Source organism: Strix aluco, chromosome 1 (assembly GCF_031877795.1).
Source record: "Strix aluco isolate bStrAlu1 chromosome 1, bStrAlu1.hap1, whole genome shotgun sequence".
In the NCBI taxonomy this organism is placed as follows: Eukaryota; Metazoa; Chordata; class Aves; order Strigiformes; family Strigidae; genus Strix; species Strix aluco.
Genome location: NC_133931.1, coordinates 110,168,295 through 110,311,974, shown reverse-complemented (window position 1 = coordinate 110,311,974; position 143,680 = coordinate 110,168,295). Strand labels below are relative to the sequence as shown.

At 43.7% G+C, this 143,680-nt stretch overlaps 2 protein-coding genes across 2 annotated transcripts in view; both read left to right on the top strand.

Annotated features, from left to right (window-relative positions):
• Positions 1–24,719: 24,719 nt before the first annotated feature.
• ACVR2B (activin A receptor type 2B) lies at positions 24,720–125,935 on the top strand. The gene is made up of 12 exons (XM_074831002.1): positions 24,720–24,819; positions 25,267–25,464; positions 104,992–105,199; positions 108,912–109,021; positions 110,368–110,519; positions 111,649–111,792; positions 112,893–113,036; positions 113,934–114,082; positions 117,732–117,846; positions 120,709–120,847; positions 123,188–123,318; positions 124,483–125,935. The coding sequence occupies exons 2-12, from the start codon at positions 25,413–25,415 to the stop codon at positions 124,675–124,677; spliced, it is 1,539 nt and encodes a 512-aa protein (XP_074687103.1). The 5' UTR covers positions 24,720–24,819; positions 25,267–25,412; the 3' UTR covers positions 124,678–125,935.
• A 10,221-nt stretch (positions 125,936–136,156) lies between these two features.
• Positions 136,157–143,680, top strand: part of EXOG (exo/endonuclease G) — a 23,632-nt gene continuing 16,108 nt past the window's right edge. Inside the window, exons 1-3 of the mRNA XM_074830987.1 lie at positions 136,157–136,314; positions 137,727–137,876; positions 141,547–141,686. Of these exons, the coding sequence (XP_074687088.1) occupies positions 136,167–136,314; positions 137,727–137,876; positions 141,547–141,686 (438 nt within the window). The 5' untranslated portion in view covers positions 136,157–136,166. The remainder of the gene's footprint in view (positions 136,315–137,726; positions 137,877–141,546; positions 141,687–143,680) is intronic.

Here is a 143,680-nt window from a genome sequence, read left to right as displayed (position 1 = left end):
TTCAGTCTTTTTTTTTTTTGCAGTGGGTTTGCATTAATTTGTCCAATAATGTTCCTCCAAAGCAAATTCTTTCCATTAGCCAGAGGAAGAAAGTGATTCATGGCTTGCTTCAGGGCATGCTTCATTTGCCTGAAGATAGGTGTCTAGTGCCATCTGAGATAGTCTAGCATCTCCCACTTGCTTCTGCAGAGGAACACAAGCAGATTTTATATTGTTCCTACCTGCCCCATATGTTCTGGATATCCATTTACTACATACCTATTTTTGGCAAATGAGTATTGTATTTTTGTGCCTAATTGGTTGCCTCCTCCTTCATTTTGGGATATGAGAAAAAGAAATGGGGATGTGAAAGCATTATGGCTTTAAATTTAGACTTTCAAAGCAAAGGAGCTAAGTGTCAGCTCCTGTTGACTTCCAGCATATTCTCTGAGTTTGGTTGAAAATACCAGCTATGTTTCATAAAAGGCCACAGGTAACATCACTACACATAGCATCAACAGCATGGCATCCCAAACTAGCCATGATCGTCTTGCCTGAGCCAGTTTTGAAGAGCTGCTTTAGTCACAATTCCAGCAAAAAAGTTCATCTATCCAGTGATAAGAAAATAAAAATCTCTAATCTTCCTCTAATGAGGGAAATGTGGGGGTTTTTTGTTGTTTTCACAGAAAAGACCAGTGATATTCTAGACCAAGGGCACGCAGCAGACTAGTCCTTATGGGCATTAGTAAAATGGATCTAACTCAAAATTTGGTGCCAGTTTGAGTGGAGCTTTGATCAGAGGGCTTCCAGCATTCCTTATCAACCTAAAACAGTCCTCTCACCTTGTTTTTTATCCAATGACACATAGGAAATGATGAGTTAGTTGGAGAAAACAAGAGAGAGCAATAGACTATAGAAGGACAAGGAACTATTCTGAGAAGAAACGACCATCGGTTCTGCTGAGTAGTGGCCTCTTCCATGGGGAAAAAGATACAGATAGAGCTGGGCACTGAAGGTAGAAGGGAGAGAAAAGAAAATGTTCTGGTGACATAAAGTTGAGAAGCATTGTCAGCACTGAAGGGGCTCTAGATATCTTTCAGGAAAGCCTGGATGACCTCACAGATTTGAATAGCAGAAACAGGATAAAACTCTCAAATACTGAATGCATGAATTGCACTTTGCATTAATTCCTGCCATAATCAGAATCTCTGTGAATTGACTGAGATTGCAGAGTAGAAAGACCTAGATGTATTGGTTAATCATGAGATGTCTGAGCTACCAACGTCATGTCACGTCATGTCAGACTAATGCAATCCTGAGATGCATCAAGAGACACATTTCTAGCAATGATACAGCTGTATTAATGGCATTGTACAGGCGGCTGATGAGACCTCTTCTGGAACAGCATGTACAATTCCTGTCACTGGTGTTCAAAACTGATGAATTCAGATTGAAACAGGAAGGACCACTGATCAGGGAAACGAACAAACTGCTTTGCAAGAGGAGATTACAAATTCGACTCTTTCAGTCTGGGAAAGACAAATGTATATAATGGCTGCTTATAAACATATCAGGGAGGTAAACATCAAGGGGAGGATAGACCTATTAGCCTGAAGGACAACATTGGCACAAGAATAAACAAGAATGAATTGGCCATAAATTTAAGCTAGTAAGTAGGAAGAAGTGTGCAAGTGACAGGAAAAGTGAGTCTGTAGCAGCCTCTCCTCTGAACCATAGAGGGGAAAAACCTGGTTAGGTTTAAGTTGGAGCATAATCATTTCTGAAAGGGGAAATATGGAATCTGCAACTGTTAAAAAAACCCAAAACAACCAAGGCACCTTTTAACCTGAAATAACCCTTTTTTTTTTTTTTTTGCAAGTCCACAACCCATAACAATGTTGCACGGATGTCAGCTGCAGAGTGCCTTCTAGGCAGAACTCCAGTATCCATACTAAAAGAAATTCCTCACTGACATATAGTGTTGCTGTTGCTTAACTATTCTTCATACACTGAACCCAAGAGCCCAGTTTCTCCAGGCATTGTGCAAGTCCTTGTCCCAAAAGCTTACAAACTAGTGTAGGACCTCTTGTTTTTTTAGAAATGTTTTATGGTGTCTCAGGATACTTTCCAAATGGGGCCAAACCATAGAAATAAATTCACAATATGCTTTTAGTGTTTGACTGATATATTAAACTGGATTATAGACTTGTATCATAGGAAATTATACTTGCGCTTTAGTTCCATTAGCCTACTTTAAACATTGGTATTAAAAGCGGATACTTACTTAAATACCAAACTGTGCCTGGGTTATAATCTGTTTCTCTGATATCATAGATCATTTGCAAACCACAAAGCCCCTTTGATCTTGCAGAATGCTCAACTGAACTTAAAAGGAAATTAAATGCAGAGCTCAATTTTTCATTAAATTGTCACCCACTGTTTTAGAGTTATGACTCTTCAGATCTGTTTCTTCTAACAGGTGGACAAACAGAATGTTAATACCATGGTATCTGTGGAGTTATAAAATCTGCACTGAGCAAGAGATTTTCTAATTATTACAGCTTCTTTATTAGCAAAACTAAAATCTCATTTTTCCAAAAAGTCTCAGGATACTCTAAGCAACGACTGAAAATCAGGGCTTTAAAAAACGGGACAATTCTGTAGCCTCAAATGGTTTAAGGCAATAAGAGCTGAACAGTTTTTATAAAATTGGAGCTGCAAAGATCAGGGCTTATGTGCAATTAAAGAAGTCCCTGATGGGTGTTTTGCCTTTATAAAACCAGGTATATTCCTTAAGATCTGCAATAGAGATGCAGACTTTGATTATGAACCTAAAACTGTAGCATTAAATCTTGCAGGTGCTTTTGCCAGGGACATCAATGGGTGCAGAACCAACCTCCGTGAGAAATTCCCAACTTGCTGTATCTCACTGAGCAGGATTGCAGTGTTTGTTCTGCTCCCTGGAACTGCATCTCTAGCTCCAGCTCCCTGAAACACCGGCTGTGCAATTCCTCTAAGAGGCTGAATCAGGAAGCTGGGTAATACAAGCCATAGGTGTGTGTTGCATAACTCCTTTACTATCTCATTCTCAGAGAAAAGATCTATTTCAGCTCCATCCAGACAGCCTTTGGTGTCTAATCCAAACTGTGGCAGTTCACCATTTTAGGCTTGAAAGCCTCCAGGTTTGGCAAAGATTGTGGTCATAACAGATAGACTTATCAAGCTGCCTATTAAGGTCACAGTCTGATGCTGCAGATACAGCAAAGGCTGGCTGGAGGGAAAGAAGGAGATGAGGAAGCTGCCTGTTGAATGCATCCATTAGTAACACACATTCTTTTGGATCAGGGTTAGGGTTGAGTTGTGCTAAGAGCTAATCAGAATTAAAAGCTGACTTGGATCTGTGAGTTACCTGTGCTCCAAACTCCAGTTTATTCATACCAGAAAGCTGTTGGTGAAGGGGAATGACTGCGGGGAGCTAGGCTGCTCTGTGTTTGTAGAGCTTCATCTACACTGGGCACATTTCTACGCTTCTCATTTCTTTGTTTTGTAGCTGCACTTTGCTTACAACTGGGATTTTATTTTTTTTTACTTTTTAATTACAGCAATTTTTTAATTGGAGGAATTTTGGGTGGGTTCTGTCAGGTCCAACAAGTCCTGTTCCTGGAAATCTGTTGGGGTTTTTTTGGCAGGGTTTTGTATAAATCTCACTCTGGTTTCAGAAAACTTTCTCCTTTGAGAAGTTGGCTGAGCTTTTGTTTGTTCGCACAGTCATCCCTCTCTCCCAGGAAATGCGTTCGGATCTAACGTCTTCTGTGAACAGCCTGGTTGGCTCACTGGGCTGTTAGGAACAGTGTGCTGGCTGCATTTACTGCTTTTATACCCGAGCCTTAATGCTCTGACAAGTTGAGAAATGAAGAGCAGAAGATGTTTTTGAACTGTGGAAGGAAAGAAATGGTGAGGGTGTCTGGGCCTAGGTGGGGAGACAGACACCCCTTTTCATCCTGAATTTCAATGAGACTGTGAAAACACAGCTACTATTTCCCAAAAGAAGCATTTGGAAATACTGGGCAGATGCATTTATTATAGTAATACAGTCAATGCTAGTACAATAAAAATTAAAGGCAACTGTTTCCTCTGAGCCAGGGAGAGAAGACAATCTTTGCATGCCCTCTTTCCAAAAAACACTGGTGGAAGGAGCAGTACTTTAGAATGCTTTGAAAAGCAATTGATTAAGACAAAAGTGTCTGAATTTCCATGTCCAAAACCTAATGCAAAGCACTGTTAGTGAGTATTACAAAAGATTGCAATTCAGGTCTGTCAGCCCAGACTTGTTTTATCTGAGCCCTGTAGAATCTAGGGGTTTTAACTGTAGCCTAGTGAGAAAAAGCCCAAAGAGTTGCCTTTTCCATGTATATATCTTCACATCGTAGCTGTCCTGAAAATATTTTCTCAAACAAAGAGTAGTAAGTGGACCACCTCTGAGAAATGTCCTCTCCCCACTCTCGACACCTGAGTGAGAGCAATTCTACTGACATAGACTTGGTCGCTCCTGAAAGATTTCTCTGCCTGATTGGTTTGAAAATCTTTACTTAGTTAGTAAATCAGTGCATAAAGGAATACATCCAAACTCCTTTTGAGATTGCTATGGCTTGCATCAGGCTCCCTTCGACATTCTTCTCCAGTAGTGGTGAAGATGAGGCGAGACTAGGCACTTCTGTTGAGGTCTTGCTCACTGACCACTGATTGAGCCTCATCATGTCATGCACATGCAGACATACATACATACATACCTGTAGGATGAAGAAAACCAAATGGGTTCAAACATAGCATGGAAACATGAGGCAACAGCAAGATAGTTAAAACTAACTTAATACCTTGGACCTCTTAACGCCTACCGTATCCCCACTGTGGTGTTTTAACTATTGTGTGCAAACAAAGAGCAGGGAGGATAAGCTTTAAAATGGCACTGCAAAGAACTTTTAAAAAATTCTTTACACTTGGCCTCCATTAGTCTTGTAATGTTAATTAGGTCTCCTGGGAAGTAAATGTCCTTCCAGGACAGCCTTTTGCTGGGAAGCAGAGTATGGATTGGAGGGAAGATGATCATTCTTTGGGAACAGAGGGCTCAGAAATCCCCTTTGATAATTGACAGGTCTGGCTTACTTGCAGATTCCCTGTAATAATACCTGTCTATCTGGGTGGGAGAACCAGAATCCAGGAAATCCAATAGAATGGGTTAAGTCTTCCTTTGTGTGGTCATAAATTTTTTAACTTCAGAAAATGATGGGCCATTACAAACCAGCCCTTAGCCTCCAGCAGTTTGTTGTTGAGGGCTCCTTAGGGCTCTGACTATCATCAGTGATGTGTTTGATATGTTTAATGCTTAGATTCAACTAGCTAACTATCAATAATTAGTCTTTAACTAACAATACTCAGCCTTTGAAAGTGAGAGAAGAGGAGATACATAGTACACAGGGATGCTGCAAGTGTTTATGTCTAGGTGCTTCAAAACCTGTGATAGCAAAAAAGGCTCCATCCAAGGGGATGACCATCTGCACCATGGTGCTTAGAGGGTCTTGATCCATTTAAGCATTTCTAAGGAACAGCTTACTGACAAGTAAAAAACTTTACCCCATCTTCCAGGCTCAGGAGAGACAGGCTACCAGTATATTATATGACTACATCACATAACCTCCAGACAGAATATGTTATTAGGATTTATTAGGATATAATCCTTTTTTGATTAAAAATTATAAATCAGCTCATGTTTGATGTTAGCCCATAAATGCATAGCACATGTCAAGCAAAGCATAGTATACACGGCCCCTAGGCATGCATGGACGAGCCCACCCTGCTACTTCCATCGCTTTGCAGAAAATAATGGACCCAATCAAAGGAGTGTGGCCTGCTCTGTGTCGGGGACATGGCTTTCAAGAGGTTAACTCTCAGAGATGGAGCATGCTAAGCTGTTGTGTTTGATTTATTGTCCCTCCTTTCTTCTTGTTTCTCCTTGAAACATAAAAGCTTGCAGCCCACAGACTCTTGACTTTTCTTTTAAATGCTCTTGTCATTCAGAAATCGCCACAGTCATCTCCCATAACTTTGCACTTAGTGTTTCCAGCCTGTTTGGGGTTACTTGCAGAAGTTGAAAAGGAAATACGAATAGATTACAGGGCTCAATCCTACAAGGTGGAGAGTCTTCTAGCTCTGAACCAATAAAGCACTTAACCATTTACTGAACTTCAAGGGTGGGAGTAGTCTGACAAAACTGTGTTACCACTAAGTGAGTTACAATCTTGAGAACGAAATTGTGAAGATGTCTGCAAAATAAACAGCCACTCTAGCTACTGAGGGCAGGTGACACTGTGTGGGATTTTTAAAGGATCTTGTTGATTTATGAGTACAATTATGGCTTGCACTGGAACATGCCACTTAAATACTTTTCTAAAAATCTTCCTCCCTATGATTTGGGGTTAGGTCCCTGGGTTCCTTGAATTCTCTTTTGCACAGCAGAACTGTTTTTCTGCTCATTCTGACCATACCATGCAGGTCTTCCTCTCTCTAATGCATGCTAATGAATGATGGAGAGTCTTTCAATGTGCAAGACAGTTCAAGAGGTTTGCAACTTATCCCAGACCCAAACAGCTCCATGGAAAACTCAGTCTCTGGCCTTTGTAGGCATCTAGGGTAAAGAATAAAAGTTAAGAAAATCCTGGGCTTTTGGGAAAGCACCTTTATTTACTTCAACACAATGCAGGAATGCCAGGTGGAGCTTTCATCCATTTATGAGCCATTGAACTAACAGCATATTTTTTAGCTCTATTAGCTATGTATATGAACAGGGATAGAGATAATCAGATTGTAAATGGTGCTACATTCCATATGAAAACAAGCATAATACCACCTTCAATATTGCCTTCTGAAAGACAGCCAGAGTGAAGACATCTATCAGGACCTTCACCAATATCTGATAGGAAAGGTCCTATGGTTCTGACCTGGGTGGTGCTGTTGATCACAGATAGTGCTTGGGTTTGATTTCTTACCTGTTGTGAATTTTATTCAGTGCTCATCTCCAGGAAACATTCCCCGTGATCTAATGCCTATATACATTTTAAAATTTATTTTCTTGGAAATATTTGTGATTTATAATTTTTGGTGGAATTTATTTTTTTGTGACTAATGCTTCCAAAATCCTTTCCTTTCAGTCCTGAGCACTAGGGAATCTGAACACTAGCTAGCTCTTCCAATGACATGTGGAACTCGTATTTCCTAGATGAATCCTGACAGTTCACTAGGCAAGAAATCTTTTTTTTTTGTCTCACACATGCTGTAAATTGGAATAAAAATCTTAAATTTTTCAAGTTGCTTGTGGCTTAATGTAGTGGCTGTTTCAATTAAAAGATCATGCAAGAAAGGCATGACAGAGTGGTGGCAGATCAGGGTTTCAGAAGAACGGCATGGACCCAAGTTACTTCTTGGGTAAGTTGCTGAATTTGAGGTTACTACAGAAGATGTGGTGCCTTCTCTTTTCAGTGTACCCTTTCAAATGCAGTGCTGCTGGAGTCCAGAGAGCACCTTGCTTTCTGGCTAGGGCATCCCAGGCATTTCAGACAAGCAGTAGTGCTTGCGGACACCTGAGTGTGGGTATGGGACCTAGATGGGCTTAGTGAAGACAGGGACATCCCCAGGCATGGGGAACAGCAAAACTTCAAAGAGTCTCCTCAGAAGCTTTTGACAGCAAAATGGAGACACTTACAACTTTGCAGGCATCCAAGTGGGATGGTATTATTTTTTTCACAGATCTCTCAGTTCATCTGAGGTGTCTATATTCTGTGCAACTGCTGTTTTAAATGTTGCCCTTTGTGATTTGCAAGATGAGGCCTCAGGTGGCTTCAGGAAGCTGTGCTGCACTGAAGAGGCACAGCTTTCTCTCAGTAATCCTAGGTAAGATAGCAGCAAAAAGTGACATGAAAGGTGCGTTTTGCATGACGTACGTGGAAAAGCCAATTACATGTAATTAATGTTGGTTAAACGCTTTGAAGATGAAAAGCTTTTATACAAGTGTGATTAACATCTATTCTGTCAAAATGATTGTCTTTCTAATGTTTTAAGAAGCTTAATAGCATGCTTCAGCTTTCAGTGTTTATCTCTGAGATGTGATGACCCCATGTAAAGCATTCACTGGAAAACTATATGAAAAAGGCCTTCAGTGGGAGTTGATGTTGGCCACAAACCAAGAGTAAAGACTGAGACACTGTGGGACAGAGATGATTCACCTGTCAACAGCTCAATCTCTTACAAAGGTTCCTAATCAGCAAACCAGTTGAGTGATGATAAAGTATTGTCCTGATAAAAGGTCTTAAATTGTGAGCACTCACTGCAGGGTGGCTTATGGAGCCTATGAAAAGATAGTCTGTGCATGCTGGATCCAGTTTTAAAAGGTGCATGGTAAGGTGCACCAGCTTACACTTAGCAGGAGCCCAGGATCTGGCACAAGACCAGACACCTCCAAATGGGAATTTTGCCACCAATTTCAATGAACACAAGAAATGACTACATTTTAGCATGCACAAAAATAAGCTGTTATTGACTGAAGGCTTATAGTCGATTGTCTTGCTCCAACATATTTAGCTTTCCACTGTAAACAAAATGGACTTCATTGTAAAGCACTCACAGAAGATGAGAACCAATAAGGGTCAGACACAACAATAGGCGTTCTGAGAAAATAGTGAGTTCACACATTGGTAGTTGTTATTTTCTGAAAATGAATGCAGACGTTTTAGTATGCTGAAATCATTTAAGACTTTTATGGCGGAAAGAGGCCATGAAGTAAATAAACTGGTGACAGGTATAATGAAAGGCATTCAGTTTATTTGCTTATTCAGAGTTATTTTATTCAAGGGAGTCCTGTTTTGCCTACCACAGGCAAATCCTCAAGACCATCTTGAAGAAGTATCTCCCTGGAAAAAAGAATCGTGCAAGATCATGTAGCAAGCCCACAGCTTCTGGATGACAATCAAACAGGTTACTTAATTCTTTGTAAACCATTCCTAGAAAGCACCGGTTCCTAGAAGAGGCATATACGAAGGCTCCACTCTTTATTTGCTGGTGGGGAAACACAAGGGTTGTACCTCCAGTAGTGAGGGAATGCCATCTGAATCATTTGTGGTGCTGTTGCCAAGAAAAGTGTCCAGATATCACCTGACATCAGCCACATAAAGATCAGGGAGGTTTGCGGGGCTATAGGAATGGCCAGACATCATGCTCTTTCCCTCCATAAGTTACCTCCCCATGAGTTGATCACCTGGTGGGTTAGGATCAGTCCCTGCAGATTTTCCCTGTATGGTGGAGATTGCAAGATAGCTCTGAGGGGTTGCTGGGATCACCTTTTTCTCCACTCTTCAGCCAAACTAGCAAAACCCTTCCCTGCACTGCCCTGCTGGCATGGCAGAGGAGTGGGTGCCAGAATCAGCATTAGCATCAATGACAGCTGTGTTTGCTGTCAAGCACTGGGGCAGGGTCACTCTGAGCTGTCATCAGGACACCTCTCTTGAGGTTCAACAAATCCCTCAGAAGTACCAGTAATGTGGCAATGGGGTGCATTCAGGACTCACAAAGTGCCACCTTTACCCAGCTGCAAGGTCTGTACTTACCATGTCGGTCTACACGTGGCAAACCAGGTGAGACAACCCAAGCTTCACTTGGACCTGCTAACACACTCGGAAGATGGATGAGGTCCTCAGGGCTTATCTCTGTCAGTTCACATGTATTAATACTTTAGCTGCTTTGCCTTCACTGGGATTTTACCTCAGGTTAATTACTCTGTATTTGCTAATGCCATGTAGGAACATGCATTTTTTCGCCCCTGGTGAAGAGAAGCTGGATCCAGAGAAGTGCTCACCTTTAGTGCAGCTTGCCAGAGCACTGGCAGCTTTGTCTTTCAAAAATGCAATTGGTAAAAATGTCAAAACCATTTCCATGAGGCTGTTGCCGCAGGTGGGGATTCACGTACTATCATCAGGCATCGAGGGGCACTGCCGGAAAAGGGGCATTGCTTGAGCTGTACCTCTCCCTGGCACCTACCATGCATCACGTTTTCAAGTCCACCACCTTTCATAAACACTAAATGCCCTGAAAAAGTTTTAGAGGAGAGAGCTGCAAGGCAACCAACCCTTCCCTCAAAGGGAGGCATATGATAACTTCAGCTTTTGTTCCTGTGACCTGCCCTTGCAGGACTGAAAAGAGCTTTGAGCACACACCCAGGAGAGCAGGAAATCTCTCCTACAGATCACTTGTAAAATGGCCCGGTTTGAAACACACGCTGCAGAAAGAATGAAGCTTGACTGCAAAGGAGAGTGGGGCTTTTTTTGCCCGTGAATAGGATTTGAAACTAGCAGCCAAAGCGAATCATTATACATCCTTGCCATATGCCACTTTCAATCAATAAGGCCTTATGCTCTGCTAACAATCATCCTAAACTATACCTATTAACAAGAATGCACATTTTCATAGTAATATTCCATGCACGTCACCACACACAGACTGCAAACAGTCAAGAGTGATCACAGCTGAAGGGAGACGGAGTTTCTGAAACAACGGGCTAAGTGTGTGGACGTACACCACACTGTAGAGGCTGCCGCTCTTACATGTGTAGGCTGGTTTTTGCTTTTAATGGCATACGCTTCTACAGACTGATGTGTTATTTTCTCTCTTTCAAGTGTACACTTTCTTGATGACCCAGCCAGTTTCTCCTCATGACCCAAGACTTTCTCAGAAGAGCGTGTTGCACTGAGGATAAAGTGCAGCGATAGCCACAGGAGGATGAGATACGGCTTCAGCAGGACCCCTTCAGTTTGGAGGGAGAGAGATGAGAGCAATCATCATGAATCTCTCTGTGAAGACATGGAAACCTGCTATAAAAGAGATGTGGGGTTTGAGGGACATGGTACAGGAGCAGGAAGCGCAGTCTTGATTTCCTACTGATCACAGGGCACCTCTGTTTCACACCTTTTTCTTTTGTCTGCTTACATTGCAAACTCCTCCTGATGGGTGTCACTCCTCCAAAAATACTGTGCTTGCCGCAGAAGTTATTGACTGAAATGCCAGTCTGAGCTGCTCAGAGAAGCCAAGTCTTACACTATGGGCATGAAGCACTGTAGATTCACCTGACTAAAGCCAAAATCTGGACTTGAGCTAGTCACCCATGGCTCCCTTGCTAGTCAATGAAGAGCCAGTCAATACAGTCAATGGAGTCTACGGTGATTCATCTCTTCCTAAAGGAGATGGTTAGAACCTTGTTCTGTATCCTGTAGTGCAAAGAGAGTTACAGTTGGGTTGAAGGATGCCAGAGCAGGGTGACAGTCCCACACTCAGGTAGCTAAACATATCACCTTTGACTAACAGCCCACAGCCTCAGGCCCTCCCATGTGTCCCCAGACCCCAACTCTACCCGAGTCATGGCCAAATGACTCAAAATGCAGTACGTGCACTGTGCATTGGGACTGCATCAGCCCTGGGTGTCTGGTGGTGCAGGAGCTCAGGCTAGATTATACAAAGTTCTTATGTCTTCGGATCCTGGATTGGTAGAACATGTACAGTATGGCATGGTCCCAATACAACAGTCTACAGATGATACCACATAAAAACCCGTCTATCTTCTCCTCAGTGGGTGAATTTAATCTTGCTTATTTCTATGTTTTATAACTAAGGGTTCTGAAACCCTTGTGTAGATATCTAACACATGGTCTATGTGATACCCTTCATGAATAATTCTTGTGTGTTTTGCAAGGTTCAACATAAAAATTCTTTGCTAATCAAAAGGCTTTACTGCTTAGATGTTTCCGTGTTGCAAAATAAGCCCCAGTCAATCAACATCCCCTTTAAACAATCCCTGTCTATGCTTATTGCTTTGCAACTTTGTTTCCTGCAGGAGAAGGCTGGAAAGGAGAACGTGTTTACCATGGAGCAAAAAGCTGTTCAACTCTGGGTGTCAGTAATACCACCAAAATATAGCTGATGTGGTGCAGTGCCCTTTTGCTGGCTTTCTGTGCAAGTGCATATCCATAATAGCATCATTTGTTGCAAAGATTTTGCTTAGTTTCTTCCTCTCTGGTACAGTATGCGCTCATTGACTCTTGAAGTCCTTATTCCTCAGATAATTCCTCTTGCCTTTGATGAAGATTTGTAATCCTGAAAGGGCTGTGCAAAATTTATACTACTAATTTTTCATATTTAGAGATATTAATGATATACAAGTTATTGGATTCAGTACAAGATAACTGGCGAAATTGCTGTAGTCTATTTTATATGTGAAGTAAATATAAGCGATCAAAGAATAACTTCTGGCTTGAAAAGGCATTACTACTACTAATACCAGCTGAAGTAATTAAACTGCATGTATGTGTCTAAACACTTAGTCTAGCTGTTGACTCTATGGCACCCTCTCTCCCTTCTTTTTAACATCCATAGACATTTTGACATCATCAGGATCTTTAGGAATAAGGGCAGTAAAGCTGGGCAGAAAACAGTTTTCCCATCATGAAAATGTTCAAGATCATGAAATAAACACACCCTTATTCCAGATCAGGATGAAAGTTCAAAATCACAGGCCAAGAACCCAGTCCCGGCAATGACAAAACCACACACGGTCCCATCTAGTTTCACATCTGGAAAAAATGGTCAAATGCCTCCTAACATTTTTGGCTGCCGTTTCTGGCTAATACAAGATGCACCTGCTTCCAAAGCAGCCCTGTATCCCTGGGACGCCTGTGAAGGCATGCGATGGGGGTGCAGGTGCTCCCTTAAAGCAGCCTCTTGGGGATAAAGTCAAAACATGACCTTAGCTGTGGCTAAGCAAACAAGGTGGTGTATATTTCACACAGAAGGGTTCCTATTAAATTACTTTAAAGGGCTGTGGCTAGTTGAGAGGCAGATTCGCATCTGCCCATGGTGATGTATCCCTACGGTGTCCTCAGGCATGACGTGTTGCACAGTTTGGGATACAGGACTGCTTTCTTACACACGTCCTCTGTGACTTTTTAGGAAGGATGGCAACTACCGAGACAATTATTTTGTTACCCATACTATAGCCAGAAACGCAGTGCAATCTCATGCTCTTGGCCTGTTGTTTCAGATACAGCCAGTGGGGTCGGCTCTGCACGGACATGTTGAGCTGAATTCAGAGCAAACAACTCCCTGTGCTGCAGCTAATTAGAAGGTGTTTCCAGTGGGTGAGATACTGGAGAAGAGCTTTAGCCATGGCAAACCGTGATCTCCAGCCAGAATCAAATCCACACCCCCCAGCAACTGCGCAGTCTACATTTATTAATATTTGTGTGTCTTCAGTTTTTTCATCCTTCATTTCCCTACATAGTTTTATTTTTCCCAGTCAATAAGAATGATTTTATTCTTCTTAATTAGATTTTTTTTAGGTTTCCTATAGTAATTAATGCACTTTTCTTCAGCAGTATAACCTATTACACTACTTAAAATATTAAATCATGGCTGCTGCCAGATCTAAGGGACCAAGAAACATAGGTTTTTCAATAGCCACTTTGTCTTCGTCTTTTGAATTAGTTCGCAGCCCGCTTTACATTTTTGGGTAAGTAATAAGGTTTGTTGATTTGAATGAAGAACGATATAAAAGTAAATTGCATTGTACTTTTAATTACGTAGTCTTAATTTTTGTGGTGACACTCCAGGCTCTCATATAATGTTGTTTAATGTTTATGTCTCTTTATTGATTTGATAATTTAAATACAAAAATGTCATTTAATTTGCAAATTTCTACAGTCATTGTTGGGGTGCTGTGCTCATTAAGGAATCAGGGGAATTCTGTCTTTTCCCCCATCTCTTTCATGCATACACATGCTTTTTCTTAGGCACCAAATCCCAGCTACAGAGATGGTTTTCTTCTCCACCGCTGTGAGACTGTGATCCTCCCTGTGCTTGACACTTTGAACCAGGGGGCTTGGTGTGAAATGGGCTGCTGCTCCAGGGAGCCCTTTGTTTGGGACTCCTTGGAAGTGGTTGAAGATAGTGGTGAGTAGGTCAGGAGCTACTGCTGGACATGCCAGCCTTGGCGGGCTCTTTCTTCACCTAGAAAGTCAAACACCCTCACAGCACTGAGAGTGGTGTGAGTCTGCCCATCCCCTGCAGAGGACACGGTAGAAGCAGATCTTGCAGAAGTCCACAGAAACCATAGGATGAGCCCAGTTGAGGTGAGGACGATGTCCTTATTGCTCTCCAGGTGCCATTCAGAAATAGCTACGAGAATGCAACCAACCAACAGCACACCTTAAAACATTCCTTCCTCCATCAAAACCAACATCTCTAACCTACATCTTCCACTCGCCTCAGATCTCTTGGTGAGAAGCCATGGACATTGCTCAAACCTACCCCAGGTAGTGTTAGCTACTTGGCTAAATCCATCATTGTGGACTGGTTTTGAGGTGTTTGTCTTTAAGTTTTAGAGCTCCAGGCAATTTTCATAGTTTTTAGAAGTTAAGCAAAATTAAACTTTTCTTTCAAAAATCCATCACCATAAAACTGTTTTCCCCGCCTCTTCATTAATGATTTACTTTCTGTGAAATAAATGCACCAACTGAGGACAGAATCGTTATTAAAATCTCAGTTAACAACACAATATTACTTTGGTTCTTTCATTTCCTCCACTATTATAAAATTCAAGATTCATTTCATCTATTAATATTAGCAATCTATTTTTTTTAATTTTGACCAGGCACAAATTAAAGGGGGAATGATATTATGGAAATGGCACTAGAACTTATTCCTTTTTTTTTTTTTTTAAATCTATTTTTTCCCTTCCATCAGTTCTTTCTTTGCATCTAATATCAGCTTCTATTGCACTGATATTCCCAGTGACTTCATTTGATACCTGACATTACTCCCATGGAAGTCAACTGGAAGAGGCCAACAGACTTCTTTGGAAGGTGATTAAAATTAAAGGTCAGTGAAGATCTGAAGGCTGGCACACAGGTTTGGGAGCAAGGGAACTGGGTTTTGGTCCTAGTCCTGCCACAAAATTGTTCTGTGACCCTGCGTAAGTAATTTTATTTCTCTGTACTGCAGTTTCCATGTGTTTAAAATAGGAACAAGAGTGTTTGCTGCTCATCATTCAAGTCTCTTAGCAAATAAAACATGATGTATAAGAGCTAACTGAGCAAGAAGGCACAGATCTTTCCCTCAAGAAATCTGTGTCATAGAGTAGCAACAGACAGTGAAGACAGAGGCAGCACAGAGATGAACTCTAGTTTTCTGAGACCTCATGAATTGCTTCTGTTCCCTTCATAACAGATCATTGTCGGTGGTTTCTAATGAGATTTCCTTTGTGCCTCTCTAACACTAAACATAACTGAGATTCTTTTACAATATTTCACACGGAAAAGCTCCGCTCATTTGCAGCATTTGCTTGTCAAAGAAAGGCTAGATTTTTAAAGCTCTAGAATAACCAACTTCTACAGTTATGGCACACCTATTTCTTAGCTTGTTTCTCTACCCCTACAATCCTAGGAGTTGCACATGAGCTAAATATGCATGGGATTGCTCTTGCAATCTCCTCGATTGCAAACAGGGGATTGCTATTGTGGCAGGTCTTCCCAAATGCTGAAGTGCTGAATTCCAATTATTTCAGTGGCAACTGGAGGAAATAGGAAAAGAAAGATGGATAAAGTCTTCTTAGAGGCCCCAAGTACAACCAACAATACCTCAACCCTCTCTGCAAGATCTTTGTCTAACACCTTCCTGCAGTGACAATTCCACAACAGTCTGTGCAAATATCCCTGTGCTGAACTACCCATAGCACTGCAATGTTTTTTCTGCTCTTTTACCTACACCTTTCCTGCTAAAGCTGAAGCCCATTACTCACCCTACTTGCAGAAGGTACAATGACACATTGTGCCACTCCTGTTTGCATTAGCCTTGCATGTATTTAGCAACTTGCTTTGTCTTGCCTTGGTCCCCTCATCCCCTCTTCAGACCACACACTTCTCTCTCTTTCAGCCTTTCCTCAAAGGCAGGTTTCCTACACCTCCAATCACTCTTTTTGCACCTTGTTGGACTTTTCCCAGCTGAGCCATATCTTTCCTGAGGTGTGGAAATTGTTCTTAAGCCAAAATGCCGCCATTGCCAAGTGGAATGGAAAGACTGTCCCACGCCTTCTGCAGCATGTCCCTCTGTACAGGCATCCCAGGAGGACTGCTGGATTTTTGAAGCACTGGATTTCTGCTGTACTCCCAAGCATCACAGCCCCAGATCTTTTTCTGCACGGCAGCAGCCTGGCCAATTGCTCCTCATCTTGTATTTGAGAAATTGATTTTAACTCCCCTGCCAGGAAGTGCAACATTTTAATTACTTCTGTGGATAAAGCCTGTTGTTCCCATTCTGATCAGGACTTAAGAGATAAGTAAAGCAAAGCCTATCAGAGATCCTGCAGAAGTTTGAGCTGGAACCCAGGCCACCAGAATACCCCCAACCAGTATGTCTACTGTATGTCCTTCACCATTCTCATCCTTGTCCCATGCCATCCTTGTTCCTTCTTCATTCATTATTGTTGAATTATTTTCAAATCTGGTGTTAGTAACCTCTTGCAACCACTTAAAATATGACAGATGAATAATTAAGGGTCTGTGCACTAACCCGCAGCATTGACAGGCCACAAAAAATGGGAAGATTGGTTGCTTGCTGGATTATTGATAATTTCCCTGCTACCAGTTCCTGTTTCTCAATGCAAATGGTGGCAAAAATAAAGGACAAGATCAGTGGCCTTTGGGAGCAAGAGAGGGTTGGGTGAATACAGGGCCAGGAAAGTCAATACATGAAATGCAGTCTTCCTGCCAGAGGGCCTAATCCCAATTTAGGGGACACAAAGACACCTACAAATAGATAAAAACTTGTGGCTGGCTACAAAAATATTTCTGTCTCGCTCTTGTGAAATCCATGGAGAGGTACTGCCCATTCCAGGAATCCACAATACCTGGCATCACAGCCTGCAGGGCTGGCTGCTCTCACTTGTGAATACATTTATCACTGATAATATGCCAAAATGTCCAAGAGTTGAATGTCGGAGAGTGCTGGGAAGGAAAGCAGGTTCTTCCCATGGACACGACCGAGTGCAGCAGGACTTTACCTGTATCTGTACTGGCAATGTGTCACTCCTGTCTCTCTACAAAATTGATGGGCCAGTGGTTGGATTCTTAACAGAACAGTTTTTATAGTTTGTACTTTTTATGATATGTGGTATGTCCTATGCTATGAAGCTAAGGAAATAGTCTGAGAAAGGGCAGCTGGGCAGCTGGGCAAGAAGCAGTTGATAGGAGGGTAAAGAGGTAAGATCAAGGTGGAAGCCCATGAAAGCCAGAAATTGTTTGGATGAGTCCATCAGGGAGCCCTCCAGCATCCCAAAGACCTGCAGTGTAACTGAGAGGGTTGAACTGAGAGAAATCCCCCAGAGCTGAGGAGTGCATGCCAGAGATGGTGGCATGAGGAGTCCAGGACTTCAGCAAGGGAATTTAGCCCCTCAGATACAGCTAAGCCGCCCAAGGAATGGAGCAAGGGTCATGCAGCACAGCCAGAAAAACGAGGAAGGGACAAATGAATTGGTCTGTTTTGTCTTTGGCAGGCTGAAGAGAGACAATCTTCCAATGGGTAAAAGCTAGAGCAGAGAGGAAAGGAGCAATCCATCCCCTGTGTGCTCAATAGGGACCAAACTGCAGCAGGGAAGGCTGAGGTTATGCAGGAGGGAAAATGTTCTGCAGGCAAAGCTCATGATGCCCTGGGAGCCTGGAGCACCATGCAGTGCCCAGCACTGCAGGAAGAGCTTGAATGAGTATTTCTCAGGAATGACACAGGTCAAATAAACACTGCCAAAGGGAGGAGGGTGGGCTGGATGAAACCTGAAGATCCCTTCCAACATTAGCTCCCCACTTGCACATTGCCAGCTGCCAGTGTGTGGTCCAAGTCTCCTCCAGGTGGTTTACACCAGTATTTCCCCACAATGAGCAGCAGAGACAGACACTTTATGGTGTAAAAACAAACTCTGGTCCCAATAAAGACAAAAGGAAAACTACCTCACTAGTGATGTTCAATTCATTACTCAATACCATGTAACACAATAATGTTGCACTTTAAACCTTAGTGCATCTGCCTTGCTCTATTTATACTGTGGTCTTGAGTGTTTATCACCTCCTGCTAATGGCAGTAGTGTATTTGCCACAAAAACTTAATTATTTGCCTTCTCTGAGAGGGTATTCTTCCTGATTAAAACCTTCCTGAGAGCAATGCAGGAAGCACTCGGCCCCACTGGGCGTTCTTATACCCTAACCACTGAAATCTGGGACAAAGGCCAATAATCTGGGACAAACTCTAAAAATATACCAAACACTCCAGGACATATTTTATTGGTCCTTCCATACATGCCTTGAGTGTGTCGGGAGGCACAAGGCCACAGGTAAGAGTAGTGAAAGTAAACCCTGTAGCGTGGCCCAGCTGGCTGCAGGGAGGATACAGATAATTTTCTTAGGCTGACCCATTTCAAAGAGAGACAAGGCACCTCCGTATGAACCTTTCCGTTGTTAAAGCTTAACTGCAACCAGTTAGAAAACCCCAACTCTAGCTTTTTAAATCAAAAATTGGAATTTGAAAGATGTTCTTCTACCAACCAAACACCTGGGATGGGAGGAAGGTGAGGGAGCTGGAGAGATAACAGGCCTTGGCTCTAGGCTGCTGTAGCCACCATATGCACTTTAAAATACCTGCATTGCATTTTCAGGTAAAATATCAACAGCTGAAGACAATGCGGGTAAATACCTCCTATCTTCTACAAGAGGATGGTAACTTAGATAGGGTTAGGGAACAGTCTAAGGGCCCTGACTCAACATGCTGTTCTCACTCCGCAGATTCAAGGGCTGTTGTATTCCTAGGCTCTTTTTCAGGTGTTGCAAAACCCCATGGGATCTGCTGGCAGCCACCCAAAAGAGTGCGGCACTTAAGGCTGCTCTAACCTGGTCCGAACACTCTCTAAGCAGAGAGGAGGTTTAACACCTTACCCTTCACCTGCCACCCCCAGCCAGTGTCAGCAATGTTGGCTGTTGCACAAACCAAAGTGGAATGACCAGGGCAACTCAGCAGCTCCTGAGCCCCAAGCTTGCAGTGTTGCACCCTGGCTAACCTTACACTGAGGATGGGAAGATTTTCTTTTGCCCTTCTGCTTGTAGATAACCTCTATGCAAGCAAATGATCTGATGATGTGACCTGTATTTATTTACCTTCAGCTTTTAATGGAAGGAGGACAGAGTGCTTTACGGGCACAGAGCAAGAGATTAATAGATTGCCATTACTGGAGGCTGTCACAGCCACCAGGACTGTCACCAAGAAGCCATTCCGGTGTTGCTACCACCAATTTGGGAGCACATTTTCCTGACAAGCATCCAGGCAGTCTTAAACATTTCAAGCAGAAGAGATTTTGTTGCCGTGGCACTTGGTAATTTGTTTGAATGGTTAAGTACCATCAGCTGGTAGAAACATCTTCCTTCTACCAGATTTAAGATGTATTGACTTCAACGTTCTGCAACACGCACTCTTGGAAGTTAGATATTTGGTTTTTTAGGAGCTAAACATCACCAGTGTGGTATTTGTATTTTACAGGGAAACTGAGGCAGGGAGCTTGAAAGAGGACATTAAAATGAATGTCTAAAGTTCAGTACTGTAGTCCATTTAAATACCATGCTTTTCCTGACTCCTGGCCACCGGCTTTTGCAACCTGAGCTTTTGCACCTGAGGTTCAGAGAAGTGGTGTTTCAGGGGAATTTGAATGCTCGTTTCTCATTACTAAAAAGCATAGTAGCGCTCAAGGGCATAAGACAAAGACAGCGGCCACAGTAACCTTAAGTACAGTGAATCTCAATGAAAATACCTGAAACATCAGGCAGACCTTTGACGCTACGTCCTGGGTTAAAAAAAGATAGAAAATGCAGTCCTTTACCAATTAAGCATATACCGTCATTGCAGAATTAGTCATATGATGTCCGTAATCCTCCTTGTCTGAGTACAGAAGTCTCCAACTCAAGTGTGGGCGTGCTTTGGTTCCCAGCGAGCTGGCATGACTTGGGGTATGGATTAGAGCCTGAATTCTCCTTTTTGGGGGTGGGTGACATGCTAACGGTACAGCTACCATCCAGCTCCAACTGCCCTCCAGAGCCTTCTTGCAATTAAGTTCCCCACCCAATAGGCCAGACAAGTTCTCCTGGATTTAAAGGGAAATCATTATACAACGACCCTGCTGGTTACAGTAGTAAAAATAATGAGCTATGCCCCGGAAGTCCTAACAAAATCCATGGATGAGTACAGAGATGTTAAAGATCCAACCTGAACAAAGCTCTGGAATGCAGCTCTGACACAGACTGACATGTGCCCGTTGCTGGTATTTACGCCTTAATCAAAATACAACTGAAAACCAAGGCAAAAGTTCGAATTCTGGAGGATGGCAAAATGGCTGGTTTATGGGCACCTTGGTAATAGATCCCTTTGCCTGGTATATTTCCCCCTAATCTGTCAACATCTGATGCCTTGCTCTTTAGTCTGGAGCTAAGAAAAGCTTCCAAAAAATACCTTCTTATAGTTTAGGGCCCATTCTGTCTGCCATATCACTCGCTATTTTTACCGGCCGCAGTGAAGCCAGACCGCAAAGGGCAAATTTGTCAACGTGGGTGGGCTTTTTTAGTGTGAAAACCAAGGGCTCATACAGACAGTAGCAAAGACCATCTGCATCCACGTCTGGAAGTTCAGGCTCTAATTTAAAGCTGCTTCAAATATAGAAATTCCAGCAAAGTTAATTGTAGCTGCATTATGGAGAGGTGACAGCAGCGAGTCCATAGAAAGCTGGGGAAGGTTTAAATCTGCCGCAGGTCTGTTCCCTTTAGAGTTAGGCGAAGCCACTGGGAGCAGAGTCAGGCTAATACTGGGTATAAATCCTACTGGGAAATTCTGCAGGTGAGATACCAACCACACAGCAATGGTATTTCTTGAAAATAAGGATAAAGTTCTTTAGTAAAACCACGTTTCTCTGTATGTTGAGAACTGTGCAACAGTGCCCTGCCGTATTAATTGGCCTGCGCTTTTAAAAGCTTCCTAATTCTGCTCACAACCAAGAATTTAGTTTACCGTTATATTAAGAAACCACTTCATAGTGTGGGTTGGTTATTACTGGGAAGCACTTAATTACAACAAAATGTGTAGTTAAAGTGACAATTTATTTACTCAAGGTTATGAATGTAAATTGTTTTTTACATACCCGTGCATTTTGAAATGGGAAGGTAGAGGCTGGGATCCCAGGAGTTTCTTTAGGCTGAGTGATTTCCTACAAGCAGCTTTAGGAAATGATATGGAAACTGCAGCCTATGAACCAGTTTGCTGTCTCAGGGCCGCAGCACATATTTCTCACCTGTTGCAAATAACACAAGTTTTGCTTAAGACTGGAAACGGGTGCCTTTAATTGCACCAGAGCTCTGTAACCTGCAACGAACCAACGCAGAGGTGAAAAATAAATCCCTGTTAGTGAACACTTGAAGAGATAAAGGAAACGTTGGGTCCCCTTCCCCCAGTATTTTCCATGTTTTATAACACCTCTGTCAGTATAAATTTCCATTCACTGAAGAAATTACATTTCACAAGAGCTACAATAGGATTTTAAGATAAATGACATGCGAGCACTGCAGTTTTGTACAGGCTTAAGTGATCCAAGTATCTTTATCATGTGCGGGGTATCAAAATACATGAATTTGACTTGTTACAACAGTCACATGAGAAAGATTGAGTGTCATATGAGGCTGCAAAACATAAAACCATCTTCACTAAAATTTATTTTAGTGCGGGAGGGTTTCTTAAGTATAATTATTTAAAAATGGTCTGAGCTGTGCAGCTCTAATGATAACGGGAAACAGAAAAAAGCTCTTGAAAACGCTGCTTGTAAGGGCACTTCTTGCAAGCACTGCCTGCTCTTAACACTCGCTACCTTTGTTCATCACTATTTCCAAAATTCTTGGAGGCTGAGGAAGAAATTTTAAGTGTCATCTTCCTAAGGCTGTAACACTATCTCCAGTGACAATATTCACTCCTGGGCTTTTATGTTGCAAGTAGAGAAAACACTTTAGCTTTTCAGGAGGGTAAACATCTCCCTGTGAAACAATGTAAGCAAGACGGACTGTAGTTTAATAAATAAAAATTCAGAGTATCATCCACCCTTGGGCAAAAATTGCCCTGGGTCCGGCTCTCTGTTGGTTTGCTCTTCGCAGCATTGCCTGTGCCACACAGCAGCATGCTGTCCAAGTGCAAAAGGCCACGCTATGCCTGTCTCATCGGGTAGCTTTAGGACAACATCCGAAGCGCTCTGGGCCCGTTTCCTCAAAAGTGATGACAGCCGCGTGATAAACGTGCTCCCAGGTCTCTGCCTGTAAAGCACAAATTCAGGTACCGTGAAACGGGGCTTTTCATAGTGCAGTGATCAAAAATAGGAGCAGCATTGGCCAGGGAGCATTTCAGCCTGAGCGGGGACACAGCCCAAGTGATTGCTACGTTAGCCACGCTGCTGCTCCCGAAGGCTAATATTTTCTTGGTATGAACTAAATGTCTTGTTTTAGCTAATCATGGGGATGCCGGTACAGTGAAACCCTGGGACATATTTTATCTCCCCACACATTTTTCCATACTTCAGTCACTTGGTAGCTGTTTAAGAAATTATTCCTCAAATGAAATAAGCAAACATATTGACCTGTTATTTGCTTTTGAATGAAATAAGCAGCTTTATAGGAAATATTGACCCATTATTTGTCTCTTCTCTTGAGGCTCCAAATGCATCCCGAGCTGCTATAGCCCATGGCCCAGACATTTACTTCTCCTCTGACCACTGTTTTGCATTCTCTTTTGCACTCTGCGTGGCCTTCTCAGTGGTTTGTCCCACAAGCGTCCAGCGACAAAATCAGTCCTTTCAGCCTCCAGATTAGAAAAAAACAAACCCTACCTGTGAGTGCTTGTTTCTGAATAAATAGGGATCACCCCTGACCCATCCCTTTGACAGACACGTCTCCTTCTTATTTTCTGTCCTTGCTTTGACTAGCTGGGTGACATTACCCACCTTGCTTTTTCCATGCCATAGACGCGCCCAGCAGTAGCTCTTCGTGGGCTTGGTTTTGCTGCTTTTTGCTCCAAAAATTATATTCTTGAGCATTTTTTGAAGCTTTACCAATTGCACTGCCCATCGGCGCACACATTAGCTGTACCTTTCCCCCAAGAGTATCATGTTTAAAGTTGCAACCACTATATTCCTGCTGATGTACTCCTCTTATAGTAAACATATGAATGAGGTATGATACCATGAATGATACTATTAATCAGTTTATTGCAACTACACCTAGGAATCCCATTCACAGTTAAGACCTTGTTACGCGAGTGCTATACGTACATAAAAAAAGTCTCCAGCTTCAAAGAGGTTATAAGCCCTTACAAAAGCCTCCTGAAGTTTCCTGTGAACTTCTCTTACTGTAAAAAAATATACATATTTCTTCTTGGAACAAAATGCTTCCAGAACTTTTTAAAGGATGATTCATATTTACTCTTATCTCCCTCCAGAGGAAAAAGCAAATGGTTTTAGAAATATTTTCAGCCTTACTCGCCATCGGAGAAATTAGAGGGAGCTGACCTGCGATTCAACACTGTGTTCACGAGCTCTGCCGCGTCCGTGGCGCATCCCTTTCTCCCGATGAGTCAGTGGACCTCGCAGACCCGAAGTCTTGGGAATGACCCAACTTCAGCATCTTCCCTTCCTCTTCCTTCCCCTTAAGATTCCTTTGGTGCTCCCTAATGCCGTATTATTTAGTTATAATTAAAATAAATTGTGGAGACAGTTCAATTCCTGTAACCCTGGCAATAGAGAAAACCTTATTAACCCTGAAACGGCCTGAAAATTGATTCTGCTGAGGTGCCCCTTTCAGCCCTGGCACCCCTGGACGCTCCCTGAGCCATCTGTCCTGCAAGGTCCAGGGGTCACGGGACTTTCTTGGGTGCAGGGGGCTCCGGGGCAGGCGGGACACGAGCGGGGAAAACACATTCTCACCAGTCTGGAAGAGAAGGAGGTTTTTTTCTACAAGGATACGGCTTATTCCTACCCCCGCGGAGGTCCGCGCTGCTCTCTCCCCTGGGAAGGTGGCGGGCGCGGGGGGTTCCCCCTTTCTCCGAGAGGCTTTCGCCCCGCACCCCTCCTTCCTCCACCTCTGTCCCTTCCCCACCCCCTGCCCCTATTGCCCCCCCGCCTCACCCCGGCTCTGTTCGCTGGAGGGGCAGGGGGGCGGCGCGGGCGGTGCGCGGCGCTCCGCGGGGCGCGGCCGTGACGGGCAGCGCCGCTCCCCACTCAGCGGCCGCGGAGCCCCCGCGCCGCTCCGCCCCCCTCCAGCCTCTTTGTATCAAACATCCGGGTTTCCCCCGCTGGCTCCGCTTTGGCTTCTCCCTTTTTTTAGAAGCCATTTTGGACGCTGTTCAGGTTTTTTTTTTTTTTTTTAATCATTAAAAAAAAAAACCCACAAAACAACAAACCTCCCCTTTCCCCCCCCCTTTTTTTTCCGCCCTTTTTTTTTTTTTTTTTTCCCCCCTCCCCTCCCCTGTACATGGCAACTCCCGACCCAGCCTCTGCTCCCGCCGCCCCCTCGCTCCGCGCCCCGCGCAGCCCGCGATGCCGCGGCGCGGCCCGCCGCCGCCGCCAGCCCCCCGCCGCCGCCGCTCCGCGCCCCCTCCGCGGGCTCTTGCCAGCCGCGCAGCAGCCGCCCTGGATGCGGGGTCGGTAACCTTGCAAAGTTTCGATGCCGCTCCCCCCCCCCCCCCCCCCGCCTCGCTGGGAGCGCGTCTGCATTGCACGGGGAAGCGGAGGGGGGGCGGTGGGGGTGTTGCGCGCCTTGCACACGGCTGCGCGTGCATTGCGCGGGGGGGGGGGGGGCGGGGGGGTGAGGGGTGTGCGCGCACGCGGGCGTGTGCGTGTGTGCTCGCCCCTGCTGCTGGGGGAGCCGGAGGGGCTGGGTTGGGAGGAGGAGGAGGAGGAGGGGGAGTCGGTGTGTGGTGCACGCCGCGCTCCCAGCACAAAAGCCCAGGGAAAGAAACTCTTGGAAAGCTCGGAGCAAACGCCGGGGCCAGGCAGGAGCAGGTCGAACCGTCCGGGGCTGTTCCTCTTCACTGGATACATTTTGCAACTGCGAAGGAATTAAACCCGATATTATTTTTTTTTTCCAGGATTTTTTTCTTCTTTTTTCTTTTTAAGAGAGAGAGAGGACAGAGCCTCGCTTTTCTCCCCTTCTTTCACTCTCTCGATCTTTTTATTTTTATTTTTGCTTCCCTTGGGGCTAGAGAGGCACACGAGGAAAAAAAAGTAAAGGAATATGACTGCTTCGTGGCTGACTTTCGCCTTGCTTTGTGGAACTTTCTGTGCAGGTAAGTGCATTTCTGCGTGTTTACCTCCCGCTCGGGCTTACGGTCGCCTCTCCAAATGCAGAATTGAATGGGCCGTGCAATTATTTGTAGCCACCCTCCAAAACAGAGCAGAGCAACCGGCGAGACTGCAAACTGGAGAATAACCCCACCGCTGCGATCTGCTTCATTTTCTTTATTATTACTAGTATTTGAGGGTTTTTTTTTGCTTTTCACCCCCCCCCCCCCCCCCCCCGCTTCAGTTTTCTCCCCGCTCGCAGGACAAGCCTTCCCGTGCTGCTTTTTGTTCCCTTCAGGCAGCCTGTGGGAATTAATGGCAATGTAAACACCGCGCGATATCGAGGAAACTTTACAAAAATAGGCATTTACTTCTGGGCGGGTGCTGCCGGAGTGGAGTGGGGCGAGAAGCCGGGGAGGTTGCGGGGTGGAGGGGGGAAGAAGTTGGGAGCAGCGGGAGAAGACCTGGGGGTTGCTCCGAAATGGTGCGGAGCTGCTCAGGTAGTGGCCATGTGTGCGCCCCGCTCCTGCTGGGCGGCGGTTGTGTAACCCGGGAGGGGGGGATGGAGGGGAGCCCCCCCCTCTCCGCACCGAGGGGGACCCCCCACGGGACGCCGCGGTCCCGTCGGGCTTTGCCTGTTAGCACGAAACGAGCCGTTTGGGGCTGCCTGGCGCTGCGGGGAGCTGGGAGAAAGTTGGGCAAAAGGGGGTGTGCGGGGCGGGGGGGGGGGGGTGTGCCTGGGGAAGCATCCCTCGGGAGGAGGCTTTTGTGGCGCGGGGGTGTTTGTTTTGTATGTTCTTCGTCCCATTTATTTTACAGAACTGGGCTGGCCCCCAAACTTCAGCTCCAGCCTGCGGGGTGCGCGTTTTGCCGAGGGACGCGGGGTGGAAGTTAGCCGAAAGCCCGGGCACGGCCGGGGGAGCAGGAAGGGGCACCCGGGCAGCGCTCCGGGGGGCGGGGGAGGCTCTCCATGGGGTCCCCCATCCCGCAGCCCTCGGGAGGCGGGAGGGGTCAGACCCCTTGTGCTTCCCCCACCCCCAGCACTGAAAACGCGGGGACGCTTGAAATCTCCATGCTCCCCACTTTCCCTCCTTGTTTCGATTTTTAAATTATTATTTTCGTATTCCTTTTTATTATTGCTGCCTATTCCCCAGGAGAAACCGGGGCGGCAGCAATTTTGCTCCTTCCCCCCTCCCCTTGCCTGGTCACCACGACCCCCCCTGATTTCCGCCCCCCCCCGGGGCTGAGCCTGCCGCCCCTCGCCCCGGCGCTGGGCAGTAACTTGTTACGTTACCTCCATTTCCCAGCCCGGGGCGGGGGGGTGGTGGCTGGGGGTGTCGAAGGGGGGGGGGGGCTGTTTGTGGCCGAGGGCTTCCCGGGGGCAGGGTGTGGGAGGCAGCGATGCTGCGGCCGTGCCCTTTCCCCGCTCCGCGATGGGCAGCCGGGGAGTTCCCGTCGGCTTTGCCATTGCGGCTTCATTGTATTGCAAGGCGGGGGGGGGGGGGGTTCCCCGCGTGTGTGTGTCCCTCCCCGCCCCGGGGAAGGGGCTGCCCGGCGGGGCCGGGGCAGGAGCGGGCGGCGGAGCCGGCCCCGGGGCGCTCCTGCAGCCGGGCTTCCTTTGTTCCGAGTGCCCATTAAATATGCACTGCCACCGCCTGCCTTGGGCATTATAAACAGTGCCATCGTCTAATTATTTTAAGTCACACCGAAAGTGTGTGCGTGTGGGGAGGCAGTAAAAAGGGAGCGGGCAATAAAAAATAAAAAAAAAAAAAAATTGATGGTGAGCAAAGCCAGCTTGGGGTTTTTTATCTGATCGCTGGGACACTTGTACGCAGCTTTGTTTCCATGTGTTAGGAAGGGGGTTGTGCGGGCTTGTATTTACATAGCAGTGCTGAGGGAGAGCAGGTATTTTGGAAGAAGCAGGCGGGGGGGGGTGTGTGCCATCAGTATTCGTGGTGCTCGGCGTTGCTATCATCACAACAGCTCTCTTGGCTGGAAAATTCTATTATGTGCATAAAGGAGATTTATGGGCAATGTATTTTCTTTCCATATATCTTGGAATCCTTTTATCTCGGGTGATTCAATAAAAGAGATGGCTTCCGGGGTATTTTTTTGTTTTTGTTTTGGGTATGGGATTGGGTTTTTGTTTGGTTTGGTTTTGGTTTTTAACCTGATCCTATGGCTGTGTGCATATAGTGGCAGAAATCTAAGTTGGAGGAGAAGAAAACATTGCTTTAAAAAAATTAACCCTGAAAGCTTCTTAAATGTATCATGTTATGAAAAGGATAATCTGATAGGGCATACCTATGCTGACTTTTTGTCCCTCCTGAAAATACAATAAAGAAACCCCAGAAAATGAATATAATTCTGCTTATTTGGAAAGGTCCTCTTGAATCATTAAATCGGTGCATTAGCAATTCTGTAAATCCCTCCCTCTATTTTAAAGCCTTTCTGCCTTTCTTGTGATATTTATGAGTATTTATCAACGTGATCTTCATTGTCCAGTTTTTCCCAAAGCTGTTAAGTCAAAAAAAAAAATGAAGAGAACAACCTCAAATACCCGAAGTTGCAATGTGTTGCTGGGATTCATAGCACCGGGCTTTGCTTGAAGTATGTCTTTTGTGTGTGTGCACGTTAGGACTGTGTGAAAGTGGTGGGCTTTTCGAAAATCGCTTGACCTCCATTGTTGATGCTTCTCATAGCTACCTTGGCTAGCTGTAACAAAGCAAGCACGGGCTGCTATTCTTTTTAGAAAAATAAAAATCTGTTATGCTTAATTTTTGGAATACTGAGGATTCATTGAGGAAAACATTATGTTCATTTTTAGCCCTTTGTTTGCAAATTTTCTGCAGCCCAAATGTTCAGAAATCATGTTTTAATCTATGAGCTTTAGAAAATACAGAAGGTGTAAAAGGATTTGTCTTGCAGAATGCATTGCTAATGCGTTTTCCCAAGCCATTACATTACTTTTATTTTGGTGCAAGTTTAAGTAATGTCATGCAGCAATGAACTGTGCTGCAAATGGTTCTGGTCTGTTCTTTCACTGTCTTGTATGTATCCTCTTGTGCTTGAGAAAAGGAATAAAACTGGCTTCATTAGCTTGCTAATTAAACACAATGAAGTGCATGGCCCAAGGTTAATGGCAATGGCCTTTAAAAACACAAAACTCTTGAACAGGTGTTTGGGATATTTTTTTTTTTTTTAATCTGTCATCAAATCTAGATAATTATACCACTGAGATAACCATTGTCACAGTTCTGTGGAGAAGAAAATGCTATGTTAAAGATGCGAGTGCGCAGTGTATTATTTTTAGTGGCATTATTTATAAACACCTCTCCAGGTCCTGCACAGCCTGTGGTTTAACTCCCCCCTTCTCCCCTCTCCATTTCAAAGTATCTTCTGCACCCTCCCTTTGGTGTAGGTTTTTGTGGCTCAGACAGGGTTAAAAATTCAGTATCCCTGGGCTGGAGTGAGAGTCTAACCTGAGCTTGGGTAGTTAGCTAAAGTGTATACACGCTGAAATTTCTGCCATTTCTTATGTCTTTGAGCAGCCCATCCAGGATGTAGTGCTCCTGCTCGCTTGATGAGATGGTAAGAAACAGCTAATTAAAGCAGAGGTCTCTTACTCCCCGTGTTCGAGCTGTCACCAGCCCGCTGTCCACTCTGGTCTCCATCAGCTAAAACACGCTTGTCAGGTTTTTTGTGCTTTATGTGACGCAACAGTTGTGGACCTCCCCTGCTGCCACTGAATAGATGGTAGAGAAGAAAGAAACAGGCCAGCCTCACTTTTTTCCTTCCTTTTTTTTTTGTTTGTTCTCTTCTCTCCTTCCCACCATTTTTCCCCCTTCCCCACCATGCACGCACTCCTTGCTTTGCAGATCAACCTGGAGGGTTTTCCAGATCTGGGAAGCGGGACTGGCACACAGGTTGCGATGGAAGAGGGGAGGAACATCGGTATTGGAACATCGGTAATGGGATGACAGAACCAGTCCAGGAATCCCACAGCTGTGATTTGCATTGTGCCTGTCCACGGGATGGGCTCCTCTGCAGAGGTGTTGTGGGTGTAAAAGGAACCAAGGGATGTTTGTCTTAATTTACCAAGAGCGAAGGAGGTGAATAGAAGAGATGGTTTGAGGCTGGGCACCCAGCAAAGGTGTATTTGTGTGCTTTGTCCACAATGGTGACTGTTCCTAGAAAGTCAAGACACCTTTAAAATAAAGGAATAGAAGTCAAAGTTACTCCACATTTGGGCCTTGTAGTGAAAGGTGCTTTGGCTGTCATATTTCAGGGCTTACTTTTAGAAGCATTTCTAAAAGTTAATACTAGTTGACCACGTGGAGCTGCGCTAGAATAGTCAGAATGAAATGGGGTTTTAGTAGCACTGCATCTTTCAAGCCCCATAAAATATAACGCCGTTCTACCAAACACACCCAGGACAGTTATTTTGAGCTTAATGTAGTAGCTGTAGAGTAAAAGTTGTGGAAGTGACTTGATAACCTGCTTGCTTCTGGCTGTGCGTGGCCAAGGCAGGGTAATTTGTAAGATGCCCCTTCCCTTCTCTAGGGTGCACTGCACGCAGTGTTGGTGGCATGGCCTCTCCTTACCGTGCCTCCCATCCCTCGCCTGGAAATCTGTGTATCCAGCCCCATCAGCCAGTGCTGAAGAAGCGTTGCTGTAATTTGGGAAGGGTGAAGGCAGGGGAGAGAACCTGGTTGAGTTCAGTGGTAATCGAGACTCAGGTGAAAGCCCTAGTGGGGTTTTACCCTCAGCTTTGGCAACCAAAGAACTGCTTATGCACTGAAAAAGTCTTGCGAAGGCAACTCTTAGGAAGCCAGGGTTGCTTGGTACCTGCTTCAGAGTTGGCTTTCTCTTGCTACTGGACTGAAGGAGTGGTGTCAAAAAGGCAGCAGTGTTTTCCATGTTCCTTGGTCAGCTGCAGGCAGCAATGCAGGCAGCGTGGTGCCGTGTCTTGGCACTACCGCAGTACCCCGGCTCCAGCGCTCTCACTGTAACAAAACATTGTGGGAAGTTGGGAAATGGGAACCACAGAGTGTAATCTCTGTTTTAAAGAGGTGTTGTCTTTCTCTTTTATCCCTCCTTGGCCTTTGATTTTAAAACTAGCAGGGGGGTGTGATTTTCTTGCCTGGCCAATAGCGCTGCCTGGTTCTGAATTATTCAGTGTAGCACTTGGCATTCTGCACCCTGTTCCCACTTAAGCTCTTTTTCGCCTGTTCCTTCATGTGGAGATTTTCACATCAGTGAAATTGGATGTGTTTGAGAGGTGTTTGTGGCCAAAGCATTCACCAGTATAAGTTCTCCTCTCCCCTGCCTTTCCCCTCCATTAACCACTGAGGATCAACTAATGTCTAATCTCATCTCTTCATTATTACTTCATTCTGAAATAATTTTCTATCTCTTTAGTCATTTGTTCCTTTAAGGTATATTAAAAAAATATACATCACCCCCCCATCTTACTTGTAAGTTTTCTTGGAGCTACTGAAGTCAAAGGGGCAGAGAAGTAAATTAAAGATAAACCAGTTTGCATTCTGCAGACCCAGCACATTTTATGTTTAGATTTGAATATAACCATTGGTCTGTTTCACCAATTTCATGTTCTTTTCTCTCTGTCATCTTCCTCCTTTACTATGGTATAGCTTCAATTCAAACTAAAAGTTAAGAGCAGCAATTGTCAGTGTACACTGTAAAATAGTAATACGCTTCCCTCTAGCACACAAGTGCCTCTTATTTTGCCAGTATTTGAGTCTTGTTGCTCTGATTATGTTATTGCATGTGGCATTGGTCCATCATGCTACTTAAGAAAAAAAAAATGTTACTTATGTCTGGGTGCCTTGAAAAATACTGCTCATCTTTTGCAAAGTGCTGTTTGTGCAGAGAGAAGGTCCCTGCCCCAAAAGTACTGAGCAGAGGGGCCAAGCATGAAAAAATGTTACTGTCTGCAAGTGCTCCCTGCTGCATCGTGAAGTGGCTCACCCAAGGTCACACCAAATATTTTGTACCTATACTGAAAAAAATAAGCTGCATGAGGAAACGTTTCTGTATTGGGTAAAATCAGGCTTTAACCTGTGTGCTCTGGCCATCCTGTGTGATTTTTTTTTTTTTTTTTTTCTTTCCTTTTGGTGACTTTGTTTGGAGGTGGTTGGTGTGTTTTCACTCTAGAGAAGATCCTTTCCTCTTAGGTTGGGTTGCCCACAGGCAGGGGCCAGCTCATGCATATAGTTATGTAAATTAAAACATAAAAGAAACACAGCGGAAGGATCCAGCCTGTTTGTGCTCTGCTGGAGGAAGATGCGAATTACCCATTTCTCATTAATAATTCTGCAATTTCCAGCTTGGTGTGCCATTTCATTGCAGATTCGGTTTCAGATTTTAGGGGAACTCTGTGGGCAGGAGGTTGCTCGGAGGAGGGTGTGGGACTGGGTCTTAGCAGGCGGCAGCCTGGACCTGAAGCACCATTTTTTGACACACTGATGGGTTTGGTAAGCAGAGGGGTATTAAGAAGCTGAAATGAGCCTGTAAAAATGTTTGTACAAGAGCTGTTAGAAATAAAACTGGTATCTATGGATGTTTGCATCTTATTCCTATAGTCCATAATTTATGGGATGTAACAAAAGTTTACGAGGTATTCCCACCTCTGCTATGGCAGGAGGGACTTCTCTAAGATCTTGGGACTCAGTGGCAGGGCAGGAGTGTTGATCCCCATCTTCTTGGGTCCACACCTGGTGCTCTGACCACCACATTATCCTTTTTTATCCACTTGGAGTTAAATTTGCTGGGAAAAATACAATGTTTTGATAATTTTGTGAAACCAGAGGTATCATTTTGTTTTCTTTCTCCTATCTCAGTCTCATACTAATAGATCCATGTATGAGTTCCTCCTCTTTAAATAAGAGTGAAGCATGTTTATGAAAGATGCAGTGCTTTACAGTCACAACTGCATTAATTTTCATCTAAGTGGATACTTGTGCAAATTAAGATATGGATTTTGAACTTGACTTTTCATGTCTAATATGTACCCTTGTGTGACGACAAAAGAAGAAAAAGGGGCTCATGGGAGCAATGGGGGTACATTAATCCTCCTCCACTAAAGATGGAAATGGAGTGTATTGCTGTCAGTTTTATAGAGAAATAAACAAAAACTGGTAGAGATGAGTGTGTCTCTGGCACTTTCCAGACCAATCCCAAATCCCAGGCTTGTGCTGAATGAGCTCCAAGCCATGGCAAAGGTTGTCATTTTAAAAAGTCCATGGTAGCTGACACTGCCCTGTAATGTCATAAGTACTGTGACTGTCTCTACCCTTTTATTTTTTTCTTTATTTAAAGCTTTCCCCATTATAGAACTTGTCTTCTAACTGGTAGCAGAAGTTTAAATTTTCTATGTGGTGCCTGTAGTGCTAATGTAATGCTTCTTCCTAATTTATTGCTCCAAGGTGCGGGATTATAAGCCTTTGAGTGGATGAGAGGGATAAAGTTAGCTCCATTTGTGCCTGATCTATCAAATGGTCAATCTAGTCAGCTAACCCTTCTTTCCTCCAACATTATCTATTTAAAACATCTTGTGTAATGTGTGCAACTTTTAAAATTTGACTTTTAGGAATATTTTGCTTATACGTGATTTACCTCTGCAGACAGTTTTGAATTCCTGGGGAGGGAGGGATGCAACTGTGGGTCTGAAGTGAAGAAGTGTTCAATCAAGCTCTGTCTCCTCTTTGTGACTTTTTAAAAGCATTTCATAAAATGGGGGTATTTTTAAGCCCTTTTAGCACTGTTCTCACATTTTGCAGTCTCTGGCTTGCTTCTGCAGAGTGGTAGCTGTTGCTGCAGTTTAGCTGAGCTGTCTGCAAACTCCCCTCTCCAGTCACCCTATTTGCCATCAATACTTTCTTTTTCTGGGAAAGGAGGGCATTTAAGCTTTGCACAGTTGATATTCAGGCCTTTCTCTGAGGCAGCAAGCTGAGCTTTATTGTAAGGAGACTATGGTACTGGTCTTGGAAGAGCCTGTGAGCTTCATAGGCACTCAGGTATATGTAGGCATTTGCTTTGCTTCAGACCTGTATGCTACTGCATGGATTTGCAGAAGTCCCTGTACTCAACAAAGGGAAACTGCAGTTGACTTGAGATGCAGCTGCTCAGCAAAGTGCAGGTTTGTGGTTATCTTGGTGGTAACCTTGTCCTGGCAAGTTCACTCTTGGGACAACCGAGACATGGCAGTACAACCTGTGGATGCATGGCTCACTTGTTTCTCCAAGTCTTTATTTTTCTTTCTCCTGTATAACAATTGAAATGCAGCAGGATTTATATTGCTGCTGTAGTTCCTGAGAGTAATTAATGGGTTAATGCTAATTCCCCTATATATGTGCAGGCTGAGAAATTCAGTTGTCCTTGGGTTTTCATGGTGGGGAGTATCCAGTTACAGCTTGGTGGCTATTGGGTAGCTCTCGGGTGCACAAAAGTTTGAACTCGGAATCCCTTGCTTTCACATGCACCCGCAACTTATCAGGCACTTTTATTTTTATAGGAAAGTCTCTGCTAAAGCACATGCCTATGCCTGGAACAAGGGATTTTCTCGAATACCTATTGCAGTTGCACTGGATAACACTCATCTGCTTGGCTCCTAAAAAGCAAGTTTGAGGTGGTGGCGATAGGTAACTGTTGCTGACATACCTGAAGCAGTTCCCGGCTGTGAAATTTCTGATAAAGCTTAGCACAATCCGAAGGAGAAGAGGAGGGTGATGGTACATTTGATGCTTGGCACTGACTGACCAGGATGTCGACTCTGGCTGCCGGCAGGCATGGTGTGGGGTTGTGAGTGCCCAACTCTGGTGATACTACCAGAGCCATAGCATCTGTAGCTGAAATGCTGTGTGTGGACCCTGGGGTGGGGATGCTCTCATGGGGTGCTCTCTGCCACAGAGCCACATCATCCATGCTCCTTGGCTTTTTTTGAAATATTTCAAAGACAAACGCTCTTTTAAAAAAAACAAACCAACAAACCAAAACACAAAAACCCCAATAAACCAAAGCTCGCGGAGATGAACGCTTTTATCTGATTGCTGCTGTTTTACTGCCTCACTGTTACAACAGACCTTAGTTCCTTTGTCAGGCTCCTGGAGCAACTTTTTAAAGTGAAAGTGTGAAGCAGGAGCCTGTAGAAAGGGCGGGCTTGGCATGCTTAGTTATAGCAAGAAATTCCTGTGTAGATTTAAATCACCTTTTAGAGTCTTTGAAGCAACATGGTGGCCCTCCGTTCTCAATTTTCAGGCTTCTTTACACAGGCGATAAAGAAAAGCAAAGCCTGATGGAGCATTTCTGATGAGCATGCTTGCTGTTGCTGGGCAGTTCCCCTCGTGGGTGCAGCTTGGTGGCACAAAGCTCATTCAGCCTGAATTTTGAAGGTGATGGATGCCAAAAAAAAAAAAAAAAAGGAAACAAAAAAACCCAACCCCCCAACTGAACTTACCGTCCCTGCAAGTGCATGTCCCTGCGGCTGTCGCCTGGCTGAAGCCCTGGCACCATGCCTGTTTGCATCAGCAGGGAGTTTGGCCCTATGCGTCCGTTCCTGGGGGGGGTACTTTAACATTTATATTGTACCTGAGATAACCGGGGAAGTCTTTTACAGATAATTTTTATGGCTATAGATAATTTTCTGTTGATAGCTTCTGCTGTTGTCTAATGGGACAGAGTTAGTGCTGCTAAAAGCAAACAGGAGAAACCTCTTTTTTTTTATTGGTAATAGAATTTCCTTTCCCATGCAATCCTGTACAGATCGGCTATTTATTATGTAAATAACAGCTAAAAGAAGCCCTTCCAAGGTAACTGTAAGCCCCAAAGGTAAATGAGATCACTCCTGCCCTGTTAGATAAGTGAGATGCAAGTGTATCTGGCTGTGTAACTGTGTCTATAGGCTCCTTCTCAATGAATTGCTGATGAAAGAAGAAACCTCGAGCGAGGGACGCACCGTTCTTGCAGCCTGCGCTTGAGAATCGCCCCGTTGATGTCCCCGATGCTTTTTGTGCATGGAAATGATTTCGAACCAGCTAATGTGCAAAACTTTGAAGTGCGGTACGACAAGATAAAGTCGGCTAAAAATAGGTCTGACTATGAAAGCCAGGCGAAAACTGGGAGAGGGGGGAGCTGAGGGTTGTTTTACAGGCATTGTTGATAGAGTTTCAGGGTCCCGAGAAGGGAAGATGAATGTCTTTCTGTTATAGTAACAGCTGCTCTCTGTCCATCGGGATCTAGTGTTTGCTGATCCAACTCATAATAATTAAACAAAAGAGTTATTTCATAGCAGCCTTGGTGGAGGGTTTGTGTTGGAATTTTATCTTTCTCCATTTAGACTTTTCTTCATCTATTAAAGAAAAATACAAAGTTAACCTCTCACCTGGACTGTGTGTTGCCTCTTGTCATACACAGCAAATTACTACTGTGAGGAAGTTAGCTTTTAACTGGGCATTCAGAGTTATATTTATGAAAAAAAATTTCAAACTTTCACTAATGCGCACTTATCCTTAAAGAGCTCTTCAGGGTTTTTGTTTAAATCCCTGAGCAGTTGGGTGACTTTGAGGGATTGTTAGTATCTCCCTAGTGTGGCCATGTAATGTGACATGCAGATTTCTTTTCTTCTTTCCCCTTATTTTTCAGGGAAGTCTCCCCCCCCCCCCCCCCCCCCCCATTTTGAGACCCAATGGCTAGTGTGAACAAGCGAACAGCTTCAGAGGAGTCCCAGATGCAAAGTGTAGCAGAGTTTCAGGAATGGATCTACATCGTGGGACTTCATTCCAATGTAGCTAATTCTGCAAAACCCTCTGGTATGGGTCAGTCTTAGAGGAGTCACAGAGGTCCAGAGCAAGGCAAAACTTAGTTACTTGGTACCTTCTTGTGTATTCAGCCACAATTTTTCATACAATTTGGGGTTGCATCTGTACTCCAGAATAAAACAGTCCCTGGCCAAGTGGTATGGTGTGGCATGGCATGACACGACTGGTTCCACGTGCTTCGATTCTCCTCCGACCCGAGCAGGATGGGCACATTTGAGCCCTGTCCCTGTCCTGTCCCATCCCTTGGGCATGGGTTGGGAGAAGCACCGTCCAGAGCCGTGTCAACAGTTCCTCCTCTTTGCACATCTCTCCTGTCATTTTCTGTCGCCGGGCTCTGTCCCTGCGGAGGGTTTCCAGAAGATTGCATTTAGAAATAACTGGTTTGCAACTATTTTTCATGTCATTGGCACAGCTTTTTTTTTTAAAAAAAATATGCCGAAGCTGCCATTCCTTGAAGATCACAGTTTGAATTTATTCAGTGCTGAAGCACCACAAGAAGCAACCTTAAGCCCAGGGCTCCTATTGCAGGATCCTTTCCCAGGTCTTAATGGGATACATGCCTCCATGTAGCTGCCTTTTGAACCCTGTCTGTTAATTTATTACCATTTACCCTTCTCTGAAGGAGAATAGGCCCAGTTGGATGGTGAGGTTAAAACCTGAGCTGTGCTATGTTTATATTAATAATTTCCACTGGTGAAATATGGATCTGAGACTTTCCTCATTCATTTAAACCTCATAGTTAATAGGCAGTAGTGGAAATGTACCATGTACATGATTATTGCAGTGACCTGATTTCACATGCATTTCTGATCTAACGTCTGTTTAAAAAAAAAATTATATATAAAATTGATTTTGGGAGCCCTGGGAAGGAGAAGGAAACCATTTATTTCAACCCCCAAATTCCTTTGAGCTGTAGAAACATTGTCAAAGTAATTGTAGCCTTTTCAATTTTTTTCTGTGTAGATTTCTTTCTGTGTAGTCTCAGAAAAACTGTGCTCTGTTGATGGATGTCACTGTTTTTTTACTTGTGACAAATATCTCCCAAGGTATTGTTTGAGTGATGTAAAATTGGTTCATGTGTAAAATTCCAGTTTTTCATGAATACTTTATCATGGATATGTGTATGCCAGCTTCTTCTGGATTAAGGTGTTATACCTTTGGTGGTTTGCTGCGGGATATCATCTTAATCATTTTTGCTGTAATTTAATCATCTTAATTAAAACTGCATTGCATTGTGGAAAGTAATTTGGGTCTGGAGAGCAGTGGGTTTTGTATTTGTAATTTTTTTTTTTTTGGTCTTGTTAGAAGATGGTAATGGTCTTGGCAAGATTCTGCTAAAAATTAGCACAGTGTACAAAAACTCATGTTGCCAAGTTAGTACAGTATTTCTCCAGCTAATTGTGGCCTTGAAGGGTATAATATAAAAGGTCATCTTTGTTAGTGAACTGCAGGCTTCTCCTGCGAGACAGAAATCCATGTCCTTATCAAGGATGAAATCTTGGCTCCTTGGTTACACAATTGAGCTTTGCTATAATTTGGACATCATTAGGCTCTTTATTAAAGCAGCAGAACACTCTAATCAATCTTGGTGCTTTGCTTTCTTAAACGTACTTCTGTAGGTGAATTTGTGTTACGGCTTCCCTTTCTTTTCCTCCTTCACAAACCCTGCAAAGGGGAATAGTCTGAAGATGAGGTGAGATGAAAAGTTGCTTGTTTCCCCTTTTTGGGGTGTTCTTTACCCAGGAAGTTCCCATAAGTGGCAGTGGTTTTGAGAGCTGGGATGTTTGACGTCATCGTCATCTTGTGTTGAGAAGAACCAGGAGGAGACCATTCTGGAAAGAGCAGCCACTCATTTTGGTTTGTGATGTTAAAGTTAAAAAATACACAAAACTTCATAAAACCAAAATTTAATTTTAAAAGTGGTTCGCATTGCTTTTCTTTTTGTTTAAATCCAAACAAAAAGGTTTAATTTTTGGGGGGGTGGGAACCCCAACCCAAACCAGAACTTTCTGTGGCACACGGTCCTGGGGCAGAATTGTGGGAGAAAGGGAGTTTTGTGCTTTTGCCCCTTTTTTGTGGTCTGGGTCTTGTTTTCATTATGGTTTTAGCACTCCCAGGGATGTATTTTTGTGACTTTGACTTCTGCATCATAAAATATAGTTGGTGCTTACCATCTCTTTGTTTGATTGCTGTTTCTTTAACCAGCAGGATTTTTCTAGTTGGATAGACAAATGGATATTTCCTGTTTACTGGACAGTTAGATCTGATTTTGCACAGCTATGAAAGTTAGACCCATGCTTTAGCAGAGCTTCCTTTGCAAGGTTTTGGAGACTATATTTTGGTGCCTTTCATCACCTATATTTGGGTGGATAATGTCCTGGAAGTGCCTGTGTCCTTGAGACACTGGTGTTGGAAATGTTTGCAGAGGCAGGAACCAGCAGTATCAGATCATCTCTTACAAAGGACTGTCTTCTGCAATATCCCTGCCAACTTCACTTTCATACATCTTGAAGAGGGTAATCCAAGAGTACCACCCCAGTGGGATGTGGAAGTGCTGTTATTTGCATGCACAGATGAGGACCGAAGAAGGGAGATACGGTCTATGGGAGCCATGCTCAGACCCCTGGTGGTGTTTGGGCAAGTTAAAAGTGTGTGGTCACTGATCCCCAAAGACAGGGGTTTGTAAGTGGACCTCTAGATCATCTCAGTGTTCCCATGCTGGGAAGTAGATACCTACAGTTGTTGTTATTTTGATAATATACCATATAGATGACTTCACCTCAAGCAGAGATTCTGTGACAAATGTGTAACTTCGCAGTCGGTGTATGTGCTGTGGTTCTGCTCAGAGTAACATGTTATGCCTTTAAAAATAATTAAAAACTGGAAAAGAGACTGTGTTGTGCTTGCGGATGAAGGAAGCTCTGTCCAAGGACTTTTGGCATCCGGCAACTTCTTTTCAGGAGTCCTGCGTTCCCTTGAATCTGCTTACCAAGGGCTCCCAACCTCATGCTGGTACCACCATTAGCGGCTCCTTGCTGCATGTGTGCAGGCCAGAGTGCTTGGTGGCACTTGAAATGGGTTATGCACCACCTCATTTACAACCCCCTGGCTGATACTTCCCCAGTTTCTAACAGATACATGTGCTCTTCAGGAGCAATCCCCAGGTTTTGCTGGTTTGTGCAAAAACTCGCTCTTTGAGCAATTATGAGAACGGAATGTTTCTACTCTGAAAGGGTGAGCTTTCTTGGGCTGCAAGTTTTTAATGAAAGCTTTAGGTTATGAATGTGTCATCATCTCATTACTGTTCCTTACCGCTTGGCGTCCTGTTAGTCTATGCTAGTTTAACTGTCTCCAGCCTGAATTGAGTGCTGCTTTCAGTATTTATAAACTCTACAACTGTTAAAACAAACCAAGCCTCCAGTTGCAGGAATGGCAGCAAGGTTGAAGACAAGGAGTTGTCTCTAAGGAATATAGTCTGTTATATGTTGGGTATAAATCAACCTCTGACTTGTGGGTGTTGGGAGGAAAATTTCCTTGGGGACTTGTAATCCAGAATCAGCCTCCCATAAATCTGCTTGGATCTTCTCCTGAAGTGTGTGGCGGTACTGGAGAGCTGATTGTGGATGTAGACCGTGGACCTGGGAGTATGAAATACTACTGCTCCTTCTCTTCCATCACCATGCTGGACGGACAGGTCTGAGGAACAGATTATTTTCAGTATGTTAGAAGTGATAAGTTCATTGTCCTGTTCTCTCCCTCCCTTTCTCTCCCTCCCTCCCTTCCTCCCAGTAAAGCCTGCAGACTTTGCTTTAGATATTGGGAATTGAAAGCAAACCACAACAAATATAGCTGCATTGGTTTTATTTACTTTCTGGGGTTTCAGGTGTGAGAACGCACGTTGGTTGCATTTTTGTGCTTTTTGTATTTCCTTTCCCATTCCTTGAGGGCTGCAAAATATTTTTCTTTAAATGGAAGGTGATGTTTAACATCTACTAAACGTCTCTGAGGGATGAGTTTGTAGCAGACAGAAATCCAGGTCTTGACTGGGTAGCAAGAAATCCTGGGAAGTGAGAACAGGACAGGAACTGAGGCTGCCATATCTGCGAGGACACGTTGGCTATTGCCAGCTGGACATGATGGTGTGTGAAATTTGTCATTGCACGCTTTCTTCAAACAAACTTTTTGTCTTTTTGTGGTGTTACCCAGATGCTTGCAGCTCTCTTAGTGCTGCAGGTTAAGGTACTGCTTGAAGGATGGGTTATGTGAGCAGCTCTGGTCCTTCAGGGGCTTTCCGTGAAAAGCAGAATATGATTGATGTCCCTGAGCTCTTTGTAGTAGGTGAAATCTTCTCCAGAAAGGTAAACCATTCTTTACAGCAGCTCTAAAATGTCATCCCCACACTACCCTAGCACACCACCAGTGGTTAGGGCAGCTTTATTCTCTTCAGTTGCCTGGTGGGTTCACTAGCCTCCAGATCCAGGAGGCTGCAGGATCAGGCACCTCCTATAAGATGTGGGACTTGTTCATACGTAATGTTGGTCACCTCCTCTTCATCGCTGCATCCATCCTGGTTTGCACACTGCTCAGATGTGGTATTTACGGGGGGTTTCTCCTAATGTGAAACATGGCCAGTAGCAAGTGATATATGGGCTCGGTTTGTGGGTTTTTTAACCTTTTTCTTTTATCACTTCTCATGCAACTTGCCTACTTTTCTTCTGGCCTCTTTTTTTTTTTTTTCTTTTTTCCGGTTGTGCTCTCTCCACCTTTCTTTCTCTTTAGAAGAAATAGTCTGTTCCAACTTCAGTAAATGTTTTTTCACTTGTCAGAACAAAAGCAGGTGAACCTGGTGAGTTTTTTGTTCGTGTGTGTGCAGGGAATGTGTCAGGGTGTTTTTACGGGCACTGCTGTGGAGCTTGTCAGCAGCGGCTGGGCCAGGAAAGCCAGGCTCCTTTGTAGATTACATATCTTCACAGATTTTTATCTTCAGTTTGCAGGGAAGGTTAGCCTGAAGTCAGTCTTGACAGTTCAGTGAAGGAGAAGGCTGTAACCAGCACTCATGCAGTGCCTTTGCCAACGGATTCGTCCTCCTGCCTGCTAGGAGAGGAGAGGGGTGACGGGCGCTGGGAACAGGGACCCTCTCGTGGCATCTCCATCACTGGAGAGGTCGTCCTGCAGTGATGGTTGTATCAATCCTTCTGTGTTTGCAATCAAGTCTGTTCCAGTCCCCTCCCCACATGCTTGTTGCTCCTCACAGCTAGAGGAGCCTCACTGGAAATGGAGAAATCTGTCCCTGCCCTTTCCCTGTCAAGGGGACGGTCCTCTCCAACTCATGCATTGGAGTCCTAGTGACAAATGATTTGCCATTAGTCAGGAGTCCTTAAAGCCATGCCTGATAAAGGCTTTATTATTTATCTTTCTCCCAAGTGGCTGTTTGGGGGTGGATGCTTGCAATTCTTTATGCATATTTCTTTTCCCGCTCCTTATGTTCAAAGGGCCCTGGAGAGGAGCTGAATCAAACTCTCTGGGCTGAAGCATCCCCCACCCCGCGTGGCAAGCTCCCATTCTCAGCATGGCCATGCTTGTCATGTTTTTTTGCAAAGTCTAGGCAGTGCCTGCTGTGACCCAATCCATTTTGGCTGCATTTTAAAGATGTTACAGGGTTCTCTTGTGTGTACAGGCATTGCTACTCATCCCTCCCCCTTTTCCCCTGTGGTATCTGGGACACCATTATCTACAGCAGTTCTATTGTTTGGTGGAGGATGAGCTGTCAGGAGTTAAACTGCAAACAGGCAGCAGGTAACTGGACTGAACTAAACTGGTAGTGCCCTACTAAACCCCTTCTGCTTCCCCTTACATCTTTGGAGATGCCTTTTATCTGGACTGTAAATTAAATTACTGTTGTTGATGTTGCTTTTAAGAAGCTGCAAGAATGAGTTAATGGGAGCTCCTGAGAGAAGTGTCCCAAGAAAGCCTCCTCTTAGTAAAATGTTAAGGCATCTGTTTTCCTCTCTTCTCTAATTTTTCCAAAGTTACAATAAAAACAATCATTCTGTCTTTTCAACTTTCATGATAGATTTACAAAGAAACAAATGTCCTATAAATGTCTTAAATATTATCTTTTCTCATGGGCTTCATCGTAAAAGTATTTATTGAGGCCTCACTAGCTTAAAGTGTTGTGGTCAGCATCATGAAAGTAATGTTTTTGTTTTAGTGGTACTTCAGAAAAACCCCAAACAACTCAAGGAAACCATCATAGCCTGGAAATGCTTTTTTCCCTGGCTTTTTCGTATTTCTTTACCAGATATGAACCTGAAAAGAAGCAGTTCCTTTCTGTTGTCAAAGCTGAGCTAGTGGCAGAAAAGGAATGTTTAAAATAATGCTACAGTTTAGTAGTATACAAAGGTTCTTTTAAAAAGGTAAGCTATAAAAGATACACTTTTTTTATGGGTTGTTTTTTGGCTTTTTTGGCGGGAGGGTGGGGTTTTTGTTTGTTTGGTTTTGTTTGTGGAGTGTTTTGTTTAATTATACTGGTTTTGGAGCTGTGGAGGGCCCAGCTCCCAGGGAAGAGAAGGAAGGGGAACATCGACCATTAACGCGATTTATAGAGGAAAGAGTAGGGTAATGGGAAGATTTGCAGGAAGAGAGACAAGGCGGTCTGTTGGTGCTTCCTTTCACCATTTCCCTTACCTTTTTGTTTCTCCACCTCTTCTGCCTCCCGATCTTGGTATCATGTGACTTAATGCTTTTGATATGTGCATCTCCTACACATCTGTTTGACTCTCTGCTAAACCTCTTCTGTCAATAGCACACTGGCTTTCGTCTGTTGAGGCTGGAGAAGTGGCACATGGTGCAGGAAGGTGATGGCACATACTGGGGTGTGAGCATACCTGGGGGCTGGCTTGCACAGTGTTTATTGCAGGTTCCCTGGGACATGAGTTAGTAATTCTAAAGGAACGGGGAGATGTTCCTGAGCTTTTGCAGCACTGCTGCCCTCTTTGAATTTCTCATGGAGACATTCATGTTTGTTGTCAGGCATGTACTTGAAAACACAAACCTGCAGTGGGGCACTTATGGGTCCCAGAGCACCACTTGGAAATCCCTGGTGTCAGGAAAACACAGGGGGGGAAAAAATAGCTTGGAAGGTATTTAAGAGTCTCAGGCTGGTATCTTTTTATGAGATGTAACTATCTAAATTTTTCTTACTATTTCCATCTCTATAAAGACAGGGGACTCACCCCTGTTGTGAGCTGTGATGACATTTAGCCAGGGCTGGAAGCTGGGGCTGATGCTGATGGTAGCGAAGATCAGATTTTTGTGCAAGAGGTGGTCTTTCTGGAAGTCACTGACAAACTAATTCCTCTCATTTGTTGGTGAATGTACAAACTTTGGAAATCCTGCCCCCATGCTGGCCAAGAAAAGACAAAACACAGTCAGGGATAGTTTCTGTAATAGGGATATCACTCCAGAACCCAGCAGTGATTTCTTGCCTGCCAGAGCACACTGCAACCTCTCCTCCCCAAGCGGTTGTGGTGGCTGACACAAACCATATTTTTCAAGTAAGAAATTGTCTTTTCTGCAAAACACGAAGGTCGCCTTGTGTATGTGCAAACCTTCAGTCTGTGAAGGGAATAACGTAACCTCTGTCCTTTCAGGCTTCACCTCAGTTGATCTGTACCACATGTCCTTCAAGGTAAGCTGGGTAAGCAACTAGCAGTCAAGACAGGGAAAGAGGAATCCCATTTGAGGCTGACCTGATGCCATCTGACATTTTGCATATTTGAAAGGAGGAGGTTTGGTATGGAAATGGCGGGGCTAGTTCTGAGTTGCTGCAGCCCCTTACCACGTATTCATCTTCAGGGTGAATTACAGCCTTATAAAACCAGGTTTTTTACTCTGTGGTAGAGACTTTCTTCTATGGGCCACCTAAGTCTGCTTGGATCCTTGATATGTTTGTGTGCCTCGCTTGAAGCATGTTGAGAAGCTGTTGTATACCTAGTTAAACATGTGCATTAATTCTGTAATTAAAGCCTCCTTAATTATCCCCCTACTTGGGTTTTATGGATGATGTGGTACACGTTTCCTACTTGTAAGTGGGGCCAATACATTTTTGCTCTCTCTTTAGCACTCCTCCTTGGAGTAGCTGAAAGTTTGCAGTGTGCTTTGAAGATGAAGTTACCACTGCAGCCTGTCTACTCTCCGGCAGATGCAATCCCCTCCCTTAGGAAACATTCGGCTAAAAGTTACAGAAGATAAAACAAAAATATTAAGGATGGAGAGGTGCTTTAAGTGGGGCCTAGAATTATAAGCATGGGTAGGAAATTTAGACTGCTGCTCTGCTTGCTGTTTTGGTCTTTGTGAAATGACATGAGCTTGGAGGCATCTTGATGCTTTCCTTTGACTTTGTACCAGGGTGAGGGTTTCTTGAGTCTGCCATCCAGCTTTCCATGATCATACAGTTTGGAGCATGCCATCAGCACACAGCAGATACAAGTGGTCCTGCCTTGGCCTGGGAGCCCTTACATGCCCTGCCCTTATTCCAGCTATTGGTACTTGGAGTGGCAGAACAGGTACAGCCACTGTGGGGAAGTTTTAAAGCAATGAAAAGCCTATTGTTGGGAATAGAAGTTACTGGAAGTATATGTTTTTCTCTCTTTTGATTTCCAGGAGGAAAGGCAGCATCTTTTCTGTTTTTCCCCTTGCTCCTAACATCCAGCAGCTGGCTAGCGAGGTGGCTGCTCCCATGTCCCATCCATGTCCTGCTTGGTGTACCACCGTGCTGGGCTGCGGTTGCATTTCTCATTGTGCTGTCCGCTGGATGCAACCAAAGAGTGGGAAGAGCCAGAGAATGATCTGATGATCCCTGTCCTGCAAGGACATAGGGAGGGGAGGGCTGTGGCCACAAGCAAGCTGGGTGCTCTGCCATTATGCTTTCTGCCCACGTCTCCTTGTACAGTTGCATCTCGTCCAACATTTCTGATTTTCCTTGGCCCAGCAGTAATCTCCATGGTGCCCTGCTGGGTGCTCTTTAAAACGTACTGTAATCTGGACATTGGCTCCGTGTGGACTACGGGCCACCTCGCTCTCCGAGGTGAGGTCCAGCCTGGGCGTCACGGGAGCAGGTGGACCAGTGCCATGGCCTTGGGGACATCCACACAGCCATCACACTCCAGATGGATGTTGGAATGGGCCAAGGGGTGATGAGGATGTGAAGTTGGTGGGATGTGGGATGCATCAGGAAGGTGAAGGATGTCTGGGGATCCTCAGCGGAGCCATCCCAGGAGAGCAAGAGTTCTTAGCTTCCACAAACTTGGAGGGTGCACGTGGTGGTTCTCCCATACCCCTTGCTTCCAGGCAGTAGTGTGTATTTCAGAGAGCTATTCAGGGTTTTCCTTCTTAGAAGGAATTGCATCAGGTGAAAATCCCTGCACGGAAAAGCTGCTGTTGTCCTGGTAGGATCATGTTTGAGTGTGCCTTCTAATTCAAAATCACAGCTGAACTAAGACTTGCATCTACTTTTTTTGTTTTGTTTTGTTTGCATTCCTAAAAATCATCCAGAATTTTTTTTTCTCTTTAAAAGCAGCAGTACTGCAAACCTCTCCAGCTGCTGTTACAAAATGAGTGAGTTATTCTAGCTAAACTGAGTAGATTGGACTGGAAACACTTCTGGAAATACTGTGCAGGTTGTGGACCAGCTGTTGGCAAAACTAGTCAGGGTTTCATACACACTGGGCCTCAAAAAAGAAGTGGTAGTTTGCTGTAGTGATTTCTCCCCCTTCCCCCTTTATTCTGCTACAAGCACAATCCTGCACTTTTTAATTAAAATTTGAGCTGTCTCAGCACTGGAAGAGGGTTGTAAGTCTGCAGCATGAAAGGGCAGTCGTTTCCTTCATGGCAGCTGCTTTCTCTGCCTCCGTTGGATGGTTGGTGACCTGAGACAACAGCACGTGTGAGGGGACAGAGTGAAGGGTTTTTTTCATTCTGATAGCAGAGTTTTCCTTGCCTTTCCAACCCCCTTCATGAGCTGACTCTTCCTCTGCTGCACTCAACAGGTGGCTCAGCAGCAAAGGGAGTAAAGGAAGAGTTTGCAATAATTGAGATAACTGAGCAGAGCATCCAGCGGGGAGCGGGAGGGGTCCATTGGGGACAGGTAGACCTGTGCTGATCTTAATCGAGGCTGGCACTTGTGAACATCTCTGTTTCCTCTAGTGGTCTTTCCATGTCTGCCTCAGTTTAATGCTCTTGGGTCCAATCCAGTTTCTTGGAAATTTTCTGCCTTTGCAAGAGCATATCCTAACTCTTTAATTTAGGGCTGTGGTTGTGCACGAAGGCTCGTGAGCCTCCTTTCCTGCCTGAGCAGCTGGGGCAGGCACAGTGGGCTGGGTGGGGACAGAGCACAGAGCAGCCCCAGTGGCTTTTGAGTTATTTTTCTTTTGGTTGTATAGTCAAAAATTCTAACAGCATGTCCCCTCTTCCATGGGGAGGAGTATTATCATCACGCAAAATGTAGAGGGCCAAATTCTTCAGCTAGCTGCTACTCTTGTTTGTGAAGCATGTGGCCTTTTTGACTCCCTTAAATGTTTCTCCTTTCCAGTTTGGGTCACCTCTTAATCCATCAGGTTTTCAATCAGGTGCACACAGATAGGAATTTTGTTCTTGTTTTCTTGCTGCACTTGCTTGTTGTCCACTGTCAGGTATCTGGCTGGGTCAGCTGGAGCCAGGTATCCTGTCCTGACTGTGCAGGAGCAGCAAGGTCCAGTCACAGCCTTGCCACCGTTGGCTAGGGTAAGCTACCATTAGTTTCTGAATAAATCTAGCTTTAATGCCTTGCTGTCAGGGATATTTTAACATAAGAGGGGCCTTTTCCCCAGCCTCCCAAAGGAAAAAGCCCTAAACCCTTTAAAGCATTGTATTCAAGAGTCTACAACTTTCTCTGATGAGTTGACCAAGAGGTTGACAGAACTGGTGAGATGCTGCTGGTTATGTCCCATCTGCTGCTGAGGTACTGAAGAAGTTTTGACACCCTTAGAACAACTTGAATTAGTTTTTGCAGATCAAGATGTTCCTGCTCTGCACTGGATGTGGCATTTAAAAGCAAAGGAGGAGGTGGATGCTAGCCCCTCTGTCACTCTTTCTACAGAAAACCTTGGAAGTGCCACAGGACGAACTGCTTCCTCCAGTTCCTTGCAGTCTGCCTTGGCCAAAAACTTGCTTCCATTCTGATGCATTTTAGCAAAAGCATGATACTTGGTAATTCATTTATTGTTGCAGACTAGCAGATGTACAGTGCAAACTCTCGCAGCTAACTTTGCAGCACCAAACTAAGGTCTTGAATTGTGCTTGTGGTCCAGCAACACATGGCTTTAAACAACTGTTTTAAACTAAGCTGCACTCTGGTTTTGGGGAAGACAAAGCAACGGGGAGCTGTGACTGTGGCTGGGTAGGCGTGTTGTAGCAGGGAGTTATCTACTGTGTCCTCCCTCCTCTTCTGTAAATTTTACTGAAGATGAGACACAAGTAGTGTTCGTGGTGACATAGTTAGGTGACCTCCCAGGACCTCGCTTAACTGTGGGTGAAAACTTCCCTGCTTTGCCTTTGTGATGATTTTAGAGTGGTATAACTATCATGCAACTGTTACCTTATGGTAAAAAAGCAATTTTTGGGAGAATTTTACTCTTTAGCTGCTTTATCTTAACTTGCGTTGTAGCTTGAATGAAAACACCCATTTCATCCTGCTGTGTGCAGGGTCAGAGACCCTGCATACCTCATCTGAAACCCAAAAGCACTCTGCAGACTCGATGGATAGCTTTACTTGGTGCACTTGAGATCGTGGTATGCTGATACACAGCTTTAAAATGCTATGTGAGCTATTTGGCTGGGACCTTTGGTTGTGGACTCCATGTGCTTTGAAAAGCACTGTTCTCCTCTAGGCAGGAAAAAGGAGGATCTGAGGGAGCTCAAATTGCTGTGATTGGCCTTGGAAATCCTCTGCTGGACCGCGATCAGCAAGAGCCTCTCTCCTGGTGTTGGTAGGGAGGGATAGTGCCCTTTGGAAATGTTTCAGTAGCGTGAAATGCTGTCCCTCCCAGCGTGCCGATCCCGCAAGGCTGAATTTTTCCCCTGCCCCCTCTCACTGGTGTAATTTTTATACGTGCAAAAAATTTTGCCTTGAATTTTTCAAATTCGCACTATCAGCACAAACTACTTTCTCTTATTTCTTAGGTGTAAAAAACCATTTTGAATGGCTGATCTGCTTTCCAATGAGTTATTTAAGCGCAGTAGGTCATCAATGTATTGCACGTATTATGGCCATGCCTTGGCATTTGTTTTGCGTTTGTAATCCAACACCCAGCTGCTTCAGTCTCAAACTCCAGGCAGCTATTTAGTGGTTCAGCTAGTGTTGAGGAATGCATTGTGGTGCTGTTTACTTCGTTATGTTCAAGGCTTATATGGAGTACAATGAGGTTCAATTAGGAGAAAAAACAACAAACAAACCCAAAAGCTGAAAACCCAGGCTAGGAAGCGAAAGCTTAAGATAGGTGTTAACCCAAGTCAGGGTGGAGGGATCCAACAGTGAAAATTTGAGCTATATTCTGCAGTCATTACAAGCATTCTTGATGATGAGAGCAGCGATTACTTACAGTGTGATAGGGAACTGGACCAAGAAAAAAAAAAGTATCCATCTACTCTTCTGCTGCAGCTGTTCTGTTGCTTCTCAATCTCTGGCTGAGCAAAAACCACTGAAAAACCCCACCCCGAGCAGTAAATGGGGCTTTCCTCTGTATACTCAGTTTTTGCTGGTCCTGATCTAGGTTAATGCTTCAATTGAAGACTTGGTGGATGGTTTCACCCAGTGTTTCCACATCCCCAAACTCTCTAGTCTTACTGAAGTGCTGTGGGGTGAGTTGCCCCATGCCTTAATTTATATCTAGTGTGATAGTGAAAATGCGTGAAGCCAAGACAAATTGAATTCATTATGTTTAGCTGGATAATTAGGATGCTGCTGGCTGGTTATGTAAAGGGTGGTAGTAAGCAAAGCTGATGAGGATTTTGCATGTATTCTTGCTGAGGCTCTCTAAGTCTCCTGAGGGTGAAGAGCAGTAGTGGCCCTTAAGAGCATATAAGGTACGGAAATCTTGCTGCTCCAGGAGAAGGGGGAGAGGGCAGAGCTCTTCCTGCTCCTTAGCAGGTGGAGATTGTCATGATCATGTCTTCTTGGTCACAGAATAGCTTCTCATGACAGGTGAATATGTTGTTTTCAGAACGATGAGTGATTAACGGGGGGCTATTCCCGTCCCCATGCTGCAACAGCTGGCTTTGGAGGAAGGATCTGAGGATACAGAAAAATGCAGGGACCTCAGTCCTTGTCCCTGACCATCACTCTTGTGGATGAATTTGGTGGTGTCAGGGTCAGGGTGGTTAGCTAGGTTCCCAGTTTGGGCTGACCACAGCAGGGGACATATATTGGGTGTTGCCAAAAGAAGTGAAAAATGTGCTTTTCTGAACTAGAAGTTCAGCGTATGTGTGTGTAGTCTCTTGGATGAGCCACTGCACTGCAGTGGTGCCTGCAAATTCTCCAACAAACAGGGCATAACGCTCAGTCATAGGGCTTTGTTGGTCCAAGGTGATAGAACCTGGCCAGATCACTTTATGGTCTTGCTGGAAGAAGAGAGCAATAACCTTCTCCTCATGGCTTATAAAGTGTGGGCCCATTGAACTCAGATTTCTTTAAAAAATAATGTATGGTCTGTAAAGAATAAAGGTGGGATTAGTATATAAATCTTGAGGCAGCTTGTCTGTGTGACCTGGGCACCTTGCACAGCAGGTTGTTTTGGTTTTTTGTTTTTTTTTTTTTTTTTTAAAATATCAGTCTAGAGAGCAGTCACTGTAGTTTTAGGTTTGGGTTTTGTTTTTTTTTTTTTTGGTTGACTCATTTGTCATTGGGCTTTCTAAAGATGATATCATCCTTTTTAGTTTCTCACTGTTCTTGTGTGTAAGAAACAAGTGACATTCCCTGTAAAGGTACAAGAATACATCCAGGTAGGCAGTGAGGAGGTCTGGAGTGCTGGATGGACACAGTTATCCAACAGAGCAAGTTTAAAATGCATTTGGGTTTATTTGAGCAAAAAATCCCTTGGCGTATGTAGCTGCATCTGACTTGGCATTTATTGAGTTCAGAGATCTGCTTTAAAGCTCGTGTATCAGTGACATGTTTTTGGGGGATCCAGTAAGCAAACTGTGCTGATCTCTAGGAAGGGTTTAATGAGTAAAGGTTGGAGCACTGACCTTTCCCGCGTGTATTGTTTAGGAAGTGATCCTGCTGTAGAGCCTGGTGTCTGACTGCCCTGCGTTGGTGGCTGGAGTCAGGACTTTATCAGCCTAACTCATCATTGCTTATCAAATCCCAGGAGAGGAGTTCAGTTTCAGTGCCAAAAGGAGCAGCTCTTCTCCCTGCCCCACCCCAGAGGAATGATATTTGAAGGAAATGAGAGAGAGCGTGGTCTTGTCCTGCTCCCCTTCCCAGGGCATTGAACTGATAGAGGATGGGGAGCAAGGTGGGACTCCTCCCCACGGGTCTTCTAGAAATTAGTACCGAGGCAGCATCTTTCCTTTAGAAACAGATCTCTGCACCATGCTCCTGTGTTCAGAAGAGTGGAGAAAAAAAAAGAAATCTAAGCCTATTTGTAACAAAGCAAATAAGAAGAACTAGCATTTTATTGAGAAGGGACTGAGACATCCCTTAATTCCAATAAGCTCTTTGTCCTTTACAGCAGCAGTAAAGAAGGATCTTTCTGCCTCAAAGCTGATGCTTCCAGAAGGGTTTCCTCCATGTACAGCAGCAGTCTTTAGATTCAGAGAGGTGTTGGATCCTGCAAACGTCTTCAGCTGCGAAATGGTTATTATCCAGCTATTTTTGTAGCAGAGGGCATGTAAAAGTGGCTGTGTGGATTTGATTTGCCTGTTTTCCCTGTCAGCGTAGGTTAGGTATCTTGTCATACTCTGCGGTGGCTTTCATTAAAGTGGTTTCCAAGCAATAGCACTTCAGTGGTTTTGTTTTCTTTCTTTCTCTCCCTACTTTTCTGTTGGCACATTTCAGGTTTGAGAAGAGTCGAAGAAAGCCGGGCACGTTTTTGGTGCTTTCTCACCTAGCTTGCAAATCCTGCCCTGCAACCTGGGACTAACTCCTGCCTGTGCCCCATTTTTCCAGACTCTCAAACCTTTGCGGTAGCAGGCTTAAAAAAAATGGACTGATGCTTTCTTATATGTTATGGGATAGTCTAAAAATAGTGCGTGCCCTTTTTAACAGAAGCATGTATTATTAAAGAAAAAATGAATAGGCAATGGAACCAGAATAAAATCCCCCCTTCTTGCTGAAGGCAAGCTTTAAAACCCTCTAAGCCAAAATATTTCACCCTTTTGAAAATGGGAGCTCCTCCTCGGGAACTGCAGTGTAAACTTTGAATTTCTTAGCTTGTGGCTAGGTGGTTGTTTGCCTTCGCAAATTCAGTACTCAGGTGATGGGTGTTTGTTTTTTTTTTTTTCTCCAAGAGGAGCAGCAGCAAGGATGGAGCTGGAACGGCATTTTCCTAACCACTCTGTGCCCTTGCATTTCTTCCAGGCACTCGTAAATGGTTTATATATAGTGATAACGGGGCCAATTGTATTTGTCTTGCCTGGGATGTAGTGGTATAAAATACTCCTAAATTGGGCTGGTAGCATCTGACACTGCACAGTCATTCACACGGGTGCTGCGGTGTGTAAAACGATACCGTGCTGCTGTGGTAGCATCTTATATTCGCTGCTGGAGCAAATGAAGCGAACAAGATGCCCTGTGCCTTTTCTTGTCTGAATGACCGGTTGGGACAAATTATTGCAGGGTGTTTATAAGCAGCAGGCTCTTCTCTTTGGCTCAGTTTCCTGTGTGTTGCTGGTTGAATAACAGTGTGTATAATAAGCAATTAATGTCTATACATTTAATTTTAAAGGACACTGTAAATAACAGGTTTTACTTCCCTCCCTCCCCCAACTGTTGCATTGAATTTCATTGCCTTTAATTATACTAACAAATGTGGAAAAAATGATAAATATTTATAGTGGACTGGGTGGCTTTATTCCATGAGTGAGTGAATGTCCCAAGGTTGATTATAATCTTCCATTCAATCACAAATCAAAAGTATCTATTATACAACTTCAAGAATGAAACTCCAAACTTCTGCCAAAGGCAGAATGAAGGAACATTGGATGTTGGGAATGTTAGTTTGAACTGTGGTGTGACTGGCCAATACCTTTTTGTTATCCCTGTTTCTGAGGAACTAAAAGGTGAATTATATGGCTGTAATTCTGGTGTGACAGTGCATTTTAGATGCTGCCAATAACTAATTTTTTGAAGACAAATGTCAAACATTGTGCTTTGACATAGACTTTGATTCAGCATGTCTTTTAGAGTTTTAATTTGTTAAAGGATATTTAGCCAGGCATATGAAATGATGGGTACACAAGTATTTTTCCCACATTTTTTTACATTTAGTGTTAAAACCTCTACTTTCAGTGTATCCCAGGTTTCTCTCTGACAATCTTGAGTTTCTTCCTTTCCATGGAAAGGCGCTGGTCACAGGAGAAGCCATCCTCCTGGCAGACCAAGGTGTTACTGGAAATACTATATATCCATTCCCCTTGAAGACTATTAGCAGCATAACTCTTTGTATGTCCTCAGAATTTTTTTTTAACTGAGTTTTCTGCCTTTTTTCCTCACTTGAGAATTGCTGTGCCATTACAGAGTTGGGTCTTCTCTCGCGGCAATAAAAATACATAGTTCCAAGTGGAGCTGTGGGAAGGGTTGAGCATTGATAGCTTGGTGGAAAATAGGAGCTACAAGTTTGATATTGTTTAAAACTAGTTAGTTTACATCAGTGTATGCCTGCTTTTTTTATGACTGTATGGCTGAGAAGAAGGGAAAAGACTATCTCAGCTTTCACCACTGAACACTTGATTGTCACTTTAGTGTTAGTGCTGTGAGCAGCTCTTGGTGGATGAATTCCTCAGTCCATGTGCTTCATTCCTGCTAAACTGCTTGGGACTGCTTCTGTGGGCTCTGGTTGTGTATGTACACCAATCTGCTCCAAAAGAGGACCTGCCTGACCTTTTTACAAATGAGGGGAAAAGTTATATATATATCTATATGTATATATAAATAAAAATATAAAAATACATTAAAAAGCATTGCAGCTATAACCACTGAGCAGTGGTCTGTTGGATTAAAATTTTCTTTAAAAGAAAATAAAGAGAAGACTTTCATACCTTCTTTCAGTTCCTTATTAGCTATTCTTCTTTGTGTTATCCAACTACTGTAAGCCAGCCAGGTAGACTTTTAATGGTACGGATTGTATTCTATAAAGAGTCCAGCATAATAGAGTCCTAACTGGAGCCCATAATAGAGACAGTGATCATTATTGGCAATAAAAACTGGCAAATTTGCTGGAAGTGTCTTGTGATTTTTATAACTTCAGATGTCTATCTTACATTATGCTTAAATAAATGTGTCTCAAATTAGGAATTTAAGGCTTAAATTAGACTAATATTCCAACAAGTTCAATGATTTTTGTTTTGACTTTGAAGAGCTGAAATAAAATAATTTCTGTTTATCACTCATTCCCCTCCCTTTTTGTTATTGAAGAGGAATGAAGTGACAGTATTTTAAATGTGGTCAGATGAAGTGTTGGTTATGTAACTTTTTAATAGATGCTTTCAACTGCAAATAGCAGGTTTGAGTTGAGACTTGAGTAGAAGACATGTCAGACATAGATTTCCATCCTTTTTGTTGTATTTTTAGTTTTTAAAGTAAGTTGCAGTGATGGGCAAATGCCATATATTCTCCCATGTCTAGGCTCCTTTGACCTCTCCTCTCCAGACACCAACCCTTCAGCCATCCCCACTGCATCATATCTGAACATCCCCCAGCCTTTCTTTCCTCCTTTCAACACTTCCTCCATTCCCGGTATCACATGATCTTTTTTAAGCTCCTTGTCCTCATCTGTAAAGATTCTTCATGGCTCCCTCTCCGGTCGCTGAGGTGATGTGGTGCTTTGTGGTGTCACTTGGATGATGCCAGCCTTAATCATCTGTTTGTCTGGCTCTCCTGCGGGTGTCCTTGGCTGCTCTTTCATGTGCTCCTTAAACATGTACATGAAGATGCTTCTTTTTTGTCCAAACTGTTCTTTAAGACTCCAGGGATCCTACAGAGGGTTGGCATTCACACATGCTACGAGAAAGGCCCTTTTGATTTGCTCGGATAGATAATTCAGGGAGTCCTGGAGATACAGTTCCATAGGAGGCTGAGGGGCTTAACTTTCCAAACCCCATGAATTTAGATGGTGCCTGTGTAAAATCCCATTATCTGTGTGCCTTGTTGCGGATTTCTGTTCTTACCTCTATTGCTCTCCCTTTCCATTGTTTCTTCCCAAATTAAATTGCAAATGATGGAGTGGAAGCACAGAGAGGGAGGAAGGGCAGGAACCTTTCTGTATGTGCTTGAATGGCTCCTAGCACAGTGAGAGCTTGGCCCTATTTCATACCTTTTGATACTACTTTAATGGGGACTTTTTTATGGAGCGACATGCATAATTCACCAACAGCACTGTCCACTAGTACCTTCCTGGGGCTAGCTTGTGCTCCGTGCATGGGCAGGCAGCTTTCACATGTCTTATATAGACCACAATGACCTTGAGATACTCAACAACGACCCATTTTTCTTCTGGCCCCTTCGTAAAGTTGGAGTAAATTACTTATGTGGCATGGTTGCTGGTAAGGCTTCTAGTAGTCTAGTTCTGTAAGTCGAATGAAATTGGTTGTGAAATGCTTCCCCTGTATTTTAATCTCAAGTCATGCCATGCTGGGTCTCAACGGTCATGCAGTGGGAAAGAGGACTTGTGCTCACCATGCTGGGAACACTCGGCATGTTCTGCTGTGGGCATTTGCCATGTAGCTTTTGTCGTGTGTAATAAAAGTCATATTTACGCATCACTAGCGCACACTGTCCTGTTCCTGAATAGTGCTGATTTGTACTTTACAACCCAGGAGGCACCCAAGTGTGCGCCAAGGGTGAGAGTGGTTGAAGCTAACTGGGAGCCAAGTGCAAGAAGGAGGGGGAGAAAGCAAGGTCCTAATTTTTCTAAAGGAAAGCATGGCTGAACACCTGCTGTTCCCCAACAGAATAATATGAATTTGCATCAAAAAGGGGTCCCAATCAGTTGTGCTGGCTGCTTTTGAGGAGAGCAGTTGTGTCTGGAGGCATTCTGTTGGGGGAGATGTCTTCCAGTGAAAGCATTTTCCACACAACGGCTGTGGGGCCCACCCCGAGGCTGGCATTTAGAGAGGAGTGGAAATGCTATTTAAATTTCAAATGGACTGAAGTTTTCACAGTTGCCATGTCAATAGATCAAGTTCCTTGAAATACATTTTAAGCGGAGTTTACACAGAGCCACAGGAGCCCGCATTGACTCCAAGGCCTGCCTTTATTGTGCCTCCAGCAGTGGTAAGTCAATATGGCATATTGAAAGCAGCTCTGCTCTGCTGCCGAGTGAAAGTTAGCAAATTCCCCCTGTCTCCTTCCAGCTCTTTTCTTGGGTAGCAGCATGTTTAACTAACTGAAATGGTCTTTTTTTTTTCCTTTCTTCTTCTTTTTGACTTGTTTTGGGAAGGCAGTAATTAGATCAGGCTATCAAACTCATCACACCTTCCAAAACGCCTGTCCAGTCAAGGCTGGAAAACCAGCATAATACGAGGGAAGGTAACAGGAAAACAAGCAGGATGGGGCGGCGTTGATAAGGGCTGACAGTTGCTTGGTCAAAACAATAGAAAATAAAACTTGGAAAACAAGACCGGCCAGAAGAGTGGACGTATTTCATTGTGTGAGCTGATAAAAGTTGCAAACTGTAACTCCAGTGGTTCCAGGAACAACATGTGTGACTGTGACTGACCTGATCTGACCCTCCCTTCTACTGTTACCCTTGCCTCCTTGTGGTTCTCACTCGTTTGTCTTCCCTCCCTATCCAAAATAGCTCCAAACCTTGTAGGATTAAGGCTTGCAGCAGGTGTGGTTGTGGGCAGAAAATGCTGGAGATAGAGTTGTCTCCAAATAGAGGTGGGATGGGAACTCCCAGCATGTCTGGAGGTGGCTGCTCCTGGGAAAGGCTCTGGATCTTGTTGTTAACTTCCCCAGTTGATCCATCGGGGTACAAATATATCTGATAAATGTCATGGATTAAAAACACTTGATCTGTTTCCCCCTTTTTTCTTTTCCCGGAGGGATGGTGTGTGGCACAATACATTGCGCTTCTGTGTGTTGCTGTTCATGCCTGACACTGGAATCAAATTTTGTCTCTGGTCTTCTGGTATGTGTCTGCGTTTGGTGTGTGGGTGTGTGCAGTGAGTCTGCAGTGCTGGAAACTGTCTTTGATTTCTACAAGACATGTTTGGAATGCTTCTGGAGATGTTGTGTGCACTTCCTTCTCCATCATCCGCTCACACGTGAAAAATAATCGTTTCTCCTTGGTGTGACTACCACACAGGCTGTCCCTATTAAAGGTGCTTGTTAACTACTTCTTGCTGTGCATTCCCAATGGATATGTGAATCTAAACACCCCCATCCATGGTGAGCAGATGCCAGCAGGTACTTCTGATTGTGAGTTCTTCTGACTGCTTTGGTATTTTAAGATGCAGTATGTTGACGGCTCTCTGCGGTCCTCCTTTTTGTGCTGGTGTAGCATGCGAGGAAGCTGGAGCGGTATGCAAGCTGGAGTCTAGACTTTGAATTTTAAATGCTCTGGTATGAGTTGTTTTGTTTCTGTTTGGATTGCGCCTACCACTTTTATACCCTAGTGCTACCTGGCCAGGATAAATTATTCTTGAGGTGACCATGCGTTTCCTGAGAAATACTGTTAAGCAAGCAAACGAATGACTGGCAAATCGCCATATGATGTTGGGCACTGATGATGGAGCATTTGATTCTGCAGCCCAGGGAATGTTCCTCTCCCTTTTCCAGGGCTCTGGTAAAGTTCTGTGAATATGGTACCCAAAAAAGGATGGCTAGATTTACATTCTACCAGAAATAGAGGGTAGCATGGAAGAAACATATGTCTTTGATTCCTAAATAGAGAAAAAGAAAATATTTAGGAAGGAAAAACAGTTCTGTGACTAATTATTTTTAATTGTTTTCTTTTTAAAAAAAGATCAAGATTGTTAGAGTGTTCTTCCTCTCCAAAACATCTACAAGTGATCAGGCTACCAAACAGACTAATTAGATGTCAAATAGACTTCAGTTCTTAAATTGGTTTAGTTACACAATGCAAAACATCACATTGGGAAGCAGATGGCGTGTCATTTTTAATATGTCTTGTAACTTGCCTGAAACCACTTCAAAGTTTTCTTAAAGAAAATATTGTTACTACTGACCAAAAGAGATGCCACGGAGTATCTCTCAGCATAACATCAAGATGTTGGGCCAGTGTCTTGTAAATATTATCGGTGCCTTCAGAGGCTTAGAAGTAAAGATGTCTTTTTAAAGGGGTATTCAGTGCATAAAGAGCTGGTGCTGTCTTAGAAAATTGGGACCCTTTAGGGTTGGACAAATTGGACACCAAAAAAATCAAGGCTATGATATAAATAGTTTTGAAAAATTCTTTCTCTGTGCTCAGACCATATAGTTCAGTTGGAAAGCCATTTAGGCCGTGCCTTCTTTAGAAGTGCCTGCGTTGCACTGGAATCTAAAAGATATGTTGAATAGGAAAATGGAGAACCAGAAACCCCAGAGCAGCAGGCAAAACCCTTAGCCTCGTTTGCAAAAACATGAAAATGGCTCAATATCTTGTAACTGGAGTCATTACAGCATTAATAAAAACAGCTTTAAGTGCTGCCAGGCTGTCCACTGCCACCTTAATTACTGAAAGAGTAGGAAATGAGTGTTTGGGTGAAAAACAGGTTTAGAACTGTGGTGGAGATTAAGTAATAGCAAAGTGGAGGAAGAGCTGTGCTTGAGTGATCAAAACTGGAAGATAACCTCAGTTGTATTTCAAATCCATACCCAAGGCCATGCTTCAGTGGCTTTGGAGGGTGTATTTGTTGCATAGGTGGAAAAGTCCATGAGATTCTGACAACAGCAATGAAAATGAAGTTCGTAGTAGGTGAAGAGATGAGATTTTTTTTTTTTTTGATAGGCTCTAGTATATATAAAAGGTCATTTTAAGTCTCCCCAGATGATTTAATGCTTGAAGAAACACGTCTTCCCATTACAGGTTTCATTAAATACTGTTAGAAGAGTATCAGTTTGGGTTGGGGTGAAAATCAGAAAATGAATCAGGATAGACAAAACAAGGTGGAGGGTTTAATTTTTCTCTAATATTCTTCATTCCTACACAGCATTAGTTTTGTTACTTAAAATTGATATTTTTAAAGGGAAACTGATAAATGCAAAGGAGTAGGATTTTAACCTGTTGTGCAAACTTTGGAAATATCTTCTTCTTTTATCACAAAATAATCTGGAATAGTGGAATTTCCTCCCTCCCTTCCATCCCAAGCTCTTAAATGTCAGGAGGAGCAGAGTAAGCTTTGCCATGAGACATCCTCTTGTCAAAGATGCTTAATTGCCTCCTAGTCTACTAATCTAATATATGAACAAATACCGAAGCAATTAATTGTGTTGATTTAAAACCCATTTCCCCTCTTTTCTTTCCGCTTCCCCCTCCCCAAATCTCTTTACATATTCATCCTGTTGGCGACAGACCATCAGTTGTGAAATTGGGTGATGTATTGACCTTTTTGGGTTGGAAAGCTGTGGCTTGCAGGGTGAGCACTGCTTTAGGAGGGAGGAGATGGAGAAGTTGTTTTGGACACATTGGTGGTGGGGGATGCTTTCTGCTGGGATGAGGTGTGGCCTAAAACTGCTGTTGGATGTGGGACCTGTGGTCATCCCCATAGGGAAAGAGAAAAACCAGGCTGGATGACGCCTTCCCTGGAAGGGGAAGGGAAGAGGGGAGCTGGCCCTTGAGTTGGCTTTGCACCCTTAGTCCCTCTGCTGGTAACACAGTTTATAATTAACCTCATTAATACAGTATACAGGGCCCCAATCAATCTCTGGGCGATTGCTCCCAAGGATATGTTGCTAAAGGATAAGCGTGTTTGGCACCAGAACGTGCTGAAGATCTTTGTCCATGGCGCTAATTGATTGTGTCATCCTCCCCGCTGCCAGCTTCACACAGTTCTGGAGATTTTCCTGAATGGCAAAAAGTTTCCTTGGAGAGAAAACAACCTTGACAGTAGTTTTGATCATTTTAATGTGGCAGCAGTTGTTTTTCAGTGCTGCTCGGGGGGATTTGGGAAGGTGGAGGCAGTTTGGATGGGAACCCTGTGTGGACCCAGTGGAGAGTTGGGTGGTTTTGAAAGGTGCTTCTCACCTTTGGGTGCTTTAGAAAAATCTGTTTCTAAAAGAAAAAAACAACAACGAACTAAAAGTGTGAAACAAAAGAAGCAATGAGCAGGTTCACTCAAAACAGGAGTGCATGACAGCGTGGAGCTGCATTGAGGTCATGAAGTCTGCAGAATAGCAACAAGGTGAAGGAGAAGGCAAAAGTGAACACAAAAAGACTGGGATTAGTTTGTTTGTTTGTTTTTTTTTTTTTTTAATGGTCATCCAGGGTGTTTCTGTTGTAGGTTACTTTCTGTTGAGTGCAAATTGGGTCATCTCATTTTATTTGGCTCTTGGCATGACTTTGTTTTTTGGTACCTGGTGGGTATCATCCTGCGTGGCTTTGCGGACCCTTACACATTTTTACTAAGGATTTACAGATCTCGGGGAGCACCTTTTAATAATATTGGCAATAGAGTTGCTTGTTTTTGCTGCTTTCCTAGACCTCTCACAAGTAGTCCTTGGATCCTAAGAGTCTGTGCACCAATACCTTAAAACTTCTAATCCCTTAAATTATGATAGTGCCATAGTTTGTGGGCTGGGACCTGTGCTGCTACTATTTTTTTTTTTTTTTTAAAGGCAGAACAAGACTGGAAACTTTATTTTGTTGCAAAGGAGTTACGGAAACTTTCAGTACGACCACGCTTTTTATCTTGCAGTGGGAGTAAAGATGCTGGAGCATTTGAGAGAAATCCTGGGGGGGGCGGGTTGGGGATGTGGGTTCTGGGGTGCCTTTGCTGATGGATGATTGTGGGTGTTTGCTCACCTTCCTGATGAGACTGGATTATTGGCTTTGTGTGATCCTGACATGGGAAAAGGAGAAGGAAGCAAGGAGCAGCTCTATTGCTCGACTTGCACATTGAATCCTGCCTTGCTTGTGATTTTAATTACAAATGTTTTACTTATCCATTTGTTTGCATGGGGGCTGGACACTAGCAATAGCCCATTGACCATACACTCAAACTAACAAGAACAACTGAGAAATCTAACCTACCGTTGTGTTTCATTCTCAAAGCTATTTCCAGTAACTGCAGTTTTTGTTTGTGTTACATCTGAAAAAACCCACCCCTTTTAGCAGCCTCAACTGGTGGCCTGCAGGAGGATGGGAAGGCCCTGTAACCATTTCCCCCATTTTATTTTCCATAAAGTGTGAGCATTTTAAACAGAAAACCTGACAAGTCGTTTCCTATCATGCATTGTAATTATCTATTATAATAGGGAATAAAGGATTAATTAGTTTTCAAGCTGCAGATATGATTTAATTAGTTTTCAAGCTGTATCTGAAACACCTGTCTCGGCAAAATCAAAGTGCTTTCATTTAGGGGGAAAAAAAATAGGGGAGAGTGAGAGGAGAGAATGAGTTCAGGGTGGCTGATGTTTGCCCAACCGTGGGGTCGCTCCCCCATTTTACACCCTCATGGAGGTGTGATGCATTTTTTCTTTTTAACTGTCCAATTTATGACAAGTGTTTAATTGCACTGATGTGTGCACTTGCACATGTCATTGCCAGTTCATGCCACTACTCCCCAGAACCGAAGATATTTTGACTGGCCTCTAACGGATGCATGTGCTGATCCCAGGGAGGTCACAGCAGAGAGGAAGGGACCAAAAAACATTGTTTTTTGTGAAAATCTCAGCTCCGGTCACTTTGCTGGGGGAGGGCAAAGCAGTGGCCATGAAACTCCTCTGGTCATTGATTTGGGGACAGTTCAGTGTTGAGTGGTCAAATTAGGTCAAAGGATGTTTTTGGTGTATGTGAGTGGCAGCTGAAGTCTCAGTCGTGGGCAACAGCATCTTTCCATTGGGATTAAATGTGATTTGGCAGAAAAATATGTGTAAACAGGGAGGATTGAGGGGTGGGTTTTATCGTGGCATTGCTTCTAGCACCCAACACTCGCAGGATGGTGTGGGAAGATGAACCCCGCTGGCTGAGGCTTTGCCTTGGGGGCCAGCTCTGCACCCTCTCTACGATCTTTTCCTTCCAAAATGATAATAATAACAACAACAAGCTGCGAGAAACTAAGCTGCTTCTTCGTCTCCCCCCTTCAAACCATATTTCAGGGTCACTCCCTGGGAAGAGGCTTCCAAAGGAATGAGTTTTGCTTTTTGGAGGTGGGGAAAATGGACGTTTCCTGGAAAAAGCATAGGTTTTTTTGGTGGTATCTAAAGATCTTTGTTGGTGCATATTTTTTTCCCTCCATCTCCCTTTCTCCCCACCACTTTTATTTGTAATTTTGCCTTACGAAGCAGAGTTACCTACCCAGGCAGACACAGGGTGCAGCGTGCTTTCTTCCTGTAGTAGTAGTAAAGGTCACGCTTCCCTGCAGTGGCCTTTTTGGCTGGGTTATTTTTAACTCAGAACAGCCCATCCGCGCTTCTCCTCTCCCTTGCCATCGCGTTCACACGTGACGTGGTCTGCAGGAGCAGAACAACAAACTGATTGCACTTGAGTTTATTTTGTTGTTATTATTTTGGTTTGTTTACTTTATTTTTTATTTTTTGTCTAATTTTTTTTGGAACCGCTGGGTCTCTGCGGTTGGGTTGCGCCTGGTTGCTCGCCAGCAGCTATAAATAGCGTTGTGTACAAGCAAGAAGTGCCTGAATGAGGTTGAGCGGCAGGAAAGGAAAAGCCCCTTTTGGCTTCCAGCTGGCTGCCGGCCAAGCAGCGCATTGCTTCAGCAGATGAGTGTTTTGAGGTAGCGTGGGAAGGAGAGAGCAGTGAGTAAGATGGTCTTTCTCTGGTTAGAGGTGTGTGTGTATGTCTCTGTGTGTGTCTTTTGTTGGGGTTTTATTTTATGAATGGCTGCCTGCGGGCAGGGTGGTGCTGCCGGCAGGAATGCTGCAGGCTGGGAGAGGCTTCCTACGGAGTTTTGATCCCTCCCAGTGTTAATGGACAAGCCTTGGGGAAGGATGAAGCGTTGAGGATGCTCTGGAGGATCCCTGGCGAGGTGGCACTGGGTTGGGAATCAGGTAGGTTTTGGTTGTGACTTTGCCCCGGCTGATGATGTGTTTAACATTGGTCAAGTTTCTTCTCCCTTTTTTCTGGTCTGGAAACCATCGTGTTCAAACTAGGGTGTTGCACATGTTTATGGGTGTCCCATCTCTGGCGCTTCTCATGACAGGTCGTGATCCTGGTAGGTTTTGGACTTTTGAGCTTGGGAAGTGGGAATAGCCCCTCTGCAACGGGAGGGATGGGACCATCATGCATCTCTCCCTTTGCCCCCATCATATCTGGGGCTGAGCCACTGGTTGGGCACCCCAGAGGGCACCCATAACCCCAAAGCCCGTACCCAGGCTCTTCCTTCCCACGGCATGGTGAGGATTTCTTGCATTACTGTAGCACCAAGTGGACCCCAATGCAATTGGGGCTGTGCAAATAGACTAGAAGGAAACACTCGCAATAGATCCTTGATAAATATATTTTTTCCCCTCAATGCACAGAAAACCTAATTTTAATCAGGGACTTTGTTTAAGAAGTCTTTATATATATGTTAAAGAAGAAAATAAAAAGTGCCTTTAAGTGCCTTATATAGAAGCGTGTATTAAATGGCATTGTTACTGTTGAATTAAATGAGTTTTTATCAAAACACTTAGAGATACTTTTTCAGTAAAGCCTGAATTGGGCTGGGGAAGACCTGACTTTTCTCTGTCCAGTTATTTCAGCTATGCTGAAAGGCTTTCTAGGAAGAGCCGCAGCTCAGCCTGGAGAGCCTGCCAGGTTTGTGGGAAGGAAAGAGGATGAGGGGAGAGTTTGCTGTCTTTGGCTTTCAGTTTTAAAAAGGAAAACAATAAAAAACACCACCAAATTTCCTTTTGGAGTATAGACTGAATTTGCTAAATTTTAGTCTGAAACTTGAGTATTTCAATGAGTTATGAGATACTAAAAACAGGGGTGAAAAGTAGAAGTATTTAGGGAATTTATTTACTCTTTCATCTCCCTATTATAATTTGTTTGCAAACTCAGTGAGAAACATTTATGCTAAAAAAATATATTCTTCAAGAAGTAAAATTAATGATTTATTTAACCAGGTAAGATTTCTGATAAATTAGCACTAGAAAAAAGTAAACAGGACATTAGGGATCAGCTGATATGCTGATGAAGCAGCGTTAGTTTTTAATAGTGATGGTAATGAGTTAATGATTGCTTATATGGCAGAACAATATATTCAAATGTTTATAACTGTTGTGCTATGAGTTAGCAGTTACTGTAACCATTGCTGCCCAGAATAACCTCAGACCTGCACAGTCTGCTTCAGAAAAGCTGTATACTGTGGGGTTTGCTCTCTTAAGTGTTTTGGGGACTTTCCTTAGGGGTGTGTTTTTTTGGTTTTTTTTTTTTTTGAAGCTTCCTGCTAATTGTGTTGATCATCCTACAATGATGATAATGCAACATTAATTTAATAAATAAATCTCCCTCTTTTTGGTTTCATAGCTATTCAGATGCTATAGCTGCATTATATTGCTGGATTATTTTTTTTTTCTTCTGTAATTGAATAGTCTCAAAATCCAGAAGCAGCACTATTTATTTGAACTGTTTAGAGGAAAATTAATTGGGCTATTTTTATGATTGGTCTTTTGTGTCACAGTCTTATTTTTCACTATCTGATTTATGTAGCTAGAGTAAAAAGACCAAAAAAAAAATCTGCCTCATTTTAATTGCTGATATTTCTTTTATAGAGGTTTAGGTTGGGATTTTGTAATTTCTGGTTTTGGAGCAGGAGACAGAGAGCTTGTGCAGGAGAACCTGAAATCTGAAGTTTTATTTTGTGCGGTTGTGATATCGGGGATACTTTGATCTCCCATGATGAAGTGTAAGATGCTGCAAAATAAAGGGTTGCTTGAGAGACTGAGGGGGGCTTTTTTCCCCCCTTAAATTCTTCAGGCAGCTGGATCAGAGTGGGACCCTCCAGAGGGAGTGGGATGAAGTGGGGGCCACAGGCTGGAAATGCCATTAGGGGAATTTGAGTGATGAAGGTCAGCAGAGCCCTTCTTTAAACCCAAGTGAAGATTGCAATGCCCAAGTCCTGGTGGGGCACCATCCTCTTTGAGACTGCAGGATTGTTCCTGGATGAAGCCAAGACATGGAGGGCTGGCTTTTCCCTTTTCCAAAGTAGAGAATTTATTCTGCATGGTGGTGTTTGCTAACCCAGGTCAGAGATCAAATGCCAGGCTGAGCTGGCAGTTTGCAAGTGATAGTTTGGGAAGTCTGGAAAGAAGTGGACATGGGAGCACCACCTTTAATACCAGATTTGAAGCTTTCTCCTGATTTGTGTTTTCTCCGTGGTGCTGGCACTGTGTGTGGATGTGGGAGGTTTCTAGAGGTGCTGCTGCATTTACTTGAGCAAACCCAAATTTATGAGGGGGATTGGTAGCTGGCAGTTAGTGACCTACCTGGCCATGTGTGTCTGTCTCTGATTACTTGGAATGCCAAGAAAACAAGGTGGCTTGAACCCCTGGGAAAGCGACATGGGGCTGATGTCTCTGCCCATACTAAGGAATGGGTGATTCTTCAAACCCAGCCCTTGCCCGGCTGCACCCAGCTTATCTTCTCATCCCTCTTTTTTTTGACTTAGCAGAGGAGTTAAAGCATGAAGTTTCATACTTTGTTTTGCCCATAGTGAGCAGCTCTGGTTTGATATAATCCATTTAAAATGTTGAAAGGTATTTTTTTTTTCCTTTGCAGTTGTCATATAGATTATTTGAAGCTGGTAATTATCACCAACTCGTGGTTCTGTCCCTTTCCTCCCCTCTCCTTGAGTGAAGGTGTGTAAGGACGTGAACTGCGGTGCAAAGGGACTAGTTGCCCCTACAGCTGTTCCCCAGCATCACTGAGATGCTGAGCCACATCTGGAGGTCACTGGAGGAGCCTTTTCTGACAGCAAGACCTTGTTATCCAGGGAAACACTGTTATCTGTAATAAAATGCTGTTTATGTTTTTTTTAGCTAATAGCCTTCTCCCCTTATAGTCACAACTGCTGGAGGAATTAAATTGTCCAGCTTTAAGGAGATTGAGCCAAGCGAGATACTTGGAGTGCTGCAACCACGGTCCCCGTGAACTCTCTCTCCTTAGTGGCTTTTGCTCATTTGTGGCAGCATAGTTTGTTGATAGGGAAGTGTTGTCCTTTAATAAATGAGAGATAGTGGATAAGGACACATTAATAAGTGAAGGTGCTGCATGAGAAACAAAAGCACTTTGGGGGCCATTGGCTTTGTTTCTCTTCCTGTGCAGACTTTGGTGCACTCTGGGACTGCACAGTTCATGTAAGGGTTGTTAGGAGGTTTACTGTTAGCACTGAGGCTAAAGTCTGCTTTCACAGAATCACAGAATCGTCTAGGTTGGAAAAGACCTTGAAGATCATCCAGTCCAACCATTAGCCTAACATTGACAGTTCTCAACTACACCATATCCCTCAGTGCTATGTCAGCCTGACTCTTGAACACCTCCAGGGATGGGGACTCCACCACTGCCCTGGGCAGCCCATTCCAACGCCTAACAACCTGTTCTGTAAAGAAATGCTTCCTAATATCCAGTCTAAACCTTCCCTGATGCAACTTGAGGCCATTCCCTCTTGTCCTATCACTCATTACTTGGTTGAAGAGACTCATCCCCAGCTTTCTGCAACCTCCTTTCAGGTAGTTGTAGAGGGCGATGAGGTCTCCTCTCAGCCTCCTCTTCTCCAGACTAAACAACCCCAGTTCCCTCAGCCGCTCCTCGTACGACATGTGCTCCAGACCCTGCACCAGCTTCGTTGTCCTTCTCTGGACACGCTTGAGTAATTCAATGTCCTTTTTGTAGTGAGGGGCCCAAAACTGAACGCAGTAATCGAGGTGCAGCCTCACCAGTGCTGAGTACAGGGGTAAGATCACTTCCCTGTCCCTGCTGGCCACGCTATTTCTGATACAATTTGATTAATTATGGTACAATACCTCCATATTTTACATGGATTTTTTTTAAACTGTATTAAATGTATTTTTTAGTTAAAACATCTCCTGATATGACACAGTTTCTTGATCTCTTAAGCTCCTAATGCTCATAGTTAGTGAAGCGAGACAGAAGACCTTCTGCTTGTGCTACCCAAGTTTCACTGCTCCAGAAGGGTTTCACATCTCCTGGTGCACCTGAGAAAGTCATGGATCAGTGGCAAGAGACCAGTTGAAACCACAATGCTTGTTTAAACTACGGGCAAAACAAAGTACGAGACTTCATGCTTTAACTCCTCTGCTAAGTCAGAAAAAAAGGAGGATGAGAAGATAAGCTTGTTCCCATTAAAAAAACCCTATGGGCATATTGGTTTTATAGCTGCTATAGCCATACTTGAAGGCCACTTTTGCTTCATCCTGTTGATGAGAGGAAGGATGAAGCAGTCATTGGAGCTCTGGGCACGGGAAATCCCGGGTTGCTCCCCTGCTGTTTCGCAGGCTGTCCCCTGTGATCCTTGGTTAAGTCACTTTACCTTTCAGTGTCCCAGCCCTTAGTCTGTAAGCACAGAAAGCACTTTACAGCTGCACTGGGAGACTGAAAATAATGTATCAGTGTTTGCAGGGTACTCAAACTATTAAGTGGAGGTTTTGTGTGCACCTAGTATGTGCATGCTGAAATTGTCTCCTGGTTATGTGTACAAGAAATTGCTGTTGTGATAAGCCCACATGTGTATAAGGTACTAATTTTCTTAGGTGATCAGGTTGCATTGGTTTGGATTGGGTTGAAGGGCTACCAGGTCATGACAAGTACATTCAGTATGCGAAGAACAAGATGCATCATCCCTGACCAACAAATCTCTTATTTGTTGCTACTGTTATGTACTTCTTGTGTTTACTTATACATACACACACTGAAATTATGGAGAGGGTATTGCAGGGTTATTTCAGGAGCAAAACACTGTAAGTGATGTGGATGCCTGTAGTCACTAGAGAAAGTGGGTTGCAAGAGTTGCCAGATGCTTTCTCTATTTGAAACTTTGGAGTATGAGATTGTATGGAGTTGTGTTTCTGAGACGTGCAAAACAGTGTATTTGAGTGTACAGTGTAATTAGCAGTGTAATTAGCCTTCTTATTAATGAAAGCCTTGATTTTGACATCCAAAATAGCATGCTAGTGGTTGGGAAGAATACATGTTGCTGTGGTGGGGTTGCACAGTGTCCCTAATGACTGACTTGAGAACTGCTGGTCCAGGGTGCTCCGGCAGAGCTGCCGTAGGGATCCCAGTGAAATATGTAGGTCAGGGATGCATGCTATTAGGAGGATGATGTAGGCACACTGCCAGGGAGATAGAGGTTAAATCACTGTGGCCTAATGCAGATTGGCACTAAACCTTGCCAAATTAGATGTTCAACCTTTCCTCTGTTAGAGGTTGCATTAACCATTGGTGTAATTAAGAAAAAACCAGTAATTTTACTCTGAGAGAATGTTGAGAGGGGTCTTGTACCTTGAGTTGCAAGAGTGAATAATGCGAATGTCTGTCAAATTCAAGTGTTCATACTAACAGGTTTTTACCAAAAATGAGTCAGTAGGGAGAATTAATTCTAGTGTCAAGCAGAAGTTCCTGCTGCAAAATACCATGGCCTAAAGAAGTGGAGAAGATGGAGTATGATTAAAAGGAAAGGTAAAAATACGCTTTTTGTTTGTGAGGTGTCGACGTTAATTAGTTGTTCAGTGGTTGCTTTAGCTGTATCAAATGGGCATAGGATCAGACCCCACTGGTTTCTGCTTCTAACCATCAGAGGAGATCCTTGGGAAAGTAGCTTTTGTGCTGGGTCTTGCCTTTCTTCTGCCCTCCTCTTTCTAGCAGTTTGGAGCCCTGCTAGTTGTAAACTTGGTCCTAAATTAGCTAGTTTTTAATTTTGTGCTATGTTTTTCTGTTTTCTCCATTGAAGGGGGAGATGTTGTCCTCTAACCCTCCACTTAAAAACAAGCGTAATGCAGGTCTCCTGAGCAGAGATGGTGAAGGGAGTCAGAGAAGGAGGTTAAAAATCAAGCACCTTCTTACTCTTTCCTATTTCTCTCTTTTGTTTTAACATGGAGGGAACTGGAAGGATTGATTGCTCATGGTAAAAATGATTTAAAGCAGCTGAGCCATTTAAACTAGATTTCATTTTTGCTTGTTTCTTTGGCCCTGCATCATTCATTCGCACCAGTGAAATCTACTGGTCCGGAGAGGGCAGGAGCTCCTCGGGAGCCAATTGTGCTGATATAGTGGCCCAGACCTTCACTGGTTTTTATGTTTCTCCTGATGATGCTATTTTTTTGTTTTTTTGAAAGCTCCTCTCTGCACTAGTTACTCGATGTCATCTCAGCAAACTGTACAAAACTAAGTGCTTTGGCTACAGTGACTTTGCACTGTAAGGAAATGGTTTGGGTTTTGTGTTGGGATGAGCTGTTGAGTACCTGATCATTTTTCTGCTTGGTGAGAAACCAGAGCTGTCCCATTGCAACTCCCTATGGTGGAAATAACACAAGTGCACGCATGGGGATATGGAGGAGGAAAACATCCATTTTCTTGGGCTAGAGGACCAGTGTCAGGGGGAGAAAACCTGTTTTCTTGGGCTGGAGGAGCAGTGCAGATTCGGTGGAGGTACCAGTCTACTGGAGAGGTTACAATCAGCTGGTCTGGAAGAAATCTTCGAGTGGAGTGAGACTATCAGGAGCCATGTAGTTACTGATAATCGAGCCCAGGCTCTGTGAAGATGGTCTCAGCAGCTGTGCTGGTCCTTTCATCTCTCCAAGATGACCCAAGCACTGTCACGATTGTTCAGGTATCATGAAAAACTCCTAATTTAATGGCATGGTCCTGACGGCCACAGCATCACCCCTAGCTCTGCCAGGAACAGCCCCTGTGGGTGTTGTTTGACTTGACAGATTGAAGGTGCTCGTTCAATTAATGCTGCATCATGGTTTGCTTTCAGTAACACAGGAGGTGTCAGCAGTTTTGTTTACGAGCCTCTGTGTTCTCCCAGTTTAAGTCATTCCTGACAAAAGGAAGTTTAAATGCTTGCATTGATTCCTGGCTCCGCAGTGCAAAATATCCGCACGTGGCAAAGACGCGGTGATTTTTCAAAGCAGCCTAAAGGATTTAAAGTGCTTTTAACATCTCAGGCGCTGAGCTCTCAGGCCTTGGACCACTGCTTTTAAGCATCCATATGTCACAAATAGATTTAGAAGATAAAATGCTGGAGGCTGTTAGTTCTCTCAGCGCATACTTTACTTATTATTTCTTTTGAGGAAAGCACGCTTACTAAATTTACCCTTTGTAGTGTTTAGAGATTGATATTCACAGATTTGGCCTTTCTAAAAAGCATGTTGGTTTTTGTAAAGAACATTATGGCTTAGAAGCAAGATTTCTGGAGACTTTTTCATAAGTCTTCTCCCTGTCACTGAATAAACTACCCAAAAATATAGTCCTTAACAATTTAATATGTGATACATGTAAGAAACCAAGATGCTTTCTAGTCTTTTTTAGGAAATGAAAGTTTTTAACAAAAGTAGTTAATTTTTTCCACTTTCTTGTGGACTTAAAATGTTCTGTACTTGAATGCTTCCTTTGAAACCTTTCTGAAAAGGCTAATTCAGTGTTTGCTGAAAAAAAATTGGAATATCGTGTATTAGGAAGTCCCAGTATTTTGGAAAAAATATAAAAGAAAAAAAATTTCAATTTGAAACTATTTTACGTGTCAGATATATTGGAGTTGTATCATGGTCATCTGCAGTGGGTCTACCAAAATAGTCTAGATGATTGTGCTGCTCCATCTGGTTATTATCTTGCTTCTTAATGTCCCTTTGCCACACTGTTGTGGCCAGCCGTGGCTGACAAAAAGCTTGCTGGAGATTCCTGAAGATCTGCTCTGTTATATGTTACCAACTTGTCAGGGACTCACTTGACAGATTGAAAATTAGCCAAATGCTTTTCGAAGCCAAAAGTAGCCTGAGATGATGTCTATGCATCATACCAAAGAGCTCTTTTTAGTTCCTTGAGGTGACTGACTCCAAATACTCCTCAGATTATTAATAGTGCCCTAATAAACCTGGAGAGTGATCCTATAAATTTCTACATGTTCGGGGGTCAAGCAGTGAAGTCAATATTAATTAATAGTCAAATGCAGTGTTTTATTTCATGTAATCAGCCTCCTGACAGTGTGAGCAGTCTTGGAGGTTAGTTATGCTCGAAGAGTGGGAGCGATGCCAGAGCATCCTATGCTCTGTTGTTATAAAACAGCAAATAATCTCGAGCTGTTGCATGTAATAGCTGTAGATTCAATGCATTGCCTGAAATGCTCCGTGCCCTTTCATAAAGGGCAGTAGTAGTGATGTTCTGGTGGACCTCGTGGTGGTTTCTCCTTGCCCTCTCCACCAGCTTTTGGTGCAGGAGTGTTGCAAAGCACAAAGCGACAGAAAAATTTGGCTTTATCATGAGGGCCGGAGAGGGGTGCAAAGACACAGGTATCGGGGTGACCTGGAGTGGTTGGTAGCTTCAGTGCCTTCATGGTGTCAGCTCCAAGGCAGAAGGTTGCCAGAAGAAAGGAAGGACATGTGGAGAAGGTCTGCACTTATAGCCAGATGGAAAAGGAGAGAGGCTCAAGAGGGAGGGAAGAGGATGCCCTAGAGAATGCCCCTGATGTCAGCTCTAGTATAAACTAAATGACTTCAAAATTATTTAATATGCACTGCTGGGAATATTTAAAGGATTAAAATTCTTTTTTTTAAGGGGGAGTTGTGTTTGTGTACCTGGACTGTCAGATTACTGTGTTCAGAAGCAAATCCATTTATTTGAAGGAGTGATTTATAGATTATTCTGCCTTTCAACAGCTGATCTGCAGCTCCTGGAAATTCCTCATAAACTCTTCTCCTTTGCCTCGCTGGCAGTTGGCATCTCACCCAAATTTGGCAGTGGTTTAGAGACACCCTTGGTGGACAAGGGTGGACAATACCTAAAACTCATTGCAGGATGTTTCATAATAGAAAGCCCATCTTGTCCAAAAGTTCTTTCTTTACTCATGTTCATGCTAGCTTGAAACTGTAACGCACCCCAAATGCCACCCTTCACCCCCAAAAAGGGCTGAGGGGGAAGAAAGGGAAAAAAAAGTATTTTCCAGGCAGATACACAGATTCTTCTTAGCCGAGGATATTTGACAGTGCAAAGATGGATGCTTCATCCAGGTATTCATGTTTTCTTTCCAATCTTTTATTAGAGTGAATTAGGATACCTTTTGGCTACCATCTTTTCTCCAAGCGGCAGGCTTCTCATAAGTTATTTATGAGGGATATGTCACCTTATTAATTATACTCCTATATAACCTTATGGGGCTGTGGCAAAGTGTTCCCCAGCGTGAGGAGGATTCACGTGTGGTGAAGCTGGGCTGGATCCACAGCACTCATCTCTGAACCTGCGTCATACTTCATTCTTGGGGAAGAAAAATAAAAAATTTTGCAGAGATTTGTGGCTGGTTAACCCAGGCAATACTTCATTTTTGTGGAAGAAAAAGATTTGTGGCCAGTGAAAGGTTTACTATTGAATTTTTAAAATATCAGGTATATACACATGTATGCATAAATACAATATGTGAATATAAAATAAACATATATTTACTGCCAGTGCTATTGATGGTACATTAGTGTTTTAATTTGATTTAAATGCATTTTGCCTGCTGTCCTGTTGCAGCTAGAGTTGTAGTCTCCAGGTTGCAGCGTCCTCAGTGAAGTCCCTCACTGTAGGGCAGCTGGGTAGTGGCCCTGCAGAGTAGAGCCAAGCATTTTGATGTTTCCAAAGCAAAACTTCTCTCTCTTTTAATTTTTTTCCAGTGTTGAAGATGATCAATTCATTCAGAGAACATGAAATTTGGTTGAAGTCTGCCTGTGTCCCAGTTTTGGCCCCTGTTCAGCGGAGCACATCTTGCAATTTTAGTTTAGGCCCATCGTAATTTATATATATTGTCTTAATGTTAAGGCCTTTGCTGAGAGATACGGACTAAAGCATGTTGTCTGAATGCTCTCCGAATTGGGGTGTTTAATAATGTTAACCAGATGTTAGCCAGCCTATTTTTGGGGAGACATGTAGATGGAGGGTAGGGGTGGCAGCTCTTTCTATCATCCTCTGTTTTTCTAACAATTAAGGACACAGTTGTTCATCCACATTTCTATATCCAGATGCAGATGAAAATAAATGTTCCTGATTTTAACTGGCTTTCAACAAAATTGTTTAAGTCCTTTCTCAAAGCTTGGGCTTTCTTTCCACAAGCTCTTCTTATCCCAGGTTTCCCAAAGGAGATGTTTAGCAATAGTGTTATGTGTCTGCCTGCTCTGCTTCTGCTCAGCCTTTTGATGCTGGTGCCATCTCCATGGCTGAAGTTTTCAAAGGTGACGTGTGTTTCTACAGCTATCTTGAGAAAAGGCCTGCTGAATTGAAAAAGTTGCGCTTCTGCCATCTTCTTGGCTTCTTCTTGGGTGTTTTGTTCCATCTGGACTGTTCAGGGTGCAAACCCCAGCTGCCAGATGAAGCTGTAGAAGGGATTGCCACATGGGTCAGCCCTCCAGCAACCTGTTCAGCAAACCCCTGGCCGATGGGGCATCCCAGTGCTGGTGCAGTACTGCATACTTCTACAGTCGCTGCCTTTTTCCGCATTTTTTTTAGTAGTGTTTTGACTTCATCTCTGGGTGAATGGATTTTGTGCAGTTGAGGAGATAAACTGAGAAGCTTCACTCAAAGGTACCTTGTTGACAGGCTCTCCACCGCCGCAGGAGTGCTTTCTCTTTGTGGTCATATATGGTTTTTAGCCATAGTGGCTGAGTTTCGCATGGGTATTGTCGAACATGTCACAAGGCTTTTCGGTTGGCAAAATGCATGTGCAATGCAGGACCAAATTGCACAGCATTACAGTGGGTTTTCTTTTAATGCCAGCTACTTCAAAACTTTTTAGCTGGATCCCTTCTTTCTACCTTGGTGCAAAAGCAGGAGAAATAACTGGAGATCGATTAATTTGTTTGGGAGGTGGGTTTTTTGGGGGAGTTTTTTTCTTTTAATCCATGGGACTGAAAATTGATCTTGGCTTCGGTGGGGATGAAGATGTATTCCTGTGGTGTGCATTTAGATGCAGCTGCAATCTGGTATGTCTTCTCCTAATGAGAAAGCTGTCTGCCTCCTCTCCCCTGTAGTGTTTCTTGCTCTGTTTCTTGTCTTTTTTTTTTTATTTAAGTGTGTACCTTCCACAAACCCCAGCAGTTCGAGCATCTTTCAGTCTTTGTTTAAGCACATGCTTATGCGCTGCCTTGGATAGGGGAGGATTTAAGTCCCAAACTGCCACCTTCCCTGAGAACCCGTCAAAAAAATTAACACAAACCTCCAGCTCCATGCTTTACTAAAGGACAAAATATATTACATAACTATACCCAGTAACCCTTGTTGTGCAGACAGGTATTTTGGATGACACCACCCACCCAGCTGGTATTTTTTTTCACTGATATTGCTGTATCTAAACTTGAGCTTTCATTGCTGCAGCTATTATCAGCCAGAGATGGGGTGGCTGTGGTGCTGAGGGAAGCTGCTTTTTGAGCTAATTCCTCTGTCACGGGATAGGTTTGGGTGGATGGAGGCTGATTAATGCCTGCCATTGAGTTTGAGCATTCATGCCTGAACTCCAAGTGTCATTTTTATGATGGGGAGGCAAAAAAGCAGCATCACGAGCTGGTTTAACTGGTGAAGTGATGGTGCTGCATGGGAGTAAGGGGCATGGTGCTCTGGGGTGCCCACCTTGGCTGCGTGTTCTCCAGGATTAGAAAGATGTTGTAAACCTTAGCCTTAAAAAAATAATACTTAAGCACCTCAATATCTTGGCAGGTCTGAGCCTTAGAGCTGGTTTTCCAAAGGATGTCAGACCCTTTATGTGATTGTTGGGTTTAGGTGATATCTGCCCAGGCTCCTCCAAGTTTGCAAGCAGGTGTTGGAGTTTGGTCCTCTGTCTGTGTCCTTGTTCTAAGTGCTAAGAGGCTTTGTGTGGGATGCTGAAAAGCCCCTTCTTCAAATTGGGTCCCTTCTGTATTTGCAGGAAAGCTTGAATGCACATGTGGGGAGAGGATTTAATGCGAATGCGTCCTCTGTCAAAATCCATATTAAATGGAAATAGGACTCGCTGAACTCCCCTAATCTCTGGTTTGTGTGCCTGAGCGGTGGAGGGTGTCTTGGCCTACTTTGAAATGAGAGGAAGGGAATGTGTAAGGGGAAGCAGGAGCTGGAGTTGCTAGGGAAACACGAGCGGGGATGCTTGCATGGCTCTCACCTGATCCCTGCCGCAGTAGCTCCGCGGCACAGGTTCCCTTTCATACAAGTGTCATGTAGCCTCCCAGGTGAATTCAGGGTCACAAAAATCTGCTTAAATTGTCCCCTCCAGGTGCATTTCTTCCTCAAGGCTCAAGGGGCAGCAGTAGTGACCAGCAGGACCCCAAGGAGATGGGGGACACATGGTCAGCCCCTGGGCTGCTCTGGGGACCCACTGCCCATTGGCATCATGGCCAGATCCCAAGGGTTGTGTTGGGGAATGAGGCAAACAGGGATTTTTTTCCTTCTGGTATCACTTTTGGGGAATTGCCAACTCTACCTCTCTAGGAAGAAATTCAGTGGTTTCTCCACTTGTGCCTGTATTGCGGGTCATGGGGATGATGCTGGACCCATCTGGGATGGTCCTGTTTTCATTGCTCTTACAATTGTTGTTCCTGTTTGTCCCTCTGGACTATGAGTCCTAGAGTACTTTGCTATTTGAATAATTTGTGACAGGACATGTACCTAGCGCTTAGCACACCCCGTACCGGGAAGGATGACTTTCATCGAATTTATGATTATGCAGGTATTTTCTCACCTGCAAATGCTTTATTTATTGCAATGGTTATTGATAGCTGCACTTACCAATTCTGTTGAGGCAAAACAACCTTCTACAACTGCTTTTTGTTTTTTTGTGCGTGCGGAATAAAAATCAATCCTGGCAAAAATTTGAATATCTGTATTCCTCTTGGCTTCCCCACTTTGTAAGATTTAATAATATCTTGTAAATGTTTTCATCAGCTGCTCCTGTGTTCTTTAATTGTGTGCAGATGAATCTTGAATGAATGTTTTTTGTATAACTTTTTTTTTTCATGTTTAAGCAATGATCAGTACAGTTTCAGCAGTAAGCACTTTTGTGGGACTGTTTGTAGTGTGATTATTTTCTGAAGTTTTAATAATTAAATTTAAGCTTAGGAATTAAACAGTTGAGGAGGAAAGCAATTGAAACTTTCCTGTGCTGGCTAGCTCCTTGGGAAGCAGCGTGTACCGTGCAGGAATTGGAAGCAGCTGGCTTTGCTTTATAATTAATCAAGGGAGCAATTATCTTGCGATAATCTTGCCCCCTTCATCTCCTATTGCATAAGCAAACAGAACTTCAGCTTGTATAAATTGAGTTTTGGCCTTCCACCTTTTGCTACCAGAGCTGAAAATTCAGGCATGCCGTGATGACCTGCCTCTCCATCAGCTCTGCCTGGCTCGTCATCCCCATTGCTCTGGGATGGTGCAAGAAGGGGCTGAGCTGGGCTGGCTCTGTCAAGAGCAGTAATGGAGCCCAGTGCCAGCTCATGGGTGAGCTGTCCCTGGCTCGGTCAAGCAACAACCATGTTTTACAGCCGAACAGCCATGTGAGAAGGTGTACGTGGGTGCTGCGGGGCTCTGACTGCACTCCAGTAACTGTTTTTAATGTGACAAAGCATTTCTGGCCAGAGGCTGCTGCTTTGAGCTTCAAACAGAAGAAAGGGACCAATTAAAAACTGAAAGGCACATGCTAAGGGGTGAATGTGGGGCTTGCACTATGGTGCTGCAGAGTCAACATCTTGGGTTCAGTAGGGTGGTGCTGGGTGAGATGAGCTCAGATTAGCTGAAGTCCCCTTAAGGGCCTCGGTTGCATCTGAATTTGCAATGGACTTGGGTTGTGGTTGGCATGCACACGGCCAGTTTTGGGGCAAAGCCTCGAATCCCTTGTGGCCAGCTTGCCCGAGTGCTGCCAGGGAGTCAGCATTCCCACTTCCGCAGATGCCAGCACCCCAGGTTAGGGCTTTGCCCTTCCAGACTGCTTTCAGGTCCCATTTAAAAGGAAGGAGAAGGCACAGCTGAATAGCAGTCTGCATTTGTCTCTGATTTTATTCCTTACCGTTCCCCTGCAATATCTTCCTGCTGGGAAGGTGTAACCATGAGCTGGAAGGAACCGGCTCCTTGCTTGTCAGTGGTGCCAGCATGGCCCGTTTACTCACACGGAGGCGGAGGATGCTCAGTGCCAGCTCCTGGTCAAAATATATTTGGTTTCTAAATTAAGACGGGGATTCTGCAGAAACACTTGGCGTAGGTGAGTTGTAAAAAACGTTTTAAGGGTAACCAGGTTATTTATACTCTGCCTTATGTGTCCAGCCTGTGTTTGTGCTGCTAAGTTGTTTATGTTTATTTTATGGAGAAAGACTTCAGCCATAAATACTCCTCTAACCATCAGTCAGCAGCAAGTGAAGGGCGGCCATAGGACACGGTGTCCAGCTTGGATGGAGGAGTCTGGCTGGGGAGGAGGGTTTGAATGGGATACAACTGTTTCTCAAGGACTGTATCCTGCACCTTATGGCAACTAAGAGGGAGCAGTGGGCTGGTGGTGCAGAGATGAGTGGTCCTGCCCTGGATTAGAGGTTAGGACATCCATGTGTGTGGGTGTCCCCAGCCTCACTCCTCCATCCTTGGGCAACTTAATTTTAAACACTGGAGAGATTTGCAGGCTCCTTGATCTGGGAGTGATCACAGGTTCATGCATATGATAATTTTTTAGCAGGGGTTGGTGTGTTTATATGAGCCCTGCTATGCTATGGCAATGATTCCACTTGTGAAGTCCCTGGAAAGTACTGTTTAATATACATTTTCCTTCTCTGGACGTAGGTATGAGCTGGCTATTGGGCACTCAGACTAGTAAAAAGGATTTGGAGGTGCCTCTTTGTGCAGGAGTGGAGGGAAGAGGTTTTGGCAGGAGCTGAAACCCATGGGGTATTAAAGAAAATCTCTGTCTTCCAATAAAATGTCTGCAGGGACATTTATACTCACATTTGTCTCATGGGCTCTTTAGTGGGAAAGAGTTAAATGTCTTCCCACATGTGTTCATCGCCACAGCCTTGAGGAGGTTTCTCTTCTTCATGAAATAAACACAGCACGTGTTCAGCTAAAAATACTGCAGGAGGAATCCTTCCTTGGCCACAGCCCCAATAGGAGAGAGCAGCTGTGTCGTGGGGATTTTGTTTGTTTTTAAACTTTATCTGTCTTCAAAGTGATGCTGTGGTGGTTGTGGGGCATTAGGAGAGCCAAAGTCCCCGTTGACCTTCTTTTGCATCTGAGGATGGACGTGGACTAGGACTTCTTGGCAGCTGTTTGCAACATGGGTTGAAGGAGGCTATTGGCTTTGTTTGCAGTTACCTGCAAAAGCAGAAAACCTGGAGGTTACTGGGATGAGTTGAACTTTGGTGACTGCAGGATGAAGCATCTTCGAGGTTGCTCGTCATCATGACGATCTGCTGCTGCACAGAGGTGGAGGGCAAGGAGAGGCATCTCAGCCTAGCTTTTTGTAGGAATCAATCCATGACACTGAACCTTCTTCATTGAGCAAGGCACCCTGTTCGCTGTGTTAACGGGTAAAATGGATATTGACCCTGCGAATCGACTGTCTTCCTCTAACCATGCGTGCCTTTGATCAGTTCACTGCTTTTGAAAAGTTAAACCGCTCCCATGCGTCTCTCAGTGGGGAGAGATTTCTTACGTTTGGCTTAACCTTCTACTTTGGGGCCTTTTACCCCTGCAGGTAATTTCAGTTTAGTGTTTCCATTCTTAAACCTGTTGTGTGGGGTTATTGCTGTCTTGATAGATTTGCGGTGTGGGATGGGGCTTCCTTGCCATCTGTATTAACACCACAGGTGGATGCTGCTGCTCATCATCATGAAGGTGCTGGGAAGCTGCACTGAAGGACTGGCATGCCCTGTGCTAGCTGCTCCCACTTCCAGACAGATCATTTTAAATGGTGCTTCACTTTGCATTGTAAAAGTAACCCTCGGCTCTTTTTTCTTTTTTTTTTTTTTTTTTCATTGCTGGCCAGTCATTTGCCCACCATCCCAAATCCCAATTGAGACCTGATGCTGAGGGGCAGATGAGGCAGAGAATGTATTCAGCCCAATGATTTCCACATGAGCAGGGCTCTGTGCTGGTGAAAGACGTGAACTCATTGCAGAAACCTCCCAAGAACAAAGCTTTGGAGAAAGGATCAACCTTATTAGCACATTTAAGGAGAAAGGAGGTTTGTCACTGTATCAGTTTATGCTTCAGCACGTTAACATTGTAAATCTCTTTGTGGAGTGATTGATAAAAAACTATATTTACTTTCCCCCCTAAAAACACAGAAAGAAAAAATTTAAATCCCCAGCACATTAGTTTGCTGTAAATCTTTTAAACAAAGTTTATGGTGTTTGAAGGTTTGAAGACTCCTGCAGTTAAAATGATTTTTTTTTTTTCAAGCGATCTTTGGTTTCCCAAGTATTCTTCTGGCCTTTTCACTTGAAAAGGAAAGGCAAACTTTCATGAATTGAGCAGGGGCACTCTTTGAATGAAGTGAGGGTCAGTGCTTCTCCAGGCTTTTCTTCCCATTGTTTGAAGAATACACTGAGGATGGTAGGAGCAGATGTGCTGTTTCTATCTGGGCTTATTCTGCCCCTAGTATGGATATATATGAGCTGCCTTTGCATTAATTCCATCTTATTCTACATTACTTAACGTATTGAGGCTCTTTGTAAGCATAGAATGAGGCTGTCCTGATAAAGAGTTGGTACTTTACATTGACACCATCCCATTTAAAAACAGCAGCAACAACAAAAAAGGATTAAAATTATTGGTACAAGGAAAAATCAGTGGAAATTTTTCTGTTCTGTGATTTATGTTGTGGGATGTATACTCTGCACTTGTGACCCCCTGCAGAGGTGTATCTGCCATGCAGTCCTGCTGTAGCTGGGATCAGCAAACTTAGCCAGCTGTGTTAGCGATGAGGTGAACTGATGCAGCATCCAGCCATTGACTGCTAAATATGAAATGTTGTTTGTGATAGTACCTGCCGCTGGGATTTAATTCCAGCAAAAAAATTAAAAATGTGGAAGGTGAAGTTGATTGCATTTAAAGTAAGTGTATGTGAATGATTTATCTGTATTTCATAATACACGGAAAGATTAGCCATGCTTTGAGCAGTAGACTACTAATGGCTTTTGTTTGGCCAGTGACTCTCAATTTAACTGTGCTATAAATGAAATGGAGGATGGACGCTTGTGGTCACGAATCTTTTAATGTCAACAAAAAAAAAAAAAAAGAGTATGTTTTTTGTTAGGGTAGAGGCTAAGCAGTCTGGCTTTGGAACAGAGATGCTGCATTAATTAAAGGCAGCCAGAGACCTGGCAGATTTTTTGCTTTTCAGGGGAGATCCTGCACACAGGGACCTACTTCTGACTTACTCAAATGAACATGAAAATCTCTGCCTTGTGTTAGTTACAGGCATGGCATCCTCGGTTGGGCTCTGTCCCATCATGGAAATACTGTTGTCACTGCATGTTACTAACTGGGTTCCTGCTGTGTATGGCATCTTTTAAGGTAGTTTTTGTCTCATGGGCACACATCATTGCAACTACTGCCTCAAGTACAGTATCTCTTTCACAAGGACTGTATCTCTTTCACCTTCTGAATTTCTCATCCTCTTGAAGCAGAACAATTGTTCAGTGGAGAATGTAAAGTACATCCTCATCCCTACCTGCCACTAATGATAGAGGGGGTTTGTTTTGGTTGGGGAAAAAAGCATAAACTGCATATCATTACTCACCTATTCATCTCCCTTTCTGTCCCATTCTCTTACCTTGTTTATGCATGCATGTGGGATGCGTTTTACCCAGGGGAGAGGGCAGAGCCGGGCTCAGGTCTATGCAACACGAGGCAACCATGAGAAATCCTACTCGCCTGAGCAGTGACTCCAGAGAAGCAGATTGTGGTCTGCTTGTCCCCTTGTAGCAGGCAAGGAACGATCTTCACCCCATGAAATGCCCATGTGGAAAATCTGTGACATGTGTCCCTCTTCCCCAGGGGCGGATATACTGGGAAGAAATCCTGGTTTGCTCTGCTGGAGCTGCCTTTGCTGCAGCCCCCTCTTAATTCAGCCTCGTCTGGAGGAAATTACTGGTTTGCACCTCATTCATTATCAAAAAATATCCACCCGCAATGAGGCTGGATTAAGTCTGACATTTTACAAGGCCAGCTGGGAGAAATGCTTCATGATTAAGTGAAGCTAGTTTCTACCCAAGCCATGTGTTTTACTCTCCAAAATGTCTCATTCTTGGAGGGCAGGAAATGTATTTCTCACTCTCTTTCTGACAAGTGTATCTTGAGAACAGGGCTAAACTACAACCAGTCAAACTTACTCCATCCCCTGATTAAACAGAGTTGGAGAGATGCTATCTTCAGTAGGATTTATGATGGATTTGTGTGCTTGGAAGATGCTATGTGATACCCAGCCATAGGTTGACCATTCAGGGAAGCAGTTGGATGACAAAAGGAATCACCCAGCAGAAGCTTAGTGTGATGGGCTTGAGATTTTGTAGACATTAAGGTTGTTAAAGAGGACTGTGATGCATTAATTTAACCTTCTACATAGCACAGACAGAGGAACTACATCTTCTGATACCCACAGCCTGTCTTTTTTCTACTGGATACTCTTCAGTTTTAAAATCTGTTCCAAGATAAGTCTTCTTAAGCCTATAAGATTGCTTAGCAGTCAGTAGAGCTGGAAACAGCACAGTCGGCTGAGAAACAAAATGATACTGGGTATATCAGTTCCAAATCCTGCGGGGATACCCATGATGTGACAGAGACTGTTGCTACTGATGGAAAGCTCTGCCGAAGGAATGGGGCCAAGAAATCTGACTGTAATGAAACCTAATATCCACGCTGGTGTTTGAGTTGAAAACCATCTGCTTGAGCTCTCCTGCTAGTCCAGCATGAGAAGTTTGTGTGCTTCCAAGAGGAACTGTGGAGAAGTTGTGTCCTTCATCTATAAATGGAAGATGGAAATAAGAATCGGGAGTTAGAAATCTTCCATCCTACGATAATGAGATGAGAGAATATAGCATCATGAGAAAATACCTGGAAGGCACATCTGCCTGATACAGACAACTCTTCTGAAAAAAAATTTGTCAATCCTTAATCTCCTACTGAGGGTGCCCTGAGTTTGGAATTCCTGTTGTGACCCAGAAAACATCTTGCAGATTCACTGGGCTTCCCTGTGCATTGAAATGCATGCGAGTCGTTTGCTTTCTAGCACTGCTGTGGCATGTTCTGTTCTTGCCATCCCTGGGGTGGATGGTTTGCAAGGTGGGATTTCCCAAAAGCACTTGGTATTGACTCAGCCCTACTTCCAGAAGCTAAGGGAGATACCTGCTGAGGCACTTGGAAGCCCCTTCTGGAGTTGCTCAGGTCTGTGGGGACTTCCACATGTGCTTTGATCTTGCTGTCTGCTGCTCTTTGAAACAAAGATTTTGTGGAGAGCAGATAGCGGGGATTTCTGAAGACTTTTAACTTCTGATCTGCAGCAGCTCTCAGTATGTCTTGCCTTTATAGTAATGATCCCCCGTTAGTGGAAGTTTGGCAATGTCTTTGGTGTATGCCAGGAAGAAAGGAGGGCATCCCTGGAGCTGTGAGTGGGGTTTTTGGTATGGACAAACTCAGGGCAGTGGCTTTCTGGCTTGCAAACTCTCCTGCCTGATGAGCAAGAGGACACCCTGCAGAAGGGGACAAGACAGGAATTTCGGGGAAGTTGGATGTGGGCAGCAAGTCTTGGCACCAAAACACTGGGTGCGATGGGGAAGATGTCCTTGTCTGAGTGCTGTGCTCTTTGAGTTCTTGAGTGACTTTGAGTCTCTGTGGGGAAGGGGGGTTGCTCTGTCCTTCACTGGTGAAATTGCATCCACGTGAGGCTTTTCTCCAGTGGCACAAACCTGCCTTGCACTGCTGCCAACAGCTCCTTGGATGCTGCATTGGAAGAGCTCTTTGGACTGCTGTTGTAATGCTCTCACTCAACACATACCCTGTGTTTGCCTACCTGGTTTAAAGTGTTACTAGTTCCTGAATACAGAGAGTATTTGCAGGAACTCATTAGCTTCCCTGCTCTTGAGCACTACAGCTTTTAAGAAGTGGCTGGTAAAGATGTGGTCAGATACGCTATTGAAATTAAAATGCAGTAAGAATTTAATGTGAAATAGCTGCTCCTAAATTGCTGCATGCATGTTGATATTCCTAATCTGGAGCAGAGATTAATTTTTAATTGGTTATATTTCATTGCAGTGTATCCACGAGGCTAAATTGAAACAAAACAATATTATTCTGGGATAAACATGCTCGCCTGCAGGTATTCAGGAGGAATGGGAGCCTGAACAGCTCTGCTGGAACAGCTCCATGTGTGCACAAGCTGCAAACTGATTGCAGGCAGCAATCGTCTGCTGTGATTTTAAGAGGGAACCCATGATGTGGAAAATCCTTTGCAGCTGATATGTCAGTCATACCTGAGGATCAGCCAGGAGGGAGGGAAAACAGCACGTTTGCTTCCCAGTCGAGGGCCAGCAGCTTGCAGAAAACTTGAGTAAAGCTGGAAATAAGCTGCTGGAACTTAATGAGGAATTGCAGTGTGGTATACAGCAGTTATGATGTTAGAGAATAAGAAGTAAAAACACTTGAAAAAAAGAAATTAAGCCAGTGCTCCTGATCCTGATCAGTCTTAAAAGCAATAAGATTGATCAAAATTTCTTGCAAACCGCCATTTTCTGGGGCATTCACGTGAGGCCCGCTCTAAGCAGGTTCTGTGAGAGGCCTTTCTGCGGCAGCTGTTTGCACTGAGGGTCATATGAGGGGATGGGGTAATTTTCAAGGTGGTTGTGAGAACTCATTAGTCTAAAAAGAAATATAAATCTATGGTAGGTATAAGTGGTCACTATATTTTCCCCTTTTAACATGCCTGAGCTGAGCTCCTCTACCCCTCTAACACCCTCTCCTGTCTTAGTGCTCGCCTGCATGTGTGGCTCCAGATGTGCCAAACCAGGAACGCTCCTCCTTGACCCCTTCAGGCAGATTTTGGAGTTGGGAGAGAAGTTCCCAGATCACAGGGGTTCAGTTGCGTTTGGGATGCCTTCATGCCAGCAGAGATTTCCATGCCAGACTGCTTCCTCATCCTCTCCCTGCTTGCTCTGCTGGTGTTGTGCCAGTGGTCCCAGGCAGGTTGGGTGGCCCCAGTGCCAGTGTCCCTGCACCCAGCGCGGTTGTTGCTGGGCAGGGCAAAGGAATGACAAGTGCTGGTGGCACCTGGGGTGTGCGGCTGTGGGGCTCCTGAGGCTGCTGTGCTGCCCTGGGTCCTCTGGTTGAAAGCAGTGCAGGATACCATATTTTCTTTGATAGAGTTAGTTAAATAATGCATGTTTCTTCTTTTTTTTTTCTTTTTTTCCCCCCTCCTCTTTAAAGAAGTCATTATCCCACTCTACTCGCATTTGTCCTGGAATACTTTGTTCAGTTTTGGTTCTGCTATACGAAAAAGATGTGGACAGGCTGGAGAGGGTCCAGAGAAGGGCCACAAAGATCATCAAAGGACTGGGAAGCCTGCCATAGGAGAAAAGGCTGAGAGAACTGGATTTGTTCAGCCTTGAGAAGAGAAGGCTTAGGGGAGACCTTATCACTATGTTCCAGTATTTAAAGGGTGGATACAAAGCAGATGGAGACTGCCCTTTTACAAGGAGCTACATGGAAAAGACAAGAGGTAATGGGTACAAGTTGCTCCTGAGGAGATTCAGATTGGCCACAAGTGAGAACAGTCAGCCATTGGAATAATCTCCCCAGGGAAGTGGTGGATTTTCCAACACTGGACACTTGTAAGATTCAGCTGGACAGGGTGCTGGGCAATCTTGTCTAGACCGTGCTTTTGCCAAGAAAGGTTAGACTAGATGATCCTTGAAATCCCTTCCAACCTGGTATTCTGTGATTCTGTGATCCTCTTCATGGGGGATTGTGGTTCTTTTCCGCTTCGGCTATTTATACATCTAGACAACCCTGCCCGCTAGTGCCAGTCCTTATTTTAGTACAGCCTTTGAGATTGCCCTTACTTGGTTTATTTTGTGATAAAACAAGCCCATCTTTACCCTGGCTTCACATTCCAGGCTGTGAAACATCTCTTTGCTCTGTGGGCTTTTGTATAAGGTTTTTAAAATTGAAAGAAGCTCTAAAAACTTACTTCCTTGTCGTGTTGCTTAAAAACCCACAAACCCATCACTTCAAAAGGGTGAAGAGGGACAGGTACAGGGCTGCAGCTGAGATTGCAGGTGGTCAGAGCAAAGCAGTGAAAAGCTGCGGGATCCTGGACTGTCAAGTGTTGTCACACCCCTGTGGCATCTTCTTGCTGTAGAGAAACCCTTGATTTCATCGTAGCAAAATCTGCCAGGTGGTTTGTGCTGCAATGGCGGGGGTAGCACAATGCATATTCCTTATATTTCATACTGTGCTGTTTCATATCTGATGGAAGTCCTTGCTTTTCATCTAGCCCCAACATTATCTGTGCAAAAATGGTTGATAATTAATGTGGTTTTTTCCCCCTAAATTCAGGGAATCTCAGCATAAGTTTGGAGCAGAGAAGAAAGCTTCCACAAACAACCTTTCTCCCTCATGGGGAGAGATCCTCCTCCTTCCCTATTAAAAAAATAACAATAATGAAATAATTCCTTTATACTTGTAGCTGGTCAGAAAAAACTTGCTGATCTTGAGAGTCTCCTTATGTGTTTGCTGAAAATCTTTTTCAGGATGTAGGGCTCACTTTTTTCTGGTTTAAGAAAATTGCATCCTTGCTAGGAGTGATGCTGTAATAGTGTGTTGATGGAAAAGCGATCCAGGCTCTTTGGGTTTCTCTTGTATTAAAGCTTACAGCAGGTTTACCTGCTGGAATTGAGAGGATTTAAAATGAAAGCAGAGGTGTTCAAATGAAGATAGTGCACAGAGTCTGACGGTGATGGGAAATGGCTGTAAAACATTAGGGAGGGTAGTCTGAAATCTCAGGCAGTCAGAAGGCAAATGAAAAGTAAAGATAAAAGTTCCTCAGAGGTGTTTGCTTAAAAAAATAAAATTAAAAAAAAAAATCTTGTGGAAGAGTTCGGTGCTATTGCACAATTTAAAGAAAGAAAATGCTAAAAAAAGAAATTAAAATTCCTTATATTGTTTGAAAGGCAAGAGGCTGCTGCCTTAGAAGAAGCACCATTGACATGTGTGGTATGTTCTGAAATTGCTTGGGAGAGAATATTGAACTGGGGGGGGAATGGAGGGAGAAACTAATTATATATAATCTTAAAATGAATTAGGTGATATAAATGTAATGAAAGCAAATCCTGTTCCTGGAGAGACTTTTCAGTTTGCATTTTGATATCCTAGGGCAATGGCATGTTGCTCTCTGACAGACAACCATTTGATTTGGAAATATGTGAATAATTGGGAAGTGGAACCTCTTTGAATTTGTTACTTTCCCCTCTAGCGTTTGAAGGACTAATTATAGGAAGAGCTGCAGAATGCCCTATGCGGGCATGCAAGCAGCCAATTTTATACTTTGCCGGTTGCATGAGTCACTGCACTGCATCCTGTGCTCTTTGATACGTGTCCTTGCTTAAAAAATTATATATTTATTTTATAGATGGAGAGATAAGTATGTTACGCTTCGTGTCACTGGACCTTTGCTAAAGATACCTGTGGTAAAAAAAAAATGCACAGCAGTTCAGTGGTTGAGGGTGGGGATGGGCTGAGATGTGCAGGTGGTTGGGTAGGAATACACACACATGTGGCCAGTGGGAAAAGTGAGCTGCTGAAAGCTTAAGCATCTTGACAAGTGTGCTGCCTGCTTGATTGAGAGGCATTGCCCTATTTTAAGATAATTTTAAAATGGGTCTGAGTATCCTCCTGTCTGCAGTTCTCTGCTTACCAGCAGCTGGAGGCTGACCCTGTGCTGGGCAGGAGGGACCATTCCCCATGCCCAACGTGGCCACTGCCAGTCCCCCAGATGGCATGGGCAAAATTGGTGTGGCCAGTGTGAGGTCTCCGAGAAGGAGAGAGGGTTAATCAACTGCATGGGTGGTCTGGGGCACTTAGTCTCGTTTATCATCTCTGCCTGTGCTCAGCCCCAGGATGGTGGGTTCGAAGTGGGGATACAGGGCCAGCATTGGGGCAGGAGAATAAAAGTACTTCTTAATCTAAAAAAAAAGGTATTTCATTGCTTGGAAATAGCTCACAAATCCAAAATAATAATGCTATATAAATGTTTTAAATTAATGTTTTAATGAATGTTTTAAAAATACATTAAGTCCTTCTCTCCCACTGAATGTAACATTCATGATGGGAGCAAAACCACTGCTGGGTTGGGCTGTGCAGAGGGAGTAGAGAGGGGCAGTTACAGCAAGGTAATGGATATAAAGCCACAAGCCTGTGTGCAGTTCCCAAGCTGTGCTCAGCAGACCCGTTATAGTGGCTTACGTTAAGCTTTTGTTGTTTAGGTAACAGAAAAGTTGGGGATCTTTTGACATTGATGAATCAAATATTCCTAGTGGCTTGTTCGTGACCTGATGTATAACCTTGGGCTTGGAGCTGTGCCTCCTCCTCCGGCTCTCCCCACCTGTGTTAACTGGGAAATGACATTTGCTGCTGTTTGTAAAGCAACTCTGGCATGGAGAGCTGCAAAGTAAACTGGGATGCTTCGCCAGGCTAGGATGTGGGAGGCTCTGCTCACGGTTTCGGCTGAGAGCTGATGCATGAGATTGCTCAAGACATGGTGTATCCTTCATCTTGCCTTCTTTAGGCAATATCTTCTCTGGGAAGAGACTAACGCGGTAAGGACCAGATGTATGTTAAGCCCTTGGGGCCATATTGAAATGCAAATGGAAATGAAATAGTGTATTACTTTCAAGAGCAGTAATGGTGGTATAAAGATGAAAATGCTGTGTTGATAGACTCTGCATCAAAAAGGGATAGCTAGGTGCTTTATCCTCTTGGGAAACCTGCATGCAATGCAATGTTGTATTTGGGGTTCTGAGGTCATTGTTACATAGATTATTTAAGCCTGGATGCATTTTTAGCTGGACTTTGTCTAAAGAATAAACATAGCCAGGGCTGTTTTCCAGTCATCAGCTAAACAGCCAGATCGAGGGCTTGAGTCAGCGATCCTTGCAAAACGTTACTGGCTGTCTTCAAAAAAATTTACTAACGGCTTTTGCTTTTGAAAATGTAATCGTGCGTAAAGCGATGCACGTTATTTTTACTTCGCAAATGATTCTGGTGCCGGGACTGTGTGTACGTGTGTCTTGTCTGTCCTTCTCACTTGTGTGTAAGGTTCTTTGCTTCCTACATGCGTGCATGTATGCTTGAGATGGCAACCTAAGGATGGGACTAGTCATCTTCCAACAATAAAAGAGCTTAGTTATCTCCTTCTGAAAAAACAGTGTCACAGGGACAGGAGTTATATTTTTGCTATGTTAGGGACATGTGGCTTGTATCAGCATAACTAATATGTAGTCCCTATCTCATTAGAAAAGCCTGCTGTAGGCTTTTCTATTCCAGATCTTGCTGCAAGGCTTGTAGGTCTGCCCTTGCTTTTGATTCAATCCGTAGAACTGGTTTTCAGTAGAAACTCCAGTACTGTTCAGATTTTGCAGTAAGATAGCTAATCCCCATTAGTTATCCCATGCTTGAAATGTACCTTTTATGGCAAGGAAGGCAATATGTTAATTCCTCGCTATGCTGAGGTCAAAGGAGGTTGTGAGACACCAGCTTGGACTGAGCACCATGGTGATAGTGCAGTGGCTTGTGGATACTTAATTTGAGACATTATCAACATTTTTTGTCCCCTCAGGAATCAGGCACCTTTTCAAGATAGCTTGGACTGGCTACCCTGCGTGAAAGTCTTTACGCTTTTTTAAACTCTTGGCCCACATCTTCTTCCAGAATACAGCCAGGCAGGCATGACAGCTTCCTCTGCTTCAGTATAAAGGTCACTTATGATGTGTTGTGATAATTACTACTGCATGCTTTCCTCTTTAAATAGCAGGGGCATCCTTGCTACATAAAACATTAAAAACTTGTTAAGATGAAAAATACCAATGAACAGATGAAAACCCTGCGCAAAATCTCTGCTCATTGGGAAATGGTTGCAAGCATTGATCTAAAGGGGAGCCGGGATGCGCTCTGGCAGGGGGAGCGCTTGCAGAGGTGTTATGTCCTTGTTCAGCAGCTGTTGGCTCCAAATGGCACTTCTGGGCTCAGGGCAGCTGTTCGAAGGGATTGGGTTGCTCAAATCCCAACATGAAAAGAAATGCAGACGGTCTGGATAGGTCAACTGGAAATCAAGAATGAAGTTGCAGCAATAACATACTGTGTTTTGTTTACTAGTAGCTGCTTGGGTCTTGCAACATTTGAAATATTTTTAAATGATATTTTTTAGTTTGAAGACATTCAGTATAAGAACTGGACAGTGGCTGAATTGAGCCAGAAAAAAAGCCCACCAAGCCTGGCGGCCTGACCCCACGTATTACCTAAAGATGCCTAGGGAGAATGGCAGAAGAAGGAAGTGCATGTGGTTCTTCTTAAAACATTATGGGGCATCTTCTGGGAAGGGGTTCCCCACATTGCCTGTCCTTTCGGTGAGGAACCACCTTCTCCAGGTTTGTTTTGAACCTAAATCACACCAGCTGTGATTGTTTCACCCTTCATCACTTGGTGTTCATCACTTGGTGTTCATCAGTTGTTTCACTCTTCATCAGTTGTCTCACTCTTGCAAAGTAGGGGCCATCTTAGAGATGGAGAAGATCGATGAGCAATATTATTGCTCCAGTCTTAATTCGGCATTAAGAAGAGTGCTCACCAGAGGTCCCAGGATAGGTAGAATAACAGGTTATGTTATGCTGGGATTATTATATTAAAGACAGTGAATCCTGTAGTAGAGTATACTGAAAAGCTTGAACTGTGGTGTGATACCCAGGGGAAAAGTGTACATGTAGCATGGGCTGAAACTCTCCTATAGTCTTAACTTTGCTCCGACCATAAAAAGAAAGGTATAAAAAGGTGGAGAGTTTCCTGTCTTTGTGGCTGCCTTGCCTGGGGCAGGTGTGTTCACCTGCTTGCTGGTGTGGAAGCAGATGGAGGGTCCTGTGCTCTCCAAAAAGTTATCAAAAGCTTTGTTTGCTCTTCTCGGATAGCTGCAACGCATTACCAAAGTTCAGGAAAATTGGCTGAAGAGCACTGATACCCGTGTGTTCAAACTTAGTGGGTAGCTTAGTGGTTTTATTGTGCAACCAGCTGCTGTCTCAGTGAAACTTTTCACATTGCCTTGGAATTTTTTTGTTGTTTTATTTAGAGAAAAATGGAATTTATTGGTGGTAGGTTTCCGTTTCTGTTCCTGCTGATTAACAGGAGTGTACAGTAATGTCTCATATGGTATGTTTTTATTAGAGGTGCGGGTAGTTTGCATGCCTGTATCTCTGGGTATGTCTGAGCAGGGAGAGGCAGTGAGAAGATGTGTTCAGGGTTGCAGTTTGCTCATCTCCGTGTAGCTGCCGGACCTCAGTGTGTGTGTGTATGTTCCTGCAGGCACCTCTCTCATCTTACAACTCATGCACACAGAGGTAAACAAGTGATTATTGCATCTTGCTGATAAAGCTCTTGAGGAGAAAGGAAAGGCTTTGACTACAGCCTAAAATGATCACGTTGCAGGTTATAGAGGGAGTATTTGAAAGATTTTTTTGCAAGGTGGTTTAAACAAGGATGAATTGGTTCTTGGTTGCCCTCTTACTGAAATGTGGAGGAGCAGGAAGAGAAGGAATGTAAAGTATCTTTAAGTTTTGAAAGGGTTTGCTCTGCCAATGTCTGACATACTCTCTGATGTCAGGAAAGGTCTCTCCACTGAGTGTTCAGGTTAGTAGAGGAAGGATTTATATGAAATGGTTACTGAGAAATTCAGCTGGATCTTACATAGTGCTTCAGATGTCAATGCCTGTTGATAGTCTTTTTTATCTACAGGGAAACCAAGGCATGGCATTTCAGGGAGTGACGTGGGGCAGTTAGTGGCCTTGTGGTGGAATGAGGATGGTGACTTTGTCAGCAAGAGCAGTGCTGTGTGCTCTGGGTCACAGCTAGTAAAGCTCAACATGGTGAGAATCACCAGGGATCAAACATCCTCTTGTCACCACAACAGTTGTGTAACTGAGGCTGATAACCATGTACTGTTGTTTTTCTTTCAGAGACATGACTGTCTCCATTATAGAATCACAGAATGGTTTGGGTTGCAAGGAACCTTTAAAGATCGAAAGTCAACCCCCCCCTGCCATAGGCAGGGATATTTTTCACTAGATCAGGTTGCTCAAAGCCCCATCCAACCTGACCTTGAACACTTGCAATGATGTAGCATCTGCAGCTTCTCTGGGCAACCTGTTCCAGTGTCTCGCCACCCTAATAATAAAAAATCTCTTCCTTGTGTCCAATCTAAACCTACCATCTTTCAGTTTAAAACCATTGCTCCTTGTCCTGTCACTACAGGCCCTGGTAAAAAGCCTCTCTCTGTCTTTCTTCTAAGCCTCCTTTATACATAGAAAGATTGCAATAAGGTCTCCCTGGAGCCTTCTCTTCTCTTGGTTTCTCATTGCATTTGCAGTGATAAATCCCCCTAAATAATTGTGGTGTCCCTGAAAGTGCCCAGACAAAGGCACCTCCATCTCCTTATTCTCATACATCAGCATCTGAATACGTGGGAGCAGCATCAGAGATGGGGCTTGCGGAGATTCCCACCTATCTGAGGTTAGGAAATTGTCTAGGAGTACAGTACTGAATCTGAGAATATTACTTTCTGTTGTTTTACGTAATATTGGAGCCTGGTCACCATGGGAACAGGCATCTAAATAGAAAGTTAAATTGGAAGGGAATGTACCCAGTTTCTGGGGTGGAGCTGTTGAGCTCATGTCATCCAGAAAGCTTGGACATGGATGGAAGGTAAGTGCTTCTCCTTCCAAATCATGTGTGCACTGTAGTCCAAAGTGTTTTAGTCTTCCTTATGGCTTGAGAAAACTATAAAACACCAGGAAGGAGAAGACCTGTCCAAGAGCATGCAATTATTTTATTGCTTTCTGCCTGTGAAACAGGCAGAGTTTCAACTTTCTGGGACAATCTGCTCAGAAACATTTTTATTTCAAAGAGGAATCTGGATGCTGGTGAGTGCGTGTAATCAAGATGAAAGCCAATACGTGACTTTATTTCCCCCTTCCCTTAACATAATATCTCTTCAGCATTTCTTTTATAACTTGTCTTTAGAGAATCACTGCAGTCATCCAGCCATTTCTTCCGTGTCTTTCATTCTTGTAACAGAAACAATCACTGGAAATTGCATGATGATATTGGATTGTGCCACATTCCTTCCTCAGGTCATTTGACAGGAGCTTTTTTCAATAGACCCAAAGGAGAAAGGTACATTTCTGTAAACATTAGACAAGTCCTAGATGTGCTGTAGTCACCTGGGAGACAACTCCATTGTAAAAGAGGTTTTTACAATTGCTCATGTGGGGTTTGCCATTAGGAGCATAAAAATGGGAGAAATGGCCTTCTGATTCGTCTGACAACTTGCTTCTCATCCTCCAAAGAATTTTAGGAATGTCTTTACTTCCTTTTGGAGGGCTTAAGGCTAGTGTGTGATTGCAAGGTCTAGAGAGTTGCTTTTCTTCCTGCCTCCCTTCTCTTTCAGGCTAGGTTCAGCTGCCTTCACATGCTTTGACTGAAGCTTGTTAACTCTTGGAATACCAGTGTACCCTGGGAAAGAGGCTTTTAAAAATCACTGGTTTCTTCTTTTGTAAAACTTGAATGAACTGAAGATCTAGGATGTAATAGTAAGAGATGTCACTTGCTTCAAGAAGTTATCAAGTATTTTCATATATACTGCTGTGGGCTGAACTGAGGAAACTCAGATTGGGATGTGGTAACGCATGCTTGTGCTTCATCAGTGTAATGCTGGCTATAAATTGTGCTAGTGCTTGTTTGTGCACTGTACTTCAATCATATTCTTACACTTTGAGCTAAAATGCACCAGGGTGTCAGAGCATCAGTGATTGCTTATATGCTGGGAATGCAGGTCGGACTGGGTGCTAAAATTTCCGTGTTTTATTCTCTAGAACATAGAGAAATACAGGAATTTTGTCATAGTGTATTTTGTATAATACAAGATGGTCTTTGTCCAAAAGAGTTTAATTACCCATCAATACATTGAACTCTTGAGCATGCTGTAGGGAGCCATGGGCTTTGCTGCGACTCTGGGCTCTACATAAAGAGCTGGGCAAGCATCCCCCACATGGTCCCACAGCATTTCTTCTTGCTGAGGTCTTTGGTTCCTCTGAAGCAGAAGTTTGGTTTTCTCAGGTGAAAAAACTAGACACCCCAGTTTGAATCAACCAACAAACATCCATCATCACCCTGGAACTGGGCTTTGAACTTACACATCTGTTAAGATTTTCTGTCTGCCACTGCCTTCCCTTCAGCTGGCTGGCAAGGAGAACCTCAATGCCTGTAAAGCTATGGAGTAGCAGAAAGGTAATCTTAGAAACCTGATTTCTAGATAGTGAGACTCTTCTACTGACAGAGTTACCAAATTATTTCTTCCCTGAGTTTCCCACTTGCTCATGTAATCTTCTGATTAAGTGAGTCATCTCTGGTTTATTTGAATTTTGGTCAATGATGGAGTTTAAAACAGTGATTTTGAACCTTGTCCCACAGTTTGGAGTGATTGTGCTTTTTTATTTCCTTTCTTCCTCTGTCCCGCTGAGAAAACCGTTCAGCTCCAAGCTTTGATTATTCAAGTGGAAGAGGGTGACAAGAAGACAAACAAACATCATTTAGTTCTTGGGGGCATGCTTTCCTGATGCTTGACCTTTTGGACTTCCAACATCTTCTTGTCCATTTACATGCATTACAGTTTTTCCAATTACCAGTGAATTAAATTTGGAATTGTGGTATTTGGAAATGTCAAGCAGAATCAATAGAAAAGCACTTGGGGCCCAATCTTAGTAGACTCAGCACATTTTAAAGCATATTTGAAATGTCCCTGCTGATAGATCTCAGAGGACCACATGTAGATTATGAATTGAGGTGCTGCTGTTTGGGTACCGAAGCTCTGCGTCTTGCCAGGTGTGCTGTGGTGTGTTAGACACACAACCAGTCTCCCCCAGAAGACCTTAGAAATCAGGAGTTCTGAAAAGTATTTCTGCTGGTGGCAGTAGCATGGGAGGATGAGGATGGTAGCATGGAGCAGGCACATGTGAAAGAGCTGGGAAAGGTATTGCCACGTGGTTATTGCTTTCCTTAAATCTCTGCACTCCACAAGGAGATGCTCCCGTATCCTCATCCCTTTCCCTGGAAGGAAATTTCTTTTGTAGGCTTGCTTTGAAAGCTTTTCAAAACTTCACTGTGTTGGGGGGGGGGGAAATATTTATGAACATATGTGATTTCACTTCCTCCTCCCATGCTCTTTGGAGACCTCATACTGGCTCCTGAGGAGAACTGGAGAGAACAAATGATTATGTTTTAAATGTCATTTCAGAATTTGCTGCATATTTTACTCAGTGATTTGTGGCATCTGGTCAAAATCTGCCCTCTATTTCATTTTTAGGAGTGTAGTTGGAAATAACTTAATCTTGTCATTAAACACTAATATTTTCCATCACTGAGGCTGCAAAGTTTGGGGGCTGAGACAACCTTCTTGGTAGCTTATTTGCACATTGCTTAGCCCACAGGGGCCCATTTTTCATGCCAGAGAGTAGTTGTTGCTATTACAAGCCAAATAAATGGTCTGCTTAATGCTTTTATAAATGCACGCCTCAAATTTAAGAAAAAAAAAAATCTCAATAACTATATGCTTGCTTGAAAACTCGTGGTCTGGGGAGAAAACACAACCCCTCCTCTGTGGAAATCCTATGTGGAGCAAGGCATTTTCTTGGTATAGTGGTGCAAAGGTAACCAGAAGGTGTCTCCTAGCGAGCAGGGTGGATGGAGTCGGCATTTGCTTGGTATGTTTATGGTAGAGGTCCTGCTTGAGGTGGCATCCTTCGGGACGGTCACACACAGGTAGACAGCAGCTCAGCATCTCAGGAAGTTTGGATGGGCAGTCTGCAGCTTCACGTATTCTCCACCCCGTGCCACATGCAGGCAGGCGGTTGGTGGTGGGGCCCTTTTTGGATGTGTAACTTAGTGTTTGTCAAGGCTGACTTGATTTTGGTTTTATTCTCTTGGGTGTAGTGGAGGAGGGTGTATCTGTATAAAAAAAAAAAGAAAAAGAAATTAGGCCTTTTTTCCTGTGTTATTACTAATCCGGTTTGAGCTCTGCTGTCCAAATTGCCTCGTTTGTGACCCAAAGTGCATTTAAACATGAACTGCAGAAGCACCACGGCATTAAATGCTTTTGATTGATCTCCCTGATGGTTTTATTAAAGAACTAAAACCTTTTTTGGGAAGACAGATACAGTTAGCGATGCAAAGGGAGAAATCTAATTACATTTTGGCTTTGTCCTTAACTGAAATGCTACAAAATAGGATTTTTCTAATGGATAACTGAAATGATCTCTTCTTTAAATAAAATATAGAAATGACCAGCTGAGTTCAAGTCAAAAATGCACTGTTTCCAAAAATTGATTAACTGCTGGCAACGTTTCTGTCCTGCCGCACACCAGTCCAGCTGGTGACCTGGCCAAACCTCCTTGGATCGCTCTGCCTGGCCAGAGGAATGATTTACTAAACCTTTTCCTGAGTTATCCTCCCCTTTGGGCCAAGAGATTAATCTCATCAGCTCTCTCTCTCTCTCTGTGTGTGTGCGCGCGTGTGCATGTGTACACTCAGTATTTCACTAAATCGAATAACGCTGTCATCTCACTCAGCTCCGTCTTCCCTAAACAGGAATCTGCCTGGTTTTATGGATTTGTAAGGAGCTGGGATGCTGTATGTCCTTCTCTGGATCCTTCTGTCTACCTTATTCCATTTAAAGTACTAGGGAAATTATTCAGAAGAATTAAACCTTTATTGTATCCTTTCCCAAGCTGGTAGTAATTACTCTTAAAACATGCTCTCTATATTTTACAAAACTGGTTTTACTAGAAGTTTGGGGGAAAATTCTAATAAAGATCTAATTCTTTTGAATAATTTCCTTGTTATCTTTTACTGACTTAAGCCCAAGTTAAAAAAGAGATTGGGGGGGGGTGGGGGGGGATTGCTACACAGATGTCCGTGGAAGCTGTGAAGCGTGAGTCATGGTGTGAATATAGAACCCCTGAGTTGTCATCCCTGGTGAGCAGAGAGGATGTATTTCTTAATATTAAAGTTCCTTTTTTAATTTTAAAAGAAAATGACTTAAAGCCTCCTGTCCTTTTGAGACTGGTTGTCAATGGCATCATTGCAGGTTACCATGGCAATATATGCTGAGATAATAGATTAACAGCCATTGATTGACTAGAAAACTTAGAGCTCTTTTATCGTGGGATATGCCAAATGTATTGACAGAAAACAAAATTCAAAGTAATGTCTTCCCTTGGCATTACGCTGTTGCTGTTCTTGGTGCTACATGGGCCCTGTTTTACCTGGTCTGGCTTAAGAACCAAAACGTTTTGCAATAGTCGATGCTTTACCAGGTTTTTTTAATTAGCTAAGGTAGTGCCCATCTCTACATTCCATCTCTACATGCTGTCTGGAAGGGACAATCCCTGGATATTTATCACTCTGTGCCTGGGTGTATGCTGGCCATGGAGATCCCCAAAGGTGGGGTGAAGTTTTGGCTTGAGAACGGGGCTCTGCAGAGTCAAGGGGTCTCATTTCTGTTTTGTGTGGCTCCGCCATTTCAAGGTTTTTGTGAAAGAACAGGGGATACAAGCAACGAGTCTTTAAATCCTCATGTACAGTTATGTACTTAACTGCAGATGTCATCGCTAGTTTGATGCTTTGCCTAAAAACGTATTTAGACCCTATTATTTAAGTACAGCAGGAATGAAATCACCCTGCTTGGGGAATAAGTGCTGGAGCAACATTTACTAATTGTGGATTCATTATCAGCTCTGTAGAGATGCAACTGGGTGGTCTCTGCAGAACAACATTTTCCAAGCTTTCCCAGTTGCAAGCCTTCTTCTGGCTTGATTTTGGGATCCAATATGCTAGCAACAACTGTTTCTCTAATTTGCAGTCATTCACATAGCTTCTGGGCAGGTGTCTGGGAGAGGAAGAGCTGGGGGGCGGCAGCCCTCTTTCCCTGCCTTTCCCTCCCCACCAGTGCCTCCCAGTGTGTGCTCTACACGTGCTTAGATTGTGGTCCCCCTGCTGAAAGATGTGCCAAAATGCAGCCCCGGGTTCGGAGGCGGCTGGTTTAGCATCCCCGCAAGGAGCTGAACAATGGGACGGGGAGGGTGTGAGCCAGTGCTGAAGTGGCTCATCCCAGTGGATGCTGTGCTGCAAGTTGAGCACCCAGCAGCCTTTTATTTCCCAGCTCTGCTCAACCATGCTGCGGTTTGAGGGATAGCTCTTGAAAACAAACCCAAACCTCAAACAAAGGGCCCGACTTTCATAATCACACATGCAAGAATGCATCCGCAGTTGCTTAATTGCTACATGCAATTACCCTCCAAATTAGAGGGCAATTACCCCAATTCAGTGTACAATCTCTGTCATTTTATATTATAAAATTACATGTACAAATAGCTATATAGGGATATAACTAAGTGTTTGCAAATAACTTCAGTTGCATACACAGTTTCATATATAAAGCCCGGTGGTTTTGACAGTTAGGCAAACAGACTGTCTGGTAAATCACTCAGTGTTTATGCAGACTATTTTGACACATCCCATCTTTTTGTATATACTTTCATTTTAGGTTTTAAAAAGGGGACAGGCAGAGATAAAGAGCTGAGATTTATAGCAGCCTTCAGCCTTGGGGAAGATATTCCCTATGTATCTAATTATGAGTTGGGAGCCCAGCAACCGCTAACACCTAGACCCAGAGTTGCTACACTGGATCTTGGCTATAATTTAGCAGCTGTTGGATAATGACACAGCCTTAGTGATCTGTCAGCAGCTCCAAATTAGGAGAGCAGAGTTTAGTCTCAGATCAGCAGCAAGGTCCCATGCCTCAGCAGGCTGAAGTCCTTCAGTTCAAGAGGACCCTTTTTAATGAGCTCCCTCTGTGCCTTGCAACTCCCAAGTAGAGGAGAGAGAGCTTCCCGCATTGCGCGAGGTTTCAACTGCTCTTCCCATCATTACATGCCTCGGATAGGTGCTGGGGGTCTTGCTCGGCAAAAACCTAGTGATGCCTCAGTCATTTGGAGCAGAAAATTGACCCAAGGGTATTGGCATGATAGTTTCTCAGGGCTGAGGTCAAAAAGTTGATTTACACCCCCAAAATGGTTGGTGGTGGGTAGCCTCCTTCTGCCTTCATGATGCATTGGGAGTTATTTGGGCTTCATGCTATTTTGTGTAAAGATGTTTGTGCGTGGCTTTTGTTTGAGGAAGGTGTTGGGAGAAGCCACACTGCATCATCCCCGAAGCGCTGGATGGATGCAGTGGGATGCCAGAAACCAATCTGCTGCTGCAAAGCGTAATTCTTCCTTAGACTTTGATTTCAAACAGGACTTCAGACTTTATTCCTTGAATCATAGAATGGTTTGGATTGGAAGGGACCTTAAAGATCATCTAGTTCCAACCCCCCTGCCATGAGCAGGGACACCTTCCACTAGACCAGGTTGCTCAAAGCCCTGTCCAACCTGTCCTTGAACACTGCCAGGGAGGGGGCATCCACAGCCTCTCTGGGCAACCTGTAACAGTGTCTCACCATCCTTACAGTGAAGAATTTATTCCTTCTATCTTCAGGACCCGCAGATGCATCTCATCAGGTCCCATGGAGTTGTGCACCTTCAGGTTCCTTAGATGGTCTTGTACCTGATCTTCTCCTACAGTGGGATGTTTTTCATTCTCCCAGTCCCTACCTTTGCCTTCTGTGACTTGGGCAGTGTGGCTGGAGCACTGGCTGTTGAAGACTGAGACAAAAAAGTCATTGGGTACCTCAGCCTTCTCTGTCCTAGGTAACCAAGTCTCCAGTTTCCTTCTGAAGAGGGCCCGCATGTTCCTATAGAAGCTTTTCTTGTTGCCCTTGACATCCTGGCCAGATTTAATTCTGTCAGGGCTTTGGTCTTGCTAAGCTGATCACTGGCTGCTCGGACATTTCTCTGTATCCCTCCCAGGCTATCTGTCCTTGGTTCCACCCTCTGAAGGCTTCCTTTTTGTGTATGAGCTTGTCCAGGAGCTCATCCATGCAGGACTTCTGGTGTTTTTGCCTGACTTCCTCTTTGTTGGGATGCATCGCTTCTGAGCTTGGAGAAGGTGATCCTTGAATATTAACCAGCTTTCCTGGGCCGCCTTCTCACAAATGGCTATCTATGGATTGTGGTATTAAAATTTTTATTGCTTTTGCCTAGCTGCTGACATGAGGTTATTTTCCATGGAGAGAACTGGGGCTGATAGCAGGCTGCGCTGCTGGATATGCCATGCTCCTGCCTGATGTTCATGCTTCTGGTTTGCTTGCTCAGCGTTTTTTGCAAAGTGCTGCCTATGCAGCAAGGCAGTTCTGTCTGCAGTAGTTTCTGCAGACATGGTTGAAACATCTCCCCTGCAAAATACATATGTGTGGCAGGGGTCATCAGATCCCACCGGTGTTTGTACCTCTTGCCTGTATCTAATGGGAGTCCCTGCTGGGTAGGAAACAGCTTTTTTTTTCCAACCTTTGCTTTGTGGCTGGTGGAGTTGGATTAGGCAGGAGACGAACAAGGGCCCAAGGACCAAGTTCTGACAGTGATCTTCAAACACTTGCTTAGCAAATGTTTTATATTTTGTTGTGCCTGAGTCCTGTTGACTTTCTGCCAGAAGCTAAGCAGTTCCCCGGTATGTTTTATTTTCCTCCCCACATAAGCAGCATATCCTTACCAGGCAATGCCACCAAATGAAGGAATTCAGCAGCTTTCCTACCATGTACCAATGCTGACATGAGGGAGACTGCAAGAGCATTGCAGGGAGGGGAGGGCAGGACCTGGGGGACACAGCCCCTTTAGTCTATCTCAAGCTGTGGTTTGTGACTGCACCCAAAGGCTTTTGTTTTTGGAAAGCCTTTCTGTTGCCAAAATTAATCCTGTCCCTTCCCTCGGCTGCTCAGGTTTGGTTCAACACGTCCCTTGAGCAAGATTGTGCTGCTGGGTTTTGACGGAAGCCCACTCAAGTCCAACCCAACCCTTGTTGCATCAGCTGTGTCTGGTGGAAGGAGACAAGCGCTTCCTGTGCCCATTTTGGGGAAGTACCCTCTGATTTTTCTTGCAACTTGAAATGAGAATCAGGACATAGTTGATCTCTCCCACCTGTTTCTTACAGACCTCCAGTGGCCTTAGGGGAACAGGCACTTACATATCCATTGCCCAAGGCGGGAAGAGGAGGCAGGAAAAACTAGATGGTTTCCTGGAGATGCAGGAGCAGAGCTCAGACTTCCTCCTCTTAGTTACCACCACCCCACCAAGCTACCTCAAAGGGACAAAATCCTGTTTCAATTCCCTCTCCCTCCATTCAGTTGAGGGTTTTAATGCAGTTGAGTGCAGATAAGGCAGTTAGCTACAAACTTTGGTCTCTGTGTGATCCATTACAGAGCAGGGTGTGAGTGTTTCTTGATGAGCTAAAGCAGCAGGTAAATTAATACCCAGTCCTGGAGCCATGCCCCTTTCTGCTGAGACCATCTTGGGCACAAACAGAAGGGTTTCTTGCAGTCCTGAGTACCCAGCAGGATGAGGATCCTTACCAAATGGCTTTTTAAAAAGATCTGAAAGCAGGTAGCAAACACGCAGGTTTTTAAAGTGTCTCCTTAATGCAAGCATCCTTAGGAGCTGTTTTAAGGAAAACGTGCATGTATTTAGTCGTCCAAAACTTTATACATGCTTTTACTCAATTCATCTAAGCTTTGACAGCAGGGGAAAAACCGCAAAAGGCCTTTTTCCTGGAGCAGTTGCTGTCTGCCGAGTTGGGTTTGCATGTTTGCAAGCAGATCTTAGTCTTCAGCTGAAACTTGTTCCAGAAAAGACGACTGTCTTGGAGGAAGGGAGCCTGGGCTCAACACAGGATTTAGCAGCCTTGGTTTGCTGGTCCCAGAGCCGATACAGCTCCTGCTTCACATCTTTTTAACATTCCCTTTTCAAAGCACAGTGGAAACATTAAATCTCACTGCAGCTTTGTGCGTTGCATTGGCCCTCATTGCAGGTGGAGAAAACAGAGGCTGCACAATATTGCTCGAGGTTACAGACGGAGGTGGCTGAGCCAGGATTAGATTTTGGGGCTGATTCCCAGGCAAACAGTTCATTAAATCTTCCTGTTTTCTGGGAGATGAGGTGGGGGAGGGAGAGGAAATTTCCATCTAGGGATTCAGTTTGGGCTGACGGAAATGATATTACAAAATGTATTTCAAGGACTGGACCAGAAGGTGATAGTGAGTATTAGCTATCAGGTATCAGCTGGAAGCCATATGTAGTATTACAGTAAAGCTAAGATATTTACTTAGTCCTTTATAAATAAAAAGATATCACCCTCCCTACACACAAGACAATGCTCCTTCGCTTTCCTGCTGATTTAATCAGTATTTAGCAAAAATGCTTAATCTGCCCTAACAAAGCATGGTGTAAGTATCAAGAGAACAAATATCAAGGCTTTAACAAGTAGTGTCAATATTGACACTGTTCTGTGTTGAGGGATATTGGTAGGTTGTTTTTATTATAGTAAGCAACTTGTCAGAGGAAAACTCAGATGGAGCTTTGCAAGTGCCGATAAAACCTGCAGGTGCTATTGAAATTGAGCTCTTGTTCGTGTGTGCTTTGAATATAATTTTCAGTTTCAGAAGTCAGCTTTATGACTTTCTCAAACCCTTCTTCCCTTGCAGTCTCTCCCACAACGCAGATTAAACATTCTTCCCAAGAAACGTTATTGAAGGATTGAACATCTCTTTGACTTTCAAAGAGATCTTCCTAGTCTGATGAGTTTGCATGAAAATTACCCATCGCTGAGTCCAGGTGTTGGTATCAGGAGCCATCTGGACACATCACCCCTAGCTTGTGCAGAAACTATGGTTTCTCCTGCAACCTTCTTGCAGTTCCACTTCCCCTCCGTGCCAGGTCATCTGCACTCCTTGCTTGATGCCTGGCTTGACGCAGAAGGTTGATTCCCTACAGCAGATCAGGCCACACTGAATAGCTTGAATGCAATCTCTAGCTCAAGCACCATCTCTAAAGGGCTCTCCATGCACTGCAAAATTGGAGGTGATCCTGCCACCAGGTAACAACTTGGACACTTGGCAACTTGAGGAGTTGCAGGCTGTGGAAAGGCAGGTCAGGCCCCCCCCAGCGTCCTGTTTACTTGAGACAAATTATTTAATCTTACTGTGTTGGATTTTCAGTTGGAAGAAATACTGCCTTCTCTGACTGGGTGTTGTGAGGGTATGTACATCGCTAGTGGGTGGGTGTTCAGGTATGGAAACATCGAAGCTACAGAAGGTGTCCGGAGCTTGGAGCTTGTGCCTGTGCCCAGGCCGGGTGTTTTCTCTGCTGGCTGTAAGCCACTTGCTGCTCAGTGTCTTATGAAGACTGAATTGCATCACTTTGTAGAGACCTTTCAGAAGTGGCTGATTTGCCATGTTGAGTGGGAATCACAGGCTAGGTTGCATTTAGATCATCCAGACATGGCCCTGACTGCCTTAATCTCAACATTAAAGGTTGCATGGCCTTTGGAGAAGGTAAAGTCATGAAAGCACTGCAAAATTTTCCAGACAGATACTTAGAACTTTGAGCTTTGCAAAGGTCTGGCTACTCTGGGAGCACAGCACTTTAATTTCACCATCCTGTGGGATCCATCTGTGTTTTCTACCCAGTTGTCAACATATTTTATTGGGATACCTACATTTTGCATGACTGCAATCCATCAAAATAATGGCCAGGTCTGACCTTGCCTTACGTTGAGTAATCCCAAAGAGAGATGGCTGCAGGGCATCTCAGGATTTACGAAATCACAAGTTTCATGGTACCTTTTTTGGTTGTCTGCTTACATGCTGTGTGCTTGTTTCATTATTCTTCTCATTTTAAACTAGTCCTAAAAATGCCATAAAGCAGAATACTTCCAAATGAAGGGAGGATTTTTAAGGCTTAGGACAAGAAACAGGTCACATGCAGATATCAGTGTTCCCTTACTTGAATCCATTTTTAATGGATGTGTCTGTAATCGTGTTTCAGTTCTGTGCCATGGTGGCTATGGGGGAATTATCACAGACTGGTCTGGGTTGGAAGGGACGTTAAACATCATCTGGTTCCAACCCCCCTGCCATGGGCAGGGACACCTTCCACTAGACCAAGTTCCTCAAAGCCCCGTTCAACCTGGCCTTGGACACTTGCAGGGAGGGGGCAGCCACAGCCTCTCTTGGCAACCTGTGCCAGTATCTCACCATCCTCACAGTGAAGAATTTCTTCCATCTAGTCTAAATCTACCCTCTTTCAGTTTAAAACCATTACCCCTCATCCTATCGCTACACTCCCTGATAAAGAGTCCCTCTCCGATTTTCTTGTAGGCCTCCTTTAGGTACAGAAAAGCTGCTCTAAGGTCTCCCTGGAGCCTTTGCTTCTCCAGGCTCAGCAGCTCCAACTCTCTCAGCCTGTCCTCACAGGGAAGGTGGTTCAGACCCCTGATCATCTTCATGGTCTCCTCTGGATCTGCTCCAACAGGTTCTTTTCTTTCTTACACTGGGGTCCCCAGAGCTAAATGGAGTACTCCAGGTGAGGTCTCACCAGAGCAGAGAGGGAGAATCACCTCCCTTGACCTGCTGGTCATCCTTCTTTTGATGCAGCCCAGGATATGGTTGGCTTTCTGGGCTGCAAATGCATGTTGCGGAGTCATGTTGAGCTTCTCGTCAACCAACATCCCCAAGTCCTTCTCCTTGGGGCTGTTCTTAATCCAGCCTGTATTTGTGCTTGGGATTGCCCTGACCCGTGTGCAGGACCTTGCACTTGGCCTCTCTGAACTTCATGAGGTCATGAGGTTCGCACAGGCCCACCTCGCAAGCCTGTCAAGGTCCCTCTGGATGACATCCCTTCTCTCCAGTGTGTCAACTGCACCACACAGCTTGGTTTTGTCGTGAAACTCGCTGAGGGTGCACTCAATCCGGCTGTCCGTGTCACCAACAAAAATATTAAACAGCACTGGTCCCAATACTGACCCCTGAGGAATGCCACTTGTTATTGCTCTCCAATTGGACGTTGAGCCATTGACCACATAGTTTCACTCGGGGCAGTAGGAACTTTGCGGTCCTTTGGTACAGGGCTCTAAAGGGGGAAAACCCACAGACTATGGAGACACCTTTGTTTGTGGTGACCAAATGTCCATTTGGGGTGGCCAGATTTGTCTGGGGAATAGAGTTGCTTTTTGCTGAAGGTCTTGCTTGGGTGGAGAGGCAGCATGAGCTGTGTCAGCCACAACTATAAATACGTAATTTATCATACGGAGTCTTATTCACATAAGCCTGAACTGGGATCTAAGTGAGGAATAGGAACTGGTCAGGCCCTCCTCCGCAGGAAGAATATTATCTGTTCTCAGTTACATCCTACCCGCATAAGAAACCATTTATTTTTAGGTGGTGTTTCCCAAAATAGTGGTGGAGAGGGAGGGTAACTCCGTTGTGTGACATCCCAGTAAGCATCAAGTAGCACCCTGGGAGGTTGTCTTTCTTAAACAGGGTTTCTGTGGTTAGAGAGTCCTGGGTATGGGTTGCCTAGTACATCCCCCAGTTATCCTGTGGTTGAAGCACTGGCTGAAGGAGATCTGGGGGAGGTCTCAGCTGGACTCTTGACTTCACCGTGAGCTCCTGTTGTGAACCTAGGCAAACCTCACCTTTCTGTTCCCTACATCACACCCACAAAGGAGAATAACCCTCCACGCTGTGCTGAAGCTCACATCAGTGAGCTTCTTAGCAATCAGGGAGGCAAATGTATGTATCACCTAAAGCATAGCCACGTAGAGATGTTTCTGATTTTGCTTGAACATACTTGGGGTTTGAATTTTGCTTCAGGACCAGGCCATGGGGAGGCTGAGACAAGGGAATGCATTTACTACAATGCCAACTGGGAGTTGGAGAAGACCAACCAGAGTGGTGTGGAGCGCTGCGAGGGGGAGAAGGACAAGCGGCTCCACTGCTACGCCTCCTGGAGAAACAACTCGGGCTCCATCGAGCTGGTGAAGAAAGGCTGCTGGTTAGACGACTTCAACTGTTATGACAGGTAATAGCTTAACTGTTTTTTCTGAATACAGATTTAATTGTTCCTTTAAGTGTAAAGGCTCGGGTTTTTGCATTGAGGAAAAGAAAGCAAGTCCAAGTCAATTGGGCCATTCATCTCCTGTAATTACTTCTGTTGCTAATGCAGCTCTCAGAATTCTCACTTATCTACTTTGGCTTTCTAAATAGAAGCTGCAAAAGGCACTTTTAGGTGTTTTGTTGTATTGTTTTTTTTTTCTTAGCAAAGCTTTGATAATTCTGGCATGCGTTGAAAAACGTGTCCTGTACCATCAAATGAAAAGCAATACATTCTTCCAAGAGCATTTGGCAATACAAAGGCAAACTTGGAATCATTGGGAGCTCTCTAGAAAAACACCGATATCTGGAGGTGGTTAGAGGTTGAGGTATTCTGGTGTTTGTGATGTTGCAAAAAGTTTCACTGTTCTTCGGCTGAGTTAAGAGACGTGCCAGGAGAAAGAGAGGGGCAGCAAAAGCAATACGTATGTTTGTGCATTGCTGCCTGTAGCGAGCTGAAAAGGAGCGAGGATTTGTAGTACGAAGGCTCCAGCCTCATTAAATAGCTGGGAAAATAAACGAGTCTTTTCTCATTTCCCTTGATGTAATTCTACAGAGGGGAAAAGAATTACAGCTAAAGAAAATAACCCTCTGAAGTTTCACAGTTTAAAAGGATAATGTTCAGTAGCTCTAGACTCAGTGTTTCTGTTAAAAAAAACCCCAACAATGGCCAACCAATCAACCCAAACACAACCCTTTCAATTATGATTAACAGAACATAAAATTGAAGGATTTCCCTTGATAGAACAGCAATGTTGTTGATCTCACCTTTGTGCAATTGCCAGCTGAGCATCTTTGTAGCTTCTCATTCGAAAAGTTTTAGGGCATCAGGTCCTAAGCCATGGAGCTTAAGATGGGACTAGATATGTCCTATGGCTGGAGAGTATTCTCCCTTCAGTGCTGTACACTATCCCTGCTTTTGTGCCGGTTGCCTTAGCTTATCCTGACTGTGAGTTGCTCCTCATCTTCCTTCTATTATTAGCACTGGGGTCACTCTCCCACCACACCTATTCACTTGCCAGTTGCATAGCCACGCTCTATATATAGTTAAATTTGTATTCCTTCCCGATAAATCAATCCTCCTTGGCCCATTAGTCATCTTAATGCCAACCCCTCTGAGAACAGAAGGTCACTCTAGTTTCCTACTTCCAAGTAGAAGTGTTTACTGTAAACAGATTTCTCCTTTCAGTGCTTGCTCTCGTGTACAGTGACACTTTTATTGTCACTGAGTGTTTCTGTGAAGGGATGTAGTGGTTCTTAAACTTTGTCATCGTGTGTTGCTCTGTTACAATGGTAAAAAGTTTCCAGGGCTCCTCACAAGCCTTTTTGCAGCCCTGGGGTTGAGCATCCATTATCCTGCAGCCTGATTCTTCAAAGTCACAGTTCTAGAGCAAAGCTAAAAGATCTTCTGAGAATTAACAAAAAGTACAGGTGTTGAAAGCAACATTTGAAATAAAGGTTAGCTTTAATTAAATAAAGGCTGTTTAAATGCAGTCTTTTCTTTTTTTTTTCCCTTCCCTTGAGTGCTCTCGGTAGTCTTTCATGCAGGTAGTATTGCATCCCACGATGTCAAAAATGGCTAAAAAGATGATTTTTCGATCAATGGTGCTGTGCTGACACCCTTTTTGTCTTTGTCTTGAGCACTTTTGGATGCTGAGTGCCTGAGTGCAGCCTCGGTAGATGTACCTGTAATACCTGCAAGAGTATTCCCTGGATGTAGGGCATGGTCCTATTCTGCCAGGCTGCAGCTCTTGGAGCGCAGGCAGCATGTGTTGGTGTGTGCCAAGCACTGCCTCCTTGTTGCTGGAAGGTGAAAAATTGAGGAGTGCAAGGGTTGGGATGTTGAGGGTGATGGCTCAGTACTCTGTTCTTTATCTTAAGGAAACAAGTACGTGGCACATGTACATTTAGGGTTATAGGAAAAAGGTAGTGTTTAAAAATCAACTTGTGTGCTCTACATTTATTTACACAGCTCCAATGGAGAGGTCGTGTTCACGTTCCCTTGAAGAGCACGTGAACTGCTACGAAATGTGCCCTCGCTGCCATAGAAAAATGTGTCATTCTCTCCCACTGTCTCATTTGTAGTATTTGCTAAGTATAACATGTCATATGTACCTGGATGGCTGCCCCAAGCGCACACCAACTCAAAGACAGGGATAATGAATTGCAGATGTGGAGCAGGCTGTTTTCACTCATTAGCTTGATTTCTTAAGCAACAGATTCAGCAAAGGATGTGTTTTCTATTGAAGACTCCAATACTGATGCTGTTAAATCCAAACGGCTTGTTATCTGATTTCATGAAAAAGCATCTGGAAACATTGCTTAACTTGTTGAAACATCTTTGTTCATTTGAATAAGTCAAATAGCTGCTTTTTTTCTTTGAAGTTTAAAAAAAGTAAAAGCCTGAAAAATAAACCAAGTGCTTCCCAGCTGGGACCTTGCAGGAGACATTTCAGCTATAGCTGCTTTTTTCCCCCAAAAGGAATAAAGCACTGAAAACTACCCTGCGTTATGATTGAAGAGAGCCTTTTCCATTCTTCTTGTGGCAGTACGTCAGTGATACCACAGAAAGGGAGGCTTGGCATGGGTTCATAAATGAGTAATAATGTCAAACACATATGATTGTTTTGCTACTTCCTCTGAATGGTCAAAGGAAGGAAGTTATGCATATAATTTAGCTGGGCTTCAGGAAATAGTTTGATACGGTTCTCTGCAGAGAGCAGCTCTGTAGCCCTAATAACTAAAAGCAGAGGGTAACGTAGCAAAAGGTGGCAGGGAAGGGAAGCAGGCATTTAAGAAAAAGAAATTACTGCTAGAGCACTGCAAAAATCACTGTACGTCTCTTTTGGCATTGATCTGTGGGAGAGGGAGGATTTGTGGATGTGGAGTTGGTCTGCTCCGTAGAAGTCCCCTAAGGCCTTGCACAGTGTGGAAGGAAACCCCGGTGCTGAGAAGACTGTAGTGCTACCTGGATAACAGGCAAATACAAAAAACAAGAGCTGCAACCTGATTTTCTTAAAGGTTTTTGTGCAGGAATAAGATTTTTAAAGGAGAAGGAGATGGCACTTGAAAATTAAACTTTAAAAAAAAACCCCAAAACCTGCAGCCTCCCTTCCTGCCTGCAGCAGGACTGATGCTGCTGGTGTCTGGTGTCCTTCTACTGCGTTGAGTTAGTGATGCTCAAGGCTGTGAGAGCAGTCTTAGCTCAGCCCTCATCATATATGCTTTATGGCACAATCTTTAATTGCATGATCGAATACTCCTCTCCCCTGACAGCATACATATGGGCTGTGGGAAAGACACTGTTCAGGGAACGAGGCATCTCTCCATTTTTTTTCTGCTTCTCATTCAGTTAGCAGTGGTGGCTGTTATTTATTACTCGCCACCTAATGCCTTCAGTACATATGGAAGCATTTGTTTCCTTTACAGTCTTTTCAAGGGTCTTTGCTATCCACTGGGGTATTTGAGTGCCAGGTTGTTTTCTGTAAGTGGAGAGTGCTGATCTGTGCAGCGCAGCAGCAGGAGAAGGCATGTGGAGAAGACAGTTCAGGGCAGGTCTCTCCCAAAGACAAGAGGCAGGAGTTGGCTGATGTTGGCTTTTCTCTTCCCTTCATTGCTGTGTCTGTCCCTCCCTGACGCAGGCAGGAGTGTGTGGCCACAGAAGAAAACCCTCAAGTGTTTTTCTGCTGCTGTGAGGGCAACTATTGCAATGAGAAATTTACCCATTTGCCTGAAGTCACCGGTCCAGAAGGTGAGTGACTGGGTGGATGGGGAGTTGGGGTCTCTTCCTCTGGACCCAGTTTGTGATGACTTTGAGTTGTTGGATGTTGAGGAAAAAATACATCTGATGGGACACAAAGTACCATTTTGGTTACAAAGTCCAGAAATCCTTTTGCTACGGTTCTTTAAGAATATTTTTTTAAGGTTGTTTCACGCTGTGGGTAAAGTGTGTTGTACCAACACCTCGGATGCTGTCAGTAAGGATTAGGTTTTCTTTGTGGTGGATGTTCACATTGGGATATTAGAAAACAAAATCTCGCACAAGAGGAAGAGGACATAGATCAAGACTTAAACTCTTAAAAGGTATTTGACAGCTTCTTCATTAATTTTCATAGGTCACAGGTTTCAAAATACCCTGAGCATCTGGGATTTTTGCATTTGATTGCTATCTTGTTGGTCTGGGGATTGAAAGGGAACGGGTGTGTGTGTCAGCCTTCAGAGTTTGTAGATGTACTTCAAGGAAGAAAAGTAATAGCAGGTCCTTCTTCAGAGGCTAATAGAAAAATGGTGATTATTTTAGCTGTACGCTTGCTAAAGTGTCATTCAATAAAAGTTATTAAAGCAGGTGGATCTTTTCCTTAGGATGGTTTCTTTTGCTATCAACTACCTACATTTACTGAGATGTTCCAGTAGACCATTATCAGATTTTCCTGGGCTTTCCTGTTAGGTTTTTAATTGTTTACATGGGTTTTATTATCTCCTGTTATTAATGTACCCGTAGCAACCTAGTAGCAAATATTCTTTCTCTCACTGTTTTTTGTTTAATTTGGCAAGTCTTGCTATTTTTTCCTTCCCTGTCTCCAACATAGCAACATGGCTCCATTTAGTATTCCCATTGTTTGTGTCTCAACTGCACTGATGTAATTTGGAACAAGAACTAATGTGGGAATAGTGCACTTGATTGTGGCTCCGGCAGCATTTTACTAAAAACTGACATCTTGTCAATCACTGTAAAAGTCAAAGCAATGCTGTGAGGGATTTCGTGCTTGCTTTAATACGTTCGGAAGGGTTAAGAGAAGGAAATCTGCTTTTACATATCCCAGCAAAAAATACCCATCTTAAATAAAGGTCAGTTGGAGGCTCGGCTTGCAAAGTGTGGTTTGGACCATTGCGACTCCATTACTAATAGCCATATGGAAAAGAGTAAACCACAGAGTCTTATGAATACTGTTGGATGTGATGGGACACGCCACTAAGCATTGTCAACTTTGGAGTAGAAGGAAGGATGGGTTTGGTTGCATTTAGACATGTAGCTGACAGTGCTGTTGCATGCCTGAAGGGTCCTTTCCCTCGTTTACCCTGCTCCTTTCCTTGCAGTCATATATGAGCCGCCACCGCCAACACCCTCCCTGCTCAACATCCTGGTTTATTCACTGCTCCCTATCGCTGTCCTCTCCATGGCCATCCTCTTGGCCTTCTGGATGTACCGTCACCGCAAGCCTCCCTACGGGCATGTCGACATTAATGAGGTGAGGGAGTCACTCACCTTTATTTGGACCTTACAAAAGTCACGGAGACTGCTCAGTATAAGTTCACATCCACTTTTGCTTCACTATTCTCAGGTGACCTAACTTTTATTCCCTGTCTTTTTGAAGTTGGTGTTACAGTTGGCCTCCTTGGTGGTGTTAGCATTCCCTGTGAGGCTGATGGGTTTAGATGGGTTTATCCATGTCCGAGATTCCTAAGGGGTGGAGTTACACAGCCCTGCTTGGTGGTTATCCTTCCCCTCAAACTCTTAAACCCATTGCCTTATTTCAGCCAACTTTGCAGAGGAGCAGACATCAGAGAGATGATCAAGTTTCTATCAGCTTTATGGGGCAAGGGGAGATGCTTTCCCTGATGAAGCTCAGTTTTTATGAGCCATCAGAGAATGCATGCAGGAGGTCATCTTCATGACCCAAAGCCATCAGGAACTGGTCTTTACTGGTTCTGCTGTGCCCTGAGCCTTCTGGTTTCTTCTGAAGGGCCAAGCAGCTACCTCTGCCTCCCTCTTCTGCCTGTAACAGCCCATACTGTAAACCTTTCTCATCTGAAAGCAGATAGGACAGAGCTCCAACGCCACGCGTCCTGCAGGGTTGTGTTGTTATCCTGGACAAATGTAGAGTTTAAACAGATACGATCTTTATGATGCTGACAGACCTGTTTACTGCCCATTGCTAGGCTTATGTGAAACATGCCTAATGAAATGCAAAGCAGTGGGAGGTTTTAGGTGTAGTTGGCTGTTGGGTCACAAAGCTCAAAAAGTTCCTACTTTTGACAGAAGGTAGCCTTGAGGTCATTGGTGTTTTACAGCCCAAAATAGCTCTTGCTTTGAAAACACAGGAGAATTCAGGTTTTGCCAGAGGATGACAGGCAGTAGTTTGACACACGGAGTGACACTTGGAGGCATAGATTGTCATATATGTTCTATACAAATACCCTGCAAAGCAAGATAGGGAATTTCAGGCTGCTCTTGTTGCAAACAGTACATGTAAATAATTTGTATTAAATAAAATGTCACTTCTTTACATCTCTTTCCCCATATGCAATCTTTCCACTCCTCCCTTCCCTTTGTTTTCAAGTCCAGCTTAAGCTGGTAACAATTTTTCTCCTGTGCAGGACCCTGGCCCACCACCCCCTTCTCCCCTGGTTGGCCTAAAGCCTCTGCAGCTCTTGGAGATCAAGGCAAGGGGACGCTTTGGCTGCGTGTGGAAGGCTCAGCTGATGAATGACTACGTAGCAGTGAAAATCTTCCCTATTCAGGTGAGAAGGACATTGCATTAGGTTCTCACTTGCCTGGCTTCCTCACTGGGGCTGAAATGCTCTAAGTGCCTATGGAAGTGTTTTTAAGACCATAATAAAGATGCATTTGGACTCTTCTGCTGGGGGAAGAAGTTCAAGGACCCTCCCTTCCTACACTCTTCTCTGTGTTACCTCATTACCAAATGCTTTCTGTAGTAGTAGTTGTTGAAAGAAGGGCAAAACCAAGCACGTTTTGAAATCTACGGGGTATTTTAACTTCACTGCAAATGTCTATGTTGTTAAAGTCGTCCAGGAAGGCAGTGTGCAGCTGTGATGCCCAAAGTGCACACAAAGGACCAAAGCTCTGGCTTTGTGTGTCCTGCCTGGGTAGTTGTAAATCTGGACCCAAACCTAGCAAACAGTTTACAGCTTACAAAGGCACAGCCTCGGCACTGTGAAAGCTAATTGCTCTGCAACGTTTTGTCAGCTCATGTCTTCCGCTCTAGGAAACCTTTGAACACTCCTGACTTGACTCTCTAGGAATTGCAGATGGAAAGAGTAAAGTAATCAAAAGTCAAATGAAAGAAAAATGACTGAAAAATCTTTGTGCTCCTCCGCTATCTCCTTTGTTAATTTTTTGCCCCGTATTTGTTGTCATAGTGTTGCTAAAGGAGATTTACACATCTTCTGTCCAAGCCAGCTGTGACCTACTAGTAAATATTCAATAGAGCCTAGATTAGATTTTTGCAGTCGTAAAAATTACAACTACAATGCAGATCTGGGTGCTGTATGCACAGGCTTTATTCTTGCAAGCATCCTTAGGAAATCTTGACAAATTTTATTTCTCAGTGAGGCTGAGTTTGGATTCCTCCCTCCTCCCCACACAGGTGCTTTAGGAGTAGCCAAGGATAATTTTGGGGAAGGGAGGCTGAGAACAGCAACTTCCAGTCTTTCTCCAGCATCTACCCTTTAGGAAAACAGCCTCATTTTGAAGGGATACATCACATCCGAATGCTGGAAGATGATATTAAGAGGACCATGAGCAGCTCTGACTGAACTGAAGGAGCTTTTTGCTTTAAAGAGAAGCATGATCTTTGATGGTGCGTTTCTCCCTGCTTTAGGATAAGCAATCTTGGCAGAGCGAGAGGGAGATTTTCAATACTCCTGGCATGAAGCATGAAAACCTTTTGCAATTTATCGCAGCAGAGAAAAGAGGGACAAACCTAGAGACAGAACTCTGGCTGATCACAGCTTTCCACGACAAGGTAACATGTCATTGCACATACATTTTGGGAAGGCAGAGGCAGCTGGTTGTGAAGCAGCAGGATTTGGTGTCTAATATTCTCTCAGAAGCTCCCCTGTAATCTATCTAGTCTGTCCCTGGTGAGCCATGGCTCAGTGGTAGTGGGGAAGTGCTCCTGCTCCCCTTCTTCAAAGGTCCTTCCTTTAGCTTTCAAGGCTTTCCTGCACAAACATAGGATTAATAAAGTGGGACCTGGGGGGGGAGAGAGAGGTACAAAAGGCCACGGCTCACGTATGTGGTAGTCACCATCTCGTAATCTGCGTAGATGAGCACATGGGAGCCGGATGTCACAGACCACTGCAGTCCCAGCTCGCCCCTTGCAGATGAGCTCTGTGTTTGCTTTTGAAGCTCGGGGCATATCTCCCATTTCATGGATTGCTTTAGTTATCAAACATGGCTAACACTTAAAATAAAGTAAACACGCACAAATCCAGGGTTGAGCCAGCAGCGTTATCCCTCTGTTTAATCCAAGGTCTACAGAGTCAATCATTGCCACAACCAGCTGATACAGTGCATCAACTTCTTGCATGGAAGGCTTCTGCCTTTCTTAGGTTAGATGAATTTCTCTGTTTGACATGATTTTGTCCCTTCCTTACCTCCCTCCTCTTCCCTGGCAGATTAGTAGACTCCTCTTAGACATCCACGTACTTTCTGTGCTGTCAAGGGCTGAGGACTCACAAACACTTCTGTTTTTCATTTCTTCATTTTTACTTTCATTAGTGATTTTTTTTTTCCCCCTGTTAAATCAAGGTTCAAATTTCTCAAGCACTCATTAAAACCATTTTCTAAACTGATGAGTTGGCACATCTGTCACGTAGCAGGGTCTACGATTAAGAACATACGATGTCCTGTTTCTTAGGGCTCTCTGACGGATTACCTGAAGGGCAATATTATCAGCTGGAATGAGCTCTGCCATGTTGCAGAAACAATGGCCCGTGGCTTGTCCTACCTTCATGAAGATGTCCCTTGGTGCAAAGGTGAAGGACACAAACCTGCTATAGCACACAGGTATGGCTTCTTTTGTTGAAACCATTCAAGTGCTGTGTTCAAATGTTTGCAACCTCTTTGAAATGATACTGTTGAACGGAGGAGGAGACTGTGCTTTTAGGAAGTAAATGCCTTTTAACCCAACAAATCCTATGCTAAGACAAGAATTTTTTTCAACCACGTATGAATGGTGAAGGGCAAGTAAGTGTCTTGTCCATGAAACAGTCAGTATGGTTGGTAGTGGTTTATGGCAAATGTCTGAAGCATAGGTGCTTCCCTCTTCTATCAACTCTTGTCTTGACGTGTAGTGGGAAGGGAAATCTGGTTGCTGCAGAACTGCTCTTTGAAAGGACTGTGCTTGATAAGTTGCATTGTAATCCGTGTATTTCTATGGCTGTACCAGGATTTGGACCCTATTTTTCCCTTTTAGACTGATAATTCCATTATGTGTCTTCCCATAGAGCTTTTATCATTAGGTAAGAAATGGAGAAACGGTAGAAACGCAGAAAATGGCTGCTATTTAGTTTTATAGTGTCCAAATTGTGCCAGGGTGCTTTTGAGAGACACCAGAGCAGGCAGCTGAAACCTCTTGACACATGCTTCAACCCACCTGAGTGGCAGCACTGTGGGGACAGTGGGAATCCAGAAAGCAGTGGGTTAAACCATGTTCATTGCAACAATATTTGTTTTAGCCCTTCTCCTAAGTCCCACATTGCTTGCCCTGGACTAAAGCATATCTACCAAGTGGTTTGCTAGTGGCGCAGAAGGGGGGAGTTTTCCAGAAGGGATTTACGTGGGCTACACGCAGTAATCCGCCACCGTACTCCCCCACCACCCACCGCATTTCATCTAGGATGGACTTAAACTCCGTGTCCAGCTGCAGCAGTTTGTACCTGATCTGGTGGAGCTGTCTTCATGTACAGCAAGATAATCCCAGTTTTCTCAAGAGTGTCCCTGCCCCGAAAACAACCCCTTTCCCCAAACCTGAAGGTTCTGAGAGCTGGGGGCTGGTGAAAGAGCCTGCAGCTGCCTTTGTGCTGCTCCTGGAGCTGACCCCTGTGTCCCTGACATTTGTCCCTGTGGAATAAAGGCAGTGGTTTATACATGAAAATTCCTGAGGGTGGGGAACAGAGAAGGGCTATAGAAAGGCTTTAAAGCAGCAGATCGTGCTCATTAGTGTCTCCATCCATTTAGCAAATGATGAAAGATGGAGAATGCACCGTTTGTGTGAATTTAGCACATACCTACAGGAAGAGGGATTTCAGGAGACGGGATTTCCCTTGGATTACCCTACTCCTTTCGGTTTTATTTTTGTTTTAACAAACCCCACCAAATACCTTTTAAATTTGGGGTGGGGGAAGGTGTTTTTGAATGGCTTCACACAGTGCATGGAAGATGCTAGGGTTGCCAGGTGGGACTCCCCGAGTCACTGCTGGTCAAGGGGTTCAGCTAACTCCGTACTAGCCCCTGACACTACAAGCAGGATTACGGTTTTGTGATCGCTTCTTGGTGCGAAAGTGCCCCCACGTGGAAGCTGAAAATAAAATCTCCAGTGTCTGAATCGAATTAACCCACCGGTTGTTCATAGTCCACTCACTCTCTTATTCCCCAGTTTGAAGCTTTACATGGAAAAAGATACTTTCTTCTTTTCAGGCCACTTTATCAGTGGCCATTTTAGGATGGTCTAATGCATATGGTGTTAGTGGAAATTCTACTTGGCATGGCTTTGGATCAGGTCTTTCTCCCTGTCCTGGATGTGTTTGCATTGCAGCTCACACTTGCCAGTTGAAGGTGGTTTGTGGAAAGAAGGAAAGCATGGAAAAATGGGGAAATGTATGGAAATAGGGGAAAAAAGGAACTGCACTGTATATCAAGATGTAGTAGTTAACTGTTGCATGCCCAAAGGGCAGTGCAGGTGAACAACAGCAGCCAATGGCCATACAATAATACTGGTTTGCATCTCACTTCACTTTGGAAATGTATCATTCAGGCAGACTATCTTATAATTTCTGTGCAGTCCTTGTTGAGCTACTGTTTTGCAAAAATCTCGTGCACAATCTAGACTATCCTGGAGGGCATAATCCCCTAATGCTAACCAAGCAGAGGGGTTTATATATGCCATTATATGATGGCTGTTTTCTAAGCCTGTGGGGAAACAGCTCTAGCATGGAAGTAGTCAGTGTCTAAGATGACAGGTATTGTTTTTCTGTGTAATGGAGGGGTGCAAATGTTTTGCAGGCTCTGCAAAACTACTGTGTACCTACAAACCCTGTTTATCCCCTTGAGGTGATGGAGGTTGGTTTCTGCTGGAGTTGCCTGGCTGTGTGATGCTTTACAACTTCACACCCACTTCCCCCATCTTAATCCTTGAACCAGAAATGCCCATCATGCTGTGCTTAGCTTAGGAAAAATTCTTTCTTCTGAATTTTTAAGCTCAGAACCAGGGGCTGGGTGGTACAGGATGATTTTTGCTTGTGGTGCTTTGAGCTGGTGCTCTGGCATTCAGGGCCACAGAAAGCAGCTCTTCTCTATGGTCCAGCAGTTTCTCTCTTCCCAAAGAATTTTGACAGGTCTCTCTAGTGTGGAACAATTGTATCTGCCCTCATTAATTATTTTGTGCAGGCCTGCAATGTCCTGCAATCAGCAGGGTCACTGAGTGAATTGATGATAGGGAAATTATAATGCTGAGCATACAGGACAATTGCCATCTGCTGTCTAAGTTCTATAATTTAATTAGATTGCCAAACATTCCTTTTCAGATGAAAATGCGGAAAGCGCAGGGAACGGAGCTCGACTGGTTAGGCATCTCGGTATGACCCTCCTCCACCCTCCTGCCCCCCTTTCTAGCCCTTGCAGATTTACCTGAGCTTCCCTGAAGCGATCCCGCTGCAGCACAGGACTGACACAAATGTCCTCTTAAAGCCACCTTCAAGCACAGACCCATCATCTCTACTGCAAATGCTTATACCTGCCTGTCAGCTGCTGGGTCCAATCCTGACAGCTTGTCTGAGTGTGGCCTCACACCCTTCCCTGCCTGCTTTCCAACCCTCTGAATTTGCTGGGGAAGATCGATCCAGCAATTAAAACATAAGTGGAATAAATGACTATGGCAAAAGTCTGTTGAAGCGTGTAGTTAGGGTGAGAGAGTCCCACCAGCACCTGCAAATTTCCAGGAAGATATAATTTTGTAGATAAGAGCAAACATCCTTACTAGGATAAAAGGTAAATACACCTCCTTAACCTAACTTGCTTTTGTTGTTGTGAGTGAGAAATGTAAGAAGTGCCCAGAGGTGGGGGTCCACAGCTGGTGCTCAGAGCAAGAAATGGTGCCTTACACTGCCTGCTTTAATTAAAACGCCCCCTTCATATCACTCCTTGCTTTTATTTTGAGGTTAATTCACCATATAGTTCAGCTGACTCTGTGCTGGGCAGCACAGGGCTACCTGGTTGTGCCTTAGGGACACGGGCAGTGAGGAGCAGCCAAATTTGCCAGCACTGGCTGTGGCAAGCAGGCGGGGGAGGAAGGAAGGAAGGAAGGGAGGAAGGAAGGAGCGAGCTGATTTACTGGGGGCTGCTGAGACTATAAACTTACAACATGGTGTGTTGCAATGTGATTTAGACACATGCTGTAATAAACCCTTGCCAAACTTGCTTCTTGGCTTGTCCATAGGGACTTCAAGAGTAAAAATGTCTTGCTGAAGAACGACTTGACGGCAGTACTAGCTGATTTTGGACTAGCTGTACGGTTTGAACCTGGAAAACCTCCAGGGGACACTCATGGACAGGTAATCATTATCTTTAACAATAACATTTTAAAAAGTTGGGCTTGCCATAGCTCCTTGGGAGTGGGGGGTAGTTTGTATAGATGCATTTAATTCTCTTTGAGATATGTGTTTTCCATAAAAGCTTGTGCTCAGACATAAATTTCAGGAGCTGCTTTGATCAGGGTGATCAGGGAGAGGGCTCGAACTCTCCTGACCGCTGTGCACATGAGGTCCCCCCAGCCCCAGGGTCAGGTGACTTCTTCGGTCACACATGGGACTTGTTGACTTTCTATTGTCTCAATATTAAATATTCATAGAATCATAGAACATCAGGTTGGAAGGGACCTCAAGGATCATCTGGTCCAACCTTTCTTGGGAAAAGCACGGTCTAGACAAGATGGCCCAGCACCATGTCCAGCTGAATCTTAAAATCCACTGCTTCCCTGGTGAGATTATTCTAATGGCTGATTGTTCTCACTGTGAAAAACTTTCCTCTTGTGTCCACTGGAATCTTCCCAGGAGTTACTTGTACCCATTAGCCCTCGTCTTTTCCATGTGACTCCTTGTAAAAATGGAGTCTTCATCTGCTTTGTAGCCACTCTTTAACTACTGAAACATGGTGATAAGGTCTCCCCTAAGCCTTCTCAAGGCTGAACAAACCCAATTTTCTCAGCCTTTTCTTCTATAGCAGGCTTCTCAGTCCCTTGATCAACTTTGTGGCCCCTCTCTGGACCTTCTCCAGCCTGTCCACATCGTTTTTGTATAGTGGGGATCAAAACTGAACACAGCATTCCAGGTGTGGCCTGACAAACACCAAGTAGAGTGGGATAATGCCTTTTTTATCTCTGCTGGTGATGCCTTTGTTGATGCAGCCCAGCATCCTGTTGGCTTTGCCACTGCACCTCAGTCTTTGCTCATACTGAGCTTGTCCACCAGGAACCCCAGTCCCTTTCCACAGAGCTGCTCTCCAGTCGGGTAGATCCAAGCCTGTGCTGCACTCCTGGATTATGTTTTCCCAAGTGCAAGACCATACCCTTGTCCTTGTTGAACTTTGTAAGGTTCTTGTTAGCCCACTCTTCCAGCCTATCCAGGTTTTCCTGCAGGGTGGCTCTCACTTCCAAAGTGTCCCCTTCCCCACTCAGTTTGGTATCATCAGCAAACTTCATCAGGGTAGACTTGATCATAAAATCATAGAATCACAGACTGGTTTGGATTGGAAGGGCCATGGGCAGGGACACCTTCCACTAAACCAGGTTGCTCAAAGCCCCGTCCAACCTGGCCTTGAACACTGCCAGGGAGGGGCAGCCACAGCTTCTCTGGGAAATTTGTGCCCTCCCACCCTCACAGTAAAGAAACCCCATCATCCAGATCACTTATGAAGATACTAAACAGCGTTGGGCCCAATATTGATCCCTGGGGGAGCCCAGTTGTGAACAGGTTGCCAATTTGAAAAGGAGCTGTTTACCACCACCGTCTGGGTGTGGCCTGTCAGGCAGTTCCCCACCCACCGCACAGACCACTTGTCTAGACTGTAACACAAATATTAATACTGCTAAGTACTAATACTGCAATACAAATATTAATACTCCTAAAATTACTCATTTAGTTTTAAGAATTCAGCCAGGCTGGCTGCTTGGTGACCTTCGGTAACGGCACATCTTGCGAACTGGCTGTGCTCTGCGTAAACAATTTACTACATTTTTATGGATTCTTAATTTTCTGCTTTTGCTTTGCAGCGGGTAGCCCCTTGTTCTGCTCTCTTGTTGGGGCACAGCAAGGCCAGCATCCCCTCCTTGTGCCTCCAGGGTTTTCTGAATGCCCATTTCCAATGCAGGCTCACATTTTACCTTTATCTCAAAGGAGTGAACACTTTCCTGGGTTGCCCCCCCCCCCCCCCCCCCCCCCCCCGGCTTTCCTCATTTTTGCCACCTTTTTTTGGACGTTTCTAGTATTTTTTATGCCTTACCATGTCCTGGCTTCCCCCTGTCCCCACTGCCCCAGGTAACAGGAAGAACAAACGAGAATTTCCTACAGGAAAATATTAAAGGCATTTCAATTCCCATGTTAAAAAGGTGCTTTTTCTGTTGCTCTCTTCTCCACTCTCCTACATTATGGGCTATAATTCTACCACGTATATAACCACAACTATATGAGAAATTCAGTATGGCTCTACCTGGACTAAACACAACAAGAAAGGCACTGTAATGAGGACTAAATCCTCTCAAAGCGAGAGGGGATCTTTTCCAAACAGATCACAGCAAGCCGGGGCAGGGTAGAATTTTCAGGGTTCATGCTTTACTGACTCTGTGGGTGTAGAAGACTTGTTTCATCCAGGGCTATCAAACCAACACTTTTTCCTACCATTTCAGGATATATCAATTTTATTCTTCTCTCTTTTTTTAATATATATTTAATCTTTTTATAGCGAAAGGGGATTGAACTTTCAACAACTACGATAACCAAGTCTGACTTGACCTCAGGGTGTTTTGTGTGTTTACAAAGACAGCATTTTCTCATGTAGTGTGTGCTGCTGGAGCAAGGTGTGGTGGGACACAGGGAAGGCAGGATTTCATCCGTATTCACTGTGCCATGCTGAATTTAAATTAGACCTGTAGTGTATGCTGAATGAATATCACACACCTAACCGTGCACTTTTTCTTTCAGGTGAAAGCTTTTTCTTTCAGGTAGCTTATCTAGACTCAAATGATCTTAATGAGAATCGGTGTCAGAAGAGACAGCCCCCTTTTGCTTGTTTTTTGAGTGAGGTGCAACTTTAGCAGAAGTAGCCTTAAGGCTAATGAAACCAGCTGTCACTCATCTCCAGCCAGCAGAGGCTGTTGGGCCCAAATGGAATGTAACTTGAGTTGTGTTTTTTCTCTTTAGGTGGGAACAAGGAGGTATATGGCTCCTGAAGTGTTAGAGGGAGCAATCAACTTCCAACGAGACGCCTTCCTGAGAATAGACATGTATGCAATGGGACTGGTGTTGTGGGAGCTAGTCTCCAGATGTAGAGCAGTTGATGGTAAGAATAAAGATTGTCTCTTCCCTGGGGAGGGCACTGTTTCAGTGTGGTTTAGTGGTCCAGAGAATGGGCCTGGCTTTGTTTAAAAAAACAGTAATCAATGGTGTATCTTTATTAAGCAGCTAACCTGTTTTTCACTTGCTTGTTTTTAACATAAGCTGTCATTTTCTGTAGATAATAACCTTTGTAATGTTCAAGTCTCAAAGTGCTTTTAACTACAGTGGTTATATTGCAAATTGGATGAGAACTCAGAGGGAAGAAGAGTAGGTGGGTGTCCTTTAGTCCTGAGCCTGCTCTGTGCTGCTTTCTGTGGCACTCTCCGTTCCTGCCTGTGACCAAGGCAGGCTTTGAGCTCTGAAGAAGAGCTGCGCTCAGCTCCGGCTTGGCTGTCACACCTCACTTCTACAGGGCAGTGTGGTAGCCTGAATGGAAAGCCCAGAAGTGAAGCACCTCGCTGAAATAGCAGGAACACAGAGCTGGAAGGATCTTTTTGGGTCAGCAAGCCCATTTCCCTGCTATCATAAGTTGTTAGGTATTAATCTTTGACTTCTGCTGATCAAGCCCTCTCTCAGCAGTGAGCTGAATTTGTTGTTCCATCTACAGCTTTGGAGGATCTCACTTTTTCCTGAATGTTCCAAAAGAATGAACTTCCATGGTGTCTGCTTTCTCAAGTTTTTTATCCTAAAATGATGCTGCAAAATGGAGCATCCTTTCTGTCCAAATAGCATATCTGCCCTTTGGTGACACCTTGCCCCTGGTCAGGGAAGCAATCATTTCATTGTAGTAGCTCCAAGGCAGCTTGCTCCAACTTCTTATGTAGATATGAGTGCTCTGGACTGAATGTCAAGTTCATAAATTAACAGTACCTCACCTGGACCTCAAATGTTTTTGTTACTATTACAGTAGGACTGAGGAGTTTTATTGTAATTAGGATGTCTGCATAGGTGTGTGGTAAGAGAAGGCCTTTTCTTCAAAAATGTACTATGCAACCAGATAAAATGCCAGAGGAACAGGGAGGTAGGAGCACAATGGGGTGAAACAGTGGTACCCAGATCACTCATGTAGGAATAACCCTTCTCTGTTGAGGCCCCCAAATACCCACTTGAATTTTTGCCTGTCATGTTTGTGATCTCCTTCCAGCTCTTCTCAGGCAGTAGCTGGCCAAGATGCTCCAGATGCCATACACAGCACTGTTAAATCAGAGGGAAGGATTCCTTTGGGATGATGGGGAGTTATGCTGAACCTCATTTGCACTTCTAGCTCAGAAGTGATGTTATGTAAACAGCAGATCTGGCTTGGAGGTCACCAGTGCAGATCTTCATAGCCTTGATTCCTCTTGGAGGAAAAGGAAGGGAAGGTCTTGAGTGTTACTGTGCCATCCATTGGAACAAGTGTTTCAGTCTGGTTTAGTGACTGGCATTGTGTCAACAAGAATAATGATAAATTGTTGTAGTGATCTAATGTTTTTTTAGAGTACCTAAACATTATGTTGTTGGTGTCATAGTTCATGACTGGCTAAAGTGATCAGCTCTTTTATTTTAGTCTGGAAAGGCCCTCTTGAAATATCTCCACTCTTGAAAGAGGTCAGTCTTGCTACCGAGAAAATATAAGTGATGCTGCAGAGCACCCTGAGAAAGCCCATCAGTTAAACTGGGCTGCCATTTGTGAGAGAGCATCTACGCATTGCCAAAAGCCAGCAGACGTTTCAATAAGCCGAAGTTATTGCAACTGTCCGGCATCTGCACTGATACTCATAACAGTTGTCTCATTCCTGTGGCTCAGGGCAGTTCACAGCTATAACTGGTATAACTAAAGCATTCAGAAATCATTTTGCACTTAGGAAATGATACTTGGGACAAGTGCATCTGGCCTCAGCACAGATCACAAAGCAAGAAATTATAAGTGTTGCATATGCTTGATCTTGCTAGTCAGTGCCTAAAAAGAAATCATGCTCCTGCTGAAGCCTTTCTCTAGGTTACTCTGTGTTGAATTGCTATGCTAAAATGTGAGGAGGACAGGCTGATTTCCTCTTTCTATTAAAATAAATCACGGACTACCCAGCAAGCCTCCTCAAGGAGAGTGGTGGGATTGGGAGGCCCAGCCGAGGGTTCGGATTTGTAACTCGACGAGGTGGAAAATGTGTGGCCAAACAAGCAGCGGGGACAGCAAAGTCCATTGTGCAGGAGGAATGTAAATCACGTTTGTCTGCAGTGACGTGAACTTCAGGCTTTGCTGTGGTGGGTTGAGGTTGCTCTGGAGCCGCAGCTCACTCATGCATGCAGAGGACGTGGCTCTGCAGAGGACATTGCTTACTAACCTGGTTCTGCATGTGCACCTTAGGTCCAGTGGATGAATACATGCTGCCTTTCGAAGAAGAAATAGGTCAGCACCCATCCCTTGAGGACCTGCAAGAAGTGGTGGTTCACAAGAAGATGCGCCCTGTGTTCAAGGATCACTGGCTGAAACACCCTGTATGTCCTTGCTGGTTAATGGTGGACAATGTTTTCTTGTGTGATGGGAATGAGGGATGCGGTTATGCATCACTCGTTAGCTTCAGAGGGAAGCTAACCAGTCTGCCCTGGTGCACGGACCTACTCCCTGGTGCCAGAGAGAGTCAGCGCTGGGGAATGGGGTTGGCTCAACAGCTTCATGCTCCCCTTTCTGTTTGTCCCTTGTACTAGAGAGTAAAGCAGCTGATTAAAACCAGCCAGTGCTGAACGTGGAGTGTGTGGTGGTTTAGCAGGACTCTTTTAATACGGTGAAAGAATGGAAAATAAAGTCCTTTTCATTAAGAAGAAGAAAATGATTCATACCATCAGAGACGTGTTCCTCACAAGCTAGATAGCATGCAAGACTTGAACAATTTTTTGAGGAAAAATTAATTAGACATGAAGGCAAGCAGACAATGAAGCAAAATTCAGCGTGGGTTTCCCAGAGGTAGATCATTCCAGGCTTGTGTTTTTAATAAAAGGTGATTTTTTTTCAGACTGGGAAACTGAGCAGGTGATGAAATCTCACAGCGCTTCAGCAAGAAGCTAAATGCCTCTATTCTGACCAAACTGCCCCAGTTTTGGCTAGACTCAGGTGTACTAACTCATTGCCTAGAAGTCAAGGAGAGCTGCAGGCTGTAGATAGAGATGAGTGTTCCACTTCAAATGAGGGTTCAAGTAAGAGCTACACTCTCCCAGCAGTGTTGAATTGGGTTATTTTGGGGATATCTACAGAAGCGGTTGCAAACAAAGCAACGGTTTTGTAGCAACTGATAACGGTGCTGCCAGCTGTTGTGGTTTTATCATGGGGATTGTAATACTTGATGACTTGTCTTTTAAAGCTTTAACTACTGAACCTCAGGATGTATTTTGATATTAAAAAAGTACTTTGGGGCCTATGAAAAAAAGCTGGTTGTGACCAAGACCTACAACCTTAGAAAGCAGAAGCTTAAAAAAACTCCAAACCACCTATTTAAAGTAATTTTTAAAGCTAATCTCATGATAATTTGCATACCGTGGAGAAAATATTCTTAGTTTTTCTTTACAGCGTTAAGCTGTGTTAAATGGACCTCCCTGTCTGCTGCAAAGATGGTCCCCAGAACAGACTTTGTTGCTGAAGGTGCTTTCTCCCCTTGTTGTCTGCAGGGCTTGGCGCAGCTCTGTGTGACCATCGAAGAGTGCTGGGACCACGATGCGGAGGCTCGGCTCTCGGCGGGCTGTGTTGAGGAGCGCATTGCGCAGATCCGCAAATCCGTAAACGGCACTACCTCGGACTGCCTCGTCTCCATCGTGACGTCCGTCACCAACGTGGACTTGCCGCCCAAAGAGTCTAGTATCTAAGTCCTGGTTCACTTTTGTCTTTCCAGACTCAGTGGATTTAAAAAAAAAGTTTAAAAAAAAAAACCCCACAAAAAAAAAAAACCCAACACAAAAATCCAACAAACACATGAATGCAGCTGCTATTTTATCTTGACTTTTTATTATTATTGTTATTATTATTATTATTATTTTTTGGATTGGATCAATTTTACCAGCACATTGCTCTACTGTATTAAAAAAATGGACATTTCAGCAAGCATTCAGGTGCCGACTAATGAATGCAGAAAAGGTGCAGGTACCTCAGAACCTCAACAAACTCACTTCAGTTGTTTTTATTTTATTCAGTTTTCTGGGTTTCTCTTTATCAGTCTGTCTTCTGAGCGGAGCATCTGTGACATAAAGGAAAACCACCTACCATCTTAGAAAACGCAATGCTGCAAACTGTGGAGGAAACTTAAGACTGTTATATAAAGAATACACCTTCCTCAAAAGGATTTTTTTCCCCATTTTGTTTTGGTTTTGGGTTCAGTTCCTTTTTTTTTTTTTGGAAGTGAGCTTCAAAAAAAAACAGCAGATGTGTCTTTTACGGATCTAACGGGTGTCATTGTAACATGGAAAAAAAGTAACTGGGCAGAGAATGTTAATTCTTGATGGTAGAATTGAAGGGGGGAGCGTAGAATAGGGGTGGGGAGAGTGACGTTGGACTTGGCAGCATTTGGGGAAACATCATTTGCTATGGAGCTACTTCTCAGGTAACCATTAGAGGAGGGGAAGGACATTTCTGGGCAGAGTATTAATGGCTGCAGTGTATGGAGAAAGCTGAGTTAAAGAGCCAGTGGTTATAAGCAAGGCGCTAGTTCTTTCTTCCTCCAGTATCTTGGACTTGGGTGGTAAAAGAACAAAGCAGAACTATAATTACCTTTTATTTTTCGACTCCAGATAGTAACAGGAAGGACACTTTTAAGCAGTGTAATTGGAAGAGGTGGGAAAGTGTGTTCTCAGAAACACTTTGGTAAAATACTGGAAGATGGGAAAATTTTTGCATCTCACCTTAAGTGCGACTCAGTTCAGGAAATTAGGCCAACCAATTAGGGGTTGGTTATCTGTCAGCCCAAGCTGCTGGTACAGATGGTGAAAAGAGGAAAAGTGCGAAAACTGGCTCTGTACTATTTTTTTTTATATTTAATTTGGAGTTGGGGGGGGTGGAAATACCTGAACTGGTGGCAGATGGCTCCTGTAGCATCCGAGAAGCCTAGGAACTGCCCAGTTGCAGGATACAGAGGCAGCTGAGCAGCAGCAGTGATTATCGCAGCATCTCTCCAACTGGTTTCTTTGACGCTGCTTTCTCCTTATTCTCTGACGAAACTCTTTTGTCTTAAAGTGGTGCATATTCTAAAATACCGTTACTCTTATTATGCCATAAACTCGCTCTAGTCAGTGAATGTTCCTAATGCTGCTGATTCAACATTGAAATATTTTTTTAATTTGCAAAACATGCAATGTTTAAAAAAAAAAAAAACTAAAAAAAAAAACAAACCACAAAACACAACACACACGTTACGTGGCTTCCGAGGTTTAAACTGAAAAAAATTAAAAACTTCATGACCACAGACCACCTCAAACCAGAAATACCTCAGAATTTTCTACTTGTATGAGTTTTATTATATATTTTGTTAGTTGTGTTGTCTTGTAGTAAGTATATTTTAATGTAAGTTGGCTTTTATGACAAGGGAGTTTTAAAAAAAGAAAAAAAAGAAAAAAAGTTCCAAAATCTTTTAGGAAGTGCTACCATTTTTGTTTTGTTTTGTTTTATAAAGCACCATTGTAAATAACTGTATACAGTTGTAGAATAACTGCCTATATAAGGTACCTGGGCATTATTCACTTTTATTTGTGAAGGCTGTTTCCATTCTGTGTTATTTTTTTTTGTCTGTTTTAGTGAAAGGACAGTACATCTTTTTTTTTCCTTTTTTTTTTTAATTATTATTTTTATTTTTTGACTTTGAATATAACATGAATTCTGTGTCTTGCTAGACTGACAAAGTTACGTCCATTGGATGGCCAGAACTTCTAAATTTTTCTTTGTGTTAAGCCAAAATGCAGTCCTAAACTAAACACCCTGTAATAAAAATGTAAAAAGTCTGTATTACATAAATGAATTGGACTTTTGCCACTGCCAAATTGTCAGCGTGCATTCCTTGCACAGATGTAATTTAATAAGCAAACAAAATCACTAATTGGAGAAAATATAAAGAAAATTGAAATATATTTCTTGAAAAATATAGCTTTAAAACCTAGAGGTCACAAATGAGGACATGGTCCTTTATCTTGAAGAGACATTAAAATACTTGCCTTAATTTGTCTATCTGAATAAAGTCTTAACCTATTCTTTCAAGTTACTGAATGTATATTGCATATTAGTATGTACACACATGTAACTGTATTTCCGTGTGTAGGTTTGGAAGTTTCTGTTTCTTGATGTGCTTCTGTTGAGAACACCTTGACAAAACCAGACAGAACGATACCATTTTGACCCAGCCGATGTCCCTGGTCGTGGTTGGCATCTTTGGGCCTGATGCTGCAACATACCTATGCTTAGCATTAAGCATGTAGGTAGCTCTTCTGGTGTCATGACATTAGGCACTCACTTAATGTTAAGTGTGGTTGTAAAGGTTTGCAGGATCAGTATTTTTCATGTTTAATACATTTCTGCACTGAGATTTATATAAAAATGTGACTATGTTTTAGAAGTGAAGTGATGTAAGGGTTGGGGTGGAGCGTAGAGCAGTTAAGAATGAGAGAATACTTGTTTCGAGGTGGGCTTGCTCCCATTTCCCTGGGAATGGGAGCCAGTTCATATTGCTGCAGAAAGAAAAAAAGCTGTACTGTCTTTTAACTGTTAATATCTGTTTGCTGTTCTGGATTTTTTTCCTTCAGCATTATGTATTATGGCTAAAACAGGCTTATTACAGCAGTTGCTTTTTTATCCTGATTTCTTTAAGAAGCTTTAAAGTATTTATTGAAAGTGCCATATGATTTTAATAGCCTATTAGTCAGTCTCTGAAATCATCTCTTTTGAGAAAGCATAAACAAAAATTCTCACGTGTAGCTTATCTTACTGCAGGGAACTGCACAACCATACAAACTTTGACCAAATGTTGATTGTAAAGTATTACATCTTCCCTGGTGTAATGGTTCCTTATAGATCATCTTGTCAACAGGATTCAGAAACTGATTTTAAAAAGAGTTTCCAAACTGCGTGTGTGTTCAGTTACAAATTTTAAATATATGTAGGTATGCGTGTCTTGCTATCGCAGCAGAGAAGGAAATCCTGAACGTTTGCTTATTTACAAATTTGTACCAGTTTAGCTAAAGTTGTTCTTTTAAACTGGTATTTATTTCTTTTATTAACGAAGACAAGCTCTGATTAACTTACTGGTCTTTCAACACTTGAGCTGTCAAGCAAGTAGTTTCCTCACCACTAATCTAGCATTTGAACTCTCATTGACATGATTTTGGTTCTGTTCAGTACTGCAGAGTTTTTTTCCTAGTCAGCAGTCGGGCACATCCATAGGTGTAGCTGTAATAAGCAATTGTGTCTTTTTTCCTCTTAACACTCCCTTGAATGTGATGGCTACAACACCTCTTACATTACTCCCCGAGCACTAAATTTCACTTTCCACTCAGAGGAAGTAGCTCTTCAAAAACTTTGCTGCAGAATTTTTTTGTTGACCTTCCTCTCCTGTGTGGCAGTTCTTAGGTGAATATTAACCTTGAATATCCTGAGTAAAAATTCTCCTTGACTTTAGGAGACAGGATTCCCCATCTCTCTGGTGTAACTCCCTTTATGAATTTATTGCAGTGGCTGGGCTGGTTTCTTAGGTGGAGAAAGTTCGAGTTCACATTTTGAAACTGGAAATACCACAGGAACTAAAACTGTTTCTTGAGATGATAGAGCTGTAACTTGCTAATGAAATTGCATTAGTACAGCAGGGCTGGAACTTGTATGTGGCTCATGTTGAAATATATGTGCATGTGGCTGTAAACCAGTCTAACCATCAGTTAAGTAGCACCAGGCTTATTTGTTATGATGAAGGATTTTTAGATAGTCTTGATCATAAAGTTTTTCTCTGAGACAAAAAAACCCCATTTTTTTATTCTGACTCATTCTTCAGCTGAAGTTCTCGTACAGAATATACTATGCTAGATAAGGTTACACCTATGGAAATGCTGAGATCTTTGTGTATGTTTTTTTCGAAGAGAAGGTCTGTGAGTGCCCCTCAGTAACTCCACTGCACTTTACTTGGGTGTCCTGACTCACTGCTGTTCCCACTGGAAGTTGTTGGTTCCAGTAGAAGCAGCAGAAGCCATGGGTCCACTCAGTGCAACATTGCTGGCGGGTATTTCCAGGTTGGCTGGGTCAGGCCTTGCCATTAGGAATCCTGATCCCCCTTAATATCACAGCACAGAAACCAGAGAAGACACGTTTTATTCCTTGTGTGCTACTTTCTAGGCAGACTGTCAGAACTTGCCCTGTTTTGCAGGGGAACGATCTGGTTTCACTTAGTATGGAAGAAACTCGTACTGCAGATGAAGGTGCTGGTTGATAACGTTGTGACAGTGCTGTTGTTGCAGTCCTCTTCAAACCACACTCCGCTTGAGAAGTTGCTAAGCAGGAAGTGTCCCGCAAACTATTATCACTTTTACATACAGAATATTGTTTGGTAACATTGTAAATAAAATAGACTATATAATAGAGGAAAATAAGGACATTTTGACTTTTTTACTTTTGGAAAAATATATATATATTTTAGTTACATATACAAACAAAAATTCTACATTGTGTGAGAATTCTTTTATACCACAAATTATTTTTGTAATGTCTAATATGTTTCTGCAGGGAAAAGGGAGAAAGGTCTGTGTACGCACAGCAAATAAATAAATAAATATATATATAAAATGTTTAAATTAAGTGTGCACTGCATCAAAGTCTAGAGGATGGAACAAGTTTAGCCTGAAACCAGTTTGAGGAGCAAGCTTGGATGTACTTGGACATGCTTTGAGGACAGCACTGAGTATATGTTTGGGTTATCTTGCATGTCATATCCCTTCTGCTAAGGTGCTTTTTGCTTTTCTATGACCATCTCCAGTTTAACCAGGAAGTTTTTTCATGTATTCATGCGAGTGTCCATGTGTGAGCAGTGTGTCTTTTGGCATATGCTGTGATGCTGCAGTGAGTTGTTAAGTCAGGGTGTTAAGAATTTACTGAGACCAAATAGCCGGGCTGATCTCGCTCGCTGCGGTATCCGTTTATAGCAGCTGCGTCTGCTGCATTGACAATATGATCTGTAAGGAGCTGTTGCCAGTAGAGTCCTGATAAAACTAATTCCTAGAAGTTCCTTCTCTCTGAAGTGACACAACTAATCAGGCTTCACCAGGACACGCAGATATGTTCTCTGTGTTCCCAACGTCAGATTTTACCGTCTGGGTTGGAGGCACTAAAGAAAAGGAGCACTGTCATGTCCAAAGTCCTACTTGGGAAAAGTGCATTCCAAATTTGTGTAACCAATCCAAGGTATTCTGAAAGTATTAAAAAAAAAAGAAAAACACCTTAAAATGTATTCTTTTCATTTACACTAAGTTTTCCCATCAGACCTAAAATTCACTCTGGTCTCTTTGGTTCCCTTAACCTCAGCAGCACAGTGTCAGTGGGGTAAGAGTTACTGGAAAAAGCTTTAAACCAAACAATACATTGTGCTACCTTGAAGCTGGTTTGACAGTGTGCCTTTTGAAATTAGTGCTTAAATGACTTTGAGCAGGCTCCTGCAATTGCTGAGTCCTATGTCTGTGTTCTTGGTGAAGCCCTGGCCCCGTGGAAGCCAGGGGGAGACTTGCCATCCAGTTCTGTGGGACCGCGAGTGTGCGTGTGTTCCTGGAGCACTTTCTAAACACACCTGGTCCCTTACTTACATGGGACTTCTTTTTTAAAACTAGTTTTAGAGTGATGCTCGGTTCCCTGACTGAAGTAGTAACCTATCAAGCAGTAATTCTTTTTGTCAGGACACTTCCACAGAAAGAGATCAGACTTGTGTTATGTCTATCCAGCTGTTCTGAAATGTAATGCTATTCTGTTGTGCCTTTATTTTTCCATGTAAAAGCAACTGCTGTAAGCTTTTTTTTTTCTTTTACTAGTTTTTTCTGTCTGAAAAAACACTTTTCATTGCCCAGCTGTTATTTCTGGATGCAGTCTGTGATCCAGGTATTTCAAGAACCAATTACCTCAAACCTCATGTTAAACAGTGTTGCTATCTGGATTCTCCTTGATACTACAATATTGTAACATACACAAACAGGAACCTTGCTATATATGGGTGTTTATATATATGTATCATATATATATGCATGTATATATATGATATATATATGTAAATGGAAAGTGATCCCCAAGGACTGAAGGAAAAAAGCAAAACTTTTTTGTTTTCCAACATTGAAACCAAAAGGGCTTCTCTGAAGCTCTATAATGGCATTGTGCTGGATATATATCAAGAAAGTGTTTTCTGAAAAGTGCTTCCTTTGTTAGCCTTTTATTTCAGTATTTTAATGGGGCAGATGATGTGATTAAAACACTATTTCTGCATTTTTTGGCCCATTTTGAAGGAGAGGCCTCTTAATCTTTCCAGTTGTTAAAAAACAAAAAAAAAAAACCTCAGTGTACAACATTCCAGTAAGGTTAGTATTGCAAAACTAAAACATGTTCTGGGAAGACTTCATAGCTTCTGTTTATGTGAAAAGGAAGGCGTTGGCCATACTTTATTCAAATTTTTCACTGTTTGGAGGAACTGAAGTTTAACCAGTAACCATCCTAGTCAATCAAAATCCTAATTCAGTAGTCACTGGCATCTCTGCATTGCCACCTCTGTTAAAAATAAACCACCAAAAAACCCACCAAAACCCAACACAAACCAAAAATCCAGCCATGACAGAGGAGAAGGAGGAGTACATTGGAGCATTTCATAGCTCCTGAAGGTGAACTTAGCACCAGAGCGCCTTTGTGGATAGCAAAAAATGTGTTGGTAAGACCTAGAACCTGCCTGGCCCTTTCCTTTTTCCAACTACCTTCTCCCAGGAACCTTCTCATAAAAGCAGACCTTTAGCCACAGTGACTTCTCCTTAATGGTAGTTTGCTGAAGAGAATTCTGTTCAGGATATATTTTCTGGGGAAAAATAAAAAGACTATTCTTTTCATCAACATTTTACTGTACGTGTTCCCCTCCCAAATGTCTGTTTTTAAAAATGTATCCATATAGCTGATGTAACACTACAGACTGTATTTTACTTGGAAAAAACAGTAGCTTTTCAATCCAAATAGTAATGAATTTACTATTACTAGAAATTCATTCAATTAAGTACTAGTAATTAATTGCTAGTAATTAATTTACTATTACTAAAGGAATAAAAGGAAACTTTTGTCTTTCCCCATTTTTCCTTGACTGTCTATTGTTTCTATGGCTATTGATGGTTTATGATTATCTTTGGTAAATCATTTAGAAAAGTACTAAAATCTCCCAGAAGGAGGTATTTTGCAATGCTGCTGGCCTTCCAATGGAATAACTGTGATGCAAAAGTTGATCTGTTGGTGGATGAGAATTGAAGGAGGTGGTTACTGCAAACTAAGTAACATTCTTGACCTCAATTCTATGCCATAAGTCCGCACAATGCCATTGTCAATCTGCTCAAACTATCTGCTTATGAATTCTGCATGATCCTCATGATAGAGTTGAAAGTCTGATCTTTCACCTGTTAATATTTTCACATTCGTCCTTAAGTTTGACAAATTTTATACTGTAAAGTTGACTTAAGTACAGTTTGATGTCAATTCTTGTGGAAAGAGCTTTCTGCATGTAACATTAGACACATACAGTTAAACAACACAGCATAGTACAAAACTCACAAGAAAATGTTTTGGCACCAGCAGAAAGAAATCTCACCCTAACCATTTGTCATTTTAAACCATCTTATTGTAAGTTTTACCAGCTACTTCTAAATTTGTGCTTTATTTAAAGAAATAAAATAAAAATCCTAAGACTTGTCTAGCGTAGTGAAATATGTGTATATCAGTTTTAGGATAAATAGCTAAGTCTTATTACGCTGTGTTACTTAACTTGTATATATAGAGTATACATAAGAGTTTGCAGTAACCTGTTTCTCCAGGATTTCCAGTTTGAATGGATTTAAACTCAAAACTATGAGATTAAGTAAATGATTTAGAAGATTGCAGAATAAACTGAGTGTAAATTACAGGAAGCTCTATCAGATGGTGAAATAATTTTTAAAGAGTCTTTTGGTCCTTGGCTCAAATTCAATAAGTACTGTTTGTATACCAAGATATGTGAAATGTAAATGTTGTAGGTTATATTTCACTCTTGTAGCTATAAAAATGTAGAACAGAGATAGCTTGTACTACTGAGTTAACAAAAGTTATACTAAAGTATCCTGTTAAAGAAAAAAGTATACAGAGAGTTAAGCTCGTTGCTGTAACCCCTTTTGGATTGAAGTGTGCTGATTTTTTTATATATATATATTTTATATATATATTCTGCAAAAGTATATATATATAAAATATATACATAAAATGGCCTAATGCAGACATCCATTGTATTGCAGTTATGAAATGAAGACATTTTGGAAAGAACATTGTAACATAGTTCATGAATTTGCAGTGGATCTTTGTTCCTTTTTACTGTGGTATTTTAGAAATGAGTCTCAAGTTTGAAATTAGATCTGCCAAGTTGGAGTTTTGCTGCTTCAGCTTTGCACTGGGTGTCCGAATAAACCAGTATGAATGTAGTATTTGCCCTGTGTGAAGCAGCTACACCCCAACAGATAGGAGGAAAAAAACTAGAAAGAACTATTTCAAGTTTATCTTTTTGTATATGAAAATAAACAGTAAATTACAAATAATTGCTTTTATTGTTGGTGCGACGTTGAAAATCATTGTTATTTTATTGTCTTTGACATCTAGCTGGAGAATGTTTTAGTGTTTCAGTGGCATCTCTGCTATCCAAAATCCCTAACAAAATCCCTGCAGAGGCATAGCTGAGGCCTGCTACTACCCATCATTTGCGAACTCTTCCAAAGGGAAGAGGGAATTAGCTTGAATCGCTGCGTCCTTTTAAGGCTGTTGCCTCTTGCAGCACTGTGGTAATATTGCTTATTCCCAGTGAAGAACTGCTTGCACAGAGCATTACATGCATATTAAACTGTATCACTATGAAGTCCAGCAACATAGCTGCAACTGCCAGTGATGGGGGGGGTTAAGCTAAATCCTAGGACCTTGCAGTGAAGTGTCTGCTCTTCCCTTCCACCAGCTCTAGCAGAAGAACAGAGCAGAGATCAAGGATCACCTAAATGGTTCCAACCTGATTTACAGATTCTTGTCCACTAGTACCTTAATAGTTGCTGGAAGTGAAAGTTACACTGAATGCACAGCTGCTGTTAGAGCCATGAAGAGTATGAACCAACATGCCCCTGTTCATGGCAACTGCACAGCTGAGTCCTTGACGAGGACTGGGTACTTCCTCGGGTAAGGGAGGCTGTTAGCAAACGCAGCATGCAGAAGTGTTGCAGGGTTCCCAGTCAGGGAAATGGCTTTGATGTGAGGTACCTGCCGTCAGGGTGAGCATTGGACGTGGGACTGAGATGCTGCTTCCATACACCATGGGTTTTGGGCTTTTTTTCCCCCCTCCTCAGCTTCACTGAAGAACTGAACAGGATTCAGTGAGGTAAGAGGACTGGACCTGGAAAAAGATTTTTAAAAGAGCAAAACTCTGGTATCCCCCAGGGCTCGGTTTGGGGGCCACTCCTGTTTAACATCTTTATTGATGATCTAGACGAGGGGATCGAGTGCACCCTCAGTAAATTTGCAGATGACACCAAGCTGGGTGGGAGTGTTGATCTGCTCGAGGGTAGGGAGGCTCTGCAGAGAGACCTGGACAGGCTGGAGCGATGGACTAAGGCCAACTGTATGAGCTTAAATAAGGCCAAATGCCGGGTGCTGCACTTGGGCCACAACAACCCCCAGCAGCGCTACAGGCTTGGGGAGGAGTGGCTGGAGAGCTGCCAGTCAGAGAGGGACCTGGGGGTGTTGATTGACAGCAGGCTGAACATGAGCCAGCAGTGTGCCCAGGTGGCCAAGAAGGCCAATGGCATCCTGGCTTGTATCAGAAATAGCGTGGCCAGCAGGGACAGGGAAGTGATCTTACCCCTGTACTCAGCACTGGTGAGGCCGCACCTCGATTCCTGTGTTCAGTTTTGGGCCCCTCACTACAAAAAGGACATTGAATTACTCGAGCGTGTCCAGAGAAGGGCAACGAAGCTGGTGCAGGGTCTGGAGCACATGTCGTACGAGGAGCGGCTGAGGGAACTGGGGGTGTTTTGTCTGAAGAAGAGGAGGCTGAGAGGAGACCTCATCGCCCTCTACAACTACTGAAAGGAGGTTGCAGAGAGCTGGGGATGAGTCTCTTCAACCAAGTAATAAGCGATAAGACAAGAGGGAATGGCCTCAAGTTGCGCCAGGGAAGGTTTAGACTGGGTGTTAGGAAGCATTTCTTTACAGATTGGGTTGTTAGGCGTTGGAATGGGCTGCCCAGGGAGGTGGTGGAGTCCCCATCCCTGGAGGTGTCTAAGAGTCGGGTTGACATAGCGCTGACGGATATGGTGTAGTTGGGAACTGTTAATGTTAGGTTAATGGTTGGACTGGATGATCTTCAAGTCTTTTCCAACCTTGATGATTCTGTGATCCTGTGAAAAGCCTAGGCTCCCTGTACACAGCAACACAGTGAGCTCTGTAATCCCCACAACGTAAGGCAAGAAGATGCCCTCAGCCACCATCGGAATCATGGCCAGAGCTCTCCAGGCAAGCTGCCTGCAATGAAATGATGGCATGGTGATGCAGCCCTCATGTTTTGGTGTATTCCATTGCTAAACTGGTCCTTTTTTTTTTCTGAAAAAATGCCTCTCACTTGGTGCTGAGTTGGAAATGCTTACAGTGGACCCACATGAGGCCAATATGAACAATATCAGACACCTGTGAGGCAAAACCAGTAATAATCAAGCTGGTGCTTTTCCTGACAAAAAATCGGATGTCAAATCACCAAATGCTAACTAAATCCAACCCCTTTTGCGACTGGGTCCCAGGGCCATCACCCCCAGCCTCACTAGCTGGGGACTAGTTTAGCCACCCCTCTCCGGGCTGTTCCTGTAATCGCCGTGAGGGCGAGCCCCGCGTCTTCGCTTTCCGCTTTTCACAGCCCTCGGGCAAATTCCCCTGCGCTCGGTCCCCGCGGGTCCCTCCCCCGGGGGTCGTTTCCCTCCCCTGCGCCGCTGAGGCGATGCCGCCATGGCCGCCAGGCGCCTGCGCCGCCGCGGCCGGGCCGGCAGGGGGCGCTGCGGGGGCAGAGCGGCGCCGCCGCTCCCGCCCCCCCCCCCCCCCCCCCCGCCATCCCGCCGCCATGGCGGCCTTGCCCCGCCACCGCCGCTTTCTGCGCGGCTTCCTCTGCGGGGCCGCGGTGGGCGCCGCTGCGTCCTCCTGGGCTGCGTGGCGGCTCATCCGCAGGCAGAGCCAGCCGGAGCTGGTCCCCGGGCGAGCCCTGCCGGAGGGTAAGCGCCGCAGGTACGGGGGAGGCCGGGCGCGGCGGCTCCGTGGCTCCGCGGGGCGGGAGCGGCGGCGCCTCAGCACGGCCCCAATCCCCACAGACCGCACCCCCCCCCCCCCCCCCCCCCCGCCCCTAAACCCGCTCCCACCCCACGGAGCATCCTTCTCCCCGCTGCCTCCATCCTGGGGTGCCCAAGGGGGCCGGGAGGGCGGGGAGTTCCCCGAATACCCTCGCCGGTCTTGGCGGGGGAGGAGGTTTTTTGGGGATGCTGGGCTGTAACTTGCATTAGAAACGCGGCTTCCCTTGCTGCACCTGCTCACACCGAAGTGTTGGCGACGTGAGGAAAGTGGTTTCATGCGGTGGCCACGATGGCTGCAAATGTTCCGTATTGCAGTGGGGAGCTGAGAGCAGTCGTCCTGTGTGAGCTGGTAATGTCCCCTTAATATACACATGCATCTGTAGATAGTTATGTTTACTTTTAAACACACAGTTCAAGTCAGGCCATAACTAAATTCAGTTATTGCTTCCCCTGTGCTTCTTTGGGGAGACCCAAAGGCCAGCACCGGTGGTGACTGTTTGCATGGAAGGGCCCTGGCCCACTCGCCATGGGGGCTGGCGGATGTGTGAGGTGTGGGGGAAGATCTGTGGGGGCTGGCAGGGGTGTGAGGCATGGGGAAAAGACGTGGGGGCTAGTGGGGGTGCAAGGTGTGGGGAGGGAGCTGTTGGGGGGCACCAGGGCCTGGTGGGAATGAATGGTTTTCTCTGCAGCCTGAAGGTTTTAAAAGTACTGAAGCATTAGAAAGCACAGGAAGAATGGCTCTTAAAAACTTGAGTTGCTGTCAAACAGATGGCTGGAGGCTGAGGAAGTCAGTAAGACAGATGTAAATATTCCTTCATGAGAGAAAAATGTTCCTTGCAAAAAAAAAAAAAAAATCTCAAAGAGGAACTTTCATTCATTCAGCAGAGTGTAAGCATTCCTGGCGAGGGCAGGACTTGCACTTGTGCTCAACTCATACATCTCAGTTTGTGAGGAGGAGTGCAATTTCCAGCTCTGAAGGATGAAATCTGTGTGTTGGTCTCCTGTGTCAGCAACTCCTTGTTGCCTGATTTGTCCCCAAATATCAGTTTTCCTCTGAAGGCCGGCCCAGAGCAATTGCTTAGTAGATGTGTGTAGGCATTAGAGTAGATGAGTTAGTCCTAGAGCTGAAATCCTCGTGTGAGGACAGAATGAAAAGCACAACTTTTTTGGTGAAAAGGATTTTCACTGGAATGCTCTCAATATTTTTTTAGGAATTGTGGCAGTAGCCTCAAGTAGTTCCCTATACAGTATGTTTACATCAACTGAGATGCTTTTCTTAATGTCATCACTGATCACATTTCATCTTTCTATGGCTTTCTTTTTATTTTTCTCCTTAGAACCAGTGGAAGAGTCTCTGCTGGAAAAATATGGATTCCCCGAAGCTGGAACAGAGACCAGATGTTACACAAATCATGCACTGTCTTATGACCAGGCAAAACGGGTGCCTAGATGGGTGATTGAACATATCTCAAAACAGAAGACGCTGGGTATGTAGGTATTTATTTACTTACATTTATGAAGCCCAGAATGGGCTTTGGTGTTCACAGAAGGTGGAACCAGGAGCAGGCAGGGAGAAAAATCCTATAGTGATCTCTAGGTATGGATTTTTCCACCCATTCACAATCCCACTGGAGGCAGAAGGCATCTGGGTGGATGTCAGCTTCATGACAGGATTAAGGCTGATGTTGCAAGTGATTTAAAAGAGAACTGTCACTGCAGGTTGGCAGGCCTCTTCAGTATTCTTTCTCTTGTTGGGACTAGTCTGGTATTGAACGTACAGTGTCCTGAAGCCTGCAAGATACACTTGGCCCAATGGCTGAGTATGAAAGGGACGAATGAAGAAGAACTAGAGCTACCTTCCATGAGAAATTTCTGTTATGAATTTATGAAATAGTCTGTGAGCACCAGATCAATATAGCCATGTTGGTGTAAATACTCTTAAGTCATGTTACAGGAGGGAAGCTTAGCTTACCTCTTTTAAACATGAACGAAGAAAAGATGAAACACTGAAAATTAAACTTTCCTTATCTGATTCAGACCTGCAAAGTTCAGTGTTATTGCTCAAGCACATAAAAATTGCTCTTGCTTCCTTAGCTAGTGTGGTTAGTTCTGTGGTCCAATTTATGTCAGTTTAAGTACTGCCCCATATGTGTGAATGCTTGTGGAGTCAACACCTTTAGTGGCCAGACTGCTTCATCTGCCGATCTTAGATTTGCTCAGAATGGGAAGAAAAGATGAATGTCCATTTGTGAGATAAAAATGGAGCAAAGGGCATCAATAGTTATAATTTTTTAAAGCTAGGTAGGGCATTACCTGCTCACTGCAGCCATTATTTACTTTGATGCAGTTCTGATGTGCATTATCTAATACTCTCTCCCCTGTTCTTAATGCAAGACAGAGGCTCAGTGATTTTTTTGCTGTCAGTAGTGAATGAAATATGAGTGGTATACAGTCACAGTAAATAAAGTTTATAGCATTAGTTCAGTTTTTATAAGGGAAATTATTAGTAGTGGAGGTAACTGTATAATTGTAAAATGTTTTATGAACGCAGTACCCCTCTAAATATATCTTAATCACTGTCTTCAAATTACCTTTCAAAATTAAAAGCGTGATCCTGAAAATATTTATAACCAACCCCTAAGTAGCATCATTGATTGCACTTCTTTCTGAGGAGAAAGCAGTAATTCCAGGCTTACTTTCAAGTGGGCCTTAACAGCAGAATTGTTAAAATGTTTTCTAAATTATCAGATACAACTGACCTGCAAGTTGAAATTAAAGCATCTTGAGGCATTCAGCTCTGATTTATGTCTGATAGCTACTCTAACAGAGATTGGAAGCGGAACTGTGTTGTTCAGGGACGGTTGCAAAAACCTTCCATATCCTGGAGTATTGAAAGGATGTGATGTAAAAAAAATGTATTTTAGTGATAAGTAAGAACTCGAATGTTTAAAAAACATAGTGGAAAGAAATTAGCTTGACATGTAAATGAGATGTACAAAACTGGTTACAGAAGAAATTAACTGTTTTTATCAAAGCAGTGAACAGAGAATAAATGAGGATATATTTTTCCATTTTTAAGTTTAATCAATAAATTACACTGTCTTAAATAATGAGATTAAATATGATTTTTTAAAATCGGAATTCTGTCATTTTGGACACTGATAAACTTGTCAGTGTTGCTTCCTAAGCATCAGTCCTGTGTTGAAGTGTCATGTCACATACTTTACCAAAAACAGACAAGAGAAGTGAAGCTCCTTCCTTCTCCCTGCAGCTCCTTCCTTCTCCCTGCAGCTCCTTCCTTCTCCCTGCAGCTCCTTCCTTCTCCCTGCAGCTCCTTCCTTCTCCCTGCAGCTCCTTCCTTCTCCCTGCAGCTCCTTCCTTCTCCCTGCAGCTCCTTCCTTCTCCCTGCACTGCATAAAGATGCTCTGACCACCCCTCTGTTTTGACATCACCTCTATGGACATATGCACAGATGGTCAGCAAAGAAGAGTAAATAGCTTACAGCCACTGGTTTCCAAGAGATGCGTTATCCATATGCACGCTCATTTTCCACCCCTCCCCTTCTTCCTTGTGGTTGTTGCATATTCTTGGGTTCTTCAGAGAGCTACCAAGTGGAGAGCATGTACCACCCTTTGTTCTCAGTGTGGAGCACAAGGAAGTGTAGGGTGCATATGCGCTCAGTGATAATACTGACGTGCCAAAAAGGCAGAGTGCATGCAGTTTGTGTGTGTATGCACAGCCAGCTATAGAAGAAAGAATAATTTTAACAACTAGCAGTGAGTGATCACTATTGAAAATTGTCCCTCATGTTGTATTGCAACAGGAAGTACTTTATAAAGTGCCAAGCTTGAGGAAAATTCTCTGGTGTGTATGGGCCCTGATTCATGCTTAAATTAAAAGAGACTATATAATGGTCCTCTATATTGCATCTGTAAAATTATGCCTAAGGTGACACACTGAATTTTATAAAGAAAAAAATCAGTATGCTGTAGATACTTTGAATTATGTTGTCATTTGGGAAAAACAAAATTGTGGGCAGCAGTGATGGTGCTCTAAGCCAGTTGTTTTCCAGCTGCACACTGGGCTGATGCCTGGATGGAGCCATTGCACAGGCACAGCTGAGTCAGCCCTTGCGCATGCCTCCGCTGCTTCTCTGGAGCACCTTCCTTAACTATGGATGTTCTTGGTTCCCAGGCCATTCCCTACGAAAGATGGTGTCTTACTGGAGGTTGTCAGTGCCAGAATAATTCATGAAAGTCTTTTCTAGCCATTGCTTTTCCAATGAAGCAGTCAGTGTTTGGGATGAAGTGGTCTCAAAGTTGCAGCCCAGTCAGTAATATCTCTTCCAAGGAGTTGACTGGGATTCTACACAGTGCAAGAATGCAAATATAGGTGTATGGCCAGTAAACCTGGGAAGAAGGCACAGGCTCCCCAGCAAAGACAGAAGCTGGGCTCTCTTTGAGAGTGGGCTGCCATCTCTGCAACAGTTAAGTTAGGTCCCCTCACAATCCTCCCGCCAAAATGTTTTGTCTACCGAAAGACTTAGGCATAGTAATTTTTGTGCATAATTCCCAAATGTCTGGAAAGACAGAAGGGGAATCTTGGAAAGGAACAGGAAAGCTCTACATTTATTTCTGTGCCCATGAAGAATAAAACACTTAAGACTTTCTCTTGAATGAGTTTATTTTTTTACCAAGTGTAACTTTATCAAGATATACCCATTCTACTTCCAGGCTAGAGTTCGAAAAAGAAAAAAATACTTGTAGTGGATCAAACAAAAAAATGGAACTGCGGCTGGTGAAGATCTGTATCATTGTCATAAAAAGTGAATCTATACTGGTTTATTTCTTTAGCAATCTTGCCTTTAATATTAATCTGCACTTATGATAAGACTAATATATTTTGCTTTTGTTTCTTCTCTATAAAACACCATGTTATAGTTTCTAATGTGTACTGGAAATTAATTTAGGACTGGAGCACAGATATTTAAACTGCATTCTTCTTTTGTATGGTTGAGGAGAAAAATACTCAATTTAGATTAATGTATTGAATCCTTAAGCATGGGTCATTTGGCAAGTTATGACAGAAACAGGTTTTTTTCTCTTCTTGTTATGACAGTTTAACGATAACCTAACAATTTAGTGTGTTATTCCTCAGGCAATGCAGACCGAAGGCACTGTAAATTCAAACCAGATCCTAACATCCCTCTAATGTTTAGTGCTGTCAATGAAGACTACCTTGGGAGTGGATGGTCACGAGGACACATGGCGCCAGCGGGAGATAACAAATTTTCAACAGTAGGATTTTTTCACTTTCTTTTTAATTTGTGTTTATCAGTTGTAAAGGGTCAAAAGACCCTTAAAAGTAATGTGTAATGTTCCTTTTGCAGTTTGTTTTGAGATGGAACATGATCTCATTATTGATGCACAGAGCTGGACTTGGAGTTACAAGGTCTATTCCTGACTGAGCACTGTAGGATGCTCTCACAGTCTGCTTCAGGCGTCTAAATTGGGTGCATCCTCTGGTGACATACCTCTCTTCATTAAATCACACCTAGATTAGCTTGTTTGGCAGAGGTGATGTGAGTATATCTTGTACAGTACAGTTTTAAGCAAGTCTTCTAACCTCTTGTATGTCAGATTGTCTACCTGTAAAATAAAGGTGATAACCTTCACCAAACAAACCTTGAAAGTGTCTTCTGAAGCTCAGTTAAAGGGAGACAGGGAATGATGACTTCACTCTGGCCAACAGGTGCTGAGATGTTTAAGGCTACATTGGGCAAAGCAAAGATGCTGTTAAGTACTGTTCTGTATTGGCAAGGGGATTGCCTGGATGATTTAAAAGGCTTTTTCCTTTCTGGCAATGTGTATGAGGTAAATTAGAACCTTCTTTTGCTGTAGTTCTTTCAGTCTATAAAATGTCTTCACCTGCCATTTATTTGAGCTATAAGAAAAGCATGCCCTAATGCCTTGGCTGACTAACAAAGCAGCCTTGGATTTATTGGATCCTCCTGTGAAATGTGCATAATGCAGCAATTTGTCAATTAAGAAGCAGTTTGAATTTGTATTTCTGCTACGCAGAAGAGTATGCAGTGGGGCAGAGTGACAGTGTAGTGGCATGTGGTAGATGAAAGAACCAGTCATTTTATTTCTACTGGAAGTGTCTTTGTGGTTATTTATTTGTGATATCTGGGCAGTTCTTGCTGGTGAGCTACCAGTCCAGAGAGATTCTGGACCTGGCTTGAAATGCAGTGAGATGATACAAACTTTCAAATACAGAATCATAAACATTTAATTTCACAGTTTAATTAGTGCTGGTAGTGTTTGCTCATTATCCTAAGGAGTTCCGTCAGCCCCTTCACTTTGAAGAAGTAGTAAATGAAAAGTATTGACCAAGTATGGGACCTATGAAGATAGTGGGTTAAGATCTTAGAAATTTTTTCTCCTGTATTTTCCTGCATATGTGACCAGCAGGTCGAGGGAGGTGATTCTCCCCCTCTGCTCCGCTCTCATGAGACCCCACTTGGAGTACTTCATTCAGCTCTGGGGCCCCCAACATCAGAAGGACATGGACCTGCTCGAGAGGGTCCAGAGGAGGCCATGAAGATGATCAGGGGGCTGGAGCACCTCCCCTGTGAGGACAGGCTGAGAGAGTTGGGGTTGTTCAGCCTGGAGAAGAGAAGGCTGCGGGGAGACCTTACAGCAGCCTTCCAGTACTTAAAGGGGGCCTACAGGAGAGATGGGGAGGGACTCTTTGTCAGGGAGTGTAGCGATAGGATGAGGGTAGATTTAGACTAGATGGAAGAAATTCTTCACTGTGAGGGTGGTGAGACACTGGCACAGGTTGCCAACAGAGGTCGTGGCTGCCCCCTCTCTGGAAGTGTTCAAGGCCAGGTTGGACAGGGCTTTGAGCAACCTGATCTAGTGGAAGGTGTCGCTGCCCATGGCAGGGGGGTTGGAACTAGATGATCTTTACGGTCCCTTCCAACCCAAACCAGTCTGTGATTCTATTCTATGATTCTATATGCGTAGTTTTTTAGCACCAGGTTCTTTGCATCTGGAGATATGTGGGCTTCAGTTCAGAGAGGTTTATGACAATTTTTAATGATAAAACTAAGCAAATATGTAGATGTTTGACCATTATGGTCTCATGAATCATCTCATTGCCTGCATGTTATGTATTTCTAAAATATTGATGAATATTTTTAGTAAAACCTTTCCTTGTAAGGGAAAGAAAAAGCTATCCATTAAGCAGTCAAATAAATGAAAAGCATGAGTGAAAGCATCCTTCC

Excerpts from the sequence above, each read along its gene's own strand:
- ACVR2B (XM_074831002.1), top strand. The coding sequence starts at position 25,413 with ATGACTGCTTCGTGGCTGACTTTCGCCTTGCTTTGTGGAACTTTCTGT. Across the intron at positions 114,083-117,731 it reads AAACCTGCTATAGCACACAG|GGACTTCAAGAGTAAAAATG; the intron begins GTATGGCTTCTT and ends GCTTGTCCATAG. Across the intron at positions 123,319-124,482 it reads ATCACTGGCTGAAACACCCT|GGCTTGGCGCAGCTCTGTGT; the intron begins GTATGTCCTTGC and ends TGTTGTCTGCAG.